General features: G+C 39.6%; 4 protein-coding genes and 1 long non-coding RNA gene across 10 annotated transcripts; 4 read left to right on the forward strand and 1 right to left on the reverse strand.

Annotated features, from left to right (window-relative positions):
• Window positions 1-776: 776 nt before the first annotated feature.
• On the forward strand, window positions 777-7,222 carry cnga2a (cyclic nucleotide gated channel subunit alpha 2a). The gene is made up of 6 exons (XM_027154723.2): window positions 777-1,305; window positions 1,442-1,552; window positions 1,779-1,949; window positions 3,458-3,565; window positions 3,813-3,919; window positions 4,545-7,222. Exons 1-6 carry the CDS (start codon window positions 1,199-1,201, stop codon window positions 5,963-5,965), a joined length of 2,025 nt encoding a protein of 674 aa, XP_027010524.2. The 5' UTR covers window positions 777-1,198; the 3' UTR covers window positions 5,966-7,222.
• A 3,517-nt stretch (window positions 7,223-10,739) lies between these two features.
• Window positions 10,740-19,274, forward strand: nup62l (nucleoporin 62 like). Of its 2 annotated transcripts, XM_027154784.2 has the most exons (13): window positions 10,740-10,874; window positions 12,069-12,387; window positions 12,487-12,743; window positions 13,427-13,501; window positions 13,587-13,745; window positions 13,889-13,987; window positions 14,744-14,846; window positions 15,017-15,161; window positions 17,038-17,087; window positions 17,176-17,310; window positions 18,238-18,349; window positions 18,919-18,985; window positions 19,104-19,274. In XM_027154784.2, exons 2-13 carry the CDS (start codon window positions 12,095-12,097, stop codon window positions 19,193-19,195), a joined length of 1,587 nt encoding a protein of 528 aa, XP_027010585.2. In that variant the 5' UTR covers window positions 10,740-10,874; window positions 12,069-12,094; the 3' UTR covers window positions 19,196-19,274. The 2 variants fall into 2 exon arrangements, with proteins under 2 accessions (XP_027010585.2, XP_047658591.1); XM_047802635.1 differs by lacking the exon at window positions 13,889-13,987 and having other exon boundaries at window positions 10,759-10,874.
• An 890-nt stretch (window positions 19,275-20,164) lies between these two features.
• On the forward strand, window positions 20,165-63,796 carry atrx (ATRX chromatin remodeler). 5 transcript variants are annotated; one of them, XM_027154546.2, is made up of 35 exons: window positions 20,165-20,360; window positions 22,139-22,233; window positions 23,494-23,549; window positions 23,754-23,800; window positions 24,232-24,356; window positions 24,447-24,566; window positions 24,648-24,769; window positions 24,860-24,927; window positions 25,694-27,690; window positions 31,513-31,579; window positions 32,657-32,802; window positions 33,842-34,003; window positions 34,200-34,332; window positions 34,452-34,554; window positions 34,642-34,830; window positions 35,141-35,282; window positions 35,541-35,650; window positions 37,451-37,597; window positions 38,244-38,421; window positions 38,956-39,093; window positions 39,384-39,559; window positions 40,381-40,498; window positions 42,422-42,552; window positions 44,441-44,535; window positions 44,623-44,762; window positions 44,979-45,129; window positions 45,208-45,308; window positions 46,424-46,532; window positions 46,990-47,167; window positions 47,747-47,938; window positions 56,876-57,025; window positions 60,360-60,473; window positions 60,941-61,036; window positions 61,799-61,927; window positions 62,474-63,796. In XM_027154546.2, exons 1-35 carry the CDS (start codon window positions 20,341-20,343, stop codon window positions 62,696-62,698), a joined length of 6,270 nt encoding a protein of 2,089 aa, XP_027010347.2. In that variant the 5' UTR covers window positions 20,165-20,340; the 3' UTR covers window positions 62,699-63,796. The 5 variants fall into 5 exon arrangements, with proteins under 5 accessions (XP_027010347.2, XP_047658043.1, XP_047658045.1 ...); XM_047802087.1 differs by having other exon boundaries at window positions 23,494-23,543; XM_047802088.1 differs by lacking the exon at window positions 20,165-20,360 and adding an exon at window positions 20,844-21,077.
• A 2,662-nt stretch (window positions 63,797-66,458) lies between these two features.
• fgf16 (fibroblast growth factor 16) lies at window positions 66,459-73,179 on the reverse strand. The gene is made up of 3 exons (XM_027154547.2): window positions 72,311-73,179; window positions 69,997-70,100; window positions 66,459-68,023 (listed from the first exon to the last, which is right to left on the reverse strand). Exons 1-3 carry the CDS (start codon window positions 72,579-72,581, stop codon window positions 67,778-67,780), a joined length of 621 nt encoding a protein of 206 aa, XP_027010348.1. The 5' UTR covers window positions 72,582-73,179; the 3' UTR covers window positions 66,459-67,777.
• Window positions 73,180-88,503: 15,324 nt separating this feature from the next.
• Window positions 88,504-89,334, forward strand: LOC125139275. Its single transcript, XR_007138373.1, has 2 exons — window positions 88,504-88,675; window positions 89,220-89,334. It is a non-coding gene; the product is annotated as an uncharacterized LOC125139275 (long non-coding RNA).
• The last annotated feature ends 31,582 nt before the right edge of the window (window positions 89,335-120,916 follow it).

Raw genomic sequence — 120,916 nt, forward strand, 5'->3', positions numbered from 1 at the left:
TACTGGAGCACATGGTTGTAGGATGTAATATGTGTATTCCTGGCTAAAGAGATATGTGTTTAATATATACATATATTAAACACATATTACATATAACTAGAGCCTTGTTTGTAAGTAGCAGCGATTGCAATTCTAAACTGTTTGTCAGAATTAAGCCACAGCGATATCTGGTTTGGATATCTGTTTTTTTTCAGAGCATCTCATATAAGAGAAGGACCACCAAACGATATGAGTTCTGTTGTGCTCCTGAAGTCCACAGACATTAGTAGAAAAAAACTCATTTTTAGACTCTGGGGAAATGACTAATGCAAGCAGTAGCAATGTAAACAGTCATGGTAACGAGAAATTAGGGTCAGAAAAAGGCAGGAGTGACAAATCTGACAAATGTGACAGTAATATCTAAAGGAGGAAGGATGAGAAGCTGGGGAAATAAAGAGAAAAATAAAAACATATGGGATAAAAATATATATATGGGATAAAAATATATATATTTCACATATCTGCCCTTTATTCCTACTTCTGATAGAAGATATTTTTCCTACATTACCCCTGAACTCTGGTATAAAGATCCACTGGAGTTTCTCATAGCCTTCATTAGTGATCTAGTGGTTATTGAATGTTTTTGTGTGTGTGTGTGTGTGTGTGTGTGTGTGTGTGTGTGTGTGTGTGTGTGTGTGTGTGTGTGTGTGTGTGTGTGTGTGTGTGCCCTACGATGAGTCTGCACCTCATCCAGGGTGTCAATTGCTTTTTGCTCTACTGTATCTCCTTGAATAGACTCCAGGCTACCTGTAGCCCTATGTAGGATAAGGGGTACAGAAAATGGATGGAAATATCTTGCCTTCTAAAAGTCATTTCTGAATTTCCTTACACAATACTACACCATTAATAGTTAATAATGAAGTTTGCCTTTTAAACACTGGCATGTTTTTCTGCATACTGAAGATTTAGGAAATCAATGTTTCCACACTAAATTTGGTGTCTAGGAGGCAAATAAAAAAAGAGTAATCAAAATCAAACCTTTCAAAACCGTCAAGGTCCAGACCTACTCTATACTCTATATACTATACTCTAGTACTCTATAGTCACAGCCAAGATCATAAAGACTCTGTAAAGCACTTCAAGACCAAACTCAGGTTTTGAAACCAAATAAATATATGGTATTTATTCCTGATGTTAAACTGCATAGTTCTGTTCCAGCATGACAGGACAAGTGCTGGAGGAGAGTGCAGATTTAAAAGCCCACAGGCTCTCGGTGAAGACCTCAATGGAGGACGATTCAGAGAGAGCAGACAGCACGCTGAGTCGGTGAGAATCACTCTGCTTTATCTAGATCATTTGGAAATATATTAATGTGACTGGTGTAGATCTCAAGCTTATAGTCTGATGTCAATACTACAAAAATATACAGTGTATACTGACTACAGCTTGTGTGTGTTAAAAGCGGCCATTCTATATGTGATGACACGTCCTCAGAGTTACAGAGGATGGCCACACTTGAGCCTTGTGGCCCAAACTCTCAGAATTCCTTCCGTGGTCGAGGAGCCCTGTCGAGGTGAGAACCCTGCTCAGTTTGTGTGATTTCAGTGTTGCCTTCAATCAGGAGGAAAAGAAATCACTCTCAGGAACTTTATATTAGCATGTCTTGTAACTGGAAAGCTGGTTTTGTTTAAAAGAAACAGAAATGCTCATGTTTATTCTAGGTTAGTTTCATCTTTTATATGAACTTTAAAAAACCTTCACAGAGCAATATGCTAAAGTGTAACACTGTTATGCTCCAGGTTGGTGAGTATGGTTGTGACACTCCGAGAATGGGCTCATAAGAGTCTTCAGGAAGAGGAAGAAAGGCCAGACTCTTTTCTGGAGCGTTTCCGAGGGCCTGAACTTCGCATCACGCACAGCCGCATCAGCAGCAATCATCCTGATCCGCAAGACAGCAGCGTCAAAACCAAGTGAGAAACGTAGCTGGGCATCTCAGAAATAATCAGCTTGCACTTTCTACCACCAGATAAAATACAAATACAGTGTACAGATGATATAAGAAAAATAAATGATATACACTATACTGTACTGTATAAGTACACCCTCACCGGCCACTTTAATAGAAACACCTGTATTGTTCATGTAAAATCATGTAGAACTTCAGTTAACGCTCGCTTCACATGCTCTCTTCTGAAACTTTATTTCATTAGGAGAAGGTCTATTACATTTTATTGAATTCTTTGATGCAGTTCTTACAACACTGTACCAGTATGTTCAAGCCATGCACACTACTTCCATGTATAAAGTCACATAACACATAGCAATAGGCTTAGCAGGTAGCATGTCGCCTGGCGCATCTGGGGGTTAGGGGTCCGATTTCCACTTCCACCCTGTGTGTTTGGAGTTGCATGTTCTCCGTGTGCTTCCTCCAGGGGGGGTTTCCTCCAGGTACTCTAGTTTCCTCCCAAAAACATGTGTTGTAGGCTGATTGGCATTTCTAATGGTCTGTCCTGTGGGAATGGATGTGTGTGTTTGTGTATAAGTCTGTCCTGCAATTGTTTAGCACTCTATCCAAGGTGTCCCCCACCATCGTGCCCCAAGTGGTTTTCGGTAGCTTCACCAATCAGATTCAAAATACTGATGCTTGCCTACAAAGCCAAAAATGGACCAGCTCAAGCTAACCTCAAAGCTCTCTAGTCACTCGCTCCCTTAGTTCTACTAGCACTGCTCGACTGGTCCCAATATCTCTCAGAGTAAGAGGTAGGTATACATCAAGACTCTTTTCTGTTCTGGCACCAAGGCAGTGGAATAAACTCCTAGATGTCAGAACAGCTGTCACTGGCTTAGCTGTTATCTTCAAATGACATGTGAAGACCTACCTCTTCCTGAAACACTAACTACCACTTATTTTCCCTGTTTGTTGTATGTGCATATTTAAAAAAAGAAACCCTGAACCAAGTTTTAGGTTGATGGTATCCTAAGGCTGTAACCTAGAAACTTAAAAGCACTTTTGTTCGTCGCTGGGGCATCTGCCAAATGCCATAAATGTAAATATAAATGTAAAAGTTAGACTCCTGGTTATCTGCATCCCTGTTCATGATAACATCAAATTGCCTTTAGTGACATGAATAATACAATTTCATTACAGAATGTTTTTCTATTCTAGTAGAAAAAACAATGGAGATATAAAGACTACACCAAAATGTAATGAATTTTGCCAGTACATAATAGTTTGATTTTTTTTAAGTTTTATACATATAGCAGTTTACCATCAGCTCCTAATTATAGTCCTGTGAACACATTGCACATTCAAGTGTCTTCCTGTGCTTGTTAACTATTCAATAAAACAAGGTACAAGAAAAAAAAAATGAACCTTACACAGCCTTTCTCTTTGTAAGTTACTACTGTAAAGGACCTTTGGGGGGGAAATAATTACAATGGGGAAACATTCAGTGGCATTTTTGGAATTCGTCAACAGGAAAAAGTCAGACGTGTTCATTCTTGCACCAGCCGATGACATGTACTACCACTGGCTGTTCGTCATTGCCGCAGCTGTACTCTACAACTGGTGCCTCCTGGTGGCAAGGTAAAGTGCACCATCCGTACTCTTTGTTTCTAATAACAGCTGCATTAATTATATGAGATTCATATCCAGACATCCAGCTGGTTCCTTGTTGAAAAAAAAAAAGGTTTAATAATTGCAGATCTAATGAAGCCAAATTTAGACTCTTATTTTAATGATGATTTATGTAAATAACTGCAAATGTGTTGAGGGCACAGGGGCATTTCCCTCCTAGGGGCTTACATTTTAGCTATTCATATTTTAAACACAGGGCCTGCTTTGATGAACTTCAAACCAACAACTACATTCTGTGGCTGGTTTTGGATTACCTCTCTGATCTGGTCTACATTCTGGACACCTGTGTGAGGCTGAGAACAGGTCAGAAGCTTTGGTCAGCAATCAAATGTCTCTTAATATTGCATCAGTATAGAATAAACCAATGAACCCATGTGCTGTTATGGGAAAATAATCATCGGCAGGGGAGTGGGAAGCAGCTAAGTGCCTGACTATAAGTATTTTTTAATTATATCATGCCCTGAAGTGTTTTATTCTTTTTATACCACATCATGTTGCTAATTTTCACATGTCAAAAAAAATGTGAAATGTCAAATAATTTGCTGAAAATGAGACATAAAAACCCACAAAAACTACTTGTATTTGTCATACCGCTGAACATCACCTATGTGCTGCCACTAGAGACTCCATCCAAAACGTATACACTGTTTAAATTAGTTTATTTGGAGCCTCTACAACTGCCTGTCTGTCAACTGCAAGTTCTAACTCTAGAAAGGCTAATTATAATTAAACAACCAGATTAATATGATTTACTAGAATCACTGTCCAAGCAAAAAAAACAAACAAACATGAACAACCAATATCAAGTATTTGACTTGAATGTGGTATAAGTTGGAACTTTAAGGAACGCCTTTGTGACTTTTACTTGCCTGAGATATTACTTTCCTTACTAACTAACACCTTTACATGAATGACTGCCACACTGCAGGTTTCCTGGAGCAGGGTCTTCTAGTGAAGGACCTCAAAAAGTTAAGACAGCGCTACATCAACACTCTCCAGTTTAAGCTAGACCTATTGTCCATCCTGCCTACAGATCTAGCCTACCTTGCTACAGGTATCCATGTTCCTGAGCTACGATTCAATCGCCTGATGCGCTTTTCTCGCATGTTTGAGTTTTTTGACCGCACTGAGACTCGCACCAGCTACCCAAACACGTTTCGCATCAGCAACCTGGTGCTTTACATCTTGGTTATCATCCACTGGAATGCCTGCATCTACTTTGCCATTTCCAAATCTCTTGGCTTTGGGTCAGACCAATGGGTCTATCCCAACATCTCACATCCGGAGTTTGGCACCCTGACTAGAAGTTACATATACAGTCTCTACTGGTCCACACTGACACTCACCACCATTGGTGAAATGCCTGCACCAGAACGTGATGAGGAATATATCTTTGTGATCTTTGACTTCCTAGTAGGCGTCCTAATCTTTGCTACCATTGTAGGCAATGTGGGAGCTATGATATCCAACATGAATGCCACACGTGCCGAGTTTCAAGCTCGGATCGATGCCATCAAACACTACATGAAGTTCCGCAAGGTTAGCAAAGAGCTGGAGGCCCGGGTCATTAAATGGTTTGATTATCTTTGGACCAACAAGAAGACGATTGATGAGCAAGAAGTGCTCAAAAATCTTCCCAACAAACTGCGTGCTGAGATCGCAATCAACGTGCATCTGGAAACCCTCAAGAAGGTGCGAATCTTTCAGGACTGTGAAGCAGGGCTGCTAGTGGAGCTTGTCCTAAAGCTGCGTCCTCAGGTCTTTAGCCCCGGTGACTACATTTGCCGTAAGGGTGACATTGGGAAAGAAATGTACATTATCAAGGAAGGCCGGTTAGCAGTGGTCGCTGATGATGGAGTGACTCAGTTTGCTCTCTTGACATCCGGCAGCTGCTTTGGTGAGATCAGCATTCTTAACATCAAGGGAAGCAAAATGGGGAACCGTCGCACAGCCAACATCCGCAGCATTGGCTACTCGGACCTCTTCTGTCTCTCCAAGGATGACTTGATGGAAGCTGTGATGGAATATCCAGATGCCAAGAAGGTGCTGGAGGAGAGGGGCCGGGAGATCCTCCGGAAGGAGGGCCTGCTTGAGGAGCTGGGACTCGTTGGCCTTACAGGTGTACAGATGGAGGAAAAGGTGGAGCAACTTGAGGCGTCACTGGACACACTGCAGACCCGCTTTGCTCGGCTCCTGGGGGAGTACACAGCCACTCAACAGAGGCTCAAACAGAGGCTCACTGCCCTGGAGAGCAGGCTGCAGCGCTCTGGAAGCGGCTATCTCTCTGATGGCAACGAGAGCACTACTGACGGCGACGGCACTCACAGTGAAGTGAACATTCAGCTGTGACCACAACTGTTTCCCAATAAGCTGGGAAAAATAAAGCCAGTGAAAACATAGAAAAAAATGTACAATATGTTAGTAAAAGCATTTATTTTAGCTCAAATATTACCCGTTTTTCTATATTGCTCGTTTGGGAATTCTTCAGTGAATTGTTTTAGCTACAGTTTTTAATATTCATGTTTATTTATCTGAGAGGAAATCACCAGCATTTGTAGACTGTATAAACAATCTAAGATAAATGACAGTTTTGATCACTTTTAGATTAATCTTTAGCATTAGAATTAGCATTGCATACATTTTAATTCCTTAACAAATGAACACAACAATGTAGCTTTCAAAGCAAAAAGCTTTTACTGTAGTGAAGCTCAGCCAACTTGCCATGTCAGCTAAACAATTCTTTATCATTTTTACTCTGATTTGCCTGTGTGTTCAGTGCAAATTTAACATTGAAATGTATTTCTCTACAGTATTATTTATTCTTGAAAACAAGCTTTAAAATATAGCCTTTATTTCCTTGTATATTCTTTACATTTTGCTGTATGTTTGCGATGTATAAAATGATCCTTTCGAGTGTCTTATAGACTGTTGTACTATTTAAGATTATGAATAAGATGTCTTTTTTGTGTACTGATTTTTTTTCTTAATATTTATATTTTATACAATGCACTGGTTATCAATGCTCAAGTCTCTGTCAACGCTTTAAACGCTTTAAAGGTTAAGCATAACATTTTAAGAGGAAACCTATGTGCACATGCCAACAACCTGATTATTGATTTGTCATTTGAGAGAGTCAATTCTATGAGTCGACTCTTCTAGGGAGTTACTTTTGTTTCACCAAAACGCCTCCATACTGTAGAAACCATCCCCACGGTTGACAAATATGAATGGTGAGAGTGTTTGACTGATTGTCTGTATGACAGTACAGTATATTATGGGAGTAATAATCAGGATTAATTGAAATGAATCTTCTTAACGTAGCACAGACACCAGGCACAGACTCATCTGACATACTGTAAAGACTCTCCCAAGTACATCTTCAGTACATCTTCACATTAGACAATACAGAACAGATGCATGGAACAGATGCAGTTTTTTAAATCATATTCTTCTATAATGGAAAAAAACAATGCATTTTTCTTTTTCATCACGTTGAGGGCTTTTGTAAAAGAAGCGATTTCTATATGATACGCTTAAAACGTCAGTTTCACCATAAAATTTCCCCACCAAAAGGATATTTTCAACCAAGAAGTCATCTTTTGTCTATTGTTCTTTAGATAATGTCCTTCCCTGTGAAGTTTCCAACATGAGATACCTTTAGATAAAGCTATTCATGTATGTCGAACCATAAGGCATTCAGATACATACAATGAAAAAATATATGTTCTGTGGTTTCCAAATCATCACAAAATACACATTTATTAAAATCAAATCCATTGAATCAAATGATTGATGGTTTCACTCACTGCATCACAGATTATATAAATTTCTGTGTGGAGAATACAGAACCATCTAGGAGGGTATGTTGTTTCTCCAATAAAAAAACCCTGGGTGACCCCTGAGCTCAAAGACCTGCTAAACGAGAAGAAGGCTTCTTTTTCTTCATGGGACAAAGTGGAGCATAAGAGAGTTCAGAAAGAACTCAAATATAAGATGAGGTGAGGCAAGGACAGCTTCAGGAGGAAACTGGAGGAGCAGTTATTGCAAAATGATGTCCAAGGTGTGTAGAGAGGACTGAAACACATCTCAGGGCATGTACAGAGTGGTAAGAGAGGATCACTAAATGGTGATTAGCTCTGGGGAAATGAGTTGAATCTGTTTTTCTCCCTCTCTACCCTACTCCTGAGATGGTGACTGACCACCGAGAAGGAGAATACCACGCACCAGTGACTATCTAGGGCTTGGACATGGTGGAGTTGGTGGATAGTTGAGGTACCTAGATGTCCACTTAAACAATAGACTGGACTGGCTAGATAACTCTGATGCTCTGGACAAGAAGGGGCAGAGTTGCCTCCACCTGCTGAGGAGACTAGGACTGATGAGGAGACTAGGGTCCTTTGGGGTGTGCAAGACATTATTAAGGACATTTTTCGATACTGGCCACCGCAATGCAGTACAGAGCGGGACAGGAAGAGAATGAACAAGCTGGTTAGGAGAGCCAGCTCTGTCCTTGGCTACTCATTGGACTCTGTGGGGAAGATGGGTGAGAGAAGGATGTTAGCCAAGCTGACATCTAATAGAAACAACACCTCTCACCACCTGTATGGGACTGTGGAGACCCTTGTAGCTATTACAGCAGCAGACTGCTATACCCACAGAGTAGGAAGGAGCATTACCGCAGGTCATTCAAACCAGTGGCTGTCAGACTTTATAACACTGCAATACGGTGATGTTATTGTGCAATATTTTATAAATATATAATAATTATTATTTTTTTTAAAAATATTTTTAATATTAAACTTTTTTTTCTTTCTATTGTAAGTCTTTAATACCTGCCCTTTAACTGTCTGTGAAATGCTGTGATAAGTGAATTTCCCCACTGTGGTATGAATAAAGTTTAATCTTATCTTATCTTAGCTTACATACAAATATAGAAGGCAATGAAGAGAATAAAACTATCAACTTAAACTCATGAAATTGCATATCAGCAGGAGGTGCCTACTACACTGCAGTCATTGAATCTGTCCTGTGCATATCCATCACCATCTGGTTTGGAGCAGCAACAAAACAGGACAGAAACAGACTGCAACGCATGGTTAAAACAGCAGGAAAAATAATTGGTGCCCCCCTGCAGACTCCCCAGAACTTGTACGATACAAGAACAAGAAACCGGGCAGGTACAATCACTACTGACCCTTCACACCCTGGACACAACCTCTTTCAGGTCCTCCCTTCTGGCAGGCGCTACAGAGCTTTGCTTACTAAAACTGCCAGACACAGGAACAGTTTCTTTCCCCAGGAAATCACCCTGATCAACAACTCACCATAATTATATTCCCTGCTTCTTATCATAAGTACTGCATTATCAGAACCACCTGTCATCACATCTTCAGTATATGTTACACACTACTGCTGCTGAATAGTGTACAAAAGTTATAAAGTAACTTCTTTGTTGTATCTTGACGCACAATATTGTTATTTGCACTACCATGCACTCTCACACTATGTACATTACTGATCTGTCATATATTCTGTATTCATATTTAATACTCGTACTGTCTATATTTTCTCACATTGTCTGTATTGTCTTGTACAGTCTGTTTTGTCTTGTCTGTTTTTGTCTTGTATAGTCCAAGCTAAATGTATAGTGTTGTTTATGTCTGTACTTTTGAGCGTCACCAACAGCCGGAACCAAATTCTTTGTGCGTGTCAACACACTTGGCCAATAAATTCTGATTCTGAACTTCTATTAGCTGTCTGTAATCTAAAAGATCAAACACTAAATGAATCGAATAGGATTTGTCTAAAGACAAACTACCTACTGCTTTATCCTTATTTGCTGCTTTAACTCATCAGAAGTAATATCAGCCTCACACAGCACTACAAAAGCATCATCTGTAAGGGAAATACGATCTTTAATATGGCTATATTAATAACAGAATAATTATTATTTTATGGATTCCTTCAACTGGGCTATCCAAATGGTTTAGCACCTATGTATCTAAAAAGTCTTCTGCAATCCTTCACGCTCTTTGCGATCACAAAACTTCTGGTAGTTTACAGAATATAAAAGTCTACTAAAGGTGGTAGTGTTTTTGTTTTTTAGCTCCTAAACTCTGGAACAGACTTCCTGACAGTGTTCGGGGCTCAGATACACTCTCCCAGTTTAAATGTAGATTAAACACATATTTATTATTTACATTAATTAGATTAACTGGTAAAATTGTTTCATCTTTAACTATTTATCTATAGATAGGCATACACATAATACATACATCCTACAACCGTGTGCTCCAGTAGACAAACATTATTATTAACATTCTGGTCAATATTATGTCTCGCTTCTCTTTTTCTACCCATCCTGAAGGCATCCATTGATTGTATCAGATCCAGTTGTGTTTTGCTTCCTGAAGATCGCGACCATTCAAAGAGAAGTTACCAACTCTATGTGGTCTCTGAGGACAACAACCTCCTAATCGATACTTCACCAGAGTGTATATGTTTGTAGAAAGGTGATTATTCGTAATAACACTGTCTGGTGTTTATAACAGTTTGAAATCACACCATTCAGTGTCCCCTAAATGGTGTTGGGTTCCCTTTTACATCTGGTTCCTCCCCACAGTCGCCTCAGTCACTCCAGGCTTGTTCATTAGGGATAAATACAAACACATTTGAATATAAGTCTAATATTAATCTTTTTTTATAATATTGTTTTTTTTTGTAAAAATATTTGTATGTTAAACTTTTTGTACTTATTGCAAAATTTCCTATGCTCTGTAAAGCTGCTTTGAGACAATAAATAAATAAATAAATAAATAAATAAATAATAATAATAATAATAATAATAATAATAATAATAATAATAATTATTATTATTATTATTATAATAAAAACATTAATTAAGTTATTGTAGAAAGAGACATATTCCTAAGTGACTGAAGCTTTAGTCTTAATGATCAGTATATCTATAAAAAAATAATCAACATAATCTAAAAAGAAGAAAAGATCCTGTGCTTTAAATAAATCTACCCTAAATGATGTAATACGCCTGTGTCACCAACAAAACGTGAATAAATCGTTTACACGCTCAAAAATATGCGTGTAAACTACTGCAACTATGGCAACGCTATGTTTTCGAACAGGCACTTCAGATGACCACATGAACTAGTCTTCGGGTCCTTTGACAGACGGCGCTGAGATTTGACGTGTTTGTTTTCCGCGCTCTGCTCGTATGGGATGGCGGTGCGTTTCTTCTGAGGTAACTTCAGGCTCTTAAAACAAAAATAAACATTAATTTGGATTTAATCTCGTGACGTTATATTGTATTTACATGGAAAATAAGCGGTGCTAGAAGGGTTATTTATTAATATTTAGCTACAGAGAGCCAGCATTATCTTAATAATAGCTTTCGGGTTGAAGCTAACTGCTAAAGCTAAACATGTCGGTGCTAATGAGCTAATGGTCTTTGAAGTTCTAACGCGCGCGAGCCGTTAAGGTTGTGTTTATATTTGGTGTGTGTGTGTGTGTGTGTGTGTGTGTGTCTGTGTGTGTGTGTCTGTGTGTGTGTGTCTGTATGTCTGTCTGTCTGTCTGTCTGTCTGTCTGTCGGTGGGTGAGTGTGTATATCTATGTGTGTGTAACGTTGGACCCCTGAACAAGGCCCTTTGACACTATTTACTGAGCTGTATAAACTGAAATATAAATGTAGTCAGTCTGGATGTAAAGGTGTCTGATAATAATGTAAACATGACTTCTGTGGGATGTGGTGGTCTAACGCTAAAGGTGTTGGAGGTCTGAGGCATCTAGAGATGTTCTAGCTCCAGTTAGACTCTTCTATACTAAAGAGGAGACACCAGTGTGGTCCATGTGGCCTTTAAGGACAACAATCTCCTCATCAATACAACATTTGTCAGACTGGATATTTATAATCACACCCTCCAGTGTCACCCACATGAGGATGAGGTTCCCCTTTGAGTCTGGTTCCTCTCACGGTTTCTTCCTTCACCATCTAAGGGAGTTTTTCCTCCCCACAGTCACCTGAGTCACCTCAGAGTCGCTCATTGGGGATAAATACAGACACATCTAAATGTATCTAATATTCATCTTGAATTTTGTATTCTATTAATTTTTATATTATTCTTTATAGTAACCTTTTGTTCTATGTTTATGTTCTGTAAAGCTGCTTTGAGACAATGTTGATTGTAAAAAGCGCTATACAAACAAACTTGAATTGATTTGAATTGAGGTTGAATCCCAGGTCCACTTGGCTGCCACTGAGCAAGGCCCTTAACCCTTAATTACTCAGTTGTATAAATTGAATGAAATGGTAAGTCACTCTGGATAAAGGCGTCTGCTAAATGACAGAACTGTAATGTAAATGTAATGCAGATTTGTCAATGCTGAGTATAATCACTTGCTTGATAAGATGCTTTTGTTATTTTATTTTATTTCAGTATTTAAGGGTCTTGAGAGAGAAACCATGTCATTCAGCTTTGGACAAGCTGCTCCTGGGGGAGGCTTTAGCTTCGGAGCCCCAAAAACCACAGCATCAGTCACTGCAGCCCCTGGATTCTCCCTGCAGACGAGCAGTCCTGCACCAGGAGGATTCAGTTTCGGTGCCGTGCCTCAGCAGCCGTCCCAGACCCAAGCAGGAACATCTCAAATAGCAGGGCTTCTTGCACAGACCACCACAAGCACTGGAGCCCCACAGGGTGGATTCAGCTTTGGTGCATCAGCACAGAGCAGCACTACTGGTGGAGGGTTTAATTTTGGGTAAGTGAATTTACAGGCACATCGTGTCAATGATGTCTTGAATGATTAAACCTGTTTTTGAGATAAACTTCAATGTTCTCAATTAATTTCTCCTTCCAGCGGTGCTCCTAAACTTGGTCTCAACCTGACTCCAAGCTCTCAGCCGGCCACTTCAGCAGTGACTCTGGGAGGCCTGGTGAATTCCACCACCTCAGCCAGTGGTACAGGCTTCATGTTCGGAGGCCTCGCACCTCAGACTACAGCTCCAACCCAGCAATCCACAGGAGGTTTTGGCTTTCCTGGGGCCAAGATCCAAGCTCCTGCTGCAACGTTAGCACAGAGCACTCCTTCCTTCTCGCTGGGAGGCCAAAGCATGGGTAAGTCAGCTTAGTACAGCTTAGCACAGGATTCTGCACTGATACAGAAATGTTGCCTGACATCATCTGTGCAAACAAAAACATGGACACTATTCATTAAGATTGGGAAATTTCTTTCGTTACTCATTGGTACTTACTTTGATATGGATTAAATAAATTTATTATTCTAATTCATTTGAATGAGTCTTACAATGTTATCACACTATTCAGCACAACCCTGGGGAAGGGGCTTATATTAATTATCGCTATTTTATTATTATTATTATTTTCAGTTTGTGCTTTTCTCAGTTTAGGGCTTCCTTTTCTTTCCTTTACTTTTCTTCCTTTACGGCAAAGTTTCTCTGCTCTATAATTCACTACATGGTCTTTTTTTTTTAAATTTATTTATTTTTTTTTTTTATGAAAGCATGATGGAATTACGTTAAGGGTGGAAATAGTATTCATTAAAATGTAGTGTTTTTAGAGTCATACTGAAGTAAAAAAAAAATAATTTTAAGCTATTCAAAAAGCTCTATAATTTTCAGCGGGCCTAAAGTAATAGTTTTGTAATTGTATTGTAGCACAATACAGTCTGAAATACAATTGGTTTGTCCCTCAGAACAAGTATTACTTTGGGTAATGATGTTTTTTTTTTGGATGGTCATACATCTACAAAACCTATTCATTTCTGCTGAAACTTCCAGGTCTCACGCTGGGAGCTGTTGCTCCAGCTGCTGCAGCCACCACTACAGGGATTAACTTTGGGATCAAGCCTGCAGGTGAGGGCACAGCTTTAGATTTCAGTGCAATATAAAAGATCAAGAAAGGAAAGTTTGTGATTGAATTTTTTTTTTATCTCTCCAGCTACTCCAGTTCCTGCTAGTACTGCTGCTGCTGTTGCTGCAGCGGCTGCTGCTGTTGCTAGCCAAGTTGCCCCGGGTCAAGTTGCCCCTGGCCAAGTTGCCCCAATATCTTCTCTGTTTTCCTCCCCAATCCCCTCAGCAGCTTCTACAGGCTTCACGTGTAAGTATTCTGGACAGACTTTTACACTGAAGGCTACACATCATATATTAGTTGCTAAATCAAGCTTTTATTTATTTATTTATTTATTTTTATTATTATTTTTGTTTGTTTGTTTGTTTGTTTGTTTATTTATTTTTTACCAGTGGGCGGCTCTATAACTGCAGCAGCTCCAGTAGCGTCGTCTGCAGCTACAGTCTCTACTGGCTTGACGCTCAAATCGCTAGGAGCTGCTGTGACCTCAGGTAATGTTAGTGTTACAGCACCACCTCTGAGGATGATTGCTCTGTGACCACAGACACACGACTTACTTACTTTGGTGTGGTGACCAAAGTGCTGCTCGTGCTAGAACAACAACACCATCCACCACTCATTATTATTATTATTATTAGTGGTTGTAATAATATACTTGCCCTGGTGGTACCATAATTCTTGCTTTTTCTGTTCACTTCTCCTATCTATCTATACATCGCTTTCACCAAGGTCTACAAAGTTTTGCCATGTTGGCTCACCTTACCATAATGTAGTTTACGAGGCTCGATCAGACGAGACCATGTGCAATTCAAATCAAATCAGAGCCCTACCACCTTCATGCAACAGTCAGCCACGGACACTGATGTAATGTAAAAGTAAAGTTAACTTGAATCATTACCGGGTCACTACAATCACTTTAATCACTCTTAATGCTCTCTAATCTGTCATTTCCTCTTCGCTCAGTGATGTCGGAAAGACATTCTTTATAATAATGCAGGTTACATTTTGAACTGTTAGACTATAGATAGATGCTTACTTACTCACCGACTTACTTTTATCGATCCTGGAGAAAATTCAAGCATCCAGTAGTAACATGCAGGAAAAACAACATTATCACACTGCACTAAACCCCCAAATCCATTTTACTCAAAACTGTACATATTCAAATCTCAACCTATCCAAGTTACACAATGATAAATAATTTCAAATAAAACGAACCAATAAAATAAACAATCTCTCACGTTTAGCTGCAGCTACTACAGCGGCCACCACAAGCTTTTCTCTGAGCCTGAAACCTGCCGCCTCCGCTGCACCGGCCGCTTCTACGGCCGTGTCCACCGCTGCAATCAGGTTTGCTCCAAAGCACATCATGTAGTAATTACAGATACATGCACAAGATTAGGACGGTGTGAAATCTAAAGGATTTTGTTAGCACTGTTTGAGGCATGACAGCATTTAAAATTGTGCTGGTTTGTTTTACGTTGTTTAATTGTTTCATGTTTGACAATGTGTTCACTCAGTGCTGCACCGGTGATGTCATACGCTCAGCTAGAGTCCCTGATCAACAAGTGGAGCTCAGAGTTGGAGGACCAAGAAAGACACTTTCTGCAGCAGGCTACACAGGTCAACGCCTGGGACCGCATGCTGGTGGAGAACGGAGAAAAGGTAACTCGCTACACGAGGAGCAGAACTGCTAGCTTTCTGTGGCACATTCTGTGTCCGAGCTCAACCCGCTTAACATTGCAGTACAATGCTACGAGTCATCACTAAAAAAAATTTGCCTCAACCCCTTATTTGTTTCTCCTCACTCACCGACAGTTGTTTAGTGTTGTCAGTGCTCCAATATTAAGTGATTTATGGAAGCTCATGGGTGCGGTTGGCAGGTTTTTTTTTATAGATTCCCACCCCAACTAAAAACTTAAAAAGCAGCACAAAAGACTTGACAAGCCCAAAAGATTTAAATATAGGAATAAGCGTAGATGGATATTTCTTTTTTTTGTCACTATATTCAGGTTGAACATTAACACTGGTGCACATTTTTGATTTCTGAGACTCAGGGATATTATAGTTGGCAGCACTGCTCACAGATGCAGCACATTCACATCACATTTACGGCATTTGGCAGACGCCTTTATCCAGGGAGTCATACTACATCGTATTCATCGACACGGACTTAAAAGCACAAACACTGGTTCACTAGCTTACAGACTTAGCTTACCATCAACCTAATACTCTGTTCAGGGTTTTTGCTACAGTAGCCTGACCTAAACACTGAGCTACTAAATAAATGTATATATTTTTTTTCATGAAAGTCATGAAAATCCTGAGTCAGGGACTAAAATTACTGTAGAGAAACTTTTACGAAACCCAGACATTATATATTATTTATTAGAAATAAGTGAGCCAAGACAAATCCAGAAATGAAGACCAATTGTTTGTTTTTAACAAAATAAATGCCACCATGTACACAATGGAGTAATAAAAATAATACAATTTAAAAAGTCCCAGCTGACCGAGAATTTAGCACTGGCTTCTGAAGGGAAGGATGTTTAAGACCTGTATGATTTTTCTGGTTTATAGTTTATGTCGGTCTTCCTCAGTATTTTGACCTGATCATGTGCTGTTACTGCTAAAGATTTTTTTTTTTTGCCCATAGTCGTCAAAATGTCTTTCAGCCTTTACCTTCGTTGCTCATTTCGACTCAGAATCACGTGTCTGAATATCTTAGAGACGGATGGCAGCTCTGTCCACAAGCATGTGCTAATTAAAGTGTAACCATGCACATAGGCACACTTCTGATTCTAACTTGGACAAGTGATTTGTGAAAGTAATGGATTATTGATGCACTGTGTTCTGACTCGCTTAAAGCTGGGGTGCATGATGTTTGAAAGCCAATGTTGACATTTGAAATCACCAAAACAAACCCACCCCTAACCCAAATGGGTCCCACCCCTGTATTGATAGCTCCGCCCACACATACATACGTAACCCAGGCAACTAATGGAAAGAAATGTGTCTTTATCATAGCTGAAGGGAAAAACAATACGATTGCAGATAATCAATGAAGCAAAAATGACACACAAGCATAATCATGCAAAGGACGGCATATACTGTATTAGCTCTGTGAAACAAAGCAAAACCAACGTTACTCACCTATTGAGAAGGAAAAAAGCACCTCGGCGTCTCATCGCAGACTTTCCCGCTCCTTCAGTTCGCTCCAGCGCTGGAAAGCTGATCCTATATTAACACGGTTCCTGCTTCTTGCCTTATCATAAGCCTTTTTTCGCTTTTTGTTTTTATCCGCCATGTCAATGTTTCAATCGCTTTCGGCAAACGTCACACATGCGCATTGAACACTCTCTCCGCCCATATTGACAAGACACGCCCCATTCTGCTCATTGGCTACACGTTTGTTTTGTTAGTCGGCCCGACTCAGTTTTCTGAAACATTTCTCAAACAACGTGCACCCCACCTTTAAAATGATATATTTGAACTGAAAGGTACAACATTATAGCTTCTAACGTGGAGTCTGCTGTTTTAGATTACATCCCTTCACAAGGACATGGAGAAAGTTAAACTGGACCAAAGAAGGTAAGATTGCTTGAGTTTGCATATTTGGTCCTTTCTGACATATCTGTAGACAGGTTTATATCAGAGGTGCTTTTTGTGTGTGTGTTAGGCTCGATCAGGAACTGGACTTTATTCTGTCCCAGCAAAAGGAGCTGGAGGATCTTCTCACTCCATTGGAGGAGTCGGTGAAGGAGCAAACCGGAACCATCTATATGCAGAATGCTGATGAGGAGCGAGAGAGAACGTAAACAGCTCCCTCACTTAAAGATGCTTTCATTGCTTTGAATGCATGCAGATGAAATGGTTTAATTAGGGAAAGTGGAGCTCAGTGAATAAGGTGGTGTTCTACTGATCCGAAGGTTGTGAATTTGAATCCTACTACCACCAAACTGCCACTGCTGGGATCTTGAGCAAGGCATTTATTCCTTCAATTGCTCAGTTGTATAAACGATATGAGTCAGTTCTCTGACTGCCAAATGCCCTGAATGTTAAGAACTGCTCTGTTTCTAGTTCAGATTAGAGGGCAGAACAGCAGCTGCATCATCCAGCTAACTCTTTCAGCAAGAAGCAGCAACAAAACAAAAGGGTCACGGTGGCTTAGTGGTTAGCACGTTTGCCTCACACCTCCAGGGCCGGGGGTTCGATTCAGGCCTCCACCTTGTGTATGTGGAGTTTGCATGTTTCCTCCGGGTACTCCGGTTTCCTCCCCCCGTCCAAAGACATGCATGGTAGGTTGATTGGCATCTCTGGAAAATTGTCCGTAGTGTGTGAGTGAATGAGATTGTTTGTGCCCTTTGATGGGTTGGCACTTCGTCCAGGGTGTATCCTTGATACCCGATGATGCCTGAGATAGGCACAGGCTCGAGTAGTTCGGATAAGCGGTAGAAAATGAATGAATGAATAAAAGCAAAAAAAAAAAGCACATAAGTACCCATATTATTCATAAATAAGGAAAGCAAAGTGTTTAATTACAGTTTGTCCTGGGTGAGATTGTTTTTATTTATTTATTTAGCTTGTAATGACTTCAACTGTTTAAGTGGTACATTACTGATAAACTCCTACGTTGTTTAATATGTCTGTTTACAAAATCTCTCGAATAATTTGATATTTAAAGCTCAATAGGTTGCATACAAAATAAACCCATTTTCATGCATCTGCTTCTTTTTTGAAGGTACAAGTTGGCAGAAAATGTTGATGCTCAGCTGAAGAGAATGTCCCAAGATCTGAAGGAGATTATTGAGCACCTCAACACATCCAACCGGCTGGCTGACACAAGTGACCCTGTAAGAATTGTACTCTCATCCTGCACTTCATAAAACACATATACTGCTGTTATTGCAGTCCATAAGGTTGAGATCTTTTGTCACTGCAAGAGTGTGACCGTTTAGTTAAGAAGCGGCTGGTTTTAAGCGCACACGTGAGAGTCAGGTGTTAATGGTTTTTAACTTCCTGTCAGCTCAGACCCTACGCCAGTCTGTTCATCTCTTATCTCTCTCATCAACAAGGTGTTTCATCTTGCTGATCCTCTGCACACAGGAGTTTTTTTTTATTTCAGTTTCAGAAATACTCAAACTAACCTATCTGGCAAAACCAGCCATCGCATGGTGAACGTTTTTCCCCTCATTTTGATGTTTGATGTGAACGTTAACTGAAGTTCTTGACTAAAAAAAAACAACATGGATGCCTGAATTAGACTACGTTTAACATGTGGTTGCTGTTTGACCTTTTGAAAACTTTTTCACATCAGGGTAGCTACTGTCATGGTTGAGTTAAATTTCCCCTTTTAATTAACTTGCGACTTCTATGAGTTTTATGAGTATAATTTCCCATTTGTCCTGTCTTAACATTTCAGCTCCAGCAAATCTGCAAAATCCTCAATGCACACATGGACTCTCTGCAGTGGGTCGAGCAAAACTCTGGTCAGTATCTTGCTAGTTTTTATGCCCTACCATTTTGAGTGCTTTTTAATTTAAGTGCTTTGGAATGAAATACTTTGTTCAGTGTCCCTTATGACTTTTTTTCTTCTTCAATAAACAGTTCTGCTTCAGAGGCGTGTGGAGGAGGTGTCCAAGCTGTGTGAAAGTCGCAGTAGGGAGCAGGAGAAGAGCTTTCGTCTAAGTTTCCAATGAAACAGGGCGGTGTATTGTAAATGAAACTCGTTGTTTTGCTAATTCTATTTGAATAAAGAAGTATACTTTTTACTTTCAACACATTTTTCTCTGAGCTTTTTTTTTTCTTTTTTCTTTTAAATTTTAATTTAAAGAGATAAAGAAATATTTGGCCAAATTCCGTAAAAAGACGCCACAACACATTTAAATTATTCACTGTCCAATGTCCCCCAAATGGGGATGGGTTGCCTTCTGAGCCTGATTCCTCTAAATCAGCGGTGTACAATCTTGTCCACAAAGAGCCGGTGTGGGTGCAGGTTTTAATTCCAACTAAACAGAAGCCACACCAGATTCTGCCTGTTTAATCAGTTGTTCTTGGCTTTTAATAGACTCTGGTGTGGCTTCTACTTGGTTGGAATAAAAACCTGCACCCACACCGGCCCTTTTCCGGATATGATTGGACACCGTTGCTCTAAATGTTTCTTCCTCATATCTTCTCAGGGAGTTTTTCCTTGCCGCCGTCACCTCCGGCTTGCTCATTAGGGATAGGATAGATATAATTATGGTATTTAAAATTAAGTGCATGTTTTTAAAATTAAATTTTAAACTTTAATAGTATATATTCACTTATTTTTTGTTCTTTTTCTTATTATTATGTACTTATTTCTTTTTCTCTCTCTTCTGTTTAGCTGCTTAAGACAATGGGAAACTGTTAAAAGCTTTATACAAAAAAACTGAATTTAATTGAGTAGAAACGACACAGAGAAAGAAATGCAGGTTAGTGAAATGAATCATGTTGGACTAAAGGGCCATAAAATAAATAATTGGTTCCGTTTATATGATCATTATGATACAATAAGGAGACTAGTTACAGGTACAAGTTGATTCACTTCACTTAGTGGATGTGAATCTTTACAGTTTGGGACTGAACCAGGTTGAGTCGCTGATATTCATCAACCAATGAGAGTCACTTCCTGGTTTGAGCGGAACGAGCCAATCAGCGTGTCTCTCGCTGTCGGAAAACATGGCGCCTCGCTTTGTTTGATTTCTCTGGTAGCTTACGCTTTTTTTCTTTTCTTCCGTTTTTGCACTTTTACCGCTAAAAACAGAGTCATTTGCTTGACGTCGGAGATGCTAAGAAACAGCGTGTTCCTTACTGTAAGGAAATGAGCACGGAAAACGGCAGGTATGTGCGTGAATCAGTGGTGTTAATGTGTTCGCTTTACATTACAGAGTGAACACAAACCCGGCGCGGTCCAAACGCACACAAATTAGGCCCCAAACTCACATCGTCACGCTGTATAACGTGTTAAACACGCTGTTTAAGCCTGTTTTTACTGAATAACACCCGGACACAAGCCGGTCGTGACGAGAAAATCACTGGGGCACCGTTAAAACGTGTGAACACACCGAAACGCGTGTTTTTAGCGTCGAATCCGCTTTTTTAATTAACGGAAATCTTCCGCTGCGTGTAAACAAGCCGGACGGCTGATTACTTAAAACACAAACAAAGATAAATAACGTGTTAAAAGCGACACGACGAAATAAAGCGAAGTGACGCCGCATCGCGTTCATAATTAGGATCAAACTAATAATACTAATAATACGCGCTTTTGCGTTACAGGTAACCGGTCGAATCGGTGTTATTTTAGCGCGTTTGTGTGTTGTAAAAGCGCCCGCGATGATTAAACGGGGGATAAACGGCGGTGTTGGTGTCCAGCGCCCTGATTAACGCAGTCTGCGCCATTTTAGTGCGCCAGAGTCGTCCGGCAAGATGGCGCTCTTGCTTTGTGTCCTCAGCTCTCAGGGTATGAGCTGCTACAGCGGCGTGTGATTCAGTACACACGTTAAAAACAAACCAGCCGTCTAACGCTAACGGAGGGAACGTTTACATTTATTATTGGTGAGGTGCGCGCGCGCGCGTGTGTTGCACAGTAATATAATCCAGTGTAAATCCGGCGGTGTTCAGCACTTTGTGTGTCGTGTAAAGAGCAGAAATATTATTGCACACCGCATGAATGGCGACTGAACCTCGATTTTCAGCTTCTTTTTTTCTTTAGACAGGCAGACAGACATCAAAGGCCTTTAAAAAAAAAAAATTTGAGCATTTTTTTTACACTTTTTTTCTTTTCTTTTTTTTTTTTTTTTAATCCCTGGTGCTGATTGACACGTCACGCGTACCGTTAAGTGATGATAACGCGTTCTTTATTACTATACACGGACCGGTTGTGAACACATTAGCCGGCTAGCTTCCGTTTGCTAGTTTGTTTCTTTGCGTGTTTCACACGACGATTAAACCCGCACGGAGCAGTACAATCGGTGTGATACACTTGTTAGCAGCTTGTTAAATGTTTCTCAGCGTTTGCTGTGTGATTCTTTTACCGGTTACCTTCAGTCTGTATTTATAACTAGTGCTAACTGTCTGAGAGGCCGCTGTGCGTCCGAGGTGAACTGCACTAGATAGGGCGCAAAAAAGCCACTTCTTATGCCTGAATATAGGGCGCTTATGAAGGCCGTAGGCAGCTATTTGAGACACGGCCCGAATGCTCTCGGTCTTTCACATGTCTTCTGTAGAAGCAGTTAAAATGAAAGCAAGTGTTTTATATAATGACCTATGACTTTTTATTAGGTAATTAAAGTCAACAGGAAAGTGGTGTTAAGGCATAATTTTGTGATTCTTTTTAATGAACATTTTATTTTAAATAACAAAATTATGCATTGACACCACATCAGAAGGTTGTGAGTTCGAATCCCACGTCCACCAAACTGCCACTGTTGGGCCCCTGAGCAAGGCCCTTAATAACCCTCAATTGCGCAGATGTATAAAAATGAGAATCTAATGTGTACGTGCATTTTTTTCTTCTTCTGTGTTTCACGTACTGACAATATTAGCATTATTCGATTCCCATTAATGTTGGTATTCAGACTTTTTATCCCCTTATGCTTGTAACCGTTTAAATCCAGCAAGCTGACTGCACTGGTGACAAAACTTCATGAGTTCTTGGATCATTCTTCAGAGGAAGAAACTGCTGAATCCCAAGTTAATGATACCTCCAGTGGTAAGACTTGCTAGATCGAATGTGTGCTTTTGGTTGTATTTTGGAAAACTGCTATGTCTGGGGTCAGAGCTCTGTTTCATATTTCTGCGTACGTGTCATGATGTCTCAGGTGAGGACGATCATGCTGCGTTCACACACACAGTGATTTTTTGTCTCTGCATGTTCCCAGTTGCCGTATACTATGAAAACTATTCACCGAAGCACGAACCACACCAGAATTTTTTCGAATTGCTGAGTGGTGAAATGAATGACAATGCAAGGACAAATAAATAGTATATCACTTGGCTCTATTGAGGTCTTGAAAAGTGCAGGGAAAATGAATTAATTAACTATGAACCAAGTGAATTGTCACAATGATGTTCTGAGGAGTTTTAAACACATGTCGTGGTGACTGGTTTTTAAATCCCCAGTTGTGTCTAATACACAGTAAATACTTTAACTATACTACTGTTACAAAGTTGCTGATGTTTGCTTCACCTACACTGGTTTAGTATTTGTGATCCTGCTGCATTAAGCTGGTCATTATAGTGAACTTCTAACAACGACTGACCGATGAAGTGATGAACCCTGATTTTCTCAGAAATATGGCACCTGTCAAGGGCGGCTGTGAATTAGGCAGCAAGTGAACAGTCAGTTCTTAAAGTTATTTTGTTGGATGCAGGGCAAGCGTTTGGTCTTTATCACACCGGTGCCATGTCAACAGCTTTAGAGCATTGCCGCTGCAGGCAGAGGCGGCGTAGCAGCTCGGAGCTGGAGTAGAGCAGTAGCAGCACCGATCATTTTGGCGCTGAGTCTATTTTTGCTGCATGTCTCACGATGAATTAAAGTGGCAGTGCATTGTTCTTGCTCAAAATAAATGTGGCAATGTTAAGAATTTTCTATATAAGTATAAAAAAAACATTTAAGGGATGTCTTTCACACAGTCCACACAGTCGCTGTAGGATATGTGAAAAAAGAAAAAAAATAATTTCGGTTGCCAAGTGTTTATATTCCACCCTCCCCAAACCACATAAGCACGTCTACCACAAGTTGAAGATGAATTCTATCATAATAAGCCTCATGAAGTGATTTCTTCCAACATGCAGCAATTAACATTGTTTGTGTTTAAAATCCAGAACCACAAACGCAGAAGTATAAACCAGGCTTGTTACTGCCACAGTATTTAGAATCAGGACAATATTGGCTTAGATTTGTTTCAAATATGCTTTGTTCAGCATGCGTGTGTGTTCATGTTGTCTTTCTATTCTCTTTCCACTTCAGGTAATATGGCCTCCAGTGACTCAAACATCAACGATGAAATAATGGAAAAGGTTCAGGTGACAGTTTTATTCTGTTTCTATAGTTCGGGGGGGGGGGGGGGGATACCTAAATAAACGTGTAGCATTTCAAAAACGACGAATAAACAAAGAGAAAATGGTGACAATTTGATTTAGAAAATAAGGTTTCATTGCAGGTTTATTCTACATCGCCCACATGTTTACTTGACTGTGGTTTTTAAAAAGATGAATTGTGTCTTACAGCCCGGTTGTTCCACTGAAGTTCCTAAGGCCACAGCACGCTCAAAAAGGTGAGTCTTGTACAAACCTCTTTCGCAGCATAAACCCGGCTCAAACCTGCAGCTATGCAGTGCATCGCAGATCCGATCGCCGCTTGTTTAGACTGAGACCAGATGAAAAAGATTTTGAACAGATTGAACACGCCAGAACCAACACCGATGGTACTGTTGGGTTGAGTGAAATGATGGGCCATGCTTTTATACTGTCAAAAAGGGGTAGTGTGATGTGGCAAGATTTGGTTCTCACTTATTTACAACAGATTTGGATTTGATTAATTGATCAGCTCTTTCTTTGTCATTTTCTTGGCTTATTAATTAATTTTTGTTCCACTGAATCCGTAGTTATTTAGCCATAGTGCAAAATGATAAAAATGGCTACGATGTTTGCACAGTGTAGACTCGAGCAACTCGATTCTATTTCTAATATTCGCCCTTAATTGCAGGAAGCCTGCGGTTGTAACGAAGCTCACAGCTGTAAATGAGCCCGAATCTGCAGACGAATGTGAGCAAGATTCCGTCGCCGAGAATCCCAATGATGCCACGATTGATATGGAAGAAATACCAGAAGGTACCTGATCTGTCAAACCTCCAAGTAAGATGTTTATTCTACTGTAGGCATGTGCGTGTCCTTACTGCCCCGTGTCTGGGTTGTGCACAGATGTAGTTATAGTGAAGCCAGAACCCGTCAACAATGAAGGAAAAGATGAATTCAAAGGCCCCGAGTTCCGGACCAAAGGAGGGAGCAAAGTCAAAGAAGAGAGTCAGAGGAGGCGTCCTGGTGAGGCACTGTTCCAAACGTGTATCTGTGCGTTTTATTTCCTCCTTCTTTGCTTTATTTGTTTTTCTGTCTTTTGACCAGATGAGCACTTTGAAGAGATCAGGTGTTCGAGAGTTAATTGCACTGCTTGCGGGCAACAAGTCAATCATTTCCAGAGGGACTCTGTGTATCAGCATCCTATACTCAAAGTTCTTCTTTGCAAAGTAAGTATCACCGAGTATAACTCCAAGCATCAGCAAGTCTGTGACGTTCACGCTGAGCGGCTGGGATTAACACTTTTGTTTTGCTTCCAGTCCTGTTTCAAGTATTACATGAGTGACGACATCAGCAAGGATGACGACGGAATGGACGAACAGTGCAGGTAAGCCTGCAGAACCGCTTGTGACTTGAACATGTAGTGCGCTGGGGGACACTGACTAGCCTGAAAGTGCACACCTGGCAGTGTGGATACGTGTTGGTAGTGCTGTAAGGTGAGTCAACCAGCGTTAGTGTGGCCATTAGCAAAACAAAGTTATACTGTGTCTTAAAACGGTAAATTATGCACGCACTCCTGTTTTTAAGCAAGTTTTTCATACATCTCATATAAAACAAATAATTGTCCTAAGCAGGCATCAGAATACCTGGTGGGTTTGAGAGTGTTGGCTGTTCTTTTAGTGGCTCTTTCACACTGGCAGTTTAGTTTGAATCACCCAAGCAAACGGGAAGCGCAGCACAGTGCCAGACCTGAGGCTGGAGCTGATTCCCGTGACCGCAGCTTGCACTCTGGTCTGCACATATTTAGGAAGTAGCCTGCACTTACCATGCATAATTGCACAAAAGAAATTCCACCAAGAATACGGTGAGTCAAGTTGCGTTCTCTGATGAATGTAAATGCATAATAGAAGCAAGCGAATCTGAAAGCCATTGTTATCCCAGTTCATTTAGCTTCATGTGTTCTCAACATGTTCACGTGGGATTGCTCCAGCTTCTCCCGTTTCCTCTGGTACCTAATGAGCTCAAAAACCAATAAATAAAGTTTGTTTTACAGTTAAACGTCAGTCTGTTTGCTGTGTATTGCTGAGCAAATTTAAAAGTGAGACGTCTTTTTATTTATTAATCCTAATGACCCCAATTTTATCATCTTTTAGGTGGTGCGCCGAAGGAGGTAATCTCCTTTGTTGTGACTACTGCAGCAATGCATTTTGCAAAACATGTATTCTCCGTAACCTTGGAAGGAAGGAGCTCTCTGGAATCATGAACGATAACGATAAGTGGCGTTGCTACGTGTGCCAGCCCGAGCCCCTCCAAGACCTCGCTGCAGCTTGTGAGAAAGTTCTGAGAAATCTGGAATGTATGAAAAAGCCAAAGGGAGAGCAGGACAAACCAAAACGGGATGGCATGAAGCACAAACAGGGAAAGGTTAAAAATACAGCGTTAAATGGAAAGGATGCGTTTTCCGACGGATCAGGGACGCTAACCTTTTCCTACAAAAAGCTAAAGGTTCCAAAGGAACTGATCAAAAAGACAAAGAAGCTGATTGAGACGACAAACGGTTTGAACAGCACTTTTGTGCAGTTTATCCAGCAGGAGCCGGTTTACCTGGGTGATAACATCGTCCGGCACAGGCATTTGAAAGCCTTCAGATCTGTCTTGGCTGACTTGAAAAAGGCCCATGTGACTTTGGAGGAGGCGCTAGATGAAGAGTTCAGAGACCTCGAGGTCCAGAACGGAGAGGGAAACGGGGTGGCAAATAATGCGCCTGTAGCTAACTCGGCCTCAAACTCTGAACCTGCTGACCAGAGTAAAGATCTGGATGATGAGGTGGTTCAAGATGACACCACAGATCAGGTTCCAGCGTCTTTAGAGGACGATGCTGACGAGGAGAACGTAGTTACGGCCGATATAGAAATGACTGAAGAAGTTGTTGAACCCATAGCAGAAAATCCAGATGATGGGTTTATTGAAAGCGAAGCTAATGCAGAGATTGTTCCAAATGAACCTGACTGTAAAGATGATGCTTCAGCAGCTGGTGAAGCCTCTCTCGACAAAGACATCGTGTCTATACCACCATCTGTTCCTGAGGAGCTCTTCGAGATGGTCGAGAGTCTTTCAGATTGTGTAAAACAAGAGAGTGAAAAGGATTCGGTCGATACAGACAGCACGTCAAGTAAGACCTCGCTGTCTGAAAGTAAGTGTACAGAATCCGGTAAGAGGTCTTCAAAGGTGAATAAAAAACTCGTTGTAAAGCTCACCCCGATTCCTCTGAAGATTACCATTAAGAAAGACGAAAGCAAGTCAAAAGAGAAGGATGGTGCTCTGTCACCAGACGAAAGCAGACGTTCCCCCAGGATGAAGACCACTCCTCTTCGCAAATCATCTGAAAGGAGGAGTAAGAGTCGGTCCGAGGGTAAGAGAGCAAACGACGAAGACTGCAACACTTCACAGATGCCAGTCAGCGCCGATCTGTCGGATTCGGACTCTGACGAAGTCCCGGAGGTGCTGCGGCAGGTAGAAGGCATGGAGGCAAGTTCAGAAGAACCGGACACGGAGCCTAACGGCAAGGCCGCAGGCAACGATGCAGCTAAAAAGTCGCCCGAAGAACCGTCCGAAAAGACTGTGAAGCGCAAGCTCATTGCATCTTCCTCAGATTCAGATGATGTGAAGGCATCGACAGCAAAGAAACACGCTTCCAAAAAAAAGAAATGTAGAGAATCCGATTCATCTAATCATGACTCAGAACTCGAGAAGGAGATCAAGAGTTTAAGTAAGCTCAGCACCACAAAGAAATCATCTAAACGAGGCAAGAAGCAGGCGAATGAGGGCAAGAAGGAAGAGAAGGAGGGTGAGGAGGAGAGTGAGGCCGAGGAGGAGGAGGAGGAGGGTGAGGGCAAGAAGAAGAAGAAGAACAACAAGAAGAAAAAGGTGGAGGAGACCAAAAAGGAGGGGAAAAAAGGTCCAAAGAGATCTTTCGAGAGGAAACGGAGGTCACAGAGAGGCAAAGAGAATGCTGCAAGAGATTCATCCTCCAGTGATGAAGAGGAAGAGCAGGCAGCAGACTCTGGAGAGGATAGCAGTGATCAGCAGAAGATAAAACCTATCCTTGAGTCTGCCATGCCCCACACGGATGCTTTCCTTCAGTCATCAGGTCAGAAAAATGATCAGGTTTTTTACTCTTTGCTTAAGAGTAGAGTAGATTTGAGTAGATTGTTGATGTCTGGAGAAGAACGTCTTTAACCTTGAAGGGCAGAGGGTATGTTTAATACGAGTATTTTGCAAAACGTACTAGGTTTACTGCTAAAGGTTGATTTTAAAAAATGTACAGACAAAATAAGTTCTTTCAGCACATACGCACACATCACTGTTGTCCTTACTAAACACTGATCTAAGTCTGCTCTAGGTTTCTTAGCCTTTGTTGAATCCCAGCCTTCGTTTCCTGATCTTTGCATCTAGTCGTGTTAAAGAAACACGGCAGCTTTGTAGCAGACCACACAGTTTAGGTGAACTGATGGGCTTCAATAAATAACACTTAATATTTGGTCGCATGTCCCTCGCAATAACTACGTCAAGCTAGTGATGCGCTGATCGATCTAAAACCGTTGCATTCTTCTTTGTTTCCTTTTCAGAAAGCAAAATGCTGCTCAGTTGATTTTTAGGTCTGGTGACTGACTTTTCTAGTCTGAAACCTTCCAGTTTTTGCTCGGATGAAGTGCTTTGTTGTGTCACCGGTGTGTTGTGTTTTGTTTTTTTTTTGTTTTTTTTGGTATGATTTTATATTTCTGCGTGTGTAGTTTTCTTTAAACAGCGGATCGTGATACACTGACTTGCTAAAAGTTTTGAGACGCCCCTCTAAATCGTTGAATTCTGGCTTTCCAATCACATCCATGGCCACAGGTGAAAGAATGGGTTGCAGTCAGGAGCTCAGTGAATACGAGTGTGGTACTGTGATAGGTTGTCACCTGTGCAATAAGTCTAAATTTGATCACTCACATATTGCACTGTCAACTGTTAGTGGTATTATAACAAAGTGGAAGCAATTGGGAGCAACAGCCACGAAGTTGTAGGCCATGCAAAATCACAGAGTAGCGTCAGCAGGTTTACTTTGTGTAGAGTCAATAGCTACAGACCTCCAAACTTCAGGTGGCCTTCAGATTAGCTTAAGAACAGAATGTAGAGTGCTTCATGGCATGGGATCTCATGGCTGAGAATCTGCATCCAAGCCTTTCATCACTGGGTACAATACAAAGCGTCAGGTGCAGTGGTGTAAAACATGCCACCACCAGACTCTAGAGCAGTGGAGACGTGTTCTCTGAAGTGACGACCCACGCTTCTCTGTCTGGCAAGCTGATGGACTAGTCTGGCTTTGGTGGTTGTTAGAAGAACTGTACTTGTGCTATATTGTGCCAAGTGTAAAGTTTGGTGGAGGAGGATTATGGTGTAGGGTTGTTTTACTGGGATTAGGCTTGGACCCTTAGTTCCAGTGAGAGGAACTATTAATGCTTCAACGTACCAAGACATTTTGGACAATTTCATGCTCCCAGATTTGTGCGAACAGTTTGGGTGTCTCTCCTTCCTGTTCTAACATGACTGCACACCAGCACACAAAGCAAGGTCCATAAAGACATGAGTTTGGTGTGGAGGAACTTGACAGGCCTCAACATAATAGGACACCTTTGGGATGAATTAGAGCGGAGACTCGTGAATGTGCTTCTAGAGGAATGGTTGAATATTCCCATAAACACACACTTTACGTTGGGGAAAACCTTTCGGCAATACAAGTGTACCTTCGCAGATTTTAATGACAGCTGTCAGAATATTTCAGTCATTAACCGTGTTTTTTTTTTTTTTGTTGGCTGACCTGCTAGGTGTCTGCTTGTTAGTCTGCCAGTGGTGTTGAATTGTTGCATTGGTTATGCCTGCTGCTTGCACATTGCCCCTCTTTTCCCAGCTTCAGAATGGCTCACTTTTATACCACAGACAGCTCTCTGGTCTTTGAGTTGATTTATCTTCCCAAAAAATAAAAAAACCCCACAGTGCTACGTGTTCCAATAGTTTTGATCACCTTAAAGTGGGTGGGTTCATCAAAAGCTGTCATGTACAGTAGATGTAAACCTCAGGAAATAAAAGCTGAAATTCTGATCCATCATCTCATATTCAGCTTTCTGTCACAAACCCAAACGTGTTCAACTTTTAATTAAAACAACAACAAAAAATTGGCCTTTCCTTTTGTGTACTTTTTGTAGAGATTAGGCCATCCTTAAAAATATTCTTGTCTGCCGTAATTTTTTTTTTTTTTTTGCTTTAAGTCCGACCGACTTGCTGGTTGTAAATTTGCATTTTTTTTTTTTAAAATAGCGTTTTTTAAATTTGCATAATTGCGAAATTTCTTACTCTTCAAACAACTAATACAAATGCAATAAAATAATAATTATATTTTAGTAAGTATTGTAAATATATAAATTGCCTAGGCCTACATACAAACGAAGGCTACATTCTTTCTTTTAAATAAAAACCCGTGACGTCATCTATGTTTACACTGTTGGTTACCGGATGTCACACTATGGACTGTGTGTTCGCTTCGTCTCATACTCTCATTCACTGTCAGGGTCAACGGTTCGCGCTTGGTAAGGATGGCTGCTGCTGCAGTAAACAAAATGTTCACGGTCACCGTTCAAAGTCATACGGGTTTGGGCACCATAATACATCTAAAAAATTCATTAAAACAGCTCGACACCGCTATAACTTGTCGGTTGCAAATGAAGTTTGCAATGATTTTAAGGGAGTTTTTCCTTGCCACTGCTGCCTGAGTCATCTCAGACTTGCTCATAGGGGAATAAATACATACACATTGTGAACTATATACAACTAATAATAATCTAGAATTTTTATTCTGTTAATTCTTATTTCTTTTATTATTTGTTATTTCCTTTATCATTAATTATGTTTACCTTCTGCTCTGTGTTTATGTTCTGTAAAGCTGCTTTGAGACAATGTCTATTGTAAAAAGCGCTATACAAATAAACTTGAATTGAATTGAATTGATGCGCCTGAAGGCAGGGGTTGAAGACCCAGTCAGTGACGTCACGATATGCTAATTTGTTTAAATTCATACCTACGTAATCACCATCACCAAAATTGTCCTTTTTTTCCATTTAAACTTGAAAAAATATATATAGACCTACCTACTGACCCTTTTAAACTGTTACTGCAAACCAAAATATTTTTAAGGATGGCCTTATGCATATATAAAATGTTCAAAAATAACAAACACACATATTTTATATATATATAAAATATGTGTGTTTGTTATTTTTGAACATTGAATAAAAACAAAATAACAAACACATTTTATATATATTTTGTTTGTTATTTTTGAACATTGAAAAACTTCTTAACATACTTCAGTAATGTGCACAGGGACTTTTATACAGCACAGCAAGTCAGTCTCGTATACATTCATGGGTGTATAAATCCCTATTCCTAGGTCAGTGTACTGTATATTAACAGCAATGATTTCTTCAATGAAGCAATGCAAACAATTTTTAAGGAAACGTCCAACTCAGCAAAATGAAAATAACCCACGCAAGCGCATACTTTTTTTTTTTTTAAAGATGCTTCAGAGCATAATGGGTTTCATGCATCCTCGCTAAAATTCAACCCGTGTGCCATTATTGCTATTGCTCTTGCTATTGTCACTTCTTCCCTTTTTCTTGACTCCAGTGAAACCCGAAAGTTTCGCTCTTTCTATTTCTTGACAGAATGCGACAGATTTGAATTTACCACCTTGTTCGTGTTAGTTTTCATGTATCACCATGACAGCATGATGCTTCCAAGTCCTACATTATATCAGCTTTTGTTGGGTTGTAATGCTTTTTACCTGCACTGGGTTTCCCTCAAACCCATCATGTATTCTAATACTTCAAACCCATCATGTATTCTGATGCTAATGACTTATTTATATCTTGCACAGGAGATGAAGCTCAAGCGAAGCAGGAACCCGTCCAGATTGTCGATGATGACGACGACCCTGAGAATAGGTAGGAATAACATTTCCCTTTAACTGGTTCCATTCAAACCACATGTTTCCAGTGTGGACCTTTTAAACCATTTCCACACCTGAGTCAATTAAAGAGAGAAACGCTTCTTAAATCAACATGCCACAAGCTTGTAAGATCTTAGCTAACCTAAGTGCTATTTATTTCCAGGTGGGCATTTACAAAGCCCTTTCAATATAAAAACAAGTAACCCTGCTTGTTCATGTGATTATGATGAACATGTAGAGTCTTGTTCCTGGGTGACAAGTGTGGAGACCTGACGTGGTCTTCTCCTGTCGTAGCTCCTCCACCTCAAGGTTCCACATGCTGTGCATTTTGAGATGCTTGAGGTGACTCTTCTCTGACCTCATTCGTCTGCAAGGCCCTTCCACCAGACCGTCAGTGTGTCACAAACAGCCAGGGCAGGGTCAGCGATACAGATCCTGTTTTTCCCTAATATTTGATAAGAACGTTTAACTGAAGCTCTAACCTGTATGTGACTCATGATATAATTTGTTGCTGCTGCCACACGATTGGCTCAGTGAATAATTGTATGTATGATTAGTCGAACACGTGGCCCGTGTGTTCTGTAACGTCTCCGACGGATATATACTGTATATACACGCTTCACATGGGCGGAGCTCTCTATCTCTGTAAATCATAGAGGAGATAACATGCTCAGAAGCAGGGCTGGGTGATATGGCAAATGTCCAACAACACCTTTTTCTGTGAACCCCATATGTGCTTCCCCAAACATTTTCTCCAAAGCTGGAAGTAGACAGTTTTCTCCTGCCATTTCACTTCCCTGGGATTAAGAGGCATTTCCATCATGACCCTGTCCTTCACAAAGTGAGCTTGACATGAAGTTCTGGTTTGCCAAGTTTGGAGTGGAAGAGCTCCATATTCCGTACACCTGCACACGCATTTTGTAAATCCCAGTTTGATATCCCGGTATTAACTACCCAGAATTCTACCCCATGACCAACCTTTATTAAATCTCAGTAGGATTTTAGTTGCATTTTGCACAAAACTGCGTTTGGTTCCTGAATTCCTGATTTCCATTTTCATTCTTTTTTGAAGAATTGCAAAGAAGATGCTATTAGCTCAGATCAAAGCCAATTACTCGTCAGGGGATGACAGCTCTTCAGAAGACGAAGACTGCAAAAAGGACAAAGAGGAAAGCTCTTCAACAAAAGCGAAGAATGATGGTAGCTCCGAGGGTGAAGGTACGGGTCCTGATGCTAAAGAAGTAAAGCAAGCTGTGTAAGAGCATGATGCTATTGTTTTGTTTAAAGTGTGATTTACGTCCCTCAAGCCACTCGAACTTCCATGAACTTCTCGGTTTGTAGAAGCTTCTAGGAGATTTTGTCGAAGGTTGTCCGGCAGTTTTGGGAAAACCTGTCTGATATCTGACTATAATGTACTTTGACACGGCATGTTTAAGAAACTATATAGATTTTTTTTTTTATGTGGGAATATTTATAAAGCTGACCTTTTTTTATATGCTTTCTTCAGTGATCACATTAGATGAATAAGGAGACAGTTAACAGATATCAAACATGACAACAAAACTGCCTGGTTGATTAAAGGCTAGTATAAATATAATAAAGGCTAGAATTTTGCTTATGCTTATTATTATAATGTATCCCACTGTGCTGATTGGTCAGAAGGAGTTGATTGAATTCTTCCATAAGCAGTAGATCTGACAGCAGTGTTGGTGCATCACAGGTGTATATTAATACATGTATATTAGTTATTTACCATGCAAAAATATAATCACCTATATATCACGAAGTTACGAAGACATGTTTACAGAGTAGTTTTCTGCCGGATTCTGGGCCGACGTGGCATTTTTGATAATGAATGCCGACACAGACGTGACACAAAAGTGCGGAATTCATCTTTTGACCTCAAACCCTTAATCATCCGTTATAAGTTGGGAAGCAGAATGGGAAGTATGTTTAAATAACAAATGACCTGAAACAAATCTTGTAGATGGGGAAAATATGCAGCTATCCCAATAAATCTAGGCAAGTGTTCCATTTAGTGAAGGCAGCAGAACCACCAAAATGTTTATATGGCAACACTCCTATGGCTGCAAAACGTATTTTTGGTTTTACTTGTGATTGAGATGTGCAAAAGCAAAACACATCCCAGTTCAGGAAAATAAAGATCATAATGGGTTTTTTCAAGGCTGTTCAAATGCATTCATCGTTTAAGGATCAGCTTTGAAAGCTTGTGCTCATGTCTTCTTTCCCCTGACAGAAGAGGAAGAGGACTCGGACTCTGGGTCGGAAGTGGACGTGAAAAAGGCAGGGCGAAGACACAAGCTGCTTCGCAAGAAGCTGACCCTAAGCGAGGGCGAGTCTGATAATGACAAACCTGCCAAGAGCAATAAGGAGGCCAAGAGAAGAGGAAGACGAAAAGGTCAGAGTTGATCAAACCTTACACATATACTTTGTCATAAGTCGTGTCAATGATTAGCTAAATCAAGCTTGTAATAACATGTTTTATCACAGTTTAGAGGCCTGTGTATTAAAATTGTAGGTCATATATGCTCTCTCTTCATATTATTGTGTATTATGCTGATACTTGTGTTTATTTATATATATTTTTGTTGCAGTGAGCAGTGATGACTCCGATTCAGACTTTAAACGCTCAGGCTCTGGTTCGCAGAGTGAGTCAGCGATGAGTGCCTCAGTAAGTGAGGATGACGACGACGACGACGACAGCAAAAGTAACAAGCGGCGAACGCGGTGAGAGAAGATTTCAGCCTCAACTATGTAGATTTAATCAGTTGAATTTATCAAATGTACCATGCCATATAAATTTATTTCCCCCCCTGTTGCTAAATGTTATGAACGCACTCTTGTAGGTCCTCGAAAAAAGCTGAAAAAGATAGTGAGAGGAGTTACCAGAAGGAGAAAAAGAAAAAGCGACGGCGGATAAAGGTTCAGGACGATTCTTCCAGCAACAAGGTACCGTGTGGCTGTTGGTGAGCAGAGCCATGTGCTTTATCCACATGCTCGACTGTGGCTTATTTTATTTTATTTTTTCCCCCACAGAGTGCAGAGGAAGAGGACGAGGAAGATGATGACGGGGATGACAAAGGTACACCAAAGGGCCGCAAGAAGATTCGCAAGATCCTAAAAGACGACAAGCTGCGCTCCGAGACCCAGAATGCTCTAAAAGAGGAAGAAGAGCGGCGTAAACGAATTGCTGAAAAAGAGCGCCTGAGAGAAAAACTACGAGAGGTGAATAGAGAGGGAATGCAGACTTATGGGTAGCGGTGGTTTTGGATATAGATTATATGACCGAGTTCGAATGCCACCTCCACCAAGTCTCTTAACCCTGCAGCACTCAGCTGTGGTTGCAATGCTGATAGTTTTTTTTTTTTTTTTTTTTTTTTTTTTAATCGTCATTGTAGGGAACTTGATCTGATTTAATTACACTTAGAAGTAGACGCATGAACGTGTTTTGGGGTGTTTGGTTGTCACATGTTGAGTTAAACACAAGAGATGGGGTTCAGGAAGTACCTAATGGCACTCACTTTTGCTTATTTAGACAATAGTGGTGGAGGAATCCTCGCAGGTCACCTGTCCCATTACTACTAAACTGGTGCTGGATGAGAACGAAGAGACCAAGGAGCCACTCGTCCAAGTCCACAGAAACATGGTGACAAAGCTGAAGCCCCATCAGGTGGACGGTGAGTCAGAATCTCCCAGATAGGTCACTTATCTCCTGTGTGCTGGGACTGTTCTTCACCTGGATGCTGGAAATGTGTACAAACCTAAACACATCTTAACACTGCTGACAGAAACGTGTTTGAGTGTATTGAGTGTAAAGCAAAGGCTTTTAACCATGCTATGGTATTTATTATAATTAGTCAGACCTGTGTTTTGTTTTTCGGACTATCCAACAGTTGTGTGTGTGGTGATTGTTTCCGTCTGTGTCACGTCTGCAGGTGTGCAGTTCATTTGGGATTGCTGTTGTGAGTCTGTTAAAAAGACTAAGACTTCATCTGGCTCAGGCTGTATCCTCGCCCACTGCATGGGTCTGGGCAAAACCCTTCAGGTACAGTAATGTGGCCCGCTTCATCGTGCTTCATTCTCTATAGTGGTTAGGGAATGTAGGGGGTTTCCTTTGGTTCCCCTTGAAACAGTGACGTCAGATAGCGTATCAAATTGAAGCAGTTGTTGTCAGAAGAACAAAAAGGCCTTCTCAGGCATTACAGTGCTCCTTATTCACACTAGATCTCAAAGCTTAATGCTAATAATTACAGAACAAATAGAGGATTCGTAGTAAAAGTGGCAGTTAAAAACAACCTGGTAACGTTTTAACGTAAAGGCTGGTTTAAATCAAATCAAATTAAATCAAATTTTATTTGTCACATACATACAGGGTACGAAATGCTTTTTGCATCTGTCCGGTATATAAGCATAAAAAAAAGGAATGCAATTTAGGATAAAAATAAACCAAAACCAAAAGGACACATATAAATAAAGTATAAACTATATAAAAAAAGATATAAAATACAAGTGGGAAAAACTAATGTATATACATAAATATAAGTATGGTGTGTATAAAGTGACACTGAGCTGTGCAAGCCCAGAGTTAAAGTGTCAGTGGGGAAAAAAGGTGTGCATAAAAACAGTGAAGATGGAGAGAGAGGTCCAATTAAGGTGACTCCGATTTAAGGAAAGGAAATACACATGCGTCGGTACTCACAGTACTGTTGTGTAGTTCTGTGCAACAGCTTTTCTCTGCATGTTCGACTTAAATAACCTTCTGTTTGTGCAGTTCACAGCACCTTGTGCTCATCGTAAAGACCATGCTTACTGATACTGCTCTGTGCTCCCATGTTCCATCCTCGCTCTCGTTATTAAAGATGGCGTTCAGCTGGGCTGTTTCGGAGGGTTAGCTGTCACTAGGCACAGACAGACCTACCACATATACAAACCATCTATTTCATTTCACACTGCTTTTAACCCACAGGACTTTTGGGTTTGTACAAACACGTCTCTGAGGGGAAGCGTTGCTCTAAGGGGAAAGTCCCTCAGATCATGTAGGCCGTAGGTAATGTTATTCAGTATGTTAAGTAATTGAATCTGTCAGCAAGAATCCAGTTTAAGAAAATAGATCAGCATTGTTCCCTTGCTAAAAGCAGCAGCCGTCTAAACTCTAACAGCCAAGAAAAATGACGTGTAGCGGGATGGACGCCTTCTCCTCAGAGGGTGGGAACGTTGCTTAACTGACATTTGCATAACGTGTAGTGTCTCGGTACTTGGTGTCACATCAGGTGATGCATCATCTGCACCTTCAGCAAAGTTCTTTCCAATAACAGTTTTTTATTATTTTACCAAGAAGGTTTATTATCATTTTTCAGCAAGACCGGTATGATTTATTCTTACAGAGCAGTTAGGTATCGACATAAAAAGCTTCGTGGTGTAAACTCTATTTAGGCTATTGTGCTCTCGACTCAAAGGCCATAAAAGCAGTTCAAGTTGGGCATTTGGATGGATGCACATTTTATCCTTCAGTCTGCAGTCTCCTCTGCAGGAAATACTAATAAAGCTGCTAGAGATCCAGCATGCTCATTATTCCCATAATGTTTATTGGTCTTCGTGTACAGACAAAACATTATCAGAAGGCCACCTTTTAAATTTCCAGTAGACCTTTTGGTAGCTCAGTTATTCATGAAAATCATCAATGGGGTAATTTCGAGACCACATGCAGTTAAGACAATTGGCTGTCAAATCAATTGGTCCAAGTGAAGTGTGAGGATTCGCAGACTCTGGTGGACGTCCAAATGAGAGCAATGCTGCGAGTTGTGAGCTGCATCACTGGGTCAGCTGTTCTTCTTTTCTCCTGCAGGTGGTGACGTTTCTCCACACTGTGCTTCTGTGTGAGAAACTCAACTTCTCAACAGCTTTGGTGGTGTGTCCCCTTAACACCGTACTCAACTGGCTAAACGAGTTTGAGAAGTGGCAGGAGGGCTTGAAAGACGAGGAAAGCTTAGAGGTATAGATCTGGTGTTGTGTAAAGCACAGACTTCCCCATTATATCTGGTTTCCTACATAATGCGGTCCCACTGACCGTCACAACAGGGTGCACACACTTAAATAGCTGTTTAAAGTCTGTCAGATGTGAAATCAATAGCTATTAGCTATTTTTGTGAAATCAACAAAGGAAAAGATTCTGTTTTTGTATGAGCCATTAAGCTCAGTTTAGTGCATGAGTTGCATGTGTGTGTTATTTATAAAGTGTGAATTGTGTGAATTTTAGGTGTATTATTTAAATTAGTACTTTTTGCTATTTACGTCCTAACCAACACATTTATAGGATGTGACACATTCGATTTAATTGAGAAGTCAAATATAAATAATCATAAATACAATGATTAATCTTTATGGGCTGTGATTTCCAGCACCTGGATATATTTCAACTGTCTAGTGTCTGACCTTTTTAGTTCCTCCTTTTATTCACATTTTCAATCTAACAATGAAACGAATCGATCTGTCTGTTTTAATCGTGTTCTCTATAATTACCGTCGGACCTTCATCCGTAAGAGATTTCTTTTTAAGAAATTTTAATGAATTTCTTTTAACTACTATTTAAAAAGATATCCGAATCCTGTACTAGGTAATTGTGATTGTGTGTGCATCAGGTGACCGAGTTGGCCACGGTGAAGAGGCCTCAAGAGCGATCGTACGCCCTGCAGCGCTGGCATGAAGACGGTGGCGTCATGATCATCGGTTATGAAATGTACCGCAACTTAACGCAAGGCCGCAACATCAAGAGCAAAAAGCTTAAAGAGACATTCCAAAAGACCCTCGTTAACCCAGGTGAAGTAGTAACTCTGGGTCTGTACAGGAACGCTACTGTGGACATGTCACACTTAGTCTGAATGCGAGCGTCTGTGGCTCGGCCGCTCTACATTTATCCCCCAGGTGTGAATGAGTGTTTGACTGCATGTGTTTATCAGCGATGGACTGGTATCCTGTCCATGAACTATTCCTGCATTGTGCTCAGTGTTTTGTGGACTAACACTGGATACACCACACCTCTGACTAGGATACCAAAGCAGTTACTGAAGATGAATGAATGAATAATATTTACGTACTCTGTGTTTATTTTTCTTGACACTAGTTTTACAAGTTCACCTGACCTTGAACCCCAGGCCTCCATTTTTGTAGGTGGATCAGAGATCTGTTCCCTGGATCCACCCCGAGTTAACAAACAGCATGAAGGCTATAAAAAAGCAAAAGGGGGAAAACAACCCATGACTATGCTGATGTTACACACCAGGTTTTGGGTGGATTGTAACCCGACCCTCATTCTGGCCATGTTTTAATTTCCTCTGAAATGTCCAATTGCAGGTCCAGACTTTGTTATTTGCGACGAGGGCCACGTTTTGAAGAACGAAGCCTCGGCCGTGTCAAAAGCCATGAACTCCATTAAAACTCGGCGAAGAGTTGTTCTGACCGGAACTCCGCTTCAGAACAACCTGATTGAGTGTGAGTGACTGCATTTCTTATTGATATTCAAATTCATCCGTTTCATATGGGAATGTCGGGTCAACACAAAAATTATCAAATGAAAGCCTGTACAACTGGGCTTCTGACTTGTAGCTGTAGTTCGGTGGTGTTTCTCCCACTCTGCAGACATATCAAATGTAAATATTTTCCGCGTCTACAGATTTAAAGTACATTTTAAGCTCTAGCTTTAGACCCAGATACAGCTCGGTGGTTTTAGTCGAAATGATGAAGTATTTACTTTTCTGTTTTGTTTATTTTCTTCCTCTCAGACCATTGCATGGTCAACTTTATCAAAGAAAACTTGCTGGGCTCAGTGAAAGAGTTCAGGAACCGTTTTATCAACCCCATTCAAAACGGCCAGTGCGCCGACTCCACGCTGGTCGACGTGCGGATCATGAAGAAGCGAGCGCACATTCTTTATGAGATGCTGGCAGGCTGTGTTCAAGTAAGCCTGTGGTTCTTACTTCACTCCGATTTTACTGCCCATTCATTGACTGAACAGTCTACAGTTAAAGGTGGGGTGCATGATGATTGGGAAATGCTTCAGAAAACGGAGTCGGGCCGACTAACAAAACAAACGTCTAGCCAATGAGCAGAAAGGGGCGTGTCTTCTCAATATGTGGCGGAGAGAGTGTTCAGTGTGCATGTGTGACATTAGCCGAAAGCGATTGAAACATTGACATGGCGGATACCTGCTGTTACCTCTGCCTCGAGTTTTAGGTGTTGAATGTCGTATTCCGTGTGAACCGGAGCTAAACCTTTCATGGTACAGCGCACAGTACTACAAAAAAGCATTTGACCTGTATTTCCATAGTATTGCTCATTGAGTTCATTTATTGATAAAAAAATATCCCCTCGGCCAGCTGCCCCAGCAGGTTCCGCCATAATAGTTGTCTGGGTTACTTATGTATGTGTGGGCGGAGCTAACAAAACGGGTGACACTCATTTGAGTTAGGGGCGTGTTTGTTTTGGTGATTTCAAATGTCAACATTGTCTTTCAAACATCGTGCACCCCACCTTTAAAGGCCATATTCCTGAAGTGTAAATAGTAACTGATGTAATTTCTGATTTGAGATTTGGTTTAAAATAATTCACGACTTGACAAGATTTCCTCCAGAATTGTTCGACATATTGTCCAGCAGGCAGCTATACTTGCTTGTCCTAGTTGCCAGAACCTTTGCTTTGTCCAGCCCTGCATTTTATGTCACTGTGTGAGTCTTTGTGTGAGTGTGTCCCTCTTATATTTTGCTTTGTAATCTGTTTCAGAGAAGAGACTACACTGCACTTACTAAGTTCCTGCCACCTAAACATGAGTATGTGCTGGCGGTGCGGATGACTCCTGTGCAGTGCAAGTTGTACAGATACTATCTGGAGCACTTTACAGGTAAGGACCTTCCAGCAGGTCTGTTTATGACCAGGTTTTCTGAGTTTCCCACTACCTAATAGACAGAAAGTGAACCAAATATCAATGTCTCTTGAGGCGCCCCTGAACAAATGTGCTGTCAATTCTAAGAAACCTGAGATGTAGAAGATAATTAGCTAAGGCAGGTTGAGAACCTGTGTCAGACACACTGTTGGGTTACGTTATATAATAACTTGGATTTCACTACTTCTAAAGTAGATCTGCAGCTGGGGGATTGCATGGCAGCTGGTGTGGATCTGCCTATCCAGACAAAATCCCACATCCTTTTTTTTTTCCTCCTAATGAAGAGTTTTGGCCGAGTTTTTCAGCAGGTGTCTCGTTACGCCAGCTGGACGCTGTGGCACTGCATTTTTCGGTATAGTGTACTTTATCATTGTTCCCAAGCAGGACTGATCTCCAGGTTTAAATCAGACTTCATTTATTGGTCGGGTTCAAACTCACTTTAATTCGCTCACATTCTCAATATTTCTTTTTGTCAGTATGAGTTAAGTGGTTATATAATTAAAGCTTTTTGGAGCTGTATGTTTGGCCAAAAATAATCTCTGCATTTGTTTTAATAGAGACTACTTTCACAAACAGAACAGTAAGTCTCACAAAGTCAAGAACATATCTAGGAAGGGTCATGCTGGTCACAGTAAACTATCAGTATTACCACTGAGGCCATCCTTAAAGCAAATAAATAATAATTTAGTCGGTCCTACTGTAAATTGACAGGGTCGGTCGGGTTATGGCAAACAAGAATATTTTTAAGTCTGACCGACTTGCCGGTTGAAAATTTGCGTTAAGCCCGACCAATTTTTTTTTTACTCTTCAAACATATAATACAAAAGCAATAAAATAATATTAATTATATTCTAGTAAGTATTGTAAATATATAAATTGTCTAGGCCTACATACAAACGAAGGCTACGTTCTTTTTTTTTTTTTCTTCGTCCCATTCTCTCATTCACTGTCAGAGTCAACGTTTCGCGCTGCGGCTGCAGTAAACAAAATGTTCACGGTCACCGTTCAAAGTCATACGGGTTTGTGCACCATAATACATCTAAAAAATTTATTAAAACAGCTCGACACCACTTTAACTTGGCACGAAGTTCTGGAAAATCTGCGCCCAGCATCAAAATAAGGTTTGCAATGATGCGCCCGAAGGCACGGGTTGAAGACCCAGTCAGTGATGTCACGATATGCTAATTTGTTTAAATTCATACCTACGTAATCACCATCACCAAAATTGTACTTTTTTTTTTTTTACATTGAGACTTGAAAAAAAAATAGACCTACCTACCAACCCTTACAGTCAGGTTTTTTATGTCCATGCAAATTTATAATGTAGTTAGCAGTATGTGACCAATAAAATCTTAACTATAGAAAAGAGGGAAAAAGCAAGGAGTTCAATTTAAACTCCAGATCTTACTCCAGAACTTGGTAGATTTAAAAATAAAAATCTGCCTGTAGTAACATTTATTAATCCACCAAGCAAACGAAAGATCTTATGTGCACATTTTGTTTCTGACTGGACAAAAAAGGTTGGAGCTAACGTAATTTAATAAGGTATGCTGAGCTAGCCGAGCGCATTAATACAGACTGTATCCTGTGTCTGTTTAACCACAACTGTGTTTAGTAAGCAGGAAAGAGATATGACTGGCAGGAAACGGCTCGTTTTCGTCAGCCTTTCGAAATTTCTGAATCCCTGATACAGAAAAGTCTGTCATCTGCTGATGCAACCTGATCCAACCAGTACAAATCATTCTGCAGTCCAGCTGGTTGTGTCTCGGTGCCCGAACGGGTCATGCTAGCTACAGCATCCACAAAACATGGCAATTCACATTTGGTAGTTCAGCTTCACGTTGTGCAGTCACAACTCAAACTGGTTCTTTTCCTGAGCAGGTGTCGGCTCTGCCTTGGAGGGGGGAAGAGGCCGTGCAGGCACAAAGCTTTTCCAGGATTTCCAGATGCTCAGCAGAATCTGGACGCATCCTTGGTGTCTCCAGCTGGACTATATCAGTAAGGAAAACAAGGTAAACGAACAAAGGCACACAACTGGCGAGCTGCAGTACTCTCTTCCTTCATCAGCACTAAAACAAACCCAGGGGAACGCTGGAGTTTCCTCACAGTCATCACTTTCTGTGCAGTCAGTCGTGCAGTCAGTCATGCCGAGCACAACAGCCTGTTTTAGGCGTGTGTTCAATTGATGTAACTAGAAGGCAAGTTTTATCTTTGCTTTGTTGCACTGGCTTAAAATCAAAACTCTAACCCGGGGCTGACTGCTACTGGCTAAAATCATAAAATTAATGATTTTTTTAAATATTAAAATTATTACAACATAGAATTTTTATTTAGGTTTTTTTTTAGCACATTCATTTTGTTAGAAATGGCCCTGTTTAACTTGTCTAATTAATGAGCCTTTATATATTTATAAATCTTTTCATTAAAATAAGATCTACACAGGTTTTAGAATAATAGATAAGAGTTAAGAGATAATTAAGTCAGGGCGCCTATCAGACATTAGTGAACCGTTTTCTCGAATTTTTTTTTTTTTTTTAACCAAGAAATCGAGGAGCACACCCTGAATGACTGGATATCACAAGCTAATGACATTATCCAACCTCTAACTTGTCACTGAACCGAACACACACAAAAACACATGCTTTCCCGTTACCAGGAGAAAGCGATGGCAAAACAAACACGCAGACCACACCCGATTGGTTCAAAGCTTCGGCATTTGCAACCCAGCTCCCCCTCTTTGTCTGCGTAGTTGAGTCAGTTCTTTGAATTGACGTTGTACAGACATTTACGTTCCTATCCCAGTTCTGTTTAAATCAGCCTTCTTAAAGGAGCTCCACTCCAGTCATTATTGCCTGTCTGCTATTTTTCACACTTCTTGTTTTTCCGTGACAAAACGTCAACACCGGCTGCCCCAAAAATCTATAGACCAGCGCCGACCAGCACAGACTCCACCCGATTGTGAATTGAGGCTGGAATCGGGGTAAAAAAAATCTGGCTTTAGTTATCTTAATTGAGCGGCTGTTTTCTATGCTATATTTAAACACCGTCTCTGTTAAACACGGTCAGATAAATAAACAGCATGCAGCCAAATACCTTCTAGAAACTGGGTGCTCGTAATTTACTGTTGCAGAATGAAGGCAAAACTGCTGTCTAATATCAGCGATCCACAACAGTTCTATTCCAGTCACTCTTGTTTTGTTAACTAAGGAAGAGTTGAACTTGAAGCATGTAGTGTGTTTGAAAGTTACAGTGTTGTAATGGTTTATGGGTTGTCTGTGCTGTGTGCTTTAGGAGTTGTACAGCAGTTAGCTGTCTATTAAAAATGATTTGGAAGAGTAGGGAATATCACACAACTTTGGGGGGTATAATGTTATAGGGCAGTATGATGTAAACGGAGTGGCGTGTCCCAGTAGAAGCCGTGTTATTGTTACTCTTTTTCAAATAACAGCAAACCATGAAGTGTGTTATTCCTTTCGTACCACCGCAATACGCCAGCGATAATTAGTTAGCTTGCCATGTTAGTGCCAATTCTCAAAGTGCCCCCGCCCCCAGTTCTGTAGATTTTCTTTTTTTTTTTCTCTTGACAATGTCGGCAAAAAGTACTAACCCAAATGTCTCCACACAGTGAATGTCCCCATATCAAAATTATAGACCGTTTAAAATTAAAAGGAAGTACTTTACATTTTTCAGTTGAACACACGTCAGAGCTGATCTTAAGGAAAAAAAAATCTTCTAAGCATTCAGATTCAAGCATTCATCAGCAGCATGGCGTAATAATAATGAATGACTTTTTTTTAGCATAATTGATTGTCTAGTTATTCACTTTTGTATACAAACACTTTAGATGCATGAATCATTCAGCTGCTGCTAATAAACTAAAATGTGATTTGATCTTAACAGGGTTACTTTGATGAGGACAGCATGGATGAATTCATTGCATCCGAAACGGAGGAGTCATCGATGAGCCTGACATCTGAAGACGAGAAACCAAAAAGGTGAAAACTCCTATTTAATCCCTCTGCATGTTTTTCCTTTTAGTCCTCACTAGGCTGAAACATGTCTTCTAAACAAACCGAATGCAGGAAGAAGAAACGGGGGAAAGGCAAAGGCGAGAGCTCAGACAAGTCTGACAGTGACGATGTGGAGGTGATTAAGGAGTGGAACACGAGCTCCCGTGGAGGAAACCCAGAGGGGCGGAATAGAGCCGAACCTGTAGAAGAAGGTAAGTTTGATTTGATTGACTGAACTTTTCGTTTATATGTCCTGCTTTGTTTTCCTGCCCAAAATATACCAGGCAGCTGACATGATTGATTGTGAACACTGCAGTATTATTTGAATGCTTCTGGTCCATGTAGATTTATGTTTAGAAGACTAGAATTGCCAATCGGTTTGCTAACATGGTTCAATTCTTTGTGTCTGTGTGTTTTTCTCTCTCTAGTTCGTCCCAGCAACTCTGGCCCTGGTAGCCCTTCTCCAGACTGGTACAAGGAGTTTGTGAGCGAATCGGACGCTGAGATTCTGGAACACTCTGGAAAGATCACGCTTTTGTTTGAAATCCTGCGCATGGCAGAAGATGTGGAAGATAAAGTGTAAGCAGTGATTCCTCCCAGCTGCCGTGTCATTCATTCTGATGATGCATGGTTTAACCGAATGCACTGCGTTTTCAGGTTGGTGTTCAGTCAGTCACTCATATCATTGGACCTCATTGAGGATTTCCTGGAGTTAGCAGGCCGTGCCAAAGAGGAGGGAAAACCCTCTCCTTACAAAGGTAGGCAGTTGATTGGCACTTTTGAAAATCTGCAGGAATGCTTAGACTGGATGAATTGATCACAAATAAACTGAAGCGCTGCTTCTATGTCATTGCCTTGGCTGGTTTCTTTGCCACTGAAGCTTAGAGGAACGTTTGTGTGTGTGTGTGCTGGTTTTTAAAAAATGTTTTGCTCTGTATGTTTAAGCACACTGAACATTAACCACTGCAGTTGATGCAGTTTTCGACCCTTGGTCAGCCAGACAGTAGCTTGACTAAACGAGCTGTCTCTTTAATGGAGCCTGCTGTAAGTGGCACATTTGTTGGCAATGAGCTGTATGTTATGAATGCCTCATTACACATGAAATGTAAAAAGGAAAGATTGAGTTACTTTTCAGTATATTGTTCATTTTAACGGAGACATTCAGAGTGTAGTTGTGTTATATGCTTTTTAATGGTCGAACTTGTTTGCTTGACCAGTGTTATGCGTTGTAAGATGAACAACATCACCACTCATACTTTCCTTCTTATGTTTAATGAACAAGTTAAAAAGCTTGGTGGTCAAATTTAGGAGCCCATCTTCTACTTTTAGTGCACATCTGACACGGATCTAAGTTAAAAGGTCTCAGTTTCACACACATCCTACACATTTGGACCCAAAGCCTCTGGCATAAGGTCATTTTCCTAATTAAACTCCAGCAGCTGTTTTTGCTTTCATTTTGAAAATGATTAGACCTTGACTTTTTTTTTTTTTTCTCTCCCTCCCCAAAAAATGTTTGCTTAAGGCTTTGTAATTTGTAATGAAAAGATCACAGAGAAGTAATTGGAAACATACTGTAATGTTAGTTATGAACACTCTCACAGGGGGAGGTAGTAATATTAAAGGCCAAACATGAGTACCCTCCACTCAGCCACCTATCTGTGTGCGTTCTTTACCTAAGCTCTACATGAACGCAGCTGGCTCATCAGGAATTATCACGCTGCTTCCAACACACTGGATTTGTTATGACTGGATAGGCTTGTTTGTTCTCTCTGAGAAACCTTAAGCAGCACAAGGCACTGGCAGCTTGTTGTTTTGTTTAGGTGCGTGTACAACGTGAATCAGCATTGACTGGCTGTAATGTTTTCTCTTGAAGGTGAGGGCAAGTGGTTCAGAAACATCGACTACTACCGTCTGGACGGTTCTACTAACGCCATGACTAGGAAGAAATGGGCCGAAGAATTCAATGACACCAGCAACGTTCGGTAAACGACCGACTGTTTATTAAGGGAACAGACTCAGATTTTTGTACGGTTGAGGAAACCCTGATAAGGTTCTGTGTTAAAACCCTGGTTTTCCTTAACATGAACGGATTTTTTTTTTTTTAACATTACAGATTAAACCCCTTTATAAGGCTAGAACCTTTTAAAGATTTCTTTCTGAATCATTAATACTTCAATAAAGTATTACACAATTCCGTGTTTATCTTGCCCCGATTATATCTAAGCTTCATATTAAGTTGAAGCAGATATTTGTAATAAGCTGATGACTTAAAAGGAAGAAGCAGAAAAACCCACTAAACTAAAACTGCATTGCTTGACACGAGAACATATTCCGGCGAGAACCTTTATGCCGTTTGAGGCACTCTTACAACTTAAGTAATTTCTTAACCCATCCTCTTTCAATGACCTGTAAGCACTTCTCTCTCTTTTTTCTGTCCAGGGGTCGTCTTTTTCTCATCTCTACAAGAGCTGGCTCTCTAGGGATCAACCTAGTGGCAGCAAATCGGGTCATTATCTTTGATGCCTCATGGAACCCGTCTTATGACATTCAGAGTATTTTCAGGGTGTACCGTTTCGGCCAACTGAAAACCGTATACGTCTACAGGTTTTTGGCTCAGGTGAGGAATAAATCAGACTCTTGTTGAAGTGCAAATTGTATACAGGAACATTATTGCTCTCCACTGATTTAATAGGAGGGACATTACAAATGAATGTTGCTCCTGAGTGGCAGAAAAGCAAAGCCTTTAAAGATCATTAGTTCATATCCCAGAGGTGCCACAGTCATCTATGGCTGAGCAAAGACAGCAAAACTGGTTATAGAAATATGTATATACTCAATCTCATGCTAGTCACAGCGACGGTAACCAGTTATGAACACTCCTGAGCTGATGGATGAGGAGGAAGGTTTGTAGTGCTCCTATTGTTCTTCCAAGTGTGTTACACTGCCCTGTGACACAGCATGAGCAGCAGTTTTATAAATATTTTGTTGGCTTTATAGAAAACCTGAAGCTTTTATCCTTCTCCCTCCCCATTTAGTAGTTGGATGATGGTGTGGGTGGGACCTGACAGGTGACCAGACTGGGGAGAGATAAGGGAAAATCTAGTGATCTGGAATGTGTTCTATTGCTAGCTAGGATAGTTGAATTGAACCATCCAGTATCAAAGTGCAATCATGCAATTAGTCTGTTGTACAATAGGGAACCATGGAGGACAAGATTTACGACAGGCAGGTGACCAAACAGTCCCTGTCATACCGGGTGGTGGACCAGCAACAGATTGAGCGCCACTTCACTATGAATGAACTGACTGAACTCTACACATTTGAGCCAGACCTGCTGGATGACCCATCGGAAAAGAAAAGCAAGAGGTCCACACCCATGTTACCCAAGGTAAGTGGCACATTTACTGCGTTCCCATGCGTCCTGCCAACTACATAGTGCACATAGGATGCTGCAGAACTAGCACCTGCAATTATTTGAACGTGTATCTTTTTCTTATTATCAAGTCACACAAGTTTAATGCTCCAAAGCCTGTTTTGTGGGTACATGCTGCCTTTGAACTTTACAGGGGGTGATAAACTGTGTTTACTCATGTGGCTTGGCTCCAAAGCATTTATTGTGCTTTAAGGGGTAGTGGTAAATGGTAGGGGGGTGAGATGTTTTAGTGTTAGCTTTGTCCCGATCGTTTCTTTTTTTTTCTTTCTTTCTTTCTTTTTTCTTTCTTTCTTTTTTTTTTTTTGCGCACTTTGGCACAGGTGCGCTGTCACAGGAAAGAGCCCCTGCAGTGTTTACAAGAATCCATTCGGCTTAGGTAGTGTGTCCAGCCGTACACACAAAACGAGCAGCTGCAGAGAGAGATGCCTCTGTTTACGTGTATTTACCAGAAAGCGTTTATATTGCAGAACTGATGCTGTTGGAGACTAATTGGAGTCAAAGAAATGCAGTGCAGATCTATCGAAATGTGTCCAAATGCACAGCTGCACAGATATGTTAGTCTGTTTACTGTTATTTACCACAAGCGTTTTATCGAAGTATCAAAGTCGACCCCCACTGACAGCAGTGCATTAAAGAGTAAGCCTGAATTCTTTTTGAGGTCTGTCTTGCTTTGTTGTTTAAGCTTTTCAGATGCCTTAGGTTGATAATGCAAGTTATGGAATGAAAAATCTTTTCTGCTGACAAATGCATACACACAAACATTACATTACATTTTGCACATGTATGTAAAAACACGATACATCATAATGTAATGACTCAAGACGTGGCAATCTGATGGCTCTATCAGGAGATGATGGGGCCTTTTTTTTGTCTACGTAAAAAAATTTTGGCACCGTTATTTCTTGGTGCTATGGTTATATTGATTTGCTGTTGAAGCGACACTTGACAAATGGTTGTTAATAGAAACCTTTTTTTTTTTTTAGAGAATGAAATATTACACCCTGTTTCCATATTGCCTACATCTCAGTTGTCATTAAAATCCTTTAATTCCTAAATTAAATTCCTTAATTCCTTTCATTTTTCTTTCTTTCTTGATTAACAAACCGGTAAGCTCAGCTGGTTTCTGTGCTCTCCAGAGATGACTACATTTGGCCATATGTGCACCAGAATGCAACAAGTCAGCTGTTATGGATGGAATCTGCTGGCTGCAATAGTATGAAGATGAGTCAGTTATCCCTCAAAGCCTTTAGTCCTATCTCTATTTCGCAGTATGCCATGGCCAAGTTTACAGAACAGAGAAAATATTTTTAAACTTGGCAGAACTGGCTTTTCGTGACCCTGCAAAAATATACCCTTAAAGTTAGTGTTGTTCATTTAGCATTTTCACTACTTAATTAGATGTATCTGGAAATATCTGGAAGTGTGTCAGAAATTGATTGACACACACGAATGCTTGGTATGTGATATTCCTTTCCCTCCTCCCCCAAATTCAAACATTGTGTGATTTAGCAATGGCAGATACTACCCCACGTCGCTGCCCTAGGTATTTCTGGGAAACTTCACCCCTACCCCATCCAAGCAGTGCACACATCCTGCTCAGTCAGCCCTCCTGCCTCTGAATGTGGCCTGCAGCAGCTCTGACCTCCCTTCCCCTCACCCAAACAAGCCTGCCATCATGAAGGCCATCTGTTTAAAGCTGATTCACTGCTTTGTCTCTGAAGTTTTCAAAGGAGCACCGTAAACTTTGCTTCCCCCTTCTTCTTTTTTCATGATGAATGGTCATTATTCAAAACACCCCTTCAGGATGCCCTTGCACTCTTTAGAGAAACTAATTGGAGACAAAGGAAGCTTGCAGACTTCCACCATAATAACAAAGAAGCGCACCATGGCCCAGACACGAGAGCCACCCAGCTTGGGGTCTGGAGCAGCCTCAGGCCTTACTGCAGCTCTTTTATGTACCTGGGCTCCGGGGTTGAGCCAACTGACAGTGTGGGGTGGGGCCTGGCCTATCTTCTTGGCGGTTCATTGGTGGGAACGTAGTAATTTGCTACTGTTCTAAGTTCCCTGCTGACTGGGCCTCACCAAGCAAAGGGCCAGATTTCAACTGAGGATAATTAGCTGCAGGAACCAGTCTTAATAAGCCTCCACAGATGTTTCTTACCAGAGCTCCACCTCCCCCACACTAACAGCTTTTACATTTTAGACCTTACCCTAAAATTCATACAAAGTGTGACGCATGGTGTTTGTTGGAGTTTCTGACTTCAGTGCCACTCTGATGTTGGCACAGACACCCAAGTGCCTTTCACTGCTGGACATCAGCCATTCAACACTATTTGAAAGATGGTAGAGGCTGCCGAGATGGAAGGCGGACGTCCGGCGTCATGCCAAATGTGAAGTGCTCAGCTTGTGGGAGACTGTTTATAATAGGGCAATAAGGTTATGTGTATAATTTGTGTGCAGCTGTTTTGACTGGCTAAGGTCAGGTATTACAAATATCTCAAGCCCTTACATTCCACCAGACAAACCTCCTGCCCCCAGAGCCCAGGCTTGCTGTGCTTCATGCACCTGCAGGTCAAATGCAGTTTCTTCTGAAATCAGACAGATCTTGCATATCAGTAGAGCCATCCTTATTGTTTTGTATGCTTTTGTTGCATAGTTATCTTAAAGCTCACATGGGTGTCAATTCCTTCTAATCAATTACATGTTTGATGTTTTCTAGAAGAAAACATATTTGACCAAAAGCTGCTTTTTCTCTCTCTCAATTTTTCTGTAAAGTTCAATTAAGAAATCCAACATAGAATAACAGATACAACATACATTCAGGAAGCAGTTCGGCTCTGTGATACATTCACATTGAATGTTGACGATAGTAGTAGCATGATAGCATGGCGCCAGTGAGCTCGGCTGCCATCACGTCTGATCCGATCACGCTTTGTGTTTGTTTATTTTCTGCACTGGTAAACACATTAACCTGGTTTTCTTTATATGAAAGACATGTATGACAGCAATGTTCTTATTTCTATTGGTCTACAATTTGCTTACTTAAACCCGGACCCCAGCTGGCCGAGTGAAATCCCGAGGAGCAATAAACTATGTGATCTGAAGAAAAGGCCATGTGGGAAATGAGCCGGCGTCAGGAACATCCTGAGGGAACGTGTACATTGAACCCCTGCTTAGCATTCTGTTAACAAACATCTAGTCTCTGGAGAAAAAGCTTGACGACTTCAGGACAAGTGTAAAAATCCAGAGGGACAATCGTTCTGCAACCTTCTCTGCTTCACCGAGACATGGCTGAACCCAGCGGTACTGGACCACGCTATCCAACTGGCCAGGTTCTTCTTGGTTTACCGCATGGACAGCACAATTTCGTCATGGAAGTCAAGTTGTGGTGAAGTGTGTCTGATTATAAACAACCGCATGCTCCTGCTCTCCCAACCTGTAGCTCTTGACCATTAAATGTCACCCTTTCTTCCTCCCTCTGGAATTTAGATCAGTCATAGTCAGTGTATTCCACCTCAGGCAGACACGGCTCTCACTCTGTCAAACACAGCATCATGACGCTGTGCTCATTGTGGCGGGTGACGTCAACTGTTTGGGGAAATCTTCCCCATGCCTGCATATGAACAAATGGTGGATGAACAAACTGTGGTTGGATAAAACCATTCGCGACGCTCTGAGATCCTTCTCCACTGCCTACAACGTGGGGCAGGCCACCAGGAACATGGACGAAAACAAAGCTCCATCCTACAGCGTGCGCAGAACAATTAAATGCAAAGCGGCACCACGGAAGGAAACTAGAATCACACCTCTAGTACGGTGGTTCTAGGAGTCTGTGGCAGGGGCTAAGAACTATAACGGACTACAAAAATACCATCCATATTGAGGAGCTAAATAGTTCCTATGCTCACTTTGAAGCAGCAGATAACAGTGCTAGGAGTGCTAATAGCATAAAGCAACATGAATGTGGAGAGTGCCAGTGGAGAGTGCCAGAGCAGATAAAACACTCATCTTCTTGGAGCATGATGTGAGGTAGGTGTTAACGGGAGTGAATACAAGGAAGGCAGCAGGACCAGATGGCATCCCAGGACAGGTTTTGAAAGCATGCGCTGACCAGTTAGAGCTGGTATTCAGAGATATTCAGACTCTCCCTAGAACTGTCTACAATCCCCAAGTTTTTATAAAAAGTCCTCCATAGTTCCTGTTCCAAAAAAAAACACCCAGCCTGCCTGCCTCAAAAAATATAGGCCTGTAGCCCTGACCTTCGAAGTGATGAAGTGCTTTGGAAGACTGGCCAGAGACTTCATCACTACTTCACTACCCGATACCCTGGACCCACTGAAGTTTGCATACCTACTTGTCTCAACCACTCCACTGTTGGCGCAATGGCACACCTCAATCACACAGCTCTTATTCACTTGGATATCAGGAAGGGGAATTATGTTAAAATGCTGTTTTGTAGACTACAGTTCAGCATTTAACACCTTGATTAACTTCATACTCTCCTCTAATTTGGAGGTCTTGGGACTTAACTGAACCCTGACTAACTTCCTGACTAATAGAACAGGTGGGCAAACATGTCTCATCCTCTCTTACTCAGCACTAATGCCCCCGGGGTTGTGTTCTGAGCACCCAGCTGTACTCTCTGTACACATACAACTGTTTGACCAATTCCGACTTCACCACCATCAAGTTTGCTGAAGACACCGTTGTTGTGGGTATGAGGTCCAAAATTGAGAGGGCATACCTAGAGGAGATTAAAATCCTGGAGACTTGGTGTCAGGAGAACTTTCTACTCCTGAACGTCAGCAAAACAAAGCAGTTGATCGTTCCTTTCCTGCTTCTTGATGGTCCATTACCAAGCGCACACCATCAATGGGGGGGAGCCCAGTGCTTCTACACATTTTAAGGTGAACACGCACAGAATGAGCAGCTTCTTCCCACAGACTATTCGGGCCCCCAACCTGGTACACACCTAGAGCCTGGACCCCTTTCTGGACTGCTCAAATCTGCACAACTACATCTACTGTAGTTGGACATTTACACATTACACACTCACACTACATGCATGTCCTGCACTTAAACATTTATATATGTCCATATACTGTTACCTTTATGTCCGTATTCATGCACGTCACTACATCACTCTACCTATTCATGATTGATTACACTACCTCTTGCTGATTACATTTTCTTTCCCTGATTATATTTTTACATTATATTTGATATTGTCTCATTATATTTTTCTGATAACTTCAGTGTTTTCTTCTATATATATTATATATAATATATAATATTTCTTCTCCTATTGTGTGATCGTGTACGTGACAAAAATTTGAACAATCGGTGTAGCTTTAGCACCTTGTCTGAGCAGGGCGTATAGAAGAGGAGATGCGAGAGAAACTGATAAAGCACTGCTGCATCAATCTAGGTAGAGATAAAATAATGGCTAATCTCAGTGGCACTAGCAGGTATTTGAACAGCATTGTGTTAATGGCCAACTCAATTTTAGATCATACTTTAATTCTAAAGCCCATCATCCATGTGTTCAGTGTGGATTTATATTTATTTGTTTGTTTATTTATTTGGTTATTTATTATTTTTCTTTTTTTTTCTTTTCTTTTTTTTAAGGGCTACCAAAGATTTTCTTTTTGATAAGAGGTTTGCGAATGTTATTTATGACCACATACACATGGCCAGGCATGTTGGCATAACGTTCTCTATCTGCCTGCTGTGTCTGTTTACTATACAGTGTGCTGTCTGGGCTGCAGACATATTGTAGTGATACTTGAATTCTTGGTGGAAAATTTATATTCCCTGGATAGTTCATTACACTAGTACCAGTAGTGAACAATAAATCTAGTCATAAACTGTGCTTCTGTATTAGACTACTTCAGTGCAAAACATACTTATAGAGAGTTAAGAGAAAGTTAAGAGACTGTATAGCAGTTAGTGATTGAGTAAGTAAGGGGGCACTACCATTTTTCACTTTATTTCTCTCAGCACTCCACTTTTCTGAGGAGCAATTGATGTTTTAGTGAGAGAGAGATACATATGAAGATACAGAAACATGTGCGAATCATTTGATGGTTAAAAAAAACTCCGGGGTCAAGACACTGGGCAGAAATACCTGAAACACTACTTATTTGAAATAAATACAAAGCAGTATACTTGAGGTATAAACACGGGAAGAAATAGTCCTTGTACTTTGAACTTTGAAGCTTTGAGTTTCTTTTAAAACACCATCAGGATTTATTTGGGATTTCATTACAACTTTTTGTGGTCTTGTCTGCCAGAACCTTTAAACAATTCCCTGAATGAACACAAAAGCTTAAGAAAAACTAGGCAATTTTTTTTGTGTAGCACCGATTCAGATGGTGCTACAGATGTTGCTCATCACACACCTTTTACAAGGGTCATTCAGGCCTTCTTTGTTTCGATAAGCCTGTCTAAAAGGAAAAAGAGATCATCTTAAATAAAGACTGGCTAAGGACTGAGTGAAACACAATGCCGCAATCGCTATCGGTTTGCGCCAGCTGTAAATGTTCATATACTGCACATGGACTGTGAATTTGGGCTCAGATGGTTCTTCAACCTCGAGTTTATAACGGGTCTCCTAGTCTTTGTCTCTACAATGGTTTTTTTTTTTTTTAATCTAGCTTGAGCAGTTATTATTTTTGTTTATATATGGCTGCAGTATCATTTCGAATTGGTATTGTTTTAAATTGACTTTAATACACAAATTGCACTGTGCCCTAATCAGTTTGTCAGGTAAATTGTTATACTAGCTTTGCGACACAAACTAACTACTGGCTGTGTTTATTAATGGGTTTCTCTCCTTTCCAAGCATGAATTTACATCATAGTGTCTCAGTAATTTATTGAGAGGACAGGATAAAATTAAACTAGAGATAAATCGAGCTTTTCTTTCATTTTTGCAAGTCATGCCTTAAATTGGAGGTAATTGCATGTAGGAACTGAGCTTTGTCCCATATGATTGGTTAGAGGAATCATCCTTTAGTGATTTGGATTTGTCATTTAATTTGCATAACATTAACACATTTTGCTTGTTGCTTTTCAGTAGTCATTTTTTTGCTTTGAGATTTGTTTGTAAATGAAAGAAAATGATTCCTGGAGTGTTCCACCTCACCCATGAAGACACAGTTACTATGGATGTAACAAGTAATTGAATGCTTTATGTTCATGTTAATGAACATGGTCTTCCTTTGTTCCTCAAGCTTCATATCTGACATGCCCACATGAAACACCTAATCTGTTCAGTTCAAGTCCATCCCTAATAAAGACTACACAACGTAGTGAGGCCAAATGACTTTGTGGTAATTACATTATCTTTTTTGAAGTTTGTTTATTTTTTTCTGTCTCTTTTTCTTTACTTGTTTTGAAAGTACGAGCATTTCCAGAGTGTGAACCTAATGTAGATCTCTGAGGAGTATTGTGCTGATTCAAAGAGCAGGCACTTTTCTGCCATTCATGTGGGATATCCCTTTACCCAAAAAATCAGGTGGCTTTATTTCAAAATCTTTTAAGATTTTGCTCACCCCATCCCCCTTATTTTCTTTCTTGGAGGTAAAACGATAGCATTTGCTTAAGCCGTCTTTATACAAAGAAATAGCAAATGGTAAAGGCAGCATTTATGGTCATTAGTGACTCTGCTTGAGATGCACATGTTGGGCAGGTTGACGAGACAGCCTGGACCACCCGGGAAGCTCCAGCTCGGAGATTAATCAGGAATCCCAGCATTGTGAGCTCTCTCCCAGACAGCGCCACTGTCATTTGACCCCTTCAGCTCTGTGACCCATTTACTGGCTCAGCAGTGAAGAGTGTTCAGTTAAACCCGGGCTCTTGCTCTGCCTCTGGGCTACAGTGTAGAGCCAGCAGTGTTTCAGACCTGTTCAGAAGAGATGTAAGCAACAGCTTAATCATCAAATTGCCTTCTTGCTGGGAAAACATCCTCCCTTTTCACGAGGAACTCTTCTTTTACTGCGAATGTTGAGTAATGTAAACACACCTTCAAGATTTGTTTTCGATGGTTTTGTAAAACCTGGGAGATGGTTAAAGGGGTCTTAAAGCTTTGATAGTGCAGTGGAGGAGGGGGTTCAAGATTCTGACATGTTTTAATTAGTAACTCAGGCTTGACTGAATGTGCAGTCATGATTCCTGGCTGTGGAGGTTATAGGCTGGGCCTTCACTGATTACTTACTTTTGCCACATGTTTTTATTTTTCAGCCATCAGGCCCACTTTAGCCAAATGACTTGATGTGGAGGGATCTGCAGCTCTGCAGTCCATTACTTTGCTGTGGCGTAATGCAGAAAACATGGCAGTGTTATTTTTACCTGTCTGAGCCCAGATATCTTTAGGTTTTGTTTTTCCATAAATAGACCTTGATCTAAGTTGGGTTTTTTTTCCTGTTTTCTTTTCCTCAGTTACCTTCTCTATAAAAGATCTAGTGCAAGTTTGTTGCATAATATGTTTTCTATCGGTTTGCTTATCATCTACTAATAATTTGTGTGCTGAAGTTTCTTTTTATGAAAAGTATGTATTAGATATGTTTGCCATTTCCATATAGGAAGGGTCCACTTAATGCGAAGACAAAACAAATGAGATTAAACATTAGCGGTGAAGAGTAATATAAACCATATTCTCTGACTAGAAATTAGGATTCACTCAGGTATTGTATTCCTTTGCGGCGTTGTCATGGAAATCTGTATTGCAAAAAAAGCCTCAAATTGTTTAAAAACACTTTTGAGTGTTGGAGCAGAAACTTCAGTAAACACGGAAAGTTCTTCTTGCCTGAAGGATTGTTTTCACCTTAACGTAAGGGTCCTGTGTTTGTTGCAGTAGTGCCTCACCTGTCCTCTCCCCCTTTTTTCGCAGGACCCTGTTCTGGCCGAGCTGCTTCAGAACTTTAAAGATCAGATTGTAGGTTACCACGAACATGACTCCCTACTTGATCACAAAGAGGAAGAGGCTTTGAGTGAGGAGGACCGTAAAGCCGCCTGGGCTGAGTACGAGGCAGAGAAGAAGGTAAGCCGACTGTTCATCATTAATGACTTGTCCGGTCTACGACACATCTAGGTATTACAAAGTTTATAAGATATCTCTCTTAAAAGGCACTCTTACACGTGAAATAAGGAACCCGGGGTCCTTTTAGACCACAGGTAAAGATTTCACACTGCTCAGACTTAACCCAGGGTTAAGTCAATTTTGTTTTACACTCTACATTCCTAAGCTCTTGGTTAAACAATATTTTCATATTAACAATGTCAGCAACCACTGTGTGAGACCAGTTCAAATAAATAAATTGTCTTGCACTTACAGTCCAGTAAGAAACATTGTTGGCACTTAAATCCTCCTCGACCATTTTAATGGCCTCCTGAGATGCTCAAATGCACAGAGACAAGGAAAAAACTTTTCGCCTGCTGTTTACACAACATGTAGGTTTTCAAAACATGTGAGATGATTCACATACTGTTCAGTTTCTGATCGGATGTCTGTTGCCAAGTATCCAGCCATAACATCGTTCATATACCATCGAACGTTTTACACAGAAACTTGGTTTTAACGACACAAAAGCGGTGCTAACCCTGCTTCAGAGCCTGCTTTGATAACCCCAGCTAAAAATGACAACTGTGACATTTCTATTTTGAATAGTATTCATGGTAGATTATTGGCTCTACCTCCTCTTGGCTTTGCAGCAGCCTGCGGTTCACATTCTTTTTGATTATGAAACATTTATTCTTTCATGTTTCTGGATATATGTTGAAAATATTGATTTAATAATTTACAGTGGTGCATATTTTACATTACATCAGAGGGAGTGAATAATGGCTGTGTGCTAGTGCAGGTCTTCAGATAAAGCTTCTGGCTCTTGTTTGCAGCACCTTTACTAATGGCTCTGGATGTAGCACTTGTTAGTAAACCAGTCAAAAAAGGAATGTTCTGGTCTATAAATAACTCCTTTGCTCGGTCTTAGATAGGGTAAAACTTAAAAAAAAAAAAAAAAGGGAGTGAGGTCAGTTGAGTTTCTCTGGTAATGTTAATGTGGATAATCGGTCACTGATAAGGTTTGAGTGAATATAGTAAAGAGAATAAACATCCATCAAGCTTTGGATTGAGTCGCACATTGGCCTTTTTCTTTCAGATGTTTCAGAGACTTGCATGGCTGTGTTGAAAGTAGGAAGTGTATACACAAGGTACATTATGTAAGAATCCGAATGAATACCACAAGATGATCCCAGTCTTCAGTAGTCAGGCTAGATGTCTGATTAGCAGTGAAGGCAGGTCTATGGATAATTAAGTCTGTAGCTGCCCTGTTGATGGACAGTTAAATTAAGGGATATTATGTCCAGAAGTGCTAACTGTGCCGCTTCTATGCCATTGCAGCGCCGATCTGATTGCAATATGATCTGATGATAATTAGTGTAGCTTTTTAAGCAGCTGGACACGGGAAACATTAGCAGCACCATTCAAGTGCAGCCAAAACGTATTTTTGCCTCTTATTGCAAACACAGCACCTGGAGAAATATGTCCTTGTATGAAATCAAAAGCTGAAACACTCCACTTTTCCACTGGTGTTGATGTTTTACGCTGCCAGGGAGACGCTGCTGCCAAACGTTACGCTGACATGCACACTCATTAGTGTATAGGAGGTTTTGTACACGAGTTTAATTGTTGGTAGGTAATTACTTTTTTTTTTTTTTGGTCTTTGTCTTTTCTTGTTTTAATGCTGAGTCCCAGGTATCACATCTTGTTTTAAGGCATTTATTTTAATGCAATTTGAAAGTCTGATGTTTGTTGGCACTTTTAACTGGAGAAGACGAAGTAAAACCAGGCATTTCATAAGAAATTAAATAGCGTTTTCAGTGTGATTGCATGAGTTTGTAAGGGGAAATAAGGAATAAAATACGACGAGGCGTGCAGGTATAGAAAGATAATCGACTACAAATTGGCATAATGAGCCTCAGCATAGAGTTGCTGTCACATTGAAGCAAGTGTTTTGTTTTTGAACATTAATGGGCTGAAAACATCAAGGAAACAGCGGTTTGTGACTGAAGACGGCTTCATAAAGAGCGAATAAACGCCTCCTTTAAAGAAAACTGAACCGAGAAGTGTAATTGGGATTAACATACTTGTGTCAGAGCTCTGCTATAACAAACGACTAATCAACACACTTGATCAGACCAGATTTTAGAATTTTTTTTTAGAGAACTTTTGTGCCTTGTTACATTATAAATGGCTTAAAATGTTGAGTTAGTGTCCTGTTACTTTTCAGTTAAACGCACCCTGGGGTGTTAACCCAAATCTAATCTATAATAAGCTACAATAATAACTTTTTAGTTATTTTTTTAATGATTTATATATTAAAATGGCTTTTTTTTCATGGTGTTATTAGTGAAATATATTGTGTACTATATATTTTGTAATGTAAGCAACACAGTTTACATTACATTTACAATTGCGGGCCAGCTGTGCTCTGTGCTGACCCCTCGACTGCTGCAGCACACCTGCTCTGGCACACATCTGGGAGAGCTGTCATTCAACATCAGTGTGTGTTTATGAAAAGCACACACGTGCACACACACACACCACGAGAAGGTAAGGGAGTAAACAGCACTCATGTGCTCCAGGGGCTCAGTCACTTTCAGACCCTGACCTTTTGTTTAGCAAGACGCAAGGTAATCGTTCACCCCGGCATTTTTCAAACGCACATTCTGAGCCGGTGATCGCCGTCTGCCGGCTGCAGCAGAAAGCCGTGACCGTTATTGTTAGCCGCAGATGGCGGACACATCATGCAGGTGGAAAGTGAAGTCGGAACGAAAGTGTGCTTTGATTAACGCATATTAAAGAAAAGAGTGATTCATTTTGACATGCTAAACACGTGTGTGGAACTTTTTTAGTTTCGTCCTTTAGAGGATTTGTGGTGGCATCTTTAAGATATTTTAGCACATGTCTGAAGGGCGTCATCAGTTAGACTCCATGGAAGTACATTCTGGCATTCATCTCTTGGGGTAATTCAAACCTCTTTGTGCACGGACAGAGAGGACAGTTGGTCCAGCTATTTCAATCTGGAACAGCCATCCATGAATCTATTTTTAAACATCTTTTTAATCAGTGTCTTTTACTTGCAACGAGTGGTCTCAGAACTATCGACTCCGCTAGCCATCATGTGATGAATAACGGTTAGGCTGACACAACTGTATATTACATAAACACCAAATAATTTTCCATCACTTCTTAACATTCCAGTGATTCCAGAAGCTTGGTCCTTTTTTTTTTTTAATAAATTGGGATGGCTGAAATTGTCATTTAGTGCATGTTCTCCGTACTAACAGAAGGGGATCTTTTGATTTTGTTCCAGGGTCTCTCTATGCGCTTCAACCAGCCGGCATATCCTAATGTAGGCATCGGAGGATCAAACTACTTCCCCTTCAATGTGGCAGCTCTGGCCTCCATGTCCAACCAGCAGCTGGAGGTTGGTAGCAAGTGCTGCATTCACACTTTACATGCCACAGTTCCTCAGCTAATTTGATGCGGGTCCCCGGTCACTCAACAGTTGGCGCAGGTCTGTGCCAACTGCTATTTGTGGATGCCTTCATTGCCATTGTGTTATTGAACGCATTCTATGTTCAGTCAGATTATAAACAGCAGACCGTGTCTGTCATTGGACCTCATTTATCAAGCTGGATATGAGTATATTTATCCATTAATTATTGACAGGAGCATTTACGCAAGAAATGCAATATTCAAGAGAATCTAGTTAATTCCTGCGGAAATCTGCAGTGCAGTACAAATTTCCACTTCATAATAAAGGCCTGCTGTTTGATGAATAGAATAAATTGTGGTTCTTCAGTTTAAGCAAAAAAGTGTTTGACTTTAAGATAAAATTTATGAATTGTCTACTTCCCTTTTCTCCCTTTTCTTCACAATTCTATGTTAAAGGAGCTGATCAACCAGGGACGACAGAAGGTGGTGGAAGCCACCAATGCTCTGAAAGCTTTGCCCCGGGAGCCACTTGAGGACGTCATTGGCCAGGTGGTAAGTAATGGGTTGGAGAGCTGCCAGTAAAACAATTAACAACTAAATGTTGCTATTATTTACAATTATTCAGCCAATTTTTCTAGTAATGAAAACATGATGGGTTTGCTGCTACATGGCGACGGAGATTATTTTTCAGTAGCTGTAATGTGCTCAAGTGTTCTTATACAACATAAGGCTTAAATAGCAGCGTTTCATGTTACAAAGAAACTTCAAAGCTGGCGCAAAACTTGGTTCTGGCCTTACCTCTGACTGTTCACACTTAGACTGGAGGCTAAATAGCTGTCTTTTCACAGAAGCTCTCACCATATCAGCAATAAGTGGTTACAATAGAAGCTATACATATTAGAACAAGTGCATTGATATAAACCTGTGATACGTTGCAGCTAGCATAGCCGCTGTTACTGAAAAGTAATGAACAATTTCTGAGCAATCGGTGGTGGTGTATAAATTTATTGCATTTCAGGTACCCGGAGAACCACCTTTTTACAGTCCCATGATTTAACAGTAAATGAACAATTTTGTGATAAAGCCCAAATTCCGAGTGGTTCCTGTTCTGCTATTAGTCGTTAGAGGAATGTTTTGGGCCAGGCAGGTTGCTCTTCATGTGCACACTTTAGTTCTGCTTGGCTGTAAAGTACATCAAAGACATTAGATGTTTTCTCCATGTTTATGGATACGCCACAAACATGGTTTATACGCAAGAGGCTGTGCATGTGTCTTCAGAGAACTCTGACTAACAGGTGGCTTTGTGTTTGGCAGTGGAAGGAGAATCCCAGTCTGTCAGAGGCCCAGGTGCAGGGCATGGCTCTGGCCAGACAGGCAGCCATCGACATGGAGCTGAAACACAGAGAGGCCGTGTACCGAGACATTCTCAATAAGCAACAGACGGTAATCTCTGTTCTATATACGGTCTACTTCTTTCTCATTTATTTTTACTCATTTTTACCGTAAAGCTCTGCTGGTCGCTCTCAATCTGGGTAACATACGGCACTCAGAAGGGCCAGGTGTTTGCTTTTCATATTGTTCAGAGCATTTCACAACAATATGACACTGGCTGTTGTTTGGGTTACGGTTCAGGCAGATTTGAGATAAAAGTTTGGTTCATTTTGAAGTTCAGTTTAAAGTATGTTGAGTGTTTTCAAGAGCTAATGGTTAATTCATGTTTATTTAAACCCTAGCTGAAGATTAGTTAACTCCTCTCTCTCTTTGACGTTCCTAATAGTGAGTTGACTTGCTGAGGGAGCACCTGTTTGCATTTTCACATCCGATTCCTACACGTGTAATAGAATGCAAAAAAAAAAAAGTCAAATATTAAGTATATATTTTTGAAACAATTTTTACCAATTCTTGCATCAGCACAGCCTGTCCTTGTGAAGTGCTTTTGTATCACTTTGTCAAACTAATTTTACTGCCTTATTTCTATGTCCTCCACAGCTGATGATGTACGTGCAAAAGGTGATCACCAATCGCAAGGTTCATGAACAGCAGATGGCGCTTGCCAGGCAGGGGATGCTGATGAACCAGCTGGCCATTCAGAATGGCATGGCCGGGGGAATGAGTCAGATGGACCTGCTGGGCCTGTACCAACAGCTGGGTGCCCTCCAGGGTCTGCCAACTCCCCAGATCGGCAAAAACCCAGGGCCCTCAAAGGGCCTATAGATGCCCTTAAAATGGTGCCCTTTTTTTGGCCAGCTCTTGTGTGGGCTTCCCAAAAATAACCAGCTCGGGACCCTTTTTGCCTCTTTTGAGCTCTTGTGTAGAAATCTGGCACAGATATCTAGAAGACTTTGGCAGTATGGTTTGTAATTCTCTGTATATACAGCCTTGGTGTTTAAGTTTTATTCTTTTTTTTTTTTTTTCCTCTCAAAATATTTAAAATATTCTCCCAAAATGCTTTTAAGCATTGCATTGTTCTTTTCCCCTTAAATAAGGGCTGTGCATTATTTGAATTATTATTATTTTTATTTTTTTTTTTTATACAGGTCAAGAAAAAAAAAACAATGAACTTGCAAACTCTGTGGACCATTTATGTTGTTCATTACATATGTACTAAGTGATCTAGAAGAATTGTATTAGGTACCGCATAATATCTGTCTACTAGTGGATGATCAGTGGTGCTGTGAAAGCCCAGTGCCAGATACACGCACTGTTTTAAACACCTTTATCAAAGGAGGAAAAAAAAGATGCAGTGATGGCCTTACATCAACAGTTTGTTATTTTCAAACACACTGAACAGACTCTTCTTTTCTATTATGCTTTTAGGCTTTTACACTCGTCGTTGCTTAAATTGTAATGGAATGCCTGTGGTGTTAAAATTGCTTGCCAGATTCCCTGGACTTTTGTATCTTCTAATTCCTTGTTGTAAAGTGATGCCTAGCATAGTGTTGTACTGTTCATTTGTTTTGTTCCTCTCGTCTTAGCGGGTTCTTGCCTCTCTGAGATGACTGGTTGTGCTCATGTAATTTAAAGGCAAATTTGAATGGTTAGGCTGCATCTATCATACAATGCTATCTAACCATACTAGGCTGGCCCTCAGGCTACCATACGCTACATTTAGCACATTTAAAAAATGGCATAGACATTTCTAATTGGATTCTAGTTTGCACAGGGCACATTTCGGAAACGTAGATCAACTTTTCATTTTTCTCACAACAATTTCATGTTAGCAAATATACCCACTTGTTTTGCCATTTATCTGATCTATTTACTAGAATAAGTATTTAATATTACATTTAAATAAAGTGACCAAAAGGGTGATTTGCATTTAGTGGTGTCATTCGTGTCATTAAGTCTATATTTATTTATCATTTTGTTCTTCGGCTTACAAGGCTTGCCTTGTTTGGTGGTTCAGATGAAGTAATTTCAATCTCAAGAGCTGTCATAGAGATGAGAAGTCACCAGAAGGCATTCAGTTTGGTGATATTTCTCATATGTTCATGACTTCTTATGGCCGTTTGGTGACATAGGCGTGAGAATCCATGTGCTGTCTAAACCTGTGAAAAATACTATGTCCTTCACGTGTCTTTCACATGTTTGTCATTGACCAACTCAGAACTCAACTTGGACTCTTGACTGAATACTTGTGAAATTTGCACTCTGACCAAAAGCCTAATAAAATAGGACCACCAAGTTAGCAGGGTAAATGAATATAACAGTTCTGTTTTCAACCTTATGTGTGTATGTTAGTATGTCAGTTCTGCATGGTAATGATCTACTCTGATCCCCACAGCAGTAATTAAGTACCACATGGGGGACAAAATGCATAACTTGAGTTAGTGTTGAGAATAAGAAATGTTCAATCAAAAAAAAAATGGTTATCCTTCTTACAGAAAATCAGAAAAGGTATCTAAAAATCCTCACACACACACACAAAACACAGGTCACTCAGGCCTTTAGTGCTCTTTTAATGGTTAATTTTAACCCTGCCATCATAAGGAAAGTAGTCCAGTGTGTGGGATCAAGTGGCGGCTCAGGAAATCCATCGTTATGGAATAGGCCTGTTCAATCAACATGTGCATAGGTTTTGACACTAGCAAACGGGTTAATAACAATGACTTGGTGTGTTTTGAATGGTGATCTCAAATCCTGAGAAATTATAAGCGAGTAATAACATTTTACTGCATGTGGTTACAGAAACGAATCAACAGTGGTCTAGTGTGATTCAGCCTGATGTGAAGCAGAGCTACTCTGAAGCTGATTATTTTTCTATCACAGCTTGTCCTGCATAGTTTTATTCCTCTTCTTCTGAGGAAATTTGTCCATTTCTAATTTGTCTTAAAGAACGATGCATCACATCTTATCCGTTTATAATAACTTGTAATTATGTGAAAAGTTCACGAGTTCCTTCCTGCTTTTACTTCGGCTCTGCGAACACATCACATCACTAGCTTCAGTTTTCTATCGTGAAGTTCTCTCGAAGTTAAAAAAACAAAACAAAAAAAAAAACCACACCTTGTCCTGATGATAAAAACTCCTCCATCCAAGAGATTTGTTCCATATAAATACTGCAAAAAAGGAATCAGATTATTCCGATAGCTTACACGTTATTAAATCATAATTTTGTTTTTCATTTTAAAATAAATCTGTAAATGTTTTTTTGGAGCTGTTGTAAATAGTTTAATAATAAATAGGCAGAGCGCTCTCCCTCGAAATAATATAGACGCAGAAAAACCATCTCAAACCAGGAATAAATGCTTGAGCCTTGACTCGCGTGCAAAAAAAAAACATTTGACTTGAGCACATTTCCATTCTGAGCATACGGAGCATCCCTCCTTCATCTGCAACACCTCTTCTGTAAATTCCTAATGTTTCTCTGCCAGGATTTCTTCCACTCGGGGTCTTTCAGTTTTCCATTTGGCCCTCCCGAACACCCCTTCCTCCCCCTCCCCCCCAGGGAAGCGTGTATTCGCAGCTCACAAAAAAAGAGTGAAACATTACAACTATTGCAGATGTTGAAATGTTGATCCCATCTTTCTTAGAAGGAGATTACCACTAGGCTACATTTGCAACACATTCCTCCTGGCCACTGGGCAGCTGTTCCCCTCATCTGCGTACTTCAACTCCACTGCTGATCTCATGGAGCGTGAATATGCATTAATGCTAAAAGTATCCCGGCAGGCTTGTGCCAATTTGAAGCAGATGACATGTAATTGATCATATTTTCACAGATTGTACATATCTTGTTCTAGGATTTCAGTTTGTCTTGCGGTGTCGTGTGAGAGTCAGCTCTGTTAATCGCCATGTGCAAGCAAACGACACGCTGGATCTGTTTGGAGGGAGGGTTTCATTACAAATCATTGTTCTTGTGAACCAGAAAGTCTTCAGGCCCTATTTTTCAGCAGGTTTGTCAACCAGCGACCCACCTTTTATTGTTTTGCTTGCTGAACACGTTTGATTTATGCCTCTGCAGGCTGTTTTGGGAGAACTTTCTCATAGGTTTCTTGAGCCAAGAACAGTCTCTTTACATCATCAGCCATCATCCACATCTCCATAGAGATTGATTACGCAGGGCTGCAGCTCTGCTCTGGAATTCACATTCTCTGGAGCAGTAGGCATTTGTCAGATGGACTTTCATCCCTGGTGTAGTGCTGTGATCTACTCTGAAGCTATTTTCTGTAACTGTGCAGCTCTGACATGCTTCGTTTTTGATTAATAACCGTTGCTCGTTCAGACATTTCTGTCCCGAGCGTCGGATTTTCCCGTAAGAATCTTTCAATGCAATGAACAAATCAACTCGATACATCTCCAGGGAACGTTTTAATTACAAGAGAAACGTGTTTAATCCTCAGGCAAAAATAGTCACTCGCAATGAACAATCAATAGCAGGACAATTTTATTGTCTGATAGCCCTTTCGTATACTTTCAGTAGAATCTACAATTCTTAGCATTTCAAGTTCATTACAAAATAGAGACTTTGAAATAAATAAATATATTTATATAAAGATTTAGAATTATACATTATATGTAGAAAATAAATATATTGTACATCTTATAAATAGGTTCATCCATATTTACACTCGTCACTTACATTTTAAGAATGTTCCTGACAGCCTTACATTACACATCACACCTTGTCAGTTGACCAACACACTGCACAACCATTCTACATATGCTGTAGCTTTTCCCTGGTTTCAATAGAAATATCATTCCTTTTTTTCCCCCTAGAGAGTGCATTCATTTACTTTTCTTTTATAGCTGTCATCAAGCAGACTTTTCCAGAACCTTCAAAAGAAAAGGAGTGAAATTGCAGAGTGGATTCTCTAAGTGCTTTATCTCAGTGTCTCACACTGGAGATGGTCTTCTCCACCCTGTCCTGACAGGTGTTCGTTCCACTTTGGTGGTCTTTTAGGCCTTTATCTTAAAAAAACCCTGAAGTCCTTTATAGTTTGTCTTTTTATTAGTGATTGTTTCCATAGGTTTGCCAGTTTTATTACTTAGCAGTACCTCTCACTTGTGTCTCGCCAAGTGTCCTTAAATATACATTTTGTATTAAAAAAAAATATATAAAAAAAAAAATCTGTTTCTCTTATTGAGATGCTACTGTATATTCTTTGGAAGAAATTGTCCTTGTCCACCACGTAAATAGCCCCTATATAAGTATTCCCATAATCTCATTTCCTTTCACCATAGGATCAGCACCATGATTCCTTAGCAAGGCTTGCTGTGCATGCCTACTGTATTATGAACGCGAGCGTGAGTTTTTACAGTGGGATTAGTGCCTACGTTTGAATTTAGTGGTGCTAATGTTACTAAAAGTCATAAGCATCCAAGATTTAACCTGGCTTGCGGATGTGAGACATTAAAAAAAGTATGACACACTGAAATGGCCAAGACCAAAACTAGAGCAAAGTTCACAAGTGGGTCTTTCCATCGTGAGTGGTTCGTTTAGCGATTTCTGTGCGAGTACCAAGTTCTCTAAGAATGAGGTGGTTGCATGACACCATGAGGCCCCTGAAGTCAACACCTCTCCTTTAGAAACCACTTGGCACTGGTGGCGGATGGAGGAATGTCCTCTCTGCACTGTGGTTTAAAACCCATTAAGGAGAGGAAACAGATTCATCCAGGAACACACACGTACTGTTTATCTCAGTCACCGCTGGAGAGGGACTCCTTGCTTTGGACCAGAAGGCAAATCTAAACAGTCGTAAGGGGGGAAAAGGAGGGTCTCCATAAACCTTAAATTTCTCTCAGATTCCCTTTCACCCCTCCCGGCTACTCCGGCGCTGGCTGGACTTTTGGTCACCTGTGCTGGAACAAATCCCTGTATGCCTGGGCGATCTTTTCAATCTCCACCGGCCTGGGCAGGAAGTGAGTCAACTTCTGGTGCTTTTTAGTCCTGCCGCCTTCTCGAGGCGAACCGTCCTTGTTCAAGGCCACATAGTAGTACCTCCCGGTGTCTGCATGTTTGTACAGCGTCGAGGCATAAGTGTTGTACCAGTTTTCTTCAAACTGCTCACGGAAGACACACTCTGCTGTCAGCTTTTTCTGAAAAGAGAAGAGAAGATTCAAGTCATTTCTGAGTTTGGCAAACTAACTTGCACCGATTCTTGCTTGAGAAAATTATGCAGTTTATAATAAAAGGCATTTCACAATAAATGAACCTTTACACTTGGTGGCTGAAAAAATGGACAAATCTTTCACTGTCCTTAAGTTTACAATACTGTAGACTCCTTGACCTGAAGAGAAATAAATGTTCTCAGGCTGTATTGTGATCTACTCTAAGGGGGTTTTCTTGAAGGCAAAGAAAAGCAGCTTTTTCTCACTGTACCTGATTTCCCCTTTTGTCACCATTTGCAAATGAGTGCCAACTGTTTGACGTTGGGCAACAGGTGCTTGTTGTAGAAAGTCATCGTGCTTGGCTTTTTTAGCTTACACCCAAAATCACTCCTCGGTCCTGTTAACCTTTCGGTCTGTTTCCCTCATGACGCAACCAGCCCAGCTTACACTTACACACTCCGCCAGAGAGAACTTCTGTGTGGCCTGCTACTACCAGACCACTGACAGAACTAAATGAGTGATCGCTTTGGGTTCAGCAGGTGAACCTCTGCTGGCTGACTACGTTGCTGAGAACAATAGAGCAAACTGGGGCTACATCAGGTTTCCTGCCAAAAAAGCAGTCATTCAATGGCTCCAGCTCAAGTATCAGTGTTAAGGCGGCTCACTTGGACCTTCTAAGGTGGTTGGACATTGTAAACATGCTAAAGAATTGGTTTGATTTCTTAAGTGAGTTTGACAAAGATGGGCTGGAAGGAAATGTAGAAATATGTAATATACAAGTAATTAAACTGTCCAGATACTGTATTAGTCTTGGTGAAATATTTAAAGTTAAATAAAACTATACTAACAACTAATGCTGGTCAACTCCATAAAGACAAGCCAAAAATCATACAGTTGTTCAACTAAATTAAGAGCAAATTAGAATAGGCTGAATAGTGAGCTCTTGTTCAATGCAGGTTACTTTAGCATTTAAAGAATTTATTTTCAAAATGAAAAAGTTCATACAACAAGGAAGCTTTAGGTTCGCTGTCAATCGTCGTACACCTCCAGTCTTCCTGAGGAATGATGCTCATGTCTGTGCAATTGGCAGTGCAATTTGTGAATTAACCTGTGACTGCAGTGATTTTAATAAGATATCACGTTACATGTGAAGTCATTTTTCCCTCAAGCTCAAGATCTGGCTCTCAGGATCCACAGACACTTGTTGAGAGCCCTGGTTTATTATCATGGAAATCTGATAGCATGTTTCTCCCACAGCCATGCAGAAGTCTCGAATGTTGGGAAGACAGAAGAGTTTCCTATAAATGGTGTTTCTTGCGCACCACCAGCACACACGACATGACTCGGGTTCGTATCCCATCCTGATCTCTGTTACCATTTGAGTACCAAAGTAAAGCACTTTCCCTGTGTGACTGTGCAGGAATATACAAGAAACTGAGAGCGCACTCAGACCATATATCGCTAATATGTGTGTGTGTACTTAGGGCTTTGTGTATATCCAAGAAATATGTAAATATTTTAGTCACTATGAAGCAAAATGAAGAGGCTATCCTTCTAATTTAGGATTCATGGTGCTTTCTCCAAGGTCTTTCTCATGCCTTTCTCAACTTCAGAAGACAAAAACAAGGTAACTGAAACAGGCCGACTGTTTTTGCTCTCAGGGGCCCCTTGTGCTGTTCCAACTCTGTCTGATGTCGGTGATATCATGGCGTGATACGCAGCGGTGGAAACGTAACCTGTTTTGTCTGGATTGGTGTTTTTCACATGTCTGCATCGTATGGGAAACAGACTTTAGATTATGGGCCAGTGAATTGATTGCTATCCTCTTCAAACTGTAGTTACACTGTTGGCTGCCATCCCACAGTGCAAACTTTAAAACACAAAGCTCATGGGTGCAGGTGTGTGGCTTACACAGGTGTCTGCTAGAATGGATCTGGGCTTTGTGTGTGGGTTTGACTTACCGACCCATAGAGTTCTCCTTTTTCATTCATTCCCAGATATTGTCCGGCATCCACCCCTCTAATGCTGACCAGCCCCACAGCCAGGCTAATGAACTCCAGGATACCTGCCATAGAGAAACTCTGGTGAGACAATTACCAGACACCACGGTCTGCATCAGCACATCTAAGCATTACTCGCAAAGACGAATTTATGATCTACGCCATATGAACAGAATGGACATGATGAAGAGAACTGTTCTTGCAGTTGAAAAATGGCACCCTTTGTTTTGGTTTTTTTTAGATGTTGGCCTTGCGTTACGGAAATAATGAACCTGTTAATAGCTGTAAAGAGCCAGTGGTATGAGCGATTACAGTAACACTAGCCAGGTGTCATCAAATTCAGGTCTTGAAAATATATATGGGGTGGGTAATGCATTTTACAGGTCAAACCTGCTTCAAATATGCTTTTTGGTGTGCGCTTTAGGTTTCTGTAGGAGTTCAAGATCAGATCATTAAGTAAACAAGGCATTAAGGATGGCAAGACAGATGAATAAATAATATAGGAGAAGGTTCATTCCTTTCTCTGTCATCTTTAGTAACTGCTTTATCCTGGTCTGCAATATATTTAGATTCTACTCTGGTGAACACTGGAAGCAGGAATATACCCTGGATGGGATGTCACTATATACAACACAACACAGTCTGTTCTAGTACAGTAACATGAACTCATGATGGGAACTCTGGAGCTGTGTTTCCACAGCCAAACATCTTTGTGTTTATTTGTGCCAAATCAAAAACTTCTCCCAGTTCTTTTTCTTTCTTTTTTTTTTTTACTTGGAAAATGATTTACTTAATCAGTCCAAAACAAGTCAATACATATTTTAGATGCATACTTCTATTCATTCTTGAAATAATTTCGAAAAGGGATTTTACGTGATGTTAGATAAAAGAAATCAAATCCTCTGTGGCTTTGCAGATGGATCAGTTACTAAAATGGCACTCAAGTTTAAAGATGACTTAGAACCTCTAGATGCTAATTAAGAACACTCCTGTTTCATATTTGAATTTAATCAAAGCCACGGCTCGCTTGTACCATGCCTGCCATGAATTTGCAGATCATGGGATGCTAGAAACATGCACGCCGAACACCCTATCCAATAAAACTGCTTGTTTTGGCTGAGAAAAACAAGCATTAAACTTCTTTGGATTCCACAGTGGTCATGCTTTAATTTAGAGTTATTCCAGCCTCCTGAGCAAAGGCTGCACCTGCACAATGGCTGTCAAACTCGCATCTCTGTGCCCTGACCTCATTTGTTTACCACTCTTATGCTAACCACTCCTTGAAAGATTTATATGAGTGGTATAATTAGCGATGTGTGTGCATGAACTCAAGCCAACCGAAATCCCATTGTACAGATTGGCACAGAGAAACATCATTGCTCTGTTTGCATGTTTTCCACTAAGGAGTGACACCTGCAACTCAGCACAGGGAATTAGAGCTGTGACAGCTGAGAACAGTGCACTCTTACACCTTAGATACCAGCACTGTAACAGAACTGACATAGTAATAAGCTTTAATAATCGATCAGATCATACATGCATTTATATATTCAATACATAAGGATAGAAAGTTGATTCTTTTACATATAAATATGAACAATGAGAATATCTCCTCAAAGAATTATATTTTTTGTGCCTTTAGTATGTGCATTGTGTCATTTTAATTTATTACTCCAAGACTAATATGCCCTTCAAAGGTGGTGTTGCGTACTTCAGCATTAAATCATTAGAAGGAAGATTATCTTCACGTTGTGCTCTTACTAAAAAATTTGATATGAGCTTCATTATGTATTTATATACAGACACGCTGTTTACTTTTCTTCTGTGTCTGTGTATGTATGTATATATATACACACACACACACACACACACACACACACACACACACACACACACACACACACACAAATAAATAAATAATGTCTTGAGGATCCTAACTGGTCTCCATCGCATTATATACTGTGTGTGTGTGTATATATATATATATATCTTACATCTATACATTTAACAGTTTACACACTTTTTATACTATACTATATAAAGATATATAAAATGTATTGATGCACCGCAGAAGGACGGAGGACATTTTATTTCACATTTATTTTCACATATTTTAGACAATGTGAACGACGACCGCAAGACCGTAAACATAACACAAAGTAAAGCAAATGTCCCAACGCAAGAAACCACGGCTAAAGTAAAGAAGTGACACTGACAGGTGCAGCACACTGGAGCTCTGCTGGGGAAAGTGTGCGCGTGACTGTGGGGTTCTCACCGAATCTGCTGTGGTCCTGTCTGGTGCCGTGCACTGTGCCGTTGGGGAAGATCTCCAGCTGGAAGCCGGTCCTGCAGTACAGCTGCCTCCTGCGCAGGATCCCTTTGAGATGATCGTAGTCCGTGAGAGAGCCGCGCCGCAGTCTGCCCTCGATCAGTCCGAGGCGCTCGTTCAACCCGGCCGGCGAGTCGGACAGAGGCGTGTTCCCGAGCGCTGTGAAACTCGGTAAATCCAGATCGACTGTGCCGAGGAATCCGCCGACCTCTGTCATAGTGCCCCGTTTAAGTGTGACCCGATTCAGTAAGTAAGACAGTACATGCCCACGCACGAGCTCAGCTTCATCCACGCTCCCTCGCTACTCAAAACTCGCTTATCGTCTCCAATCAGCCTTTTTATACACATACTCCCCGTGCATTATCAAACTGGATATTCAAAAAACCCCAAGCCACGCCTGACCGGCATCCCTTCTTTTGCGCGCGCCAATTTGCGTGCCGCAGATAAACGCGCGTGACTACAAGAATTTTTTTTTGCCACCGTCAGTGCCGGTGAGCGCGAGCTGGACTTAATAAGTTCAGCAACAAAAAAAAGGCAAAGCGGGTTCATGCAGAAGTGTGAATGCGCTCATGCGTAACCGCCCCTGGAACAAGAGTCTGTGGAGAAGTGTCCAAAGCGAACACGCACATAGTTCAGTGCCATGTTCTTTACGCACAGAAGCATGGAGAGGGAAAAGAAAAAAAATCTAGTTGGTTTGATAAAGAAGGGTTATGAGTCACTTTAAAAGCCGGAATTTGTGCTATTTTCCCCTCACTTTTTAATGAGAGTTTTTCTCCTCCTCCTCTTTGGGAGCAGGTGCTTCCTGATCTTCTCCCTGTGCACTTCTGCACACTGTCTCCCTCAATCTCCACATACTGTAGGCTTAAATGAAATGGTGGGTGGGTTCTTAGGGGTAGGTGGGTGGCTGGGAAGGGGGGGGGGGCTTGGGGGGGGGGGGTAATGACGTGTTTTATTAAAGCTGACCGGTCTTGGGGATGTCTGGACCAAGGAGCAGACGGAATTTCATAACGTGCAGAACGCAAGCATCTGAAATATAAAACTATATTTAACCACCAAGAGTATACTGATCACATAGACACGCTATATACAGTGTTTACTGCATTATTTGCAGTGTTGTTGCTGATTCAGCATGTGATTATGCATCTGCAGTCTTTCTCAGAAGGATGATAGACATTCAGGAGCAAGAAATAGTTTTATTTTTAAACACCTCTGAATGGAAAGTGGGAATGTTTTGCAAAGAGGAAATAATATGAAGATTTTGAACATTGCACATGATTTAGGATTTGATTTGATGCCGTGAATTTGATATATGCCATGTTTAACAGGCACTGACTTGTGCAGGATGAGAGCACGCTGCTGAAGGCTGTGCGTTCTTACATGTCTTTTTGCAGATGTACTATAAACAAAGACAGATTTAATTAGCCATTGGCAGCAGAAACATATTCATGTTGGACTGCGGAGTCCAAAAATAAAAGCCTTTAACCAGGAGCATGATTTAGAAGTTACTGGTGCAGGTTTATTGTTTTAGGAAATCCTCAGCCGCTGGGTTAATTTATCCGAATGGCATGAAGCACATCCTTAAGACAGAGCAGAACTGGTTTTTATTAGCCCATCAATGCTAAGTAAGAACATTCTGCTTATGTTACACACCTGGTCATTTTGGTAACCATACAACTATTTCACAAAGCAAGATAACAAGCAAAGATCACTCAAGCCCTTTAAAGGCATGCCAAGAGAAAAACAGCAATGGTCAATTACGATACTAAACTCTCATCAATTTGCGTTTCAAATCTGGTTTCACAGATTACATGTATCCAAATGTTCTTTATACTTTGTACCTATTGTTGCAAGAGTGTTTTTTCATCCCTTATGCATGACAGTTTCATTAATATGGAGCATATTCAGACTCTTGCACTTCATTAGTGTAAATTATGGATTAGGCACAGTTTTTACAATTTCAAACTCAGACGAACCAAGTATGTTGCATGAACAATTCATTAACAAACCAATTAAATAAATAAAATAGCCAGTGGAATCACTCTTGAACAGCTTGAACAAGAGGATGCCAGGATAGGATATCAGGACATCCATTCAAACCTGAGACAAATTGTGACAAGTGTTTATCCTGCTCAATTCCCCTGAACCTTTCCCTTCACACATCCCACCCATGTCAAGTAACTAAATTTAATAATTAGTATTTAAATATTATTACACTTTATTAGGAACACTTGTACACCTGCTCGTTCTTGCATGGGCCAATCAGCAGCGTAATGGCAGCAGCATAAATCACAAAATCATAAAGATCAAGAGCTCCAGTTAATGTTGTCATCATATATCAGAATGAAGAAAAATGTAACCTCAGTCTATGACTCTGACCATGGCATTGTTGTCGGTGCTGCCAGTGCAGAGTGAGAGTATTTCAGAAACTACTGATCAACTTCTTGGTTTTTTTCTATACAGAATGGTATGTAAAACAAAATCATCATGTGCAGCAGTTCTGTGGTTGGAAACAACATGAAGATGAGTGAGGTCAAAGGAGAATGACCAGACTGAGTTGAGCTAACTGGAAGGCTATGGTAACTTAAATAACCACTCTTTATAACAAAAAAAAAGTTGTATGCATAGAAACATTGTGAGATGACATTGTGACATGGTACATTATCATATGGAAATTAGCTATTATTAAATGAATAAATTGTGACACTGAAGAGATGATCAATTCAGGATTCTGTTGATATTGCCAGTTTGGGTGAGGCTGTAGCCTCAGATTCCTGTTCTAAACCCACAGGAGCAGAAACTGATGTAGTCTTCTGCTATTGCAGTTCATCCACCTCAACTTTTGAGGTTTTGTGTATTCTGAGATGCTTTTGTGTTTTCTGCTTTATAAAGAGTGCTTATTTGACTTCCTGTCAGCTCGAACCAGACTTGGCCAATCTTCTCTGACTTCTCTCATTAGATAGTGATTTCTACCCACTGAACAACAACCATGCTATGCCAACCAACCATGTCATATCGTGACCAGTATCTCTACGATTACATGCATTGTGCTGTTGATTGCATGAACAAGCAGGTGCACATGCATTCATCCCGTGTATACGTACACATCTATCTATTTTCCTCTATAGTTTATACAGGCTTACATACAGTATCTCACAGAAGTGAGTACACCCCTATAATATTTTATTATATCTTTTCATGTGACAACACTAAAGAAATGGCACTTTGTTATAATATAAAGTAGTGTGTGTACAGCTTGTATAACAGTGTAAATGTACTGTCCCCTAGAAATAACTCAACACACAGCTATTAATTAACATCTAAACCACTGGCCACAAAAGTGAGTACACCCCTAATTGAAAATGTACAAATTGGGCCCAATTAGCCATTTTTTCTCCCTTGTGTCATGTGACTCGTTAGTGTTACAAGGTCTCAGGTGTGAATGGGGCGCAGGTGTGTTAAATTTGTTGTTATTGCTCTCACTCTCTCATACTGGTCACTGAAAGTTGAACATGGCACCTCATGGCCAAGACCATACAGCGGTTTAACAGGACAGGTTTTACTCAGAACAGGCCTCGCTATGGTCGACCAAAGAAGTTGTGTGAACGTGGTCAGCGTCAAATCCAGAGGTTGTGTTTGGAAAATTTAACGTTTGAATGCTGCCAGCATTGCTGCAGAGGTTGAAGGGGTGGGGGGTCAGTGTGATGTCATCACGCAGGACTGGAAGAGGACTCCAGTGGCAACCAGTGAAGCTCTGGTGAACTCCATGCCCAAGAGGGTAAATGCAGTGCTGGGAAATAATGGTGGCCACACAAATATTGACACTTTGGGACAATTTGGACATTTCTTACTTTGGTGGCCAGTGGTTTAGACATCAATGGCTGTTTGTTGAGTTATTTTGAGGGGACAGCAAATTTACACTGTTATATAAGCTGTACACTCACTACTTTATATTGTAGAAAAGTGTCATTTCTTCAGCATTGTCAAATGAATAGATATAATGAAATATGTAAAAAAAAATGTAAGGGGTGTACTCACTTCTGTGAGATACTGTATATATGCATGTATATGAAATACACTAGTTGATGTGGTGGATTTATGAGTTCTCAGGGAAAATAATTAGATTAGAACATTTTTCATGGATAAAGAATAGAAATGACAATTGTGATGCTAGAGCTTGGTCACTTTTATTTTTAGTCAGCTGTACATTTTGTTTGATTTTGTGTCAAGTGAAAAAGTTCTGTGGCAGTAGAAATAGTTTGCATTTATTACTTAAGAGAAACTAGGATTTCATGCAAACTTTTCAGCATTATTTGTTTTGAAGTGCAGCACCATTACCACTATGCAAACCATAATTTTGTGTCCACATCTCTAGCATGAACAGTGCAATGCCATGACTTGCCACTAGTCTGCACTGAGGGTGGCTTTGGGCACGGATGCCATCTTTCAGGGCCTCTCTTATAAAGAACTTAGCATTAGCCATGCTGCAATCGAAGGCCAATGCTCTCCCCTCCCATCCTGGCACATGATATCATCTGTTCTTATTTTACCTTTGTATCATGGCTGTGCCCAGAAAAATGATCCGCAGCGTTACAGAGTTATTTGCAGAGCTGGATTCTGTGTTATTTTACTTCGTTGCGGAGACATAACATGCTGGGTCTCCCCTTTCACGCAGGTGGTCCTCCCTGCCTCAGTCAAAGCCAGGCGGCAACGCACACCCACGGCTGAGTGAAGACACAGACAGATGCATGCGAATTTAGGTAACGGTGTAGCGTTTCAAGGGCCTGCTTGACTTGGCTGTCTTGCAAAAAGATAGCGTTAATTAATATGTTTGCTTTGCCTTAACCTCTTACAAAATAAAGTGTTCCATCTCTCGCGGACCACCAGTTGGTAAGGAACATTGTCTAAAACCAACATTTGTAATACAAATTAGTTTCATATGCTAGTTTCACAGAGAGAGGGAGAGAGGATGGATTGTGTCATGCGACCCCCAAAGCTCTTCCCCAGTAATGCTGTAGCTACATTTCTTCAGCACACTTTGGGTCACTTGAGAATTTGATTTGCTTGTTGTTGTTGTTTTTAACTTTCAGTTCGTGCTTTGCCTCATTTCCTACTGTGGCTAATTAAATCTAAAGAAATGGAAGTGTAAATCTGACTTTATTGTCTTTACCGTTAACCCTGACTGTGGTCTATTTCATTATCACAGAACAAACAACTTGAACAACATTACAATATCGATTCTTAAACAGTGACAAATAATCAGTTGGCTCTTCTTCAAAGGTTTCCTCTGGGTGACTTCCAAGAAACTCAATCATGTAAATAATTTGGCCTGCAAGGTAACGTATGTACTGTAATTGTGTCATTTTGAATCTGGACACTGGTTATGTAAAGTGTCTTCGCGTGATCATGAGAAAGACTCTGAGCGAGACTGTTATTCTTTCTCCAACACAGACCAGAGATTTAGCCTCAAACAGATGTTAGAAGCCCTTTGTAGGGCCCTTGGCACTAAGCCAGGCTCTACCTATCTTCACAACTATTTACATGGCAATCCAGCTGGTCACCCCCTCTTTCTTTCTTTCTTTCTTTCTTTCTTTCTTTCTTTCTTTCTTTCTTTCTTTCTTTCTTTCTTTCTTTCTTTCTTTCTTTCTTTCTTTCTTTCTTCTCTCTCTCTATCTCTCTCCCCCTCTCTCACACTCTGTCTCTGTTCTTTTCTTTAAGCTAGAAAAAAAAACATTTCAGGCTTTAAGGACATATTGACCACCTTTTTTGGTCCACATACTTCTGACATAATGAGCAGTTACTGCAGTCACCTAAGCCTTAATGTGTCAACAACATTCCTGCTTGGAACTGTAATTTATACTGATCATATGCTATACACACTTCTGCGGATGCTCCTGTTAATATGAAGGAATCGTATAGACTTATAGCAGATTCTACTCCATTTAATGGAATTGGTAAGTCAGATTCTAAGCAAAAAGATATGTTTATACATCAAGTTAAATATGTTTGTTTGGTATGACAGAAATCTTTCCTCACTCTAAACTTCAGTCAAGACTCTGGAACTGCATTCTGTTTGCATAACCATCATTTTCTGACCACTAGAGGGGGCAGAGTGGCTCTCTGTTTAAAAGAAAGAAATCCAAGCTATCAGGTTGCTTTAAAACCATGATTTGTCAAAGTGAAATAAATAGATATATGAGTTAACGATGGAGGGAAGCTGACATACTTTTTCAAGGTATTCCAGAGAACACGGCCTTTGCAGCTTTGATCAGATGACTTGACTCTTGGTATTTTAATCATCTTCAACATTGCAGTCTGACTAAAGCTTTTCTTTCTCCTGTTGCTGATTTGTAAAGTCTAATATCAGTCAAAATTAAACTTGACAAAAATTAAAAATGTACATTTTTGCTAGAAAAAAAAAAAAGACAACAAAAATGGTGTAAATGGCAGCAGTAGGAATAGACATGTTGAGGACTGCATTCTCACAGCTCCAGGGTCCCCAGTGTAATCCTGAACTCTGGCTGCTGTTTGTACGAAGTTCTACATGTTCCCTCTGTGTCCTACAGGACAGGCTCCAAGTCCACCACAACCCTGAACAGTATGCGTTTCATCATGATATACTACATAGCCGCATTTTTTTTAGAGTAAAAATACAAAATTAATCAAAATAAATAACACCATCACACCGACTACAATGATTTGTGATCACACAACTGGACTTATCTAGACCACTGATCTAGCCCAAAGTACCTAAGAAGAAAGAAAACATACTGATGATGATATAGCATTTTGTTATTGTTCTATCTATCTATCTATCTATCTATCTATCTATCTATCTATCTATCTATCTATCTATCTATCTATCTATCTATCTATCTATCTATCTATCTCTCTCTCTCTCTCTCTCTCTCTCTCTCTCTCTCTCTCTCTCTCTCTCTCTCAGTCCCTGAACCATAAAACAAAAAGACAAATGTTAAAACATTAAAATTGTTTGTTTTCTGCAAAACATCAATTCCACAATAATTGGCATCTTTAAAGAGAATGGGATTCCATTCTCTCGAAGCAATTACTAATCTGATTCTTTTTTGATTACATTATTCTTTGAAATGTAATTTTTAATTTACTGCAATTTTATATTTCATGGATACTTTTACTCCCATAGATTTTCCACACATGTTCAGGTCAGTGCATTTAAAAATGCTCATTATTCTTCATTCTAAATGTTTTCTCCCGATCAGGGTTCATAGATCCAGAGCCAGAGCCCAGACCCCTGATGATGGGCCACTTACACACATTTATTCCTTGGGGCAATTTAGAGTAACCAGCAACATTTCCGCATGATTGTGAGAGTAGAGTGTGGAAGAACAAACACACACAAACAAATAACAAGTGTGGACACAGATAGTAGCTCAGGTATGAACAGAAATCTCTGGAGCTGTTAGGAACAACACTACCTACTGTATCGTCATGCCCTCAATGCTATAAAAATCATCATGTAAAACAATGAATACAAATTTCGATACATAATACTTTTTTGTTTAACAGCTTACTAAATAATTATTCTAAGTATTACACACAGCAAAAATGTTGACATTACTGAAGCAATTTCAGTATCCAGAAGCTCAGTTGTCTCTGTTGACCAAACATTCCTTTGTCCTTAATAACCATGAAGAAAGCAAAAAACTTTCAACACATAGGAGACAGCTGATTTTTAGCTTTTTTTCAGTAGAGAGATATAAATTCACAGGATAAACATTTATAAATTTCAGTTTAACAGTTAACAAACACGGTGGCTTCATGATTAGCACATTTCTGACACACCTCTGGGGTTGGGGTTGATCTCCTTCTCTCCCAAGTTCTTCCTGTCCTTTCTGGGGTTTCCTCTGGGTACTCTGGTTTCCTCCCCAGAACAAAGACGTGTGTTGTAGGATGATTGCCATCTCTAAATTGTTAATTGTGTGTGTGTGTGTGTGTGTGTGTGTGTGTGTGTGTGTGTGTGTGTGTGTGTGTGTAATGGGTTGGCATCCTATCCCGTGTGTCCCCCGCCTTGTGGCCCAAGTCCATTGGGATAGACTCCAGGCTCCCTTTGATCCTGTGTAGGATAAAATGTACAGAAAACAGATGGATGGAAAGTAAATTCAGTAAAAAGACTGTATTAGTTAAATACTTAGCATGACACTGCCATCCTTCACAGAACAGAGAATAGTGTATAAAAAAAGTACAGTTTCACAAAAGCAAGCTTTAGAGCTCGCAAACCTGCATAAGCCTCTAGTAGTCTGTACACCATCAGCATGTGTGAGAAAAAATTGACTGCATACAAGGAAAATCACCAAATATATATGATGATGTTATCTAATGTTTGCTCCTCCTCTTTTGACTCTCTGAAAGTGATATGGGAGAAAGATTTCAAAACTAATTTCAGTGTTCAAGAGTGCCTATCGGTCTGCTCCGGCGTCTTCTTTAGAGGTGCCTTGATATCCAACCATGAGCAAAATTTTAAGTTCATTTATCGGACTTATTTAACTCTGTTCATCTTCACAAGATCTTACCTAATGTTTCCCAATTGTGTTGTGTAAATCTAATATTGGTGGATTCTGCCGTTTCTGGTCCCCTTTTGGGAATTTTCTTGAGAATGTAATCCGATTGTCAATTCTTTATGACTTCTGTATATTCTAGTGCTACCACCCTTCACTGAACTCTTGACCTACCAGCTGATGGACGAGTGTATTATGGATGATTGTATATGCTGCCATGAGATACCTGTACCACTGTTTTGTTGTGGTTCACTGATGCCTTTTTGGCTCTTGTGAAAACTGATGCTTGATGTTTAACCTCAAAACCTGGTTACCTCTATACCAGGATAATGACCCTAACATTAACATTTGAATAAATACAGTAATGATTGCATAACAACAAAAATGCAGCCCCTGAGCTCAGGTTAGTCTCTGTGTGGAGTTTCATATGTTCCTGTGTTCATATGGGTTCCGTTCCAACATTACAAAACATGGCGGTAGGTTGAATACATGCAGCTCAATTGCTTTAGGTGTTTGAGTATGTGTGTATGTGCTATCTAGGATGTATTCCTGCCATATGCCTCATAGTGTTAAGCTTGAAAGTCTTAAACTAAACATGCTATTTTATATATCTACATTTATTAGTTTTCATCCCCAATAAAGTAGATTTTTATTCTATGTCCTGGATCATATTCTTTCTAGTCTTATTGCTTCAGAAGGTGTTAGATCATTTCTAGTCTTTCCACATTTTGTGCCACATTGTTCACAATCAAAAGCTGTTGAGGAGGAGCGATGACATATTATTGCTTTTGAGGATTACTCTTAACAACCTGTCAAGGTGGAGAAACATTGGCAGCTTGAGTGCAGTTTCTTATTTTAGATACAAAAACACTTGTGGCAGGTGCCCTGTGGTCCTTTGGCATACCAAAAAGAAGGAAAGAATAAAGAACAAAACAAAGCAGCAAGTTGAACATGTTGTTCTTCACAGAGTAATCATTCTGCTAAACAGATGTAGAAAGGTACCATAAACAACTTTTTTCCTTGTAAGCAGACTTAAAATGAATTGCCAAATTTCCAAAATATCACGAATCTTTTAAAGACTGTAAAGTTATGATGGACTGCCACAGAGCAGATGTGTCACTTTTACACTTTTACATTTGGAAATCAATATAATATTTGATAAGCTTGGTGGGATTTCCCTAAGCTCCATCATGTTCTTATACACTATAAAAAGCATACATTTTCAGTATGGATTTGGGCAGTGACACCATGTTAAAATATATTAAAACCACTCTGTGGATACCAGAAAGGAAAACCACATGGACCACAGACTAAAGTGTCTTGCAATAAAAATGACTGAGCAAGTTAAACCTTCGAGATTTTTACACAAGTCTACACTCACTGACTTGCTTACAGACGTTTACAAAATGAATAAAAATGACCTGTACTGGCTAAAGTGTGACTTCGAAATTTGCAAACTGGATTCTTTTTGACTCAGGTGCATGTATATATTGATCTTAGCTCTCTTGGTAGGTTGTGTCCTATTTCACTGATGCTTCATTTTCAATTGCATTTGCAAATCACTGTCACAAAGCAGCCAGATATGGACATGGATAATGCAAATTGACTGTATGAAATTAACCTTGTCACTTGAAATCTGACCTCAAATTTAAAAAAAAAAAAGTAATTCATGCAGAAATAACAAATTATGCTGTTTCTAGTAGAGCTATAATGCAATGCCGCTTTCTCTATTGGCAAGTAACTAGTGCTCTAAATATCCATTTCTGTAGCTGCATTTGGAATTAAACTCAAAATGGACTAAGCAAGCATTTTTAAATCACAATGAATCCAGAAGCGATGCAAAACACTGAAAAAACCTCAGAGGTCCAAAATGGCAGCACTATATGTAAATATGTAAATTCTGTCTCTTGAAACATGTTTAGCTACATCTCTTTTTCTTCATCTGTTTTAGGAATTGAAGAAATATGAAGCCAATATTATATTTTAATCAAGTCCATCCATCCATCCATCCACCCATCAATCCATGCATCCATCCATCCATCCATCCTCTTTACGGATTATTCTACACAGGGTAACACGGAACCTGAAGTGTATCCCAGACAACACAGGACACAAGGCGGAGGACATACTGGACAGTGGACAGGGTGGTGACCCATTGAAGGGCACAATCACACACACTCCCACACTACATACAATTTAGAAACAAGATTGTCCTACAGTACATGTCTGTGAACTGGGGAGGAAAATTGGAGTACCCAGAGGAAACCCTGAAGAACTACTGCAATCGTGTGATCATTCATTTTGTACCAAACTTATCAAATATTTTGCAAATGTAACTTATTCCTATACAGACGTACAGTAAGCAGCGGGATCTCTCTAATATCCTCCTGTCCCTGCTTTACCACTCTTTGATGTGTTCCTTGTTTACTGCTCAGAAATAATCAAGAAATGTGATTTAAAGAGATACTGGAGAAAAGAGGATATATCTCACTGTAAATGGTTGTGATGAGAAAGGTTAAAACAAACAAACAAAAACAAAATGGTGAATTTCTAGTGAGAGATGTGTAGTGATAGATTAACGATAGACTCTGTAACTAACCAGGCCTTAAAGTTGTGATATAATTGTTGATCTTGAATCTGTGTAGTCGTATCCAGTTTTGTACTCTTGCTGCTTATAAGTCTGTCTCTCTTTTTGGTGAAAAAGACAGAAAAACCTGTCAGCCAGATGTTTTTGCTGTAATGAACAAAGTGAAGGAGTGAAGTAAGCGTTTTGATGAGAAAATTCTCAGAGAGAAATTAATCATGGACATGACTTTCCATGACCAAATCTGTTGTTTTATATGCCAAATGATTTATGTCTCAGTTGATTTACACGCCATCTATTCTGTACAGCTGGGATGGTACTATTAATGAAATTCCTTGATGTCTAGTTTTTTTTTTGCTTTGATTTTGCGGGTTGAATTGTGCACACCTCGTATTCAGAGTCCTTGAATGTATAATGTCTAGTTTTCAGACAGCGAACAGTGCTTAGTAACACTACTATAAGCACATATCAAAAAGACTTCACCCCTTAAACACAACATTAACAACACTGTCAAACAACGTAATGTCCGACGCCAAACGTTTCAAATTAGCTACGTGGTCTTGTGCCATAATTATAAAAGGATTCTTACATGAAATTACTCTGAAGAACTACAAAAGTGTTTAGCAAGATTTCTGATCTCAGTGAACGTGGAACATATGGTTAGCATTTTGGAAAGGCGCTCGTTTTACCAGGCAGAGCAGACTGATTCCTCGGGCTGTGCTGTGTTACGACAGGTTCCCTAAACAGGATGAGATTTTTATGCCTGATAAATGGAGGACTCTGTGTCCAAATCTAAAAGAGCTGATACTGTATCTCCCATAGAGTCATGCCAATATATGGAGTAAACAGATTTTTTTTTCTGGCAAAGCAAAGGTCTCTTTGCTCGGCACCAAAGTGGCCCCCTGAATTTCTTGTCCAGGATTTGGCTGTATTTTGTCATGTGGTATGAAGGTTTCCCATGGTTTCTATCCAAATAATTGTGCTTGATCACAGAGGGCACCTACATATTGGATGCTTTGCTTGCAGTGTTCAGCAAAAAAGCTCATCCATCATGAGTGTCATGGGCGTCATTCGACACAGAGTAATGTATAGGTAACAGAGCAATGTTAGATCATCTGTACACATTGGCTGATGTAGTGAAAAAAAAGGAATAATCTTAAGAAAACTGAATATCGCAGATTGCAACACTCGCTAGATCTTTCTGTTTAAAATATTCTCAGTCGCAGCTTGGGTGACATCGATTCGCTTATACAGTATGTACTGTACATACTGAGAGCGTATAAGATTTTTGAACATTCAGAAGTCCTGGCCTTGGCAGGAAAGTTAATCCAAATTTTTTTTAAATGTAGTTGGGTGCAACACAGCAGTCTAATTGGATGTGGAAAAAGTGGAACTGAAATGGAAGCTTTGCGTCTCTCCGTGTCTTTAGTGGGGCTTTAAAGGGTTTCTGCCTTATGCAAGGTTCACTGTTTGTACCATAAAAGGTTCCCTTAGGAGCCTCTGGTGCCAGAGTTGAAAATGCCACAGCCATTTGTCACAGCCAAAGGTTCACTTTACAGGCAAACTGACTGAGAGCATCTTGGCTGGATATGGCCTCAGACTAAGACAACAGACTTGAAGCATTTCTTCAATTCAGGTCCTTCCTGCTCACGCTCAAGCATGAGTTCACTTCACTGAGTTCATTTCATTTTATAAACACTCATCAGCTTAATATTGGTCATTGTCCATGTAAAACATGCTTCATTTTACAAGCTACCATATGCAAATGGGGAGGAGATTTCTCTGTGTTCCACATAAATAAAGTGATGAGAATGAAAAAAAAAACGTACCTGTATTGCAGCTAAAATGAATGAATAACCTGCATGACAATCAACAATTAATAGCAGCTTAGATTACAGATTGTCATTCGTACCTGATGTACTGATAATATGGATCACTATGTGCTTTTTAAACTTGCAAAGACTTGCCAGTAATTGGAGGATGAGTGCGGTGGTTGAATTATAACATGGGGATCTTTCATGTACAATGTAAGTCAACCAAAAGCTCTGCTTTGATAGCATTTTTAAAAATTATATCCTTTACAAAAACAAACTAATGTTCCAGAGATTAGCCTATATAATAGCCGACATATACTCTTCCTGGTACACTTTGATCAGGGTGAAATGAACAGCAGTGGGCATTTTTTTTTCAGATATGGATTGATGAATATTTAATCTTTAAATTCTTTGAATGGTAAAAGAAATAGAAACAATAGAAATAGGCTAAACTGTATTTAAAATAATTATATAAATACTACATACATAGAAAAACAAAAGCGAAAAATTTTGGTCACGAAGTGAATTTAAACGAATTAATGAGAACCACATAGGATGTTGCATGTACCTTATGAACTTAATTGTATTTTCGTTTTTCATGTGTGTTGTGGTTTTCATCCATTGGTCAGAAGAGATGGATGTAGATTTGAAATGAATGACTTCCTCAGAGTGGAGTGATGGAGTTTTTGGGGAAGATGGTTTCCTCAAAGTACTGAGAGTTGGGTGGTCCATCCTTCAGCAGCCAGATTTGGAGGAAGGGGGAGGCCTGAGAAACACAGGCCACTACATATCACTTTCAAAGAGTGAAACCTAAACTCCCCCAGAGCCTCTCACTCGTCCCTCAAGTCTGACAAAGACACCTGTTGTTTGATTTTGAGGAAGCAGTGCTGAATTGAGTGGCCTGTTCACAAGAAAATGTAATATTAAGTAACTCTGGTTTGAGTACAAACAAACTTCCTTGATATGATGTTTTCCAGGTGAACTAATAGCTTGGGCTTCATAGCTGCTTTTTCTGTCAGAAGATTTTGGAGTTGTACCCAAGCCTCTGTTTGCTTTTGATTTTGATATCTTGGTATACGTGTGTGTCGGTTCTGTTCTCCGTCATTTTTCTTTCATTACAAAAATCATTTCCTCAAATGAGTTTTGATGTATTGGAATTTTATCCTCTACTAATGTTACACCTGTTTGTGCAAAGAAACAACTTCAATAACTTGGGGTGGTCTCATGACAGTGAAATCAGGTATAAACAAGGCCATTTTCTTTTCTTTTTGTTACATCATAGTGCTCTAGTGTGCCATTTAAAGCCTATCAATAATTTGTTGGGTTGCAGTTTGTGTGTTTTATCTCTTGTGCAAGACCCAGTCCAAACACATATATTTCATTTCCTTAGAAGAGTACTTGCCTAAAAGAAAAATAAACACTGTAGATAATGAAAGGGAGTTGTGAAGCATGTGAGATCATGATTTCTGTTGTCCACCTGTTTGTAAACATTGTTAGAAGTTAGATGATGTTATGAAGATGTTAGCACTTGAAAATGATTTCAATAGAGTTTTCAGGGCTGTGACTACATGGTCTGTTATCTAGCTTTTGTAAGTTCAGTAGAAAAGACGTGTTGCTCGTGGTAGCCATATCAGATGAGTGGTGGAGCTTTCCAGGCGGTTAAAAAAATTCAGTAAGGTATGAAAAAACAACAGTGTGGTGTGAAAGCAGCCCAACATAAAGTGGTGGTACTTGGTAGAATTTCATTTAATGATGTCCTGAAATGGTCGATTCCACTTATACACCAGCAGTTTGCCATCTCTAGCCAACTCATACTGTATGTTTGTAAAAATTGTGGAACCTCCAAGAAACAAGTTAGATTTCATTAAAGCTTCACCTCTGATAAGTGGTGCAAAGCACTGGTGCTATTGACTTCTTCAAGAAATTTAAAATAAGTGTCACTTCTAATTAAAATAGTCAATGATTATACAGTTTTAAAAAGGTATTACTATAGATAGGATAACATATTATAGTTAAGGGGAATGATATAAGCATATGATTTGAATTTCAGCTCTCAGTACTGTCCAAGCTGCTGACCATTCAGAATCAAGAATATGACAGATTGGATACGGCAGTAGGGAAAAGAAAAGTGAGAGTAACAGCTCATAAAATGCAAATATACTTTAATGACGTGGTGACATACCAAGGTGTTATTATATAATTCAGATGTATTCGGCATTGTTTAAATGGTAGTCCTTTTATGCATACTGTATATAAACATACTGTTAACTATTAGCATAGTAAGCACCGATCAGATGTACACAGACAAGCTAATTGAAGAATCACATTAAGCTGTTTGAATGTACATTAAGGCATTTTCAACATTTCACTGCTAATGATTGTGTCATTGAGTTGACTGGGTACTCCTGACAGACAATGTCTTAACATTAACCTTAATGAGTTCTAGGAATGGAGCTAACAGCATGAGTCAGGGTGAAACTATGACTTTGAGTAGCCTTTATAAATGTAGGCGTATGATCTGTACTTCCATTCGGGAAGCAACCGTTAATTCCCAGCAGCGCTGATGTATTTTCCACTCTCAATGGAAGTGAACCTCAAATAGAATGACCCAATGGAAAAGAAGATCAGAGAGCACTGATATGATGGAAACCTCCACATTAATGGAAAAGAGATGAGGAAGCAGGTAGAATATAGTCCACGTCAGGGGTAGTGTCAGGGGAAGCTATTCATGATGGAACAAAGACTAGCTCCAGACACTGAAGCACATGGTTACCTTACTCAGACAGAATGCGGTATGTAAGGTGAAATCTAGTTTTTGATCCAACAAAAACACTGTCTCCTCAAAATGAGGATTACATTTACTTAATCTTGGAAAGTATCCCAAACATATCACTTGGTTAAAAAAAGGAACGATCCACTGCTATCTGTGACTGGCAGCCTAGGGTGTAAAATTGGCTGTGCTCTCTGGGTGGGTGTGATGGTATCTCTCTCTCTCTCTCTCTCTCTCTCTCTCTCTCTCTCTCTCTCTCTCTCTCTCTCTCACACACACACACACACACACACACACACACACACGCACGCACACACACACACACACACACACACACACACACACTTTGCCATCAGTTGCACTAGCCAATCATTGATGTCTGTGAGCTTACAGGGTAAACGTTTTCCTCAAAGTGTGTTACAGTACTCTGTGACACGGCATGAGCAACACTTCAATAAGATGCGGTTGGCTGTCTTCAAGTGTGTTGGAGGACACCCTTGTAAGCCTTTACCCTACCTGGTCGGTAGCTGTTGTATGAGAGGAGAATGAAGGCTGGTGGGTGGGAATTGACAGCGGACCAAACTGAGTATAAAATACTATGGAAAGACAAAAGTTTGTAAACATTCTTTTAATTCTTCTTGATATATCAGTCTGTCCTACCATTAGGGTGCAGCATTTGGTTATATAATACTCAACAAACTGCACAATTAAGAGAAAGTGAAGTCAAGTAAAGAAAGAAGATATTGACTTCTAAACCTTTCCAGTAGAACAGAGGTAGGTGTGAATAGTTACAGCAGAACTGTAGGAATGGTAGTTGCCTCTGTGCACGAGGGACGGTTGGTTTAGAAACGATTGGCTTTGTTAAGAAGGAACCATTTTAAGAAAAATCAGAGCAGATGCACAAAAGCGTTAGGTTCGAACCGAGGTACAAACACAAGTAGTTTCCAATATGGAACCTGGAAAATGTTGGTCTTATTTTTTCATCTCTCAAAATTTGAAGGATGACGTGTTTGCATCATTTTTGCAGCTGTCCCCTCACAAAACTCTTTTTTTTATTTGTCATGATTTGGTTTCAGCCATGATTTGGTTCCAAGTTTTTGTTAGACATTTTTTGACATTTTATCAATCATTACACTTGTGTTTTTATGTTTTGCAGCCTAATATGAGGTGTTCACAGATCTTCCAAATAGCAGCATGCCCTCTTCACTCTGCTTTTGTCTCATACCCTAATGTCAACTTGACTAAACTTGTGCCTATGAGAATCAATTGTACAAAAAAAAAACAAATAAATGTTCCACAAACTGGTGATGAAAATAATACGGAATAGATTGTTTAATGATCACAATGGCTGTTGGTTTGACTTTGGTTCGTGTATAATATTGTAGACTAATGTGTTAATGTCATTTGCCATGTGTAAGACAATTAAACACATCAGTTTTTGAGTATTGTATCCTCATAGCAACAGTATTTCATGTATATCCAACAGCCTTATTTGACGTGGGTTGATTTTTCAGCCTTTCTCATTCCCTTTTTGGAGTTTTCATCATTTTCCACCTGTTACCAGTAATGTGGCAAACATCTGGGCTGCTGCACTGTTTGGAAAATTCACAACACTGGCCAGTTAGGACACTAATATTTGTTCAGTATTGACTTTGCATATGTCTTACCGAGAAACTAATTTCAAAGAACTCTGACAGAAAGTGAAATAGTCAGTATTTGAATTTCTCTGAGTGGGCCACAAGTTCAAGTTGGTGCTTAATGAGACTGAGCTTCCAGTTATTCTGCAGATTCCATTTCCATTCGTTTTCTAAAAGCAGACATGTTTTCAAAATCTGTGTGAAATGAGACTCTTTCTACACAGCATGTGACCTTCTGATTACCTGTTTAATCCTCTCTGGATTGTCTGCCAGAGACTGAAGGGCAACAGTTCAAGGTTTGTCACAATGATGACTGTCTAGGATATGTCTACTCAGAAAAGCATTTATGTTGGTGCATGTGGCCCAGCCCACTGTGTCATATGTAAAATAGTGGCACAAATGAGCAATATGAAAGGAGGTATGCTCCAGGTTCTCTTCTGTTTCATGCATTCTCCATCTTTGTCAATGTCCTGCTAAATCATCTGCTCCCCGTGTTCATAGCTGTGGCTTCACAGCTGTTTCAGAAAGACACAGTAAATTCATCAGCTCTTGTGTGGTGAAAGCAGCCAACCATGATAAATGCAAAAGAGGAATGTTTACAATGGCACAGGGACTGTTTGGACAAGTAGCATGTTCTTGTCAGCTCGCGTGCTGCACACAAACGTAAAAATGATTAATAATGCCCTTCTATCAAAAGAGTTCTAGATTTATTACTGAACTCTTCTGAGAATAGCAGAGAAAAGAATTAAAATGTTACACAGATCCAATGCTTTCTTCGTCATGGCTGATGCCCTCACTGCTAGCAAGTGGAATGTGGAGCTACTGTTCACAGCGGAGAAAAATGTGTTAACACTGTAATATATGTTGCTAACAGCTATGTATAAATGAAGTGGCAGGAAAAATTAATGGTGCATTTTAAGTGACTCATCTTCATCATTCCACGAAAATTTCTTAAAGGTCACAGGTGGGGTATCTGTGGGTTTTATTTTTGGCATTCGTATCAGCTTATTAGCTCTTACCCAGTGTTTATTGTGGATTATTTGGAACTAAGCGCAAAAGGATTATTAATGGTCTGAAGAAAAAGACAGAACGATATGATGAAGTCGAGGCTGCAGCTGATTTCTTGGTAAATGTCAGACTGTAGATTCATGCAGCCTATCAGTGACAGTCAGGTCAAGTGACTAAACAAAGTAAAACACCCGTTTGGATGTGCTGATATTTTGCCCATATCTGACTGACACAGCCATAATAAGTCATCAGCAGTGACTGAGAAGGTGCAAGTGTCTTTCTTGTGTCATTCACAAAATAAGAAGAAACTAAAATTAGATACACTAAACATTTGTTAGTATAAAATACTCAAAGGGTTGGCATGGTAACACACTGGTAAACACAGAGATCCTGAACTTCTGTTAATGTCTAGATTTTTTGTCAAGTTTTTATGCATGTTCGTATAACTTGCTCCTTGGTGTATATATGTGTTTGTGTGCCCTGCCCTGAGATAGATTTGCATCCCATCCAGAGTGTATTCTGGCCTTATGACATCGGTCTATCGGATCACTACGTGCTGCAACAGCTATATACTGTATGGCTGAAATGGAAATAAAAACATGTTGACTCTTGACTTGACTTGGATACACTGCAACATTTAGGTACTGAGAGTGAGTGAAGGAGTGAGTGCTTGAGGACAGATGACAGAACCTCATTATTATTGTTTTTTTTATTTTTGAACAAAGAGGTTACAACTTGTCTATTTACCTTTTTTTTAAACTATTACCAGCATGCACTGGTTACAGCATTATAACCACTAATAAGAACTTGTGAAAAAATACATTGCTCCAGCCTGAAATATGTAATGTTGAGCTATAGATTGATATTATATTTTAGCTAATATCAGGATGAACCATTACAGGTCACAGAAGGATCAGTTAATACAGACTCGGGCTCAGACACAAAGAATGTCAATGGCATCGAACAAGTATGAAGAAACCAGTTCTAAGCCATCTGCTCACTTGATGACCCTTGTTTCATGAAACATACAAACGCTATAAAAGAAAAATATCATTAACTATGCTTTGTTCTCGAAAAGGAATGTTTATCCTCATTATCATCCCATTGTCTTCCTGTTCTCCGCAGAGAAGGAGAGCTGTTCAAAATTGTCAGGTATGCCCATGCCACAGAGCCAGCATAGGTGAGGTTATCCCAGGGTCAGCAGTTACTTTGAAGGGCTCACTTAAAAGAATCTGGAATACTTCAGCAGCATGATGTCACTTTCATGAAAATAGGCTGAACAAAAACAACAGTGTGAGGTTAATGGCCAACATTAGTTACCTTTCCGTGCCTTAAGCTCGTTTCTCTACTCCCTCAGCCTGGGCTGTTTTTTGGACCTGATTTCAGTTGTTCCTTTACTTCCTCTTTTCTCAGGCTTTGGAATTTGGACTGGGTTTTGGAATTTGGACCATTTCACAGTCAGACTTGTCCATTTTTCTAATCTGAGGAATGAATCATTTTGACTTTATTTCTCATTTTTGTCTAAAATAAATTCATTATCTGACTGGACCGAACCTGTTGCCTGAAGGAATTAAACACAGTAGCTCATTGCCAATGGCATTGTCTTAAAAGGGTGTTACGCTAGAATGTGAGAATATGAGAATGTGTCTAGCATTTAGTTGAATCAATGTTATTTGACTTAAAAAATCCTATTGTAAATGAAACCACTTCAGTTGTCTGTTTTCAATAGTGCAACATTCAATAGAAACCATGAAGATGTGTAGTCACCAAATCGATCAAGTTTCCAGCAGCAGGCCATCTTGTAGGAGATTTTCATATGCATAAGCCAAATAAAAAACATACTAACTGACATGAGGTCAAAGATATAAAGTTTCACAATCTGGTGATTCCTCCAGAAGATCCAGACAAGTCTGTGCTTTGAACATGACCTCCAGTCCTCCTGTGGAAAATGATGGTTCAGACTAAAAGGAATGTGTTTATATGGAACTGTCAATCAGGGAGATTCAGATATTAAGCAAAATCTCTTACTACCTTGAAGGTTGCCGTAATCTCTTCTGCTCAGTGCTCTTTAACAGTCATGTGGTCTTACAAACCTAGGATGAGAAAATATATGATGTTTCTACTGTAGGTGCATGACTTCTGTGTTATCTTTTAATTTTGTGTATAACTGAGTAACCAAGTTGTGTGAAGGGATTCTGAAAATAGTTATTTTTATAATATCATTTTCATTGTACCTTAAGAAAGAAATACATACGATGTAAATCCACAAACAAGCACACTTATCATGTTGTGAGACAGTAGAAGATAAATGACTATTCTTCTGTTTTATGTAGTGGAGAAGTCCATGGAGGCCAAGCAGCTGTTGTAAGCTGTTCTTTGCAACTGTTGAATTGTTCTCATGGCAGAGCATCAGTTCAAGGCACAGTCTGTGCAGACGGTTTGGGACTTGCGTGAGCTTTCCCTCTGTGTTTCCTCAGTGTTTGTGGTTCCTTGTGCCAAAATGTGCAGATAGGCTAAAAGTGGCCTGTAGCTGATGATGTCCAGGACCGATAGGGGTATCCACTTTCATTAATACAACACTATTAGCCGAGGGTGTGAACTTAATGTTTGTTTTTATCCCGAGCCCGAATTGAAGGTTATCTATAGCTTGCTAATTCGATCCAGCAGAGCGTGGGACTATTTCTCCTGCTGATTTTTGACATTTGTCTGCCCCAGTCACTGGAAACAGATGTCTAAGATCCTTTCAGCATTTGGTAGATGGTAATGCTGATGACATTTTGTTTGCCCATGAACATATCCTTTATTCGATTAATCGAGTGACTCTCTTTCAAAAACACCTGCTGAACTTAGAATGAATGTGCAGATCATAGGAAGGGATTGGGACTTTTCAACATTTTTTATATTGTTTAGATGGTGGCTATAGGATTATCTTGAAATTTAGTATGGACAGATTAAAGAGACGTTAAGTGAACCTATGTGGATTATTATGAAAAACAAACACCTTCGACTCTGAGGACAACATATCCCATAGCACATAAAACTTAATTTGAGCCATACTTTTCAAGTCCATGCATAAGGTTAACCATATATATTATATGCAATGAAATTCGATTATTTAAAGGGAAATTGCCTTATTTTATATTTTATCCATTGTTTGGTCACCTGCCAATTCCCACTCTGCAGCCTGAAATCTGTTATCTTCTGCATATGAGATTACAGATCGCTCATGTACATAGGTTGGAGAAAAGGTATTGCACAACTCAGGTTGCAAATGAAAAGTTAGTGCCAAAGGAGTAGTACAATTTAAAAGTAAAAAAAAAAAAAACACCTTGTGGTGCATTTAATGATAGAGTGGTATAAGGATGCTTGTAAACAGTATAAACACTGAAAAAGATTCTTAGGTAGTAAGTATTGCAAAATGTGCAAACTGTATTATAGTTAAAAAGACACTATATGTGATATAAGCATTTGCAGTTGCATTTAAAGGTCGGTCTGGTAAGGTAGGAAATGCCAGCATCAGTTAACGCCTGTTGTTAAGAATGCTTTTTGGCTGAGGTAGGAAGCTGTTCTTTAGCTATGCAGCATGAGCTGTGATGTTACAGAGGCATTTGCCAGAGGGGAGGGTGGTGAACAAGGTATGAGCTGGATACACTGCAAAAATGAAATGCCAACCTAACAAGTGAAAAAACACAATGTGGCCAAAGGTTTTTGAAGATCTGACCAAGCATATCCCACATATCTGGGTCTTCTACAATCAGGTGCTAAAGTACAAAGTTGGAAGCACGCAAACGTATGCTGTAACATTTCACTAACTCAAAGGCCCAAACATTAGAAAATCTCTACAGCCATGCACAAAATATCTAGAAGAAAATTTTCTCAGATGAAATGAGGTTATTCTATCAGCAAAATAGAGAATAATTCTAGACACTATCTATTTTGCTCATGTGGCTTTCAGCCACAGATAGTGGTGTGTTGGGATTCGAACTCACTATAACAATAGGGGAAAAGGTTTTCTGTTGTGACACTTGGGAGCCCTGAAAATAGTTACATTTCAATGGAAGCTGCACTCAATTTTTTTTACTATTTATGCAACACTGGGTCACAAAGAACCTGGAGCCCATCCAGGGGGCTCGGAACACAAGATTGAGGACACTTTGGTTAGAGTACTAATCTATCACAGGGCAAAAACACTCACATTCTAATGTTACTGCACGAAATATTGTTTGAACATTCAGTATTCACATACAGTATTTACACTGGTCGGTCGGCGCTGTTTCTGTTACTGTTTATTGTCTTTTGTGTATTGCATTTTTTGTACTTTTTGTATTGTCTTGTAACTTTGTGTCTGCACTGTCTTTTGTCCTGCACTGTCTTGTTTGTCTTGTTTGTCTTGTCCTGCACTGTTTGCACCAGTTTGCACAGTTGCACTTTATGTGGCTAAGACTACTTACATGTTCTTAGCCCTGTCTTTGTTTTATGTAGCACCATGATCCTGGAGAAACGTTGTCTCATTTCACTGTGTACTGCAACAGCTATATGTATATGGTTGAAATGACAATAAAAGCTCTTGACTTTGACTATGACTTGACTTTGACACTATGGATAATTTTAGAGATCAGCCTACAACATATCTTTTGAGACTGGGGGAGAAAGCCAGAGTACTCAGAGGAAACTCCCAAAGCATGGGGAGTTCATGCAAGCTCTGTGCACACAGGGTAGAGGCAGGGAATTGAGCCCCAACAATGGTGGTGTGAGGCAAATGTGCTAACCACTAAGCCGCCGGTCCCACAGGCACAATACTAATTTCTACACATTTAAATTGGTATTAGAAAACTAATACCAAGCTAGGATTGTGTCTTTCAATGAGGAAACAAAGAGAGATGTTTACTTGTAACCTCCTGAAATGTCAAAAGCAAATCATAAAATAGAAATGAACAGTTCACTCCATTCATAACATACAGTGCTTTGTTGATGGGGTAATTACTAAAACAAGCTTCTCACCAACAAGAGACTGTTTGACAGTCTGTCAGAAGCTCATATGTTGGTAAATTGTGAAATTTGTTGGGACACGTTGCTACCCTATGACAGATCCAAAGCCTGTGAACAAATCTGAAAAAGTAATGCTGGTAAAAAGAAATCCTCCAGCAATCCTCCATAAAAATTCATGTGGTGACATTATATTTCTCTGTACACATTATAAATATTGAGGCGTGTCACACTTCTCATTTTATTCTCCGCTGTCTTGTTTTCTTTGGACAGCCTTATCCCTTGTATAGTCTTCCCAAGACAAAGCAATCATTTTAACACAGTAAAATGACTTGAAACTGAAACATTTTTCTATTGAATTTACATCTGATCATGTCTAAAACTGCAACACTTTCTTAATGCACAATCATTCAAAACTTAGCACAATATATCTTACTGACAGAGGTAGAGTAATATAAGCAATAAGTATCTCTACCTCACACTAACTCAAACTAATACATTAATAATGTACATGAACAGATGGTAAGGTGCTGCGGATGGTTAAATATCAACACCATTGAAATCATAGAAATACTTTTGACAGTATGAATGTAACGTAGGTGTAAAAGTGGCCGGAAGTGGACTGCTTTTCCGTTCACAGTGTATTTCTACCTCAAGCTTAGTGTTACTGGGAGAGTCTCTAATCTTTCTAACCCTGACCAGAATAAGGCTTGTGCTTTCAACCAGAGCTTGTGTTTAGTTAGCTAGCTATTTAGTGTGTAGCATGCTATTTAGGGCTCAGCTTTGAATGTGTATTGACTTGCTACTCGCAGCTGTCAGGTTAATCCGTGTTGTGGAGACAGGCACAGCACATTACGAAATTTTCTGTCATGAGTAGGTTGAAATAGAATTTTTACCAGAGGGGAGAAAATTCCCAAATCTTTCAGCCATACTTTACAGGTTATTATACCCTATAGTGTAACCACTACTGGTGATCTTTATGATAATTCAATCATAAAGTGACTGAATATGGGGTACTCTAAACTTTTATTCAACACATTGTATTGAGTTCAGCTGTAAGGTCCCATATCATCTTTTTGGTGCTATGTATAAAGATCACCATGTGATAAACAGACATTAATCCTATTTTCTTATTAAATATACTTTATGCAAACCATCTGTAAGTGTTTAATTGGGATAAAATCTTGTAAATGGTTTCTTCTCTGGTTCACATGGAACAATCTCCTACACTTCATAGCATATGTTCAATCTGCAGATTGTCACCCAGAAGAGGATGGGTTCCTTTTTGACTCTTGGTTCTTCTCAGGTTTTTTCATCAGGTTGTCTCGGGCAGTTTTTCCCTTGTTACTGTCATCTCTGGCTTGCACATTAAAGATCTAATTCTAAATCTATATCCAGATTCCTGTAAAGCTGCTTTGCAATGTCCATTGTTAAAGGAGTGATGTAAAAAACTTGAAATCGAATATGTTACCGGTTTAACACAACTTTAAATTCACATCATGATGAATGATAAGCTGGAGTTTTCCTGGCAATGCGTTTAGGTAATGATAGTTTTCCGATGTACGATTCAATAATTCCATCAGGGATTGATTTTAGTGGATTTTGATGGCAAAGGAATCCACATCGAACATACAGCTCACTGAAAATGGAAAGAAGTTGAAGATGAGAGAAGACTAATTTTTTAAACTGTTGATATAAAAGGATTTTATGATGTAACAGTCAGGGTTGTTAGAAATATTTTTCTTTGAGACCCAATATAATAAAATACATAGACTGATAATTGGGAAAATATGCAGTGTTACTGTTAGGTTGCCATGGGAACTTGCCGGTATTTATATAAAGTATATTTGACTTGAAAGTTAACTTTGAACTTGTCAAATAAAAAAGGAACTTGTGTTTGAAATTTCAGCCCATATCCAAAGGCCCTAAATCATTCAAAGAAAACAGAGCAGACAGAACAAATTAAACATGAATTTTCTGCAATGTCACGTGAGTATTAGTAGCACAGCCACAAGAAAGTCATTACAATCCCTTTATTTTTTTATTTTTTTATTTTTTTTTTAGGAATGATGGTTTTAACTTTCACAAGTCTGTTAAACACCACAAATGTGTGTGCTTGTTTTTATCTGTCAATTACTGCAATCTGAACATGGAAAATCTCGTCTATAAAATAGATTGTTGAATAAAGGTCAATTATTATTTCCTATAAACATTAAATTAGGCTTCTAATTAGAGGACTGTACAGGACCCATGAGACTACCAAACAAATGTAGTTGGAGGAGAAGGACGTTTTACTTTAATATGAGTGTTAACCTGAAAAGACAAACAGAGAGAGAGAGAGAGAGAGAGAGAGAGAGAGAGAGAGAGAGAGAGAGAGAGAGAGAGAGAGAGAGAGAGAGAGCACATTAGTTTAAACAAAGAAAATATGTTTTGGTGGACATTTTTTAAAAAGCTTATCATAATGGTGTTATTGTTATGATTTCATTTTCTAGTGATAAAATCTAGCAGATGTGCAAAAACTTAGCAACACTTATCCCAGCTCTACATCGAACTGCTACTTGTTCCAAAACAAACACAATAAACACTGGCTATGTTCTACTGGCTAGTCCCATGGCTACTTTTCCAGGCTGGCAGAAGTCCACGGCTTATCCTCATACTCCTGTGACTAGTGGATGCTCTGAAATATTGGAGCTGCGGCACTCTGCCTCGATGTCTTTAGGTGTTTAAATGAAGAATGCCCAGTTGTTTTAGAAAAGTCAGTAATGTTATGCTACCCACAAGCTGTGTGACTGGTGATCGGTGAAGGAGACATGGAAAACCGAGTTTGGGTTTAGACAGATGCAAGCAATCTATCCATCAGCAATCCATTCACAACTGCTGTTCCTTCTGGAATCTTCCAGATCAGATCTGACTGTTGCGACGTGGCCAAGCAAACAATGCAGATGGATGGGGAAAGATCAGACAGATATAGCAGGGGTGGACAGCAGTTGTCTAGAAGGGCCAAAAAATATAATTATAAGGCATATTTGATTTGGCTGATTCACATAAAATGTGTGCTATGACTATATATGATTATATCAGGGCACTAAAAAATGGCTTTGAACACAGCCTAGCAAAAAACTTCAATAAAAAGCTGGGTGGAACATGTGCTCTTAGGGTTCCTTTTTATCCCTACTTCAGTTTTGCCTATAATGGACATTTTAGGATATGTTGGTCATGTTTTATTCAACAGCAAGAGCAATTCTTTTTCTCTAAAACTGTCCATAGGTATGTGAGTGAAGGTGTGATTGTGTGCATTGTGATGCGCTGATATTTTATTCCATTTGTATTTCCACCATTTGTATTCACACAAATGAATGAAGTTCAGGAAGTTCAACCACAATGTTTTTTCCCTCACATCTGTGGCTATGTTGATTAACATGGGAACATATTGGATGTGGCAGAGTGCTCGCGTGGCACACATATCACATTCATTCATCTTTCAGCAGATTTATTTTGGCCAGGATCACAGTGGTTTGAGTGAATTTGTTTCAATTTTGGGTAATATATGAACAACTGAGTTCATTTTAAAAATATAGCAGGCATGTAGAAAAAAATAACTGCAGGAGCAGGACAACATTGGTCAGTAGGATTCAAACCGGAGATGTCCAATTGTATAAGCATAGGGCAAAGAGGGTACAGAGCCTCACCTGATTCCAACTGTTTAATCAGTCGATTTTTACTTGTGATATACTCAGGTGTGGCTTCTGCTTGGTTAGAATGAAAACCTGCAGCCACAGGCCTTAAGATTGGATCATTCTGATACAAACAGTCCTGTGAATACATTCAGTTTCAAAGGTCAAATCAAAATTAGCACTAAATCCTAAGCAACACTGAAAAAAAAATCTAGTGGGATTTTCTCCAGAAAACTGTGGTAACAAGTTCCACACAAAAATATTTGAGTCAATTTTTAAAAGTATATAATTTAAGTAAGATTTACATATTATCATAAATTATTCTCATTTAATTAAGCGGTGTCCTTGTTATAAAAATACATTTTATGCAAATTTTAGTTATATGAGCTACATAAATTTGTATACTGTAAAAATGTACATCTACAAATTAGCAGTACTGTTTATTGCTCAATAATATCTTAACATTTCAAAACCAGAAATGAGTAAACTAGCAAAACCCAAGATGATTAACTAAGGTGTGCACACACTCACCATAAATCTGACTGAGAAAAAAGAAACTTGATTTTTCGACACAATTCATAACAATATAGGCCTTAATAATATAGGTGACACAAACCAGGAACTACTAAAACCAAAACTTACATAAGTTTCAAAATGAAATTGTTTGAACGTGTATGCAAGTTTAGTATCTAATTGCTTCAGGGAAACCTTACAATTACTTTACAGGTCTTTAATTTCAGAGCTTTAATTTAGTACAAACGCATTCAATTAATTCCAAGAAATTTTAGAAAGATTTTTTACAAATTTTAGATAAAATATTTTTGTCATATATACTGAACATCTGAAGCTTTCCTTTATTTGATGCATGAAATACACCTCAGTATGTGATGGAGCAAGAGCTGACTCACATTGTACAGTCATAGAGAAAAAAAATGACTATTCTTCAGTAAAACTTCAAACATTAGCCATGAAAACAGGAGAAACATGTTCAAACCTCTTAATATTATTTGGTAGGATTATAGTGTTCTGCCATTTCTTTCTCTCAATAGAAAAAAACTCTAATAAAAAAAAAACATTAATCAACAGAATGCAGAGCAAAAGCAAAGAGAATGATAAGATTACATACTAGAAGGATTTTTTTCTATAATACATGAGAGATGAATATGTTATATTCACACAATGCTTATATGCACTGCTGTCCATATTGTATAATTAGGTTCATGTTTATAGAATTATAGTAGTATAACTCTAACCTATTTTTGACATTTTGGTTTAAAATGTTGGGATGTGTGGCCTCCAAAATGGAATGGGTGAGTGGCCTTAACTCTATAATGTAGACTCAGCCCAAGTGCACAAATCATGCTTTAGGATTAGAGAGAATTTACTAGCTAAGAAACAATGAAAAACAGACATAAATCCTGACACACAAAACTCATTCAGCCAGCACAAATGAGAAAAAAAAAATGAAAACGATGGAAGACATAACATGCAACCTGAGATTTACCACTTCCTCTAGGATACAGCGTGTTATGTTCTTACATCTTTGCTTACCCAAATGTTTGCTGTCTCCTTAGCTTTCTTTGTGTCCTGCCCATGCAGAAGTGTTCTGTTAACCCCCTTTGTGTAAATTGACAGGTGATGGCTGTGAAGGAGGCAAAATATTTCTCTCAGTTACCATGAGACACTTGTGATGTCAGTGTCATGAAGTGGATGTGCTTCGAGAGAGATGGCTCTAAACTTAAAACCAGTAATCCTTACACAGTCCAAACCATCAGGTGGGTGTTGAGATCCTGCTCTGTTGACAGCACCAGGCAATGGAGGATTGTTAACTCAACTCTTTGGTATGGAAATGTTCCAATATGAGACTAGCCTATCTTATAAAGGGCTTCCTGAGCAAATGCATCTGTAGTAAATGAGAAATAGCTTTGACCCAGGACTCTCAATCTACTACAACTTAAGACCATACACATTGGCTGTGATCTCCAAGGACTGTGTAATAAGTGGAACAGCTTAAGTCCACTTTCATTCTTTCTTGGACAGATGCCTTTGTCTCATCTCACACACCTGCACTGTGTGTTAACAAGAATGCACCCTGAGACGAGAGAGAGAGAGAGAGAGAGAGAGAGAGAGAGAGAGAGAGAGAGAGAGAGAGAGAGAGAGAGAGAGAGAGAGAGAGAGAGAGAGTAACACGCTCATGCTTGCTGCAATAACTCTGTTTGTTGTGCTGCTGAAGCAGGCTTGGGAATAAGATGTGTGTATATGTGTGTACATGCGTATGTTTAACTAGCCATGAAGCATGTTTTTGACGTGAGAATGTGTTCTGATGAGGACAATCATGCCAATGATATCCCACCCTCCGCTATAATAAAAAGAAGAACCGTCTTGATTGGCTTCCAGTGGTCCGCTAATGCTACAAGTGCCACTGCCAAAAAATTGAAAGCAGGATATTTGTCTCCCATTGGCCTGAATTAAGAGTTAGAGCTGAAATTAGGTGGAATGAACTCTTGGACTCAGAGACAGAATAGGTTTGGGAAAGGAGAGATCCGAATTCACAGATGTCGGTAATGGTTGGAATGCTTTGATTATGTTGAATATAATTGGTTCTTACTGCATAACAGCAATTCTTTTAAGTTTTGTGTAAATTATAAAGAGCAACAGAGTGAAGCAATGCCACATAAGATGATCTAATGCTTAGTGTAGACGAGACAAAATTGTCTTGATCTTTTGTCCTTCCATCATAATGGCTTTTAGCCTTTGTTTCTCCAAATGATCTAAATTCTGCCATTCCCATCACATCTGCTGATCCCATTCAGTGCTCCTCTGTCTCCTACCTATTTATGAAACAGTCATGACTGTTCGCGCTTCTTAATCCCCCAGGCTTTCATTGTTCCTGGGAAGCGCACTGTCACCATAGAAATCGCCAAAGAGAAACAGCAAAACAAAATAAGAAATGCATAATACTAACTGAAGGGGGAGGGAAAAAAAGTGGATGGAAAAAAAGAATAGAAGAAGAAGGGGAAAGGAACAATCGTGAAAAATCTCCAAAGGTCAAAGCACTTGTAAGGGAAAAAAATATTTAAAGAAAAAAAACTGAAGGAAAGAAAAGAAAGTGTCGGCATGGAGCATGTGACGCACTGGCGGAGCGGACGTTGCCTGCTAAAGCGAATGGGTCTCGCGGGCTCTTTATATCTGACGCTCGACTACAATTTGGAGCACAAACACAGTGATCGCACATGTCGAACCTGTGCCAGAACTGACAGGCTGGTTGAGGAACGGCGTAGGAGTGGACTGAAGGTCACTATTCACCCAAACAAGCTCTAATGATAATTGATGTCTTTGTGGCCATGCGGGGGGCCCAATGGAGCCAGGCTTAATTGATGCAATGCATTCTTTTACTTGTCTTGCTTCTGATCTAATTCTCTACATTGGACCACCTCTGATACTGATAGACCAGTAAACAATAGGACGTGGTCCCATTGAATTGTGGCTGTAGAATCCAACAAATCAAAACTAGTGGACAGAAAATGTGCATTAGAAAACATGGAATGCTCCATTTATTTTGGTGAAATCTCATATTTGATTTAACCTGGTGAAACCTTAATGCGATCTGGATGGTTGTAATGTTGTTAATGAAGGGGAGTGAGCAGGAAAATACAATAAATATTCTATTTCATGAACTGATAGTAAGCAATTGATCCAGTGGAGCTGTAAATTCTAATTCTTGGGATGCCAAGCCCTCCTCTGAAACAGATATACAATATAAAATGATTCCATTGCTTTTAACTGCATGAATATTGGCTTGGGCCAAAGGAAGCAGTGACTCAGGCCAACTGTATATTTAATATACAGATACAGTTCTAGAATTTAGAAATTTTAATGGTTCTTCAGCTGTCCCTCTGGGAGATTTCCTAAAAGTTTGATGTAGAACACTAGAAGTGTAGAGCTTTTCTTTCACACCGGCTGATTCTAAACTCTGGGTAAAGGGAATCCTGGGTTATCTTGTTTCACATTTCACACTGCTCACACTTTACCCAGGGTTAACAATTAATGCTGACTTTTCATACTCTGACATTTCACACTGTACATTCCTAAACATTGGGTTAACCTTCTTGTTTGTGTTAACAAGCATGATTTTATGACTTCATGAAGTTCAGTAACTGCTTTAAGTAACGGCTTGTCTAGCGTACTCACATCAGTGAGAAAAAAAACGTAGCCATATAAATGATCCTTGGCTGTTTTAAGCCTTCTGAGATGCACAAAGAAACATAAAGAAACCACAGAAAAAAGACAAAAGAAAAGGAAGAAAAAAACAAACCCCGAGTTAATTGCAGTGTGAAAAGCCTTAATATGTTTCCTGATCAAAATTAGGGATAATTGATTGTATAAACTAGAAACCTAACAGAAGCCCTATACAGTATATAAGAGTGTAGTACAGTATTTAACAGACTGCTTCCTCTCTAGCTATTCACTTCACTAAGATTGTTTCAAATGTTAGCTCTAATATCACATATAACACTGACAAAAAATAAAGATGAAGCATCTTTCATGTTGAATGAGACAATATAATTAAATTACAACTTGGTAGGATGATGGTGCAGTGAGTAGAGTTGCTGTCACACAGCTCTAGGTTCTAGTTTGATGGTTCAGTTCGAGCTCAGGTTGTTGTCTGTGTGCTGTTTCTTTGCATGTTTCCTCCAGGTCCATGTAGGATTTCAACAGATTTTTCGCAAAATCATGGCAATAGAGGAGATTGTCTAGGATAAATTGCTCATAGAATGCTCATATGAATGTTTGGCATTCCCATTCAATGTGCATTTTTTTCTGGAACAGACTCAGGATCGATGCAATCACATTTTTCTAGTTTTACATGCAATCACATTTTTTGCGTGCATGTTTTTTATACTTTCTATTACTCTGCGCTAAAAATTTCCATAGAGTAAGAAAACAACTTGATGTTTTTTCCCCTTTAGCCTGTATTGAGCTTTAAAACAGAGATGGGCGTGATATATGTAGTTAATCATAACATATAGTCATGTACATTAAATACTACAGCCAACAAATCCCTCTTGTGTACATTTGTAATAAAAACCACAGCAATAATTCTTCATATGGAGAAATGTTGGTGGTTAGTGGGCCAGTGTTAAAAGCATGATTGCACTTTATTGCAAGCGGGCTTTCAGAAGGGATTAACTGGTGGCTGGATAAAACCACAGCTATAACAACTCTATATCACTTTATTCTCCCTTAAACTGTCGGTGGAAATAATGCTGTTTATTACCTTAAAGAAATTTCAAGGCCAAAAAATAAAAAAAATAAAAATCTTCATAATATTTCTGGCAAACATAGAAAACAGGTGGGTGTTTGCAGCTTAGATTCATTGTAAGCAGGAATCTTGACTGTTGACAAGAGGAGTCACAACACTTTCTGTGGTCTGTAGCCTTAGTGGGAAACATAAAGGTAAGGCAAGTGGACCTAAGAATGGACTCATTTATGCCCTCTCTCACTCTCTCTCTCTCTTTCTCTCTATCGCTCTGACTCCTTGTTCAAAATACGGATTTATAGAAAGTGATATAATTTGGGGCTTTTTTGTCTTGCTGTAATATTCAAGCAAAGACTCTGCCTTTCATTTGCTGGAGTTTTATATAGAATGAGGCCAAGATTATGTGGACATGTAGAGCGAGAGAGAGAGAGAGAGAGAGAGAGAGAGAGAGAGAGAGAGAGAGAGAGAGAGAGAGAGAGAGAGAGAGAGAGAGAGAGAGAGAGAGAGAGAGAGAGAGAGAGAGAGAGAGAGAGAGAGAGAGAGAGAGAGAGGCAGAGGCAGAGGCAGCTTCCCAAAGTGCTTTGCTGCTCTGACACAACATTTTACATGTTCTGGTGTCAAAGCAATTGCTGCCACATGGTTTCAAGAAACTGTTACTCAATAGTAATTATAACAACCATAATCATAATTTTCATTTTTCATTTTTCCTACTGCTTATTCTATACAGGGTCACAGGGAACCTGGAGTCTATTCCAGAGGATGTTGGGAACAGGGCAGGGGACACCCTGGATGGGGTGGCAACCCATTGCACAGTCATACACAATCTCTATGTACAATTTAGAGATGCTAATCAGTCTAAAATGCATGTCTTAGGACAGAAAGTACCTCAAGAACAAAATGAACGTTCAAACTCTGTGAACAAAGGGCAGAGATGTGAATGGAACCCTCAACCACAGAGGGGGGAGACAAACATGATAAACATAAAGCCCAACAACAATAACAACAACAAGGAATAACAAAAGAATATGCATAAAGGTAAATCACACACTCTCTATGCACAGCTGGCCTCAGAACTGAAAATCTGGTGCCATCAAAGACAATATTACAACTTGCTGCTGAACAGCAAACACTTAAGGAAAGCATTAAACATTACAGCAGTCCCCTAATTTTTATGACCTGTTTTAGTAGTGTACATGACTCTAATGCATGGATGAGGCAATCACAATCACAAGCTCTTTTCCCAGCTATGTAGTCATAGCTAAAATGTACAAATATCTTTGTTGTTGCTAACACTTTTTTTTTCTTTTTGCAATTCTGTTTCTCTTCTAATGTGCAATTTAATTTATTTCTTTTATTTTCTATTTCCCGATTCCTTCCTTCCTTCCTTCCTTCCTTCCTTCCTTCCTTGTCTTTCTTTTATGTCCTGAATTGGAATATAGTTACTTTTGTTTATAATTTGTAAAAATACTTTGTAAGGAAGGTCTGAACATGAAAAACACAAGTCCCCTTGACATTAAAATAAAGTCTAAAGTTTTATAATGGTCTGTATTTTTACTTGATTTTTTTCTTGAATGTTCTTATTGTTAAAAACAAGAAGTTCCCATTATGATAAAAATAGGCTCCCTGGACTCATTTGCAGTTCTGGGTTCCTCCATATACATACGGGTGTGTGTGGGTGTGTATGTGGTCCTCCACCATACTCAATGATAACCCCCAAAAGTATTAAATAGATCTCACAGGAGTCAGGCTTCCATACTGCCTAGCACTCCATTACCAGCTGAGAGACTTTTCAATCCAAAAAACAGCTGTGCTTCAGGCCTCATGCTGAAGAAAAAAAACCTCGAACGTCCCTTTAGAAATGCTTTCTTGCTTTTTTCTCCCATTTTTATCAGAAATATAGAAATACCCACCCAGTTTTGTCATGTGTGATTGGTTTTTCTCCAAGTATGACATGCTACAACTCATCTGGTTCTAGTTAGGGTGGAGCACCCTGTGGAGATGAAATGAACGCAAATGTCATTACAGAATCGATAAAGCCATTTTAGCCTGTTTGGATATACATGGGAGACAAAAATGGGTACATGTTCTTGGAAGCCATCTCAAGAAATTGGCATGCAGCAAGTGTAATTTTAATGCAAACTTTTCAGCAAGCTACCCAGCACTTCTGTTACAGAACCTTCACTCCCATCATCCAGAAATCTTACCACCACGTCTTCAGCTGTGTGAGGAAATAATTGCTTTAATACAATGGCTACAACTTCTTTTCCACTGGGACATTATAGTAGGATACTGCTGGAAATGTTGTGTTCATAGCCTGTACATACAGGAAGCAGATTAAAATAAAATAAAAATCTCCTGGCAAATGGATTTGCTAATACTGCACTGTAGGGACAGTGACCCTTAATTATCAACATTATGTAGTGAGTAATTTAATTTCTATTCCATTCCACTGTAAGATAGGTTCCATCACTAATATTTCAGAAAGATTGCTAATTTTATTGTGATTAGCTAATTCACCACTTTGTCTCCTTGTGACGATCAGATGTGCACCCTATAAAAGGCCCCTGCTATTTCACACTTGTCTTGTCCATTATAGTCTTTGTGAGGAGTGTAGGAAGTGGATTCATTATAAGTGTAGTGATTTCCTTTGATTTCCGATGCTGTTATTGTTAAAGAATTCTCCGTCGGAGACAATGCATTGAGATGCACCATAGATGAAGCTACATTTGACTTATTTTGCCAAAATTGAATATGTTACTGAAGAAGACACATGACTTAATAGCTTATGTGGAGCAGTGGGGTTGCTGTGGACATAGTGTAATTAATCTTACACTAATAAAGTTACAGCTTGCCAGAATTGTCAAAACTTCATATAACACTTTTTGTTTTTAGATATTTCAGATAGGATGGTAAGTTATTCGTCCTGAAGTTGGACAACAGACTTTATCAATGCCTGAATTGTTTGCTACTTGAACCTAGTAGTTCATCCTTGAACCACACTGAAGACATATGAAAAGTAAAATTAGGTACACAACCCAGCAGGAGAATTAAACCAGGAGCACTGTAGCAGCAGGCTGGCTTGCCAAAACGTTTAATCTTCCACCCAACGTGGTTGGCCTAGCTCGTTCTGTGTACCAATCTCATTGATGAACACTTCGGAAAGATTGTTCTTTTCAGAAGAGATGATATGCTGGTTTGTAAAGCATATGATGCAATGAGGAGTGTATGTTGTATGACTGATATAGTGAATATAGTGGCCCTTAAGCTTCAAAGCAAAGAACCCAGAGATCTTGTAGACATCACTTCAAGCTATGTAATTCATTACAAACAAGGTGGTGTAAATAACTTGGGCTGTTCATGCAGATGAGCTGAAAAGTTTTATATTCCCCAAATCAAAATCAGAATCAGGTTTATTGGCCAAGTGTGTTGACACACACAAGGAATTTGGTTCCAGCTGTTTGTGACTCTCAAAAGTACAGACATAATTAACAATATACTATATACTGTACAAGACAAGATAAAAAAATTAATTGAGTTAGTCTCAATTCAAACAGCTTCTGCAACTTGCCCCATGAACCTTTGGAAAAATGCAGATGTTGCATGGCTTTAGAACTGCTTAAGACAAGGCCATCTTGCTGTTACTGGCAAGCCATCACGACAGCTAAAACAGTAAGCTAAACACGTTCCTTATTGGTTGGCATGAAGTGTCTCCACTGAGGATCAGAATTTGAACATGACATGCTGTAGTCAAACCCAGCATTTCTACCAAATATGTTGACAGAGCTGTAAATGAAACCTATTAACCTATACTTTAAGCTAAATGTGTTGAGAACAATAAGCAATCAACTGCACCACAATCATCTCTGATCCCGCTGCACATGTTCACAATCAACCTCACACAAAAATTCTCTGCTAAAACAGAAGCACAAAGCATCTGGTGAGATGAAACAAAATGAGAAATCTTTGGCAATAAATCAGCTGATCATGTTTGAAGAAATAAATGTTGTGTGTGTGAGATCCCAAGACCACCAGAGTGAAGCATGGAGGTGAGAGCATCATGGGGCTGCAAATGGTACTAGGGCATTACATGCCATTAAAGCAAACATCAATGGAACATTGCCCAGATTTATCATAGGAGATGTTTATCTCATTTCAATAATACGTTAACCCCAAATAACTCTAAAATGCCTTTCATGGTCTAGCCAAGCCAAATGTTAGATTTTGCCATCAGACATTCATGTCCATTTGAATGCGCAAAAGTCTGCATGGGTGCAGGTTTTCATTCAAATGAAGCAGAAGCCACACTGGATTCCACCTGTTTAATCAGTTGATCTTGGCTTTTAAACACTATGATGTGTGGCTTCTGTCTGGCTGGAATGAAACCCTGCACCTACACTGACCCTTTCTACAGACCTGATATAGTTTAAAAGTGGTTTCATAACTGATTTAGTAATTAGAGGTTAAATAAACAGAACCAAACTGTTTTTTTGTTGTTTTTTTTTTACCACAAATTGAAATAAAAATGAGAACTTTCAAATTCCATTTATTACAATCCTGTCTACTAAAAGGCTTCAGATACACAATTTCATAGCAGCTCTAACTGTATTTTTGCAGAAACAAAATGAATCATCATCGGATATGTATTCCTACTGACCTCAGTACTTTGCATATCAGATATTTTAAGTAGGATGCTGTTATAATTTTGACACTATGTACACAATGATTTGTCAGATAAATTTTCAATTTCCGTCTGGATTTGTGTTATCTGTATTACAGGGATCATGCTCTGACCTTTTTTACCGGCTTGGTATCTATGCACACTTTTTACATACTGACATCTTCTTTCTCTTCCTTGTTGTGATTGTTAACGACAAGGTTTTATCCATTCACTCATTTAAACAAATTAAGACACTGACAATGTTAAGACATTGTTTGAATAGCTAACATTTTCCTTGCATCCCCTCTGATTACATATGAAAGGAAGTAATAAGGCATCAAACTGATTTTTCCATCCTTCCAAATATGCAAGTTCAAATGCAAGATCCATTCCCATTCTCGGAGGCAGCCTTTGATGCCAGCAGTGAACAATCATTCAAATTGGCCATGACAATGCTGATGAAAACATTTTAGAACAGGCCGAAAAACATGGATTGGAAAATTGAATCAATATCATTAATCACCCACAGATCTCTCATGATAATTAGTTCTGCCTTATATTAGGAGCCAAAAGGACAAGTGCATGAAGGCCTCAGCTTTCCATGTACAAGTTCAGCAGAAGAACAGCTCTTTGCTTTTACTTACCACACAATCAGTCTGCCAATAACATGATTCACTAAGCAGAACTGAGAATAGTTGGTATAAAAATGGTGTATATCAAGAGAATTCAGGTCACCCTTACTAGGAAGGATGTGAGAAAGTGAGATTTAACTGCTTGTGGGTGTGCTCCTTGAATGCCAGTCTTTCCTGCTCCACTTACAAACTTGAAACAACATTGACTTTGGAAAGCAGATGATATGGAGTTTTATCAGATCCCAAACAGGCGTAGTCATCCTTCCTTTTGGTATTATTTGAGCAGGCCTGAAGTATTTTTCAGTAGACTCACTCTTTTGGGCTGGTGTGGATCAGGGTGTCACTAAACTGTTATTCTAGTGCTTTGAATGAATTATAGCACCTTTGAATTTTATTTGGGCCACATTTGTTGACCCTGAGACTCTTAATTATATTGCATCATTATAGATCATTATTACAAAAGCAAATCTCTTTCACACAGAAGCATTTCAGCTCCATTCTCTCAGCAAGCCAACATTTACTCTGTTAAAGCAAAGGGGTGAAGTTAGCCATTACAATAGCAGAGAGGAGGAAAAAAGTTTAACATCACAGATCTAGAGCGAAGCGGCAGAAATCTGAACATAAAAAGCTTTTAACAAGCAACGTGGGATTTTATAAGAGAATGAGTGTGCCTTGCCCAAAGTGACATGGCGGCCTGGTGAACTCGTGCCCATCTGAATTCATCTCTGAATACTGTGCCAGGCACGGAGATGGCTGGCGGGGCATTCAGTGAGACAATAGCAAGAACCGCGGTCCTGATCGTTGGCACTTTTATCAGGTCCTTCTGAGACCCTAGCCACTTTGTTTTTTTCTCTTTAATAATTCTGTCTGGAAACTTTAAAGGACCTTGTAAAATGGGAGAGGCTGAGAAATTTTAAAGAAACTACCTCAACTGGAAACTTCTTATGCAAATGCAGCATGAGCAGCTGTGCAGAGAACAGAGTTTGTGCCGTCTGCTTTGGTTGACTGTGTTTGCACAGGATTCTACCATGCCTTGCCACCTTTGAAGTGGAGTTGCCTTTACACTGTTTTTCTTGGCTATGACTGTATGGAAAATACAGTTAAACAACGTTCTTGTCACTGCTGAAGCTCATGTTTTGACATTTATTTGTATTTAAAGCACAGATTAGAACAAACCACTGACACATTAATTCTCTCTAATCCCCAACTCAATACAAAAGTTTAATTTTAGGTTAAAAGGATCCATTAACCTAACATGCTTGAGTAAAGATGTCATTGTCTGAATGCAATCATCACCTTTACCTGCAGGTATAAACAATATTTTGCCTGCCCTTTATCAGAGAACTGAACTAATCCCAGAACTAATCCCTCATCTGTTGTCATAGTGAAAGCCACATCACCATCTAAATAATCTATATTTTCATAACATTCCTTGTATGTCATAAGATGACATAAGATAAATAAACTAATGTGCCAAACATAATCTGAAATGTCATTTTTGTTTGTTGTACAGTATTGACACTGCTCTACAATTAATCCCTATCTTGTGGCCCAATTGTGAATAGTGTTTTTGCATGTGTTATAAAATGTCTTATTCTTTAGAATTACAAAAAATGTAGTCAACCTATCATAGTGGAGATCATGAGTTTAATTACCAATTAAATCAGCGGGGTAGTTGCTGAGCTGGAACTGGTGCAGGGTTGAGCTGGAACTGGTGCAACTCTACCTATATCCCTAACCCATGAGATGCTCTGCAACATGGGATGAAAAACCTTTCTAATGCACATATCCAGTCAGCTTTGTTTATGTAAGTGGAGTCCTGGACTTTTGGTTCTAAAGTGAGGGCTACTTGAAATGGGCCATGTTTTCTGGGTGGGAGTGATGGCATTACTCTTTTCACTGTCAATCAGAGCAACACTAGCCAATTATAAGCATCTGTGAGCTCATGTGTGCAGAAAAGGGTATAGTATTACTTTTTTACCAAGTGTCTTAATCTGCACTTATGATGTAGCCTTTAATAAGTTACGATGGCTTGTGCTAGTTTTCAGCCCCTGTGGTTGATAGCTGTCCTATGCTAGGGAAGAGCTAACTGGTGATGAGAATCAGCACTGAATCAAACTGGGAGAAAATTGGTTTATCTGGGCTTATAAATTTCATGCTGTGAATGTTAAGTGAATGAGAAATGGCAAGGAGCTGGAACCTATTTTAAAGTAGGGATTTACTCTGGCCAGTGGTAAGGCCAGCTAGGCTGCATTCAGCCTGCAATGTGATTCTGTAATTAGCCTTTTGTGCTGTTGTCATTAATCAGCTAATGAGATACAAACACTCAGAGAACAGATGTTGTGTCATACTGTGTTCAATCCTAACTCTCACACTGAAAGATTAGTATGTCTGAAACCGTTGTGTAGTAACTGGATGGCATACTACATCATGTCGAAATCACAGTATGTAAACACTGCACACTATTCTAACCTATAATTAGAGCAAATGAAAGGGGTCTGGCATTTGAGAGGATCTATGACCTTTGAGACGATGCAGGGATGTTTTAATAAGCCATCAAAAACTGTTGCCGTAATCGGACCCTCTAGCAACCTGCAGTCAAGACATTTCTGTCTGTGGTAAAAAAAACAAAAAACAATAAGTAAAACAAATACTGTTGTGATTAGGTATGTTATTATTACTTACGAAGTGTTTATCGTCAAAAGATCAAGGAAGTTAAAGGGTGGGCTAGCTGGGACGTTGTAAAGTAGAGGGACTCATTCTGAGCAACAGCTTTATCATGGTCACAGTAGATCCAGAGTGACACAGGTCACAGGTAAGTAAACACTATCACACACACAGTCACACACTTCTTCACACCTAGATATAGAGTCACAAATTCACCTGCTAATATATGTTTTTTGGAGGCCAAGAGTGAGACCATGCAGCCACAACCAAAGAAAGGCACCAAAACCTCCAAACACAAAATGTACACAGGACAGGTTTATGGACAGGTTTATTTATTATTTATTGTAAGTTTTACCTGACATTCCTGAGATAGTGTAATAAAAATATATATAACATATAAAATATATAAAAAATATGGAAATACGTTTTAATGGCACACTTTAAAGAGCTTGTTTTCCTTGTTTGTATGTATTAAGTGTTGTGATCATTACATCCTCTTAGAGGGTGTGTGAGGTGTGTGAATGCTTTGACTACCATCCGGCATTCCTGTGTCAAATTCCACAGAAAGCTAAACACCACAGTGTGGCCTATTTATTTTGCTAACTCAGCACACAAAAAATACATTAAAAGTCTAGGAAATGGCTTAAATGCAGAGGTGATCATTTTTTCATGTAGTTTACAACTCTTTAGTGTGGCCACCTTTGGCTGGCTTTTCCCTCGCAGCTTGCTGGCTGGTGAAACCTGAATTACAGAACGTTTGCAGAGCTCCAAATCATCCTCCTATGCCCACTCCTGGCCAATTGGTCTGTGCCATGCCTGACTTGCACCATGCCAGTACAAATTTATCCCTCTCCCAGTTGTAACCACATTTAAATGCAACATCACCGAACAATGATGAAAACTGGCTGCTACAGGCCTAGAGTTTTTCTCTGCTGTTTTGTGATAAGATGTAACCAGTGAAAGAAATAGACAATTTGGCTTGCTAGAAAAGTGCAACATATGATTGTGTCCTATATATAGGTTCTAATAAAAGCCCTAAGCCCTACTTAAGGGCCATAGATAGATAGATAGATAGATAGATAGATAGATAGATAGATAGATAGATAGATAGATAGATAGATAGATAGATAGATAGATAGATAGATAGATAGATAGATAGATAGATAGATAGATAGATAGATAGATAGATAGATAGATAGAGGGCTTTTATTTATAAATGTTTCTTTTTGGGGCAATTACTTGTGCTGGGTTCAAAAAGGGAGCAGCCATAAATTGGCATAAGTTGTACTAGCATTTGACACATTGGAACTTTCTTGCCCAGACTCTCTGAACGCTACATTAGCATGAGCTCAGTCTTTCTCCTGGGTTGACTCAGTGTCTCTTTCCTTAAAACCGTTTCTCCAACAGACTGGAGAACAATATTGTGGTTTATAATCGAGGCCCTCTCTGTGTGACCATAGGTTCACACACAACAAAGCAATTCATAAGAAAGGCTTGAGACTGTTTCTGTTGAGTTCTTCACTGAGTGCTGTGTACTTCAACCAGCAGCCTGGTAGAACCTTCAGAAAGTCTTCAAATGCTCATTTGTCAGATTAACAAATACCATCTATATATGGTGATGCTCCTATAGCTTTCCTATAGCATTGTCTTTTTTTAACAAGGTTTCAAACAAAACACACAATAAATCCACCTTTATATGCCAAACACTGATCATCAAGCAGAGAGCAGACCTGATGCACTTGAACAAAAATGCACCAGTCATAGGTCTGGCTTGGGAAGCAACTGCCCCTGGTGACCCGAATGCAATCCTTCTTTCACAAGGCCTTATCATTGCGTCACCTTAGTTGGATAATCAAGTGCTAATGAGTTTCGTTACACTTTACCTCACAATTCCCTACAGGAACTTTGTCAAAGTACAGGCTCCAAGAACCACGAGAGTAGATGCCTTGCCATATCTGTAATATAAATCTAATTTGCTACTTTGTCTGTATCCATGTAACGATTTATGGTAAAAGACAAGAACTGTATCATAATCCATAATCCATAATCCATGCGTTCTGGGTGTCCGTGTCTATAGACTTGCTTTGTACAGCAATATGTTGGAATGTGCTGTACCTTGGGAATAAGGGTGTGGACAAGTGTCAGTGATTCAGATGATCAGATGAGGCCCAGATGTGGTTTCGTGGTTTGGGACTCCAGCCTGAGACATGGAGGGTTGTTGATTCAAGGACCAGGTGGGTCGCAGATGGTGTTCAAAATCCCCTCAGATGGCTGCAGGTGTCAGAGCTGCTGGCCTTCTGCTCTGCTGCAGTCGCACCCTCTACTAGGCAAAGTAGAAGGAAAACGGAAAAAGTGACAAAAAACATGGTAAATCTAATCGTAGTTCAAGGAGTTAAAAAATCTATTCTCTTGATTTTTTATAAGCTATGAAAAGATTTCTGAGCCTTCTAAAAGAATACTGATAATAGAATCCATGCACAAAGACTAACTATGACTTCCTTATCCACATCCATGCCACAACACTTACTGGTCACCTTGGAAACATCAACGATGTAGATAAAAAGTGAAAAGGAAAGAAAAAAGAAGCCAAACACAGGTAAAGCATACTGGTGAGACCAGAGATCAGCAGACAATGAAGTGCAAACAGTCTGTAAACCGCCAGCATGATGGGCTTTCCAGCTGTCTTCCAAGACACGACTGCACAATCTTCACACCAGCTTGGTTGAGCTATAGCTGCCATTGTTGTCTTACTTCCTTGTCATTCAACAGAGTGACATGTATCAGTGGTACAGACCGGATTTGTGGAAACCTGATCACCGAGCGATGAAATCGCTGTAAAGGAATGGATTGCTCTTTTGTTCTGCCTGTTTCCTGGCACATGAGAGTATATTTTAGGTTATATTTTCCTGTTGTTGTTTTAGATTCCAGTGATGCAGCTTTAGCTAAAGAGTTTTTAAATTGTCCATCTGTAACAAGATTCCAGAAAAGTGTAAGTGATGTTCTTTATTATTTGTAGTGTTCCAACAAACATAACCAAAATTAATCTAAACATTTTTAGCAAATTAAAGCATTCTTTTCTGGGATTATTGAAAATATTTTTAGACATCTGTGATTGCTGGATTACACCACTAATAACTAATATACTGCTACTTATTAAAATCCATTCTAATTCTGAGAAGGCTGGTAATGGTACCAAGTCCAGTACAGTCTGATGATTTCCCCGTTGAAACAAGCACCAGTCAATGAATTAGTTTTATAAACAGGTTCACCAAACTCCATGAAATTCCAACACCAGATGTGGAGATCCTTTATTTAGGCATTACACATTTATCAACTGTAGACAATAAGAGTGTTTGCTGTATTTGGAAGCATTTTTAGTAATTCTACAAATACCAGGGTGTAAATGTAACCTCTGACTTACACTGCACTAATTTACTGCCTTTATTATCATGGTCTTTGCCTTATGTTGTGGCATGGGCGTTAAAAAAATTTCAGTATTGTTGAAGACACACTCACTCCACCCATGGAGTGGATTTATTTTCACACATGGTGGATGTGGCGTCTTTAATTTCTCCCCACCCGGCAGTTGTTTATTCTGCTGTTAAGGATGAAGATGGGGTACAAAGGAAAAGATCCCTTCTTTTTGAACGCTCACTCAACCTATTTTCTGTTCCTCACATTCTGCATCTTTTAGCTCGGTGTAGATGTGTTTTTGTGCTGATCACTACACAAAGATGGCAGAGGTGACTCAGTTAGGGCTATGGATAACTGGTTAGAAGGTCTGGGGTTCAAGCTCCAGCACTTCAAAACTGGCATAGTTGTATTTTTGAGCAGGGCCCTTAGTCCTGTCTGCAAATCACTCTGCTTTACTGTGTACAGTATTTGACAAATAAAGGCTTCTCCTCCTACTAAGCAGATTGCAATGTGTGCCTGCGTGTCCAGTGTGTGTGTGTGAATATATATATATACAGTACAGACCAAAAGTTTGGACACACCTTCCAAAAGTTTGGACACACCACCTTTTCAACAGGACAATGACCCCAAATACACCTCCAGGCTGTGTAAGGACTATTTGACCATGAAGGAGAGTGATGGGGTGCTGTGCCAGATGACCTGGCCTCCACAGTCACCGGACCTGAACCCAATCGAGATGGTTTGGGGTGAGCTGGACCACAGAGTGAAGGCAAAAGGGCCAACAAGTGCTAAGCATCTCTGGGAACTCCTTCAAGACTGTTGGAAGACCATTTCAGGTGCCTACCTCTTGAAGCTCATCAAGAGAATGCCAAGAGTGTGCAAAGCAGTAATCAAAGCAAAAGGTGGCTACTTTGAAGAACCTAGAATATGACATATTTTCAGTTGTTTCACACTTTTTTGTTATGTACGTATATAATTCCACATGTGTTAAGTTTTGATGCCTTCAGTGTGAATGTACAATTTTCATAGTCATGAAAATAAAGAAAACTGTGTGTGTGTGTGTGTGTGTGTGTGTGTGTGTGTGTGTGTGTGTGTGTGTGTGTGTGTGTGTGTGTGTGTGTGTGTGTGTGTGTGTGTGTGTGTGAGAGAGAGTGTGTGTATGTGTGTGTTTAGGTAAATTCTATTTCTAAGTTGGTGCGTCTTTTTCCCTATTGTGTTCTGTTTGTAACCTACTTTAAAAAGAAAACCTACTGTATGTTCAGTCCCCAAAGGGACCAATACAAATAATCATAGGAATCATTCTGCACTGGTTTCTATAATCCATTAATCCAAAAACAAGGTTTGTCAGCTATAAAGCAGATGCTGCCTGAAAGTTACTTTAGGCTATTTTATTCTCCTTAGATTGAATGATTTTGTTTTAATCAGCCAGTCAGTATAATTACTGACTGGCTGATTAAAACAAAATCATTCAAATATAATATAATAATTCAAATATATTCATGTCAAATGACCTATCGAAGAGAGAACTTGACAAGACTAATTATATAAAGCAAATAGACAAGACGTTTCTTAATCACTTGCACAGACTGGTGAATGAGGGCCTTGGTGAATACAAGTTTCCAATATGTATTCCATCTTCACTTCAAAAAGTGGCACGGATGGGAAATTCTCCATCCAGACATTTGAGCATGCAGGGAATGAAATGGGAATGCTATTACACTCTATTCAGTATGATTCAAAAAACACTATTCATAGACATAAACTCTTGCCAAGGCACCACAACAAGAGAGCCACTCAAGCAGACAGCTTGGAATCTGGGAAAGTAATTAAAAATAGACACACGTTCACTCATGCTGTTCTTCCCTCTCTCATACACACAAATTACTGATTCATTCATATACATCACCCAGACTCATTTGCAGCCTCATATGTTGGGTATCATAGGCAATATGTCGCTTTACAGAATCACAGAAACAGATGGAGGTTTCATCCTTCACCATGTGTTCCATAAGAGGTACATTAATAACAGAATAATGCTAATGCAACATGAAGGAAGAATGAAGATTGTAAGAAAATTGGCCTACTGCACTGCAGAGGTCACACAATTATGTTGTATGACTGATGAATGCATGGCTTCTCCTCAAGGGGGCCCCTGCTGGATTTGGGTTTCTTCCATCAGGGCATAGTCTGATCACTCTCACTTGAACATTTTGCCCAGACTTGCCTTTATGGGCTGTTTGTTTTTAAATGGATAAATGTTTTGATCAGGACTTAGTTACTATTATGATAGAAACATCTGTTTTTTGTTTTTTTTGCAGCACTAAAGCTGACAAGCTGATAGACAGGCCTTCTTACCTCCACCTGAAAAACATGAAATACCAAACAATCAGTTAACATTGTTAAAAGAAGTAGCTTATATAGAGTTAGAATGATGGTAATTAGCTAGAACTAATTATCATAAAAGATAAAGCTACTTTCTTTAACAATGCCATTATGTTAATATTCACTTGTTCATAGTCTTCATACACACAGAGCTGCATGGTGTACTAACACAACCATTTTTATCAGGCATGGGTCTGGGTTAAAGGCTCAGTGCCTAGGTTGGCTCCCTATCTAGAAATCAAACCAAGGCCACAGAGTTTCTTGCTTCTGGACCACCAGGGACACCAGTTAAACTGCTGCATGGGTCCTTGCAATTGCAATATACATATCTGGTACTTGTGGATACAAAAATAATACTGATACAGAAATGTCTAACCTGTGAACAAATTTACTACCTTCAGATCACTGTCATTTTATATAGTCTGTTGATTAAAGTGAAAACATACAATAGGCCACATTAGATTGGAAATTGGTATTTGGTTGGTATTTGCCAAGAAAATAAGAACCATATCAGCGTTATACTTGATACTAGTATCTGAATCATTATATCCCTGTTTTGAGAAATGTCTTCTTAACCTTGTCCCTCCCCAGATTTATAAGGAGTATCATAGCACTGATTTGTATAGGCCCGCTTTTGCCATGATTCATCCTTTTCCTTGTGTATGGCAGTAATAATATTTCAGACCTCTCACAGACGGTCTATCCTGGGGGCTCCAGATACTGCTGGCTGACAATCAAATACCACGTTAATAGAAGTGTGGAAATCTCAATCTGTGGTGAAGATGGCTAGCTGGGTGGCCAGCATAAGGGTTCTGCGGTCCATCAGTTTTTTTGGGAATACTTTTGGGGATGAAAGGGGCAAGATTCTGGTCTTCCCTAAACCCAGCTGCTAACAGGATCCCTGCATCACTTCTCAAATGAAGCTCACCCTGAATATATATATATATATATAGCTATAGAATATATATATATATATATATATATATATATATATATATATATATATATATATATGTATATATATACACACACACACACACACAACATCACTGCGCCACCTAGAGCATGACATAGATCAAAGACAGCAGTTAAAGGCCACAATAGGAAGCAAAAGTCACTGCAAAAACAACATTACCTATGATAAAACATGTCTAATCTAAATTTTGGTCTATTTCAGGAAGCCAGTGATTCATCTATGGGGGATTAGATTTGTTGAGGATAAAGATGATGTAAACCATAGACCTATGAGAAAATTTGGGCCAAATCTTGAGGCTGTCTAACACAATAATCATAACACTATTACACCAACTGAGGGAGTATTTTTTTTGTAGAACCTTATTCATCTCCCCAGTACAGAGACTTGTAAGACGTGTGGCAAGGTGCATTGAAGCTGTTCTGGTGGATTAAGGTGGCAACACCTAGACATATTGTATTTTCCCTTAAATTATCACTTATTGTAAAATATGAGGGTGCGGGTAGGTTGGTAGCAGAGAAGGCCACCAAAAATTTCATATTCAGTCAGTAAAATCTGTGTAATACAATGCTGAGATGGAGAATTGGTGAGAATTTATTTTTTAACAATCTGGAGTTTATGGAAAGATTTAGAACCGGTGCCAATACCAAAAGAAATAGACAGTAATCCTTACAAATGCACTGAGGGAGTCAGCAGCAGAGAAAGTTTAGACAAATAAGGTCTTGTCTCTTGTAGCAAAACCTTTGACAAAGCCTATAGTAGTATAATCTGGTGAGCTGGTCATGTTGACTCTTCTGAAATCCTCCACAATAGACTGGCTCAAGGTTTGAATGGCTGTAGTGGGTCTTTGTTATATATCTGCTAACAGACATGTTGGCTACTTCTTTGTTAAACTTAATAGTGTAGCTCTTTATCATCTTTATAACTCCAGTAAGGCAGATAGATTTGAAAAGATAAAACATGATTGTATATATATTGTGTATCGAGGAAGACATTTTCAGTTTGGTCAAAAATTTCTGATGGTATTCAGGTTAGGACTTTGTTTTGGCCACTCCAGTATTTTCACTCTGTTGTCTTTAAGGTAAGTCATTTATTTTAGAAGTATGTACAGTATACGATCACTGTCCTGCTGCAAGCCCCATTCACAAGCAGCTTTTAACTTTCTGGCCGGTATCTGGCTTCAGAATTTCTAGATACTTATTCCTCTTGATGCCTTCTGTTTTCTGAAGTGTGTGCAGTCGTCCCTCTTGCAGCACCCCATAACTGCTTTCCCCATGCTTCACAACTGGGGTGGTGTTCTTAAGATTAAAAGCCTTATAATATTTCTTTCACTGAGTATTTATTAGAATAAAGACTTTTTCATTGCATTGCAACTTTCACGATCTCGTGGAATAAGCTCTGGACAGAAATCCCTTCTGTAGTTTGAATAAATGTTTTAACAGTTAAAAGTTATACAACATTTCTATGTTTTACCAAATAGTTTGATTCATATTTCTGTATACATACTGTTTTACAACATATCTCTATAAAAATAGAATAAATAAATAAGAAACAATCCAAAAA

This window comes from Tachysurus fulvidraco, chromosome 17 (genome assembly GCF_022655615.1).
Source record: "Tachysurus fulvidraco isolate hzauxx_2018 chromosome 17, HZAU_PFXX_2.0, whole genome shotgun sequence".
Classification (NCBI taxonomy): Eukaryota; Metazoa; Chordata; class Actinopteri; order Siluriformes; family Bagridae; genus Tachysurus; species Tachysurus fulvidraco.

Excerpts from the sequence above, each read along its gene's own strand:
- cnga2a (XM_027154723.2), top strand. The coding sequence starts at position 1,199 with ATGACAGGACAAGTGCTGGAGGAGAGTGCAGATTTAAAAGCCCACAGG. Across the intron at positions 1,306-1,441 it reads GCAGACAGCACGCTGAGTCG|CGGCCATTCTATATGTGATG; the intron begins GTGAGAATCACT and ends GTGTGTTAAAAG. Across the intron at positions 3,920-4,544 it reads CTGTGTGAGGCTGAGAACAG|GTTTCCTGGAGCAGGGTCTT; the intron begins GTCAGAAGCTTT and ends GCCACACTGCAG.
- nup62l (XM_027154784.2), top strand. The coding sequence starts at position 12,095 with ATGTCATTCAGCTTTGGACAAGCTGCTCCTGGGGGAGGCTTTAGCTTC. Across the intron at positions 15,162-17,037 it reads TGGTGGAGAACGGAGAAAAG|ATTACATCCCTTCACAAGGA; the intron begins GTAACTCGCTAC and ends CTGCTGTTTTAG. Across the intron at positions 18,350-18,918 it reads TGGCTGACACAAGTGACCCT|CTCCAGCAAATCTGCAAAAT; the intron begins GTAAGAATTGTA and ends TTAACATTTCAG.
- atrx (XM_027154546.2), top strand. The coding sequence starts at position 20,341 with ATGAGCACGGAAAACGGCAG. Across the intron at positions 27,691-31,512 it reads TGCTTTCCTTCAGTCATCAG|GAGATGAAGCTCAAGCGAAG; the intron begins GTCAGAAAAATG and ends TATCTTGCACAG. Across the intron at positions 40,499-42,421 it reads CTATCTGGAGCACTTTACAG|GTGTCGGCTCTGCCTTGGAG; the intron begins GTAAGGACCTTC and ends TTTCCTGAGCAG.
- fgf16 (XM_027154547.2), bottom strand. The coding sequence starts at position 72,581 with ATGACAGAGGTCGGCGGATTCCTCGGCACAGTCGATCTGGATTTACCG. Across the intron at positions 70,101-72,310 it reads ACAGGACCACAGCAGATTCG|GTATCCTGGAGTTCATTAGC; the intron begins GTGAGAACCCCA and ends TCTCTATGGCAG. Across the intron at positions 68,024-69,996 it reads AAGGAGAACTCTATGGGTCG|AAAAAGCTGACAGCAGAGTG; the intron begins GTAAGTCAAACC and ends TTCTCTTTTCAG.